The 144179-nt window shown below is 38.8% G+C and overlaps 1 long non-coding RNA gene and 2 pseudogenes across 1 annotated transcript; 1 reads left to right on the top strand and 2 right to left on the bottom strand.

Annotated features, from left to right (window-relative positions):
- The first annotated feature begins 32110 nt into the window (after window positions 1–32110).
- On the top strand, window positions 32111–102750 carry LOC123459259. The gene is made up of 4 exons (XR_006636159.1): window positions 32111–32410; window positions 83791–83890; window positions 91218–91457; window positions 102634–102750. It is a non-coding gene; the product is annotated as an uncharacterized LOC123459259 (long non-coding RNA).
- A 10854-nt stretch (window positions 102751–113604) lies between these two features.
- On the bottom strand, window positions 113605–114400 carry LOC101614941 (annotated as a pseudogene).
- A 4173-nt stretch (window positions 114401–118573) lies between these two features.
- On the bottom strand, window positions 118574–119264 carry LOC101613411 (annotated as a pseudogene).
- Window positions 119265–144179: the final 24915 nt, after the last annotated feature.

Below are 144179 nucleotides of genomic sequence, written 5' to 3'. Positions count from 1 at the left end.
TAGTTTTTCCAAGATATTTAAAATCATTAGTCTGTATTTTTAACATTTGATTTTTTGGTCATTTATTGAAAATTTTATAAACATTTAATTTATTTATTTAAGAGCATGTAAAAAAGTAGATAGAGGGAGAATTCATACTTCAGGGCCTTTAGCTACTATGAACACTCTCCATATGCATACACTACCCTGTGCATCTGGCTTTATATAGGTACTGGAGAACTGAACCCAGGTCCTTAGGCTTTGCAGGCTAGTGCCTTACCTCCTGGGCCATCTCTCTAGCCACAAGATACTGGTTTTTTTCTTTGTTAATTTGTTAACATGAAGAATTTCAACTATATATTTATTTGGGGTTTTTTTTTTTCAAGGTATGATCTCACTCTTGCCCAGGCTGACCTGGAATTCATCATGGAGACTCAGGTTGGCCTTTTACTCACAGTGATCCTCTTACCTCTGCCTCCTGCGTACTGAGATTAAGGGCATGTACCACCACACTCGGCAGAAATTTGTTTTTTAATCTTATAATCGCCCATTGCTGGGATAATTCTTACTTGGCCATCAAGTATTAAATTTCTTTCCAGTTCGCTATGACAGTACTTTATTCTTGGGTGCTGTGAACTGGCATAATGTCTTTGTTCAACTTTTGCCTGTCAGTTCCCATGCTCATTCTCATAGCTGTATATTGTAATTCTGGAACCGAGAATCTGAAATCTGTATGCAGAACGGTCTTGTTGATTCGCTGCCCTGAGTTGTTATCTTTCTGTTTCACTCGTGATTACTAGTGTCTTACCTCATGCATCTTCTTGACCAGCCTCAAAATGATCCCTTCAAAATTATTGGGGGAATTATCCTACCTTTGTTCTTGGGAATTATTTAAACAAAGTTAAAATATTTGTTTGTTAAAGTGTATGTCACTATCGCAAGTTTACATCACCTAAGACCTGAATCATGTTTATTTTCTGCAATACTCATAAAACAGGGATGAGGACGCCACTCAGTGTTGTAGTGTTTACCTAGTATGCTCAAGTCCTGACTTTGATTCCCAGCACTGAAAAACATAACTGTTATAATTCATAGATCACTTGTGAGTCAGTATTAATGAGGTACATAATTTTTTGACAATTTATATATTTTATCTTATTTTTCAAATTTATTGGCACAAAGTTGTTACTAACTTTTCACTGTCATTTTAGCACATAGAATTTAGAATGAAACTTTCTTTTCATTAAGTTTACCAGCTATTTGTATCTTATTTACTTTTATGAGGCTCTCTAGCTATAAAGGCATGCTTAATGACACATAAAATGTTGCACAGCTATATTCATTTTCAAGATACTCAATGCCTTGGTAGAATGTAATTGGACTTGGACCACAGTTGGAATCTACAGATATACTGACTGGTATTATGCTCTGGTCCTTATAGGAAATTTGGTTTAAAGGAGGAATCAGCAGGACAGAGATTATAGGGAAAAAAAATACATGTGAATTTTATTTATTTATTTTTACTTTTTACATGTGAATTTTAGAGTGGACCATCTAAGAGCTCAGGATACTTAAGGGACAGGTGGGTTCAGGGGTCCTTATTAGAAATGACACAGACCCTATAAGAGGAACACCAACAGGGAAAGCTCACTATTTATTATGGAAGACTGTGGGTTAAAATGAAGGTGGCAGCTGTGGAAAGTAGATAGCAGCCTGAGAGACAAGGGGAAAGCAAGCCCTACAGAAAGATAGAGGAAGAGCCAGCAGATGGAGATTTAGTCTTCTCAGCAGAGGGTTTTGTTTCAACCAATAGCTCCTGCCATTCATTCTGGAAATTTGTTGGAAGCTCCTCATTGCAGACCTCCAGAGTCATTGCTGTTCTTTAAAATTCTGTTGGACCTCCCTGTGATAATTTACTCACTGACGCAAGGGAAAAAAAACAGGAGGAATTTTTTTTTTTCTTCATTTTTCTAGCAGCTACTGGCCTTCCAGAGACCCCTGGGACAGATCCCAATATTAAAGTAGTTGGCAAAGGGAAATTTTTTTTGTAAGTTTGGAGGTCCAGCATCACAAATCAAAGCTATTTTGGAGCCAAGAGTCAATAACTTAATAACTGAAGCTGTTCACAACCATTTGAAGCCACATCATTTTTGTCCTACTGTTTCTAATTGTTAGACTGTACAGTCTTGGCATGACAAGTGTTATGTCAGAAAAATCATAGGAACAGGAACTCTCCCATATGTCAGAGCAACATCACCATCTCCCACCATTCTCACTTACTCCTGCTTCCTCTTTTTTTTTTTTTTAATTAGTACTTTCCAGGATAAATTTGTATCTTTATATTCTGGTGCTTGCCTTTGTGAGGTGCTGTGCTGTGGGTTTTGCACTGGTACTTAACTAGTTAGAAATGAAAATTTCTCATTGTCTTTCTGCATCTCTCCCTACAGTGGCTCCTGACAAAAACAAGGACTTTGGAGCTGACATCACAATGCATGGCTACTTTTTGGGGGGAAGAAGTTATACTTACAAAGTGAAAACAGAAACCAAATTGATACACTCACCTAATCGTGTGCCCAAAGGCAAATGTGGTGAGTTCTCAGACTGCTGCTGTGTGTTGAGCAAGGTAAAATATGGTGCCTTACACCTGTTTTCAAAAGGTGGGAGGAAGAAAAGAGGCAAAGAAAATGAGGAGCTCTTCACAAACAATTACTGAGTATGATGTCTTGGAGATTCTTTCTCTGAGAAAATTTAATTTTGTATTGAAGAGATTTAGAACATAAAAATGAAAGTAAATATTTATAGTTACTGTGAATCCTGCACTAACTTCTAAATGACATTATTCGGACAGTAACAGAACGGACAATATTTGAAATAATGAGGATTTTTCTTAGAATAGGGGACAGAAAAAGTAGAAAGTCAGGTAAGACGAGAAAAAAAGGCAAAAGAAGACATAAGAATGAATGTGCCAGTGAAAGTGACTGGTATTGGCTACACAAGGTAGAAGGCAATTGGAAAATAAGAAAAACCAAGCATAGATTTATATGTGTAAGAATATATTTTTCATATGAAAGTAGACAGACTTATCTATCAGATTGTCTTGCCAATTTACTTACATAACAGTGATGCATGGCTACCATCTATAGATCCATTACTTCACTGATGGAGGTATTTTCATGGCACCCCAGGAAAAACAGTGAGGACTTGGAGGGAAGTCATTTTTCAAGGCCTGAGAAAGTAACTATGCCTGGTTTGCTTTTTAGTTTTCAATTGTATTTTCACCATTACTAAACACAACCTCAAGTCTTGATAACTATGATTGAAATAGTGTGGGAAAGTTCCAAAAAAAGAAATTTGAAAGTCCAGGTTTTGAAAGGAAAACAGAGATGTCTAACCTCAAATGTTCTAATTAATGATCAAAAAATCAAAATCCAGGGCAAGAAATCGACAGTCTATCTCAGGCAGAAGAAAGAATAGAACATATCTTTACAAGATCTCAAACCAAAGTGGGTCAGAAGTAGAGGGCTAGGCTCATGTAGGTCAAAGATGGATCTGGTAAAGTTAAGCAAAAATTTGAGTTCAAATTCCTTGCACTCATGTAAAAAGCCAGGTACTTTGTTAGGCGTCTATGACCTCAGTGCTGGGGAAAGCAGAAAGGAGGCTCACTAGCCAGCTACTCTTACTCAAAAAATAGTGAGGTCCAGGTTCAGTGAGAGACCTTGCTTAATGAAAATAAAGGTGGAGAGCATTAAAGGAGGTCATGTAGCATTTTCTTCAAGCCTTCTCATGAGCTCCCCCCGCCGCAATGGGTCAACACACATGGGTACCACACACGCTATGTGCCTTAGAATAGACACAAGAAACATAAGCAAAATTCCATTCTTGTGAGTGACTTTATGGAAGAAGGGAAAATGAAAATCTACACACAAGTGAAGAAAAATGAAATACATAGATCACAATAAAATATGATAGAACACTAAAGTTATAAAATTGATAATTGAGCTATTTTTAAGAAATCAATATTGAATATTTGCAGAAATGTAGTGTCTGTCAAAGCCTTAGGAAATTTTGAAAGTGTCAGGGGTAAAACCTCTCTAACTAATACATTTAATCCAATAATCATTTTTAAGTTTCCTCTGTTTGTCTGAATCAGTCTTGAGTATATAGCAAAAAGCAACACTGTCTCCCTAAGTTGAGATAAAGTATGTAAAGACTTATAAAAAAGCACATTGTGTGATGAGGTGTAACAAGGTACTATCAATGTACTTGGCTTACCATAACAGAAATTGATTATGGTTCAAAAATCCAAAATAGGTCTAACTGCACTAAAATCCTGGTGTTGGCTGGGCTCGAGCAAGAATGTTCTTCCTTGTCTTTGCTAGATGCCACACAGAAGCTGCATCGTGGTTTACAGAGTGCTCACCTCTTCAAAACCAGTGGTGGCTGGTTGGGTCTTTCTTGTGCTGTAAATCTCTGAAATGGACTGTTCTGCTTTTCTCTTCCACTTATAAGCACCCTTGGGAGCCTGGTTGTCTTCATTTTTGCCTTGTTAGTCCAGTGGCCCTTAATATATATTCTTCTATGGTCAGTCAGGTCAGCATTAAAGAACTTTTATTCTACGGCAACCTTCATTCCTTCCCACATAAAATGGTGTATGGCATAAGTGTTGGGTGCTTTTAGTTGTCTGCTTCATGATTCCAGCTCACACACAAGTCTATACATTTGTAGCTAAATCCACATATGAGAGAGAACATGTGATGTTTGGCTTTCTGGGCCTGGGTTACCTCACTTAGTATAATCCTTTCCAGATCCATCCATCTCCCTGTGAATTTTATAATTTCATTTTTCTTTACTGCTGAATAGAACACCATTGTGTAAATGTACCACATCTTTATTATCCATTCATCTGTGGATGGACGTCTAGGCTGGTTCCATTTCCTAGCTATTATTTTTTGAGGCAGGGTTTCACTCTAGCCCAGGCTGACCTGAAATTTACTATGTAGTCTTAGGGTATCCTCAAACTCATAGCAATCCTCCTACCTCTGCCTGCTGAATGCTGGGATTAAACATGTGTGCCACTATGCCTGTCTCCTAACAGTTCTTTCTACAAGCAATAAAAGCTTATGAGAAAGTTTATTTTTCTATGATTTTTTAAATTAATTGTGAACTTTGAGCATATTGCATATTAGTCATATGCCCATCAGGTTATACTCTTATTTTCCCTCTCCTGCCCCCACTCCATGGAGGTCCCTCTTTAATGGGGATATCAGTATTCACAGTGGGATCATGAATGTACAAGTCAGTCTGTGGGAGTGGGGAGTGGTATGCTTCGATATATTCCTGTGGCTCTTACAATTTCTACTCCCCTGTTCCACAAAGTTCCTTGAGCCTTGGCTGGTATGTTTTAAGTTTTATTTTTAACTTTTGTTGCATGAAACTTTCTACCTGGTGTGATGAAAACACAGGGCACAGGTGACAGAGCAAAGAACGAATGCAACTGTTCCAATTTTGGCAAACAAGTGAGTTTTTGGGGTTACTTTCAGAGCATGGCTGTCTCAAAGGCAACTGCATCATTGCAAAGTCCACCCCAGTACAGATGATAATTCACAGAAACTGCATCTCTGGAACTTACTGCATAACTTGGAAGCAGCTGGCTTAGTCAGAGAGTCTCTCACTCAACAGTTGCTTACTGATTATACAACTTGGGGTGGTGTGACCTTTAAAAATTATTTACTTATTTATTTACTTCTTTATTTATTTATGAGGAGATAGGAAGAGAGAGATTGAGAGAGAATGGGCATACCGCAGCCTTGTATTGCTGCAAACGAACTCCAGATGTATGTGCCACCTGCTGCATTGGGCTTTATGTGGGTGTGAGGGTACTGAACCCTGGCTGGCAGGTTTTGCAAGAAAAAAAATGCCTTTAACCACTGAGCCATCTCCCTAGTCGGAAAAGAGTCTTAAGACCTTTTAAGTTTCAGCTCTCTCAGATTTGTTGACCTCCTTACCAGGGGGATGTTTCAATTCAGAGGAAATTGCTACATAGCATCTTTTAATATTTTAAACTCCAATTCTGAAATATGTCAAATATATATGATAAGAAAATATTTTAATAGATACCCTGTCATTATATAATAGATGCATCTGCCATTGTATTAAAACTCAAATTCTGTCTCCATAATAATGTTTACCAGGAAATTAAGGAAGATTGGAGGGTTACAATTCAGTGAAAAGTCTAGACTCTTATGAGAAATCAACATTTGGAACACAGTATGAGCCTGAAAATAGGTTAAATGGATTAAAAAGGTGTTTGTAGAATAAAATGATTATAATAATTGAGTTAAGTTCATCATTTAACATGTAGTTGTTAAAAACATGTCAGAATTTTCTGATTATTTTAAATTTATATTTTCTGAAATAGCAATGTTGCAATGATTTTAAAACAAAGTTACAATCTCTATGTTTACTATGGGACTTAATCATTAGAATTTCTTTAAGGAAAACAAAAGTTCATCTGGTGGAATATTTTCTTTGGCCATCTTTGAGTGTCCGATAATAGAGCTTTCAATCTTTCTGAATTTCAGTTCAGAAGCAGTGGATGATGCCTGCCTCAGAAGGCTCCCCAATGAGGCTTAGAATGTCTAGTTACAAACACACAGGCTGACTGAAGGAAGTCACTCAGTAGAGCAGAAGCTCTTCTACAGGCTTGATTTGTCAGGAAACTAATGACCTGGCCCAGAATGCATCACTACTAACTGCTTGCTCTACAGGAGAATCAACCTATGCTGTCATTCAAATTCACTTCCTTATGCCAAGGACAATATGATTGATTAATCTAGAAACCCAGCCAGGTTGATGAATAAGTCTTTCTCAATGCTTTCATTTATTTGTTTCACATAGTTACTTGCTACACAAGAGTGCTGAAAACAGAGAGACTGCTTAATAGAACCGTTTAAAGCATTTAGTTCCTGTTTGCAAGATAAAGTTCCCAAATCTGCTATAGATTTTCCTATTCTGTCCATGATATAATCAGCAGATGGGGATTGGTAATGCTTTCTGCACTGGGCAGGGTCAGCAGACTAATGTATTCTATTTCTCACAAGCAATGCATACCTTTGCATTGCTCTGAGTCTTCCTGAGACCAGTCTTTATGGTATTTTAATTTTTGCAAAAAGTTCTAGAAATTATGTACCTTTTGGAGGGTTATGGAAAAGAAGGATTAAACTGATATGACTTAATAACAAAAAGAATTAAGTATATATAAAAATTCACCTTGAATTAATTTAGGAAACATTTTTAATGTGTATGTGCATGCATGTAATTATGCAGGGGTTCATATGTGTGTGGGGGTTTACACATGCATGTGGAGGCCAAAGGACTATCTTAGTATCATTTCTTTCAGGCACTGTCCACTTTTCCTTTTCCTTTTTGTTTTGAGACAGACAGGGTGTCTCATTGGCCTGGCACTCTTCAGATAGTCTAATCTGGAAGGTCTTCAAGCTCCAGCCTGTTTTCACCTTCCATAGCTGTGATTCCAATGTATGCCATCACCCCCCCCCCCCCACTTTTTAAATAATGTAGGTTCTAAGGATTGAACTCAAGTCCAGTTGCTTTCAAGGCAAGCCCTTCACTGATTGAGCCATCTTCCTGGTTCAAGGAAAAGTTTTGAGTGGGCAAATGCATGTCAGGAACACTGCTGTACTTTCAGGTACAACAGTGAATATGATTTCAACATTTCTTAAGAATTTTAAAGTTTGGTAGGAAAAATAAGGAAACTGAAGAACAGCATTGCAATAATATTAGAACTGTTTGGAAATATTCATGCACAACACTGTAAGAACACATAGATCTATCAAAAGTACATGAAGTTTAGAAGTCCAAATACGAGTTTAATTTTATATTCCAATTAGATCTAGTCGATGTTTGAATGTTTTTATATGCAAGAAACTTGATTTTCTGTTATTGGAAGTGTGTACATTGAGATTAAACTGGACAGAATGAAAATATAGGAAGGTAACAGTACATGGGTTAGTTGGGAAATTGGTGCATTTAAAAAAAATCTAGAGATTTGTAAATCCCCAATGTGGGGATTTTCTTATTTTTTTTCTTCTGTGTATGCATGTTTGTCTATGTATGTGCACATGTGCATTAGTGCATATGGGTATAATTGCATTGGCAGAACAAATTACAACCTCAGGGGCAATTCTTCAGGCACCATCAATCTGTCTTGGACAGGAATTCTGATTGGCCTGGAACTCATTAAGTAGGTTAGATTGGATAGCTAGTGAGCTCCAAGAATCCTCCTGTCTCTGCCTTCCCAGTGCTGGGATTATATGTCAGAGCCACTATGGCTGTTTTGTTTGTTTGTATTTCACATAGGTTTGGGAAATCAAACTTGGGTCCTCCAAGAATTCCTTTTTTTAGTTTTTCAAAAAATTATTTATCTATTTGCAAGCAGGAGGGAGAGAGAGAGAGAGAGAATGGGTGCACCCAGGCCTCTAGCTGTTGCAAACAAATCCAGATGCTTACACCACTTTGTGGATCTGACTATGTGGGTACTGGGGAATTGAACCTGGATCATTGGGCTTTGCAGACAAGTGGCTAAAAATTCTTCAGTGTAGAGCTAAGGTTTATATGTTACATTTCTATGTAAGCATATGTCTCCTTTTATGATGATGGATTCTTCACTGGATGATAGCCTGGCTTCACTCCGCAGTACAAACCAGGTAGTAGTGTTGTTCACAGCAGAGGTGCCTTATACACACAGCCCCCTCCTCCTCTTATTTCATCTTGCCTTGCACTGCTAAAGAGTATCTAGGACCCAAATTCTATCACATACTACCAGTCTTCTTGAAACAGCTTCCACTTCCATTTTCAAGGTGTTACGGTAACAATATTTAAAAGAAAACCAATTTCCTGTGCTGTGCAGTAAGACTTTTCCCTGTATTCTCTTTGATCGGCATCTGGAAACATTAGAAATTTTCCATGCTAGGTCAAAATTCAGGCCACATCACTATGTACTTTTTCTTTAATTGCTTTGAGATAGCAATGACTAAAAGAGCAGGAACATTTATTGGCCAAAGTGATTGTAAATATGTCTTTTAAGTTACATTTTATATGATTTATAACAAAGTACAAGTTTGTGTTTATCTGATTGTTTCTAAGGCTATTGATAATTATTTAACTGCGGTTGACAAAAGAGAGACATAAATCTGGATTTTGTTCCACAGATTCTTTGATGGACTTGTAATATAACAGAACAAGGAGGGGATTGGCACAGCAGTGTCCACATGGAAGGCTTTGGGAGGGTGTTGGGGGTTTGAACCCATGTCCTACTTAAGCTTTGACCAAGAAAAGTACATATGCTACACTTGGCAATAATCCTATTCTGGTAAAGGGAAATAAAATGTGGTTCTGGGTGTATTCATTTCAGTCAAGGATTCTACAAACTCTTCTCCCTTTCCTATATAATTCCTGAAAACTGAGAAACAGAAAAAGATATACCTGGGACAGTGAATTTCAATGTCAAGTTCAGTTAGATACAAAAATATTACACTAGAGAGGGGAAGGAAAAGCTAGCATGAGCCTGAACATTATTGCATATGAAAAAGTCATGTTAACAGAAAGAATGTCACTTCTCATGCAAATGTATGCATTCATAATATAGAATCATATTGTAGGAGATCATGAGACAGATACATATATCCTTGGATAGAGCATCCAGATGTTTTTGGCATCCTATAGAAGAAGGAGCAGTACTCCAAACTGAGAAAGTCCTAGGACATGAACATCCTTAGTTATGCTACCACTGCAGCATTAGGCACAAAAAGTAAACCAGTTAAGTCTTTCAGCAGGATTTTTCCAGTGCTGACTGCTTCGTCTTCTCCTGAACTAGAGTTACTAGTTTACTAGAGAGTTATGTGTTATTTGGGTTTCGAGAGCTAGAGTTTGGTTAATAATTTCCATTGTTTTTATTTGAATCCCTGCCCCTTTAACTTGTTCTTACTACTTTCTTTTACATCATTTCTCTTCATTCTTTCTTGCTTATAATAAACACCCTGCATGCTGTAAGTAGCATTTTAGAACCATCCCTCAGAGATAACATGGAGTCACTTTATAATTCTGTCCTAAATCTTTTATAGTACATAGTTTTTATTTTATTTTTTAATCTATGAACAGTAGGATATTTTTAGTTTGTATATAAGATTGGAGAAAAGAAGGCATTTTTGAGGCCTATTTCTAATTTAATTGGATTATGATCAGTATAGAGTATTTAAATGAAAGCAATTCTTTGACTTGTTGAGATTGCCTTTGAAATTTAATACATGGTCAAGTTTATAAATGTATATTTATTCTTTAAAATATGTATATTCATTGTTGGATATAGAGTTCTATATATTGGATGACTTTAGTTACTAAGAAATTTACCATACTTTATTTAATTGATTTTTTTTTCAGTTTCAAAGAGGTACTTTAGAGTTTCCAGTTATGATTAAAGCTATGCTGTTTTACTTGGTTTTTTCCTAGTTTAACATTTCTGTATCTTTAATGACAGCTTTCTTGGAGTCATCTTGCTTTGAGTATTACTCTTATTTGTAAATTTTTGGAGAATAATCTATTGAAAGGTTTCATTTAGCACATTCAATACATTAGGTCAAGCTAATGATACACTTGACCCTGTGTCATCTTATTTTGTGTTCTACTGTGACATTTCATTCCCTTTCATTTTGTCTTCTCTGATTTGTTAGGTTAATGAAATTTTAAAATTCAATTGCACTTTCTCCTCTCTAATGGTTTACAAGATACATGTGTTATTTGAATTTCTGTTAATAGCAATTGAAAAAAAAATGTTTCCTAGCAATGCCCTAAGATTATTTTTCTTCAGAACAGAAGAAAAATATTTAGGTTGCTTTTGATTCCTTTGGGGCTAGTTTTCCAAAGTCCTATGCTACTGGATTTGGGGAAAAGAGTCTGCTGTTATGGTTTGAATTTGAGCTGTTTGGGGGAAGTTTGGTAACCCTTGGAACATGAATCCTGGCTAGGAGAATTAAATCCCTGTGGGTGAGCTTTGAAGGAGAACCCCACCTACTTCCAATCTTGTTCTGTTTTCTGAACTGCCAATATACCATTGAGTATAAACATCTTATTTTTTATTCAATAATATTTCAGTTTTTAAATATACATTTATTTTTTAAATTTATTTCCAAGCTGCAGGGGGAGGGGTGAGAATGGGTATACCAGGGCTTCCAGCCACTGCAAGTGAACTCTAGATGCATGCACAATTTTGTGCATCTGGCTTTACGTGGGTACTGTGGAATTAAATCTGGGTCATTAGGCTTTGCAGGGAAGTGCCTTAACTGCTGAGCAATCTCTCCAGCCCCAATTTTTATTTCTTTGTAAGCAAAGCAAGAGAGGAAGAGAGAGAGAGAGAGAGAGGGAGAAGGGGGAGAGAGAGAGACAATGTGCATGAGCACAGCAGGGCTTCTAGTCGCTGCACATAAATCCCAGGTGACTGCAGACACATCCACTACTTTTTGCCTCTGGATTTAAAAGGGTACTGAGAATTGCACTTGGACCTGTTGCTTTGCAAGCAAGTACCTTTAACCATTGAGTGAACTTCTTAGCCCAATATTTTATTTTATTTTATTTTGATAGAGGCATTGTATTTGAATATATGAGGCCATGGTTTTGGGCTACCCTTATGCACTTGGCCCTTGCAGAGTAGACAAAACTAGAAAGAAGTCACTTGTGCTATGTGCTTTGCAATCAAATGGAACCTTGAAAGAGGACAGTTTTCTAAGACTTAAGAGATTTCCAGCCCAGTCTCCCTAGTAAGAGGATCCCTCCTGTTTTAACCCTATCAGAACAGCAACTCAAAAATGCCCACTTTATGCTTTGTTCTGTTTCTGCTTTTGTTAACTCTTTTTTTAATTAAATATTTTTATTTATTTAAGAGCGACAGACAGAGAAAGTGGCAGATAGAGAGAGGGAGAGAGAATGGGTGTGCCAGGGCCTTCAGCCACTGCAAAAGAATTCCAGATGTGTGCGCTCCCTTGTGCATCTGGCTAATGTGTGTCGTGGGGAGTCAAGCCTCAAACTGGGGTCCTTAGGCTTCACAGGCAAGCGCTTAACCACTAAGCAATCTCTCCAGCCCTTGTTAACTCTTTTCTTCCTATTCAGTCTACCTCCTTTCTCATCCTATAAGAATATTCATCCTGTTTTGTGTAATGAGGTACTTCCTGATTCTAGAATGACAAAAAAACAGCTTGATCTTAAACTAAATTTGTCACAAGTGTAAGCAAGCACCTTTAATGGCAGAGCCTTCTCCCCAGCCAGTTTATTGCAATTGTGTGTTTGATAGTAGTAAACGTTAAGCCTCTTCTGAGACTTTCTTCAGTTTTGATCCATGGGTTTTGATAAATTAAAACTTTTAGTGATCTAGATATAACTGCATTGGTAAGTGCTTGTCTAGCATACAGTAAGCCTTGGATTTGATCCCCAGTGCCACATACATAGCAAGTCAGAGCCCAGTCAAGTATGCATTAGCTCCTGTCTCAAAACAATGTTATCAGTATTGTTGCAATGTTTCCTTCAATTTTGATATTTAATTTCCTAATCATCTAAAATTTTAACAAATACATTTAATTTACCAATTCATTCTTGTTATAAATTGTTTTGCTATATTGCCATAGGTCAATTTGTTCTGTTCTCATTCTACTTTTAACAAATTACTGTCTTTCCTGTTTACTACTTAGGGGCATACAAGGAGATGTCTTCTTCCTTTTAAAGACAATATAATTCAGTGTCAATTAATTTTGTAATTTAGCTAAATCAGTGGCTTGCTTTGCCTTCCAAAGGTTCATGTATTGAAAGTTTGGTCTCCAGTGTGGCAGGGTTGAGGCAGCGGTGTTGAATGAGGTCATGGGGGGGGGGGATCCAACCTCATGAATGGATTTATATTGTCTCAAGAGATTGGATTAGTGCCCATGAGAATGGGTTGTGGTGAGTAAGCCTATCATGTCCTGAGTACATGTCCACATAAGGTCCAATCCTTGTGCCATAAAGCCTTGCCACTAAATTTAGCCCTAAGGTATGTTTAGAGCAGTTTGAGCTCTGGTGGGTTGATGTTTGCTGGCTCTTTGGTGGCGTCTCTCAGCTTGGATCTATAGAAAAGAGCCAGCATCTTCCACCATTGATGGCATTCTCCTATAATTCACAAGCCTGAAATAAATTCCTTTCTTGTATAAGCTACTTCTGGTTAGATGTTTGTTCTAGTAACATAAAGCTGACTGCCTCACTCACATTGTTAGTTTATGTAAACCTCTTTCTTTATAAATACTCAACCTCAGATAATTTTTTATAACAGCAAAAAACCAAACCAAGACAGACAATTAAATGATGCATAAGTCGATCTTTTATGAACTTTTACCAATTAGATTTTATAGCTTAAAATAATTAATGTGTATAGTGGCGTGTGTGTGTGTGTGTGTGTGTGTGTGTGTGTGTGACAGGCTGTATGCACGCATGCCATGTGGCACCCTGTGTGATCTCCTGTGGTGGGATGCACTTGCCTTCAGTGGCTGTAGTGGAATGTCAGGTGTTTACTCCACTGTTTTGTCACCCATTCTTACTTGATCTGGAATCTCTTACTGATCCTGGAGCTTTCCCTTTTTTTCAGAAGCTCTGGCAATTATCAAGTTTCTGCTCAGTGTAGGACTGGAGTTACATATATGAATGGCCATGCCCAACTATTTATGTGGGTGTTGAAGGTTGAACTTGACTAATCTCTAAGGCCTCCTCGTCCCTCATTCTTGTACAGGAGTCCTCTTAGTTGCTGAGTCATCTCTCAAACCTCAATTTATATTGTTTGCTACACATATTTTTTATGTGGAATTTATAATTTTCACCTCATATTTTTAATTGCAAAAATTATAAGATAAAAAATTCAAAATTCGCAATCTCAAAATAGCCATTATTAATACCTAGTAAATACAAGTTTTAAAGATCTTAATTTTATGTACCTGTATAGGCATATTAAGGTGTTAGTCATGTGTGAAACATCTATGTGAACTTAAAACTGAAAACAGCTTACACTGGATTTAAAAATACTATTTTTGACATTTCAGAGCATGTATATAATGTATTTTAATATCCCTCATCTCCCTTCCTACTCCCATTAAAACAAGAAAATCTTTCTTCTTCCCCATTAATCCCTATCTTACTTTCATGCCTTTTTCTTTTTACCTAAGGAATTAAGTTAGGGTTGCTGCATGATCATAGGTAGAAGGTTATTTACCATGGAATGGATAACTTACCAATGGATACACCATTGGTGATCCCAATTCCCCTTCTCCTAGCAGCCATTAGTTGCCATTAGCTACTCTTGGAGGTGTGGTGTCTTTGGTATACTTCCCCCATCTAGGAGGATGTACTGAGAGGCTCAGTCTGTGCAGGAAACCACAGATGCTATGAATTCATGAGTGTAATGGCCACATCATGTTCAGAAAACAGTGCTTTGCAGCCCTTCTTCCTATCCCCCTTGCATTCTTTCTTACCCCTCTTCCATGAGGTTCTCTGGGCCTTGGAAGGGTTGATTTAGATGTCTTGCTTGAGGCTGAACATATAATGGTTACTTAGGCATAGCACTTTTGCCAGCCATACATTTCAACCACTGCCCATTGTACTAAGAAACTTCTGTGATAGAGGCTTTAAGCAGTACTAATCTATGAGAACAAACATAGATATTTAGAAGGCAGTTTGGTGTATTGTTCATTTAGTATAAACACAGTAACAGGGCCTACCCTAAGGTATATGACCCGAACTATAGATTTTTGGCCAGTTTTAGAGTACCAGGAATGAAATACCTCCCATGGAGTGAACCTCAAATCCAAAAAGAAAACAGTCTGTTACTCCCATACTATTCATGTCACTGTTGCATCACTGTCCTGCCAACAGCCCAAGTGTCCCTGGTGCAGATTCTTCCTAGCATCTCAGTAACATCCCAGACATGACAGACACACTGGCACTTACCTGCGTGACACAAAGTAGAGAATTTAGTCATACAGTGAAGCAGTTTGGATCCATACAAATTGACATGATGAATGTGTGTTGTTTCAAGAAACTCACCTAAGTTTGAGGACATTTGTAAAACAGTTGTTTTTTTAAAACTAACAATTTTCCTCTTTCTAATTCATTTTTTTTTCTAAATTTTATTCATCATGATTAACTCAAACCTTTCTTCTATGTGATATTTGTAGTTACAGCTATATTTTTCTTTGATATATTTACTTGTGATTTATTTAGTGGATGTTTTATTTCATAAGTTTTTATGTCTTAGCAACCTTTGATTTATCTCATGAGTTTACAGATATGTCACAGGACTCTGAGATAACTCAGTTCATTTTGATAGTAAGCTCTTCAGTGTGAAGAGTAAAGATCCTCCTGCTTTTCCTTTCCCTACTTACTCTAAGTCAATTTCATGCCAAAGAATAAAAGCCTTATATCTAAGAATATTTCTTTTCCTTACTCCACTGGTGAAGGACAGAACCCAAGACTGGTGGTCACTTGCCATTTTTTGGGCAACTGTTGAGAAGCTCTGAGCTGAACCCATTAGTCATCGACAGCATCCCAAATGTTCATAACATTAAGCTGCAAAGTCTATGGTGATATTTTGCAGCCCTGTCATTGAACAGAGAACATTGGAGGAGGTGGTTGGAAAGTTCATCATTTGGGGTTTTCTGAAGTAAGGATTTGTTTGAAGTGGAGGGTCTGTGACATGAAATATTGAATACTTCAAACATATGTGGTGTGATATGTAGAAAAAAGTTACGATAGAAAACAGTTTTAAACTTATAGATTCAAGTACAGGCACTCACAAAACCTGACACTAAGAAAATAAAGGAGGGCTAGAGAGATGGCTCAGTGGCTAAAGTGCTTTCCTGCAAAGCCTAAGGACCCAGGTTTGATTCCCCATTACCCACCATAAACCCATATGCACAAGGTAGCATATACGTCTGGAGTTTGTTTGTAGTGGCTAGAAGCTCTCTTTTCTTTCTCTCTCTCTCTCTCTTTCTCTTTCTCTCCCTCCCTCCTTCTTTCTATCTCTCAAATAAATAAATAAATATTTTTAAGAAATGTAGTGAAAATAACAGTTTGTATAAACACTTCCAGAAATAAGGTAGGAACTCAACCTCATGTTCTATATTTCAAAGTGTATAAAAACAACTAGGAACAAAACAAGATATCTTTACGTATCAACGCTTAACTTTGTGCAGTTCCTTTCTAACAAAAAGTCTCACTAATATTTCTAACTTGGAGAATAAGAGCTGAGTTCCTGTCTACTCTTGGAGAAAAACTATTAGAATATCACTTAAGGAACTCTTCTTTGATAAATAATGGCTTTGAAAAGCTGAAGAAAGTGGTCAGACTCCCCATCCTTTTCTCTCATTGAGAAACAAAATGGAAACATGCCAGGAAGAATGATCCTCGGTTATTACAGGAAACATAATAACTCTATACAAATTGTAGAAAAACAAAACCAAAACAAACCCTTCCTCAATACCTTGAGAGGTAACAGTGGGAACAGAAACAAATTTAAATATTCTATTTGAAGTTCATATCTTCTCAGAGCAGATAGAGCTGTGGACAATGTAAGATTCAGGAGTGACCAAGACCACGGAGACCACTCTAAGGCAAAGATGGAAGCTTTTATTTGGGAAAAACTTGAGCTGCTAGGATTGACTTTTAAGAGACAAGCAGTCAACTTTGAGATTACAGATAGTGGGCTATGTAGAGCTCTTTAGTTGGGGGAACTCCTTTAGCTCTAGGGTGTGAGATCAGAAATGACCAGGTGGGAGATAAGGAGGCAGGAAACCTAGACCTGGGTCATTGTAAAGCAAAGAAGGGATACCAGCTGAGTGGTTTCTAAAGGAATGTGGATGACCCACTTCCTTGTGTCTGTCACCATCCTGCTGTCTTTGGTGACTCTATTTTGTCTTGACCTAACAGACAAATCCATAGAGTTTTTCCACATCAGTTTTCAAAGGCTGCCACACCCGTGAGCAACAGGCTACAAGAATTTACCCGCATTGCCCTGGAGGACAGAAATCAGCCTAAAGCTGTTGTAGGGCCATGCTCAGTCTGCAGGCATCCTCTTGTTGGCTCCAGGCTTTCTGCAGCATGTGGTAGCATAAGCCTAGTATATTACCTCTTCACATAGCCTTTACATGGCACACAATTACCTCTGTGTGCCTTTTCTGGGTCTTAAAAGGGCCGTGTTACCAGTCTAGCATGATCATATTTGAGTCTTAGCTAAATCTTCAAAGGTTCTCCATCCATGTAACTTTATTCTAAATATTAGGTAGGGACATCTTTGGGAAGAGAAGAACATTATTGGCTGTAATGGCTAATCTTGTCAACTTGATGGAATTTAAAATCATTATGGGAACAAATCTCTACGCCTGGTTGTGAGGGAGTTTCTAGATTAGCTTAATTGAACTGGGAAGACTCATCCTAACTGTGTGTGGCACCATTTCATGGACTGGGCAGGGTGGGGTGTGTGTGTGGTCCTAGATCACATGAAGAAGGGAAAGGGAGCTGACCACCAGCACTCATGTTTTCTGCTTCCTGACTGCAGACACAATGTGACTGGTAGCTTCATAGTTGTACATCATACCCTCTCCACCATGATGGTGTACAACTTCCAGCTATACATCAAAGTAAAACCTTGCTACCATAAGTGGCTTTTGTCAGCTTTTTTTTTTCTTCAACAATGAGAAAAATAATCAATTCACTGGCCTACCACAATGCATCGAAATGTGTGTGGTTCTTGTTCCCCATCCCAAAACATACATATTTCCAAGCTTTATATTGATGACAATGTTTGTGCCCCAAGAATCCCCTTGTGTCTGCATACTAAAAGTACTTTAAAGACAATTGGTAATATTTTCATTTATCATTTTATAATTTTTTTGACTTTGCACTAGTATGCACTTTTGAATATTTGTGACTGGAAACCTAAAGAATATTATTAACCTTCATTTCACATCTCCAGGGTGCTTTGAATGTTAATACTCTATAAAAATTCCAAATTAACTTTTAATTAAAAGCACATATGTGAATTAATGAGATTGGGGATTGGATTTCCAATTTAGCTAATTCACTTAGTATTTTTTTAAACTATGAGACCAGTAAGTTTTTTTCTAAAGAAAATCCCATTGTACAAAATTTGATGCAATCTTCTTTTATAATATGCACTGAGCAATTTGAGTGAACATACTAAATAAATATTATTTTTAAATTATTAAAAGGTGCATCTTCATTTTGTTTTAAGATGTAGAATAAGGAGAATATTATGGAGTACATATGATCAAAATTCACTATACGTGTATGAGAATATCAAAAACAAATGATTCAAAAAATTAAAATAGAGCTTTGGAGATGGCTTAGTAGTTAAGGCACTTGCCTGCAAAGCCAAGGGACCCAGGTTTGATTCCCCAGGACCCAGGTAAGCCAGATGCACAAGGTGACAAATGAGTCTGGAGCTTGTTTGTAGTGCCTAAAGGCCCTGGCATGCCCATTCTCTCCCACCCTCTATACTCAAATAAATAAATAAAGTTAAAATATTTTTAAAAAATAAAAAAGAAGATAAATGTAAAAGATGATACACAATAGAGGAAATTAAAACATATACAGTATTAAATTATACTTTGCTTATGGTCAAAGACTCTAACTTCTATTTCCAGAGGAAATACCAATTAAATAGGAACTTTAGATTTTAGTTGTTTGCCTGCAAGTGGTGATGTACAGACCCATTTGTTCAAAGTTCCAGGCTTTTCTTTGATTTTGCATTTATATGTCTACTTTACTTTCACAGTTTGTTTAAATTTCTATTTATTTGCAAGGAGAAAGAGAGAAAAAATTAAAATAGCATGACATAGCTTCTTGCCACAGACCCCTGATGCAAGCACCACTTTGTGCATCTGGCTTTACATGGCTTTTGGGGAATCAAACCTGGGCTGTCAGGCTTTACAAGCAAGTGCCTTTAATCACTGAGCTAACTCCCCAGCCCTAAAGTTGTGCATAACTGAACCTATTATATGACAAACACTTAAAAATAAATATTGGATACACATATAGTAGAAATTGTTATATATTTGAAATTATATTTTCTGTCTAAATTTATTTTATTTGCAGAATATATTTTAAGAAATAGATGTGAAAACATAAGCTGGAACATTGCTGTGATTTAAACACCCACTTTGCAATTTCCATATTCTCAAAATTTTAATAAACTCTACTCAATTCACAGGGATGGCTGAGTTCCATATGTTATGGTCATGAAGTGCTTTTCTTGGGCTGGAGAGATGGCTTAGCGGTTGAGTGCTTGTCTGTGAAGCCTAAGGACCCTGGTTTGATGCTCGATTCCCCAGGACCCACATTAGCCAGATGCACAGGGGGCACATGTGTCTGGAGTTCATTTGCAGGGTCTGGAGGCCCTGGCGCGCCCATTCTCTCTCTCTCTCTTTCTGCTTCTTTCTCTCTCTGTCTGTCACTCTCAAATAAATAAATAAAAATGAAAACAAAAAATGAAGTGCTTTTACTACTCCTGTCTCATCTTCATGATAAAGCTTTCAGTTGAAATAATGCTGTAGCTTCCCCTAGAGAAGAAAAAATTACTTACCTGGTTGGTGATATTGGGAGAATAAATGAATTTAATGTCTGCTGGATGCTACTAAACTACAGAATGAATATGTATTCAAAGTAGAGAAATTAATGTTACTGGATCTGAGTCGTGGGTGACCATGACTCCAGCCTCCTGCAAACATAGTGAATTGATAAATACTGCACTGTGCAGTGATCATCAAAAGACAGCGCTTGGGCTGGAGAGATGGCTTAGCAGTTAAGGCATATGCCTGTGAAGCTAAAGGAGCCATATTCAATTCTCCAATACCACATAAGCCAGACAAGATGACCTAAGCATGCAAGGTAGCACATGCAAACAAGATGGCCCACACATCTGGAATTTGATTGTAGTGGCTAGAGGCTCTGGCACTCCAATTCTCTCTCTCCCATAATAAAGAAAAAAAAAGGTGCTTTATGTATAATGATGACCCAAGTTTTCTTGCCATAGAAGCATACTTTATTCTGGCCACAGAGTTTGGTCATGCTGTTTCTGGTAAGAATGTTGGGAAGCTCAGGGTGGTCCCAGGGATCTGAAAGAATGGGGAAAGGCTATTTTGAAGTATGCTTTTGAGCTCTTATGTCCTGCTGGAAAACTGTTGTTACAGAGAATGTGGACCTGTGTCAAGCTGGAGAAAGATGTCATATGCAACAAATGGGCAGTGTGGTGGGTAGTTAGAACATTTGGATAATTAGAGCAAGATGTAGACCAGATAAAATTATGCTATTCAGGCTGGAGAGTTGGCTTAGCGGTTAAGCGCTCGCCTGTGAAGCCTAAGGACCCCGGTTCGAGGCTCAATTCCCCAGGACCCACATGAGCCAGTTGCAAAAGGGGGCGCACGCATCTGGAGTTCCTTTGCCATGGCTGGAGGCCCTGGCATGCCCATTCTCTTTCTCTCTGTCTGTTGCTCTCAAATAAATAAAAATAAACAACAAAAAATTAAAAAAAAATTATGCTATTCAGAAAAAATGATCTCATCGATAAATTTAAGTAAAACACAGAGTTTTTTTTATAACTTAAAGTTTTGGTCAAAATATGAAAGCATCCTTGAAGAAACAACACAGGCTCCTAAAGAATAAAGCAACTTATCTCTAGGTTCTGTGTCTCTTACTTTACCCAGTAGACCATCTCCCACCATGTTCGGCACTGCTCAATGCTGTGAGGTATATTGGAATAGCAGAATACATGCACACTAATCTTCAGGTGGTTTCTAGAATTAGTGCAAGTCTACATGCTGTGAGGATCACACTGCTAAATTATGTCCTATAGAGAATACAAATATGAAAACCTGCTCGCAATATCTATGGAGAGAAAAGCACCTGGAAATCAAGGCAGGCATTACATTGGCCATAAAAATGGTAATGCTACATTGTCTTTATAATATTCAAGAGAGGAAGAACACTTAATTCTCCAAATATTTTTAATTCCACTTATTATTGTATTACATATTAAAGGGAAATACCAAAATGAAAAACGTTCCCCAAGATTGCTCTATTTGAAAAGGTGGCTCAGCCCTAATCCTATCACTGTGGTTCATGATCATTTTTTTTTTTCGGTTGTTGTTGTTGCATGTCTGTGTGGTGGAGGTTGACGGGTGGGTAAATGTGTGTGGGGGTACATTGTGTATGTGTGTGCAGGCACATTTGCAGATGTGTACACATGCATGTAGACATGAGAGGTTGATGTTGGGTATCTTGGTCATTCTATACCTCATTTAAAAAAATATTTTATTTTACTTTATTTATTTGATGAGAGAAAGAGGCAGATAGAGAAAGAGAGAATGGGCATGCCAGGGCCTCTAACCACTGCAAACAAACTCCAGATGCTTGTGCCCCCTTGTACATCTGACTTATGTGAACACTGGGGAATAAAACCTGGATCCCTAAGCTTCACAAGCAAGTGTCTTAACCACTAATCCATCTCTCAAGCCCAAATGTGTAGCCCAGGCTGGCCTCAAACTCCTGATCCTCCTGTCTCTTCCTCTTCAGCAATTTCCTACTGGTGTGCACCACCACAACTGGCAACCTCATGTTTTGAGACAAGGTCTCTAGAGAAGCTGATGCTCACTGATTGGCTAGATTAGCTACCTAGTAGGCCCCTGGGATCCTCCAGTCTCCACCTCTCCAGTGCTAGAATTAAAGGAACACCCTGATGCACTGTTTTTCTTTTCTTTTCTTTTCTTTTCTTTTCTTTTCTTTTCTTTTCTTTTCTTTTCTTTTCTTTTCTTTTCTTTTCTTTTCTTTTCTCTCCTCTCATCTCCTCTCCTCTCCTCTCCTCTTCCTTCCTTTCTTCCTTTCTTTCTTTTTCTTTTTGAGGTAAGATTTTACTCTATCCTAGGCTGACCTGGAATTCACTATATAGTTTCAGGGTAGCCTTGAGCTCATGGCAATCCTCCTATCTCTGCCTCCCAAGTATTGGGATTAAAAGTGTGCATCACCATGCCTAGCTTGCACCCAGTTTTTACATGGGAATACAGGCTCATTTCCTCATGCTTGCATGAGAAACACTTTGCCAGCTGAGCTACCTGCCTATCCCTGGAGCCTGATCTTAACTTGAGGCTATAATATAAAGGCCTTTTTGACACAAACAAAACATGAGGCCACGAAGACAGTGATAAGTGTGATCAAAAATCTGTACTTGCTCTTATTTTCATGAAGGACTTCATTCAATGTTTTTGAACATAGAAGTAGATGAATGGGAGAAGTGACATTTGCCTCTCATTTGTTATCCCCTTCGGAGGAGTGGCTAGAACCCAGATGGTCAGCAAGCCAGGTAGCACCTTGATCCCTTGTTCTTGCCTCTGCCCAGAGGCAGTGAGTACCCTTGCTTCTTCCTTACAGAACACATGAAGTAGGCTCAACTTCTAAGAAGCAAACTAAGTCTTTTCTCTTCTCAAGTTCTCACACTCATACTGCATAGACTTCTATCACTTCCTTTTCAAGGTCTTTGTTTTTGGGGGGGAGTAAGATTGAAGGTCCCACTCTGCTTTGCAAGTCTGGTTTGCTACTAACACATGCCTATAAAGGTACTTTCATCACATTTGGTTCCTCATGCTTTGGCTTTTTTGATGAGGCTCTAACTAGAAGGGGGAGTAAAGGGTTAATAAGCTTCACAAATCCCCAGTAAAAATTGCAGAGTAACTTTTAATTCTGATCTTTCTCATTATTTTTGTGAGATTTTAGACAATTTACCTTGCTTACGCAGGTCATGTTTTCTACTGAGAAAATGGCTTCATGAAGAAGAAAATGCCCAGCCCCATTGTCTGCTTTACTTAAGTGTTCATCAACGTCATTCTGCCTATAGTCAATATTCTCTCCAGCTTGTTCCTAGAGTATTTACTCACCCAGCCTTCTGCTGATGACATCTGTTTTTCAGATGTCTCTTGCCTTTCAGAGTGAACAGATTGAGAAAACAAGTGATTTTAGGCCTGTACATGAGAGGAAAAATAATTTTAGAAGCTAGTAGAAGCCCAATACTACTTCCTAAAATCAAATTGAACTCAATTTCAACTTCTGACACCTTAAACATTTATTATTTTCATACTAGAGGTGCAATTCTCACAATTGATTAAATGTGATGATATGTTGGTAAAAATCTTTTCTCAGTTGGAACTAGGAAGTCACTGAAAACTGATATAATAACTGATTTGTGGTAAGCATTGAATCTTTTTGCTCTTTATCTAGAAATGAATAATTTAGAAGTAATTTCTCTGCAATATAAACATTATCATTTCCATTTACAACCACATAGCATTGCATTTCTAATTTCAGAATTGAAAACATGCAATTTAAAATCAAATTTCTTTTATGGGTAGATGTAAGGTTTAAGTTATTATTTTAGATAAGTGACCTATAAAACATGATTGTACTTTCACAATCCATGAATTTATTCAGAGATGGTTTTCTTGGTGTAAATCATCCTTGAATGAAAGATTCTGTCTTCAACTTTCAGTGAAGCCAAAACTTATCCACTTTTCTAGTCCCAACCAAAGACTTGTGCCTACATAGAATGTTTTTTGATTACCAAAGGTCAACCAACCCAAGGGTATTCCTTTCTAATCTATAGTTTATTGCACAAGAATGGCACAAAAGATAGCAATTACCTTTGAAAATCACAGCTGTATTCAAGTGTTGGCTTTCAACTAACTCATTATTATCTCTGGGACAGTTCACTGACATTCCTCAGGTTAGATTCTCATGCACAAAATAAATATAATAAAAATACTGCTGTAGTTATAACAATTGCCATATGATTAAATACTATATTTGAAGTAGTCCAAATCAAAAAGTAGCCTGATCAAAAAGAAACCCCATCCATTCTTATATTCATCTTTTCTTTCTATAAATATTTATCAGGAAAATGCTATGTCCTAGTGTTGTAGAGCAAATCCCTCTGAATTTAATTATTCCCTCCTTGAGGAAAGAGGAAAACTCAGGAGACTCAGGGTGACAAGTCCAAAGGAGCTGAAGCTTAAAACATCATGCAACCCCCCCACCCTTGTAGAAGCAGTAAACAACTGTTGAGGGGCAGACTCTGACCATCATCATGTATCAATTTTCTCTGACTTGAAAAATTTCCTTCTGGGGAGAGGAGGAAAGCACAGGAGACTCAGGAGGTCAACAAGTCTGCAAAAGCTGATACTTAAAAGATTTCAAGACTTCCCCTCCCCCAAGATTATATAAAGGGTAAATAACTGTGTGGGGGAGACTGACAAATTTAGTTGCCTGCAACATGTGCAATGAGCTCCAGAGATGCAGGTTCCATGAATCCTCACCTATACTGGGGTAAGCCTTTTGGTGATCAGCTGCCATTCACTCATCTATGCTATTGTAAGCAACCCCTCACCATGCTCTGCAGGTAACTCCAATAAATTGTTTAGTTCACCAAAACTGATTTTGGTGAAATCGTGCTTTGATGTACTATCCATGCTGCATCAAAGGTGAATCAACATGTGTTCATGTCTCCCTAGGGAAAAGCGTTCATGTGCCATTTAGGTACTATAGTGGGAGTAATAATAACTAATAATGAAAATAATTTTTCTCAAGAACTTACTGTTATAGGTTTTAAAAATGACAAAGCCTTTTTGGGTTTTGGATAGGTGCAGCTTAGGGGTTAAAACACCAAACGCTCTAATTCCCCAAGCCAGTGGCTCTTGATCTCTTGTCTTATAACTAACAAAGAATTGATAAGTGTAGACACACAGAAGGTAATGAAAGATTTATTTTAAGAAAGTACAACACAAAGTACAAGTAAATTAAAAAAAAGATCACAATCTGGGAAGCTGAAGAGGATGTTAGCAGTATCATGTGGTAACTGGGATTGGCTTTTCTTATAGCCTTGGAGATGTAAATTTGGCATCTAATTGAGATGAGCTTCTTTGTCAAGTTCCATATATATATATATATATATATATATATATATATATATGTATATATATATATATATATATATATATATATATGGAAGATCTTGATGGTTAGTGGGTCAGGGAGGTGAGTACAGACTCAGAAGAAGCTGCCAATGGGGTAATAAAGCCTGAGAACTTTTTCTAGGAGAAGGAATCAGGAAGCTGTGCCTGGTGGCATTATTGACTCAGAATGGAGTTCCCTTCTAGTCTCAGCAGGGCAGACTGGCATTATGTTGTTTTGGGCCCAAATCTCGATGTAATTTACTGCAGAAGAAGATTACCTTGTTCTTAATCTTTGTCCTTACCATTTAGTGGAAGAGGAATTGATGAATAAGCAAGTTGGAGTGTGGTAGGATACATTCTGTGAAAGATGATAATGTAGGGTAGCTGGCAACATGCTTAGCTGGAAGTAACCAAGCCCCTATGGAAAGGAGTCAGCAAAGAAGCAATTTGTGGAGAGCATCATCGTGCTATAGGTAGGTAGCATTTAGCAGGTTTGGAGTTCACTGAAGGAGGGATCCTACCTCTGTCCCCTAAAAGGAAAAGGGAGGATGGTAGAGATAGTAGAGCAATTGTCCCTTCCCTCAAGATTTAATTCAATGGATCATGCCAATCATTCACCTAGTCAAGAGACTACCCCTCACCTAAAGACATACTGAAACAGAATAATTGTCCCCTTGATGAGATAGTGTACTATACCCCCAGTGAAACCTCTTTCTCAGTCAGTTGAAGAGCCCTGTGGCTGAGCGTGCCTGCTTCTCTGAGCTCTAGTGCAGAAAGCTTACCCTTTAGTATTTATTTCTTTCTATTCTTTGGATGATGGCTGAAAACTTTTGCCTTCCTGCCCTGACACTTTAAGGCTTTTCCACCTTTTACTTAATAAATCTGTTTTGCTTTACTCCTCATTTTCTGTGTACCTTATTATTTTTGAGAGATAAGCAGAAGACGATTCATGAAGGAATTTAAAAATCATGTAGTGAGGCTGGAGAGATGAAACAGTGGTTAATGCATATATATTTTTTGCAAAGCCTAATGACCCTAGTTTGACTCCCTGGTACCCATGTAAAACCAGATACACACAAAGTAGTCCATGCATCTGGAGTTAGCTTGCAGTGGCTAGAGGCTCTGGTGTGCACATTCTTTCTCTGTGTCTCCTTGCAAATAATATATTTGTTTTAAAATATGTTGTTAACATTGATGAAGTCTAAACTGAAAAAAAGTAATGTGATTTCACATGCATTTTTGTGTGTGTGTGTGTAGAAAATAGTGTGAAATTGGCAGAAAGGCATTTAAATTGAGTAAATGTATAAGGATCCTGCTTCAGAAGTTGTTATCACCAATATATGCCATAAAGAGAAGTGCAGTTAAGACATGAGCTTGGGGACAGATGGAAGAAGAGGAGCCCAGGAAGCACAGGGCACTGGGGAGACACAGGAGAACAACTGGTGTGGGTTCACTTTTCAGGGGTGATAGATGGTACAAATCAGGCTATTAGCAGTCAGGGGCACAAAATCCTCATATCCCATAACAAATGTTCTTTGTTTAGTTTCCAGATGCAACTTCTCAGTCCCTTCTGCTTTAAGTAAGTGTTGCTAAAGGGCTGCAGGTTGATGAGGCTGATTCACATAGCCCTTGTACTTTTAGCAACTACAGTTCTCAGTGTAAACTAATACACACTTACTCTGGCTCTAAAACTTAGCTTTGAAAACTAGTCCAGAGCTAGAAAATCTGGCCAAAGACTGAGGTGAAATCACTCAAGGAGTGCCATCATGTAGGTAAAATGCTATCAGCTCTAGGTGATAATCTCACCTTCATTACTCACCTAGAGATGCTTTGTCATGCCACAAAAATGCAACTTATGTGATGCTTGTTGAAGCAGGGTAAGGAAACCTTTATTCTGGACTACTCTAACCAGGACTCTAACCAGACTGACAGGAAGGAAGATACTCTAAAGGGACACTTGTGCTCTCTTTCTCTTGACTATCAGAATGTTGAAACAATAAACCCCAATAAATTGTAACTACCTCAGGAATACTAGGAAAATAAAATACCCATCAACAGTCAGTGAAGAAATTTATCTTTCCCTAATGAGGGATTTCACACAGGTTGCTAACTTGTCAGAGCATCTTGAAGGAGAAACTGGAGCCAGGACAATGATGGACAGGAGGTCACCTTGGCCAAGATACTTAGTATGCATCCCCCTGACCCTTAAACCTAAACTTCATGTTAGGACCCTGAAAATGGACTTTCAGGAACAGGGTACTGGATCTTTATCTCTCTTCCCAGTGTGGCCACATTGAATAAATCTCCTTATATTTTGCTTTTCACTATTCATTTGGTTCTTTTAATTGGCTTACTGAGGTAGATGGGTGAAGCTTGTATATTGGGGCTTCCAGGACACAGATATTAACCTTAACTCTGGTGAGAAGACAGGCTTTGGGATCTGTAGTGGGATTCTTGTAGTTGAAGAGAGAAACTAGCTCAACTTAGAATGCATCACTGGAAAGTAAGAATTCATAGCTAAAGAGGAGGGTGGGTGTAAGTGGATAGAAAATGATGAAATAGCAAGGGAAATGTGGCTTCTGACTAAGATTCATACTACTGAAAAGAAGTGAAGGTGACTTGGAGCATGGTTATGAAAGAGAAACAACTTGGATATGGAGAGCGATCACCTATCAAAAGAAATACAGCCTGATAAACAGTTTGGTAAATAATGGCAACAAGACAGCATGTAAGAAAGAAAATATGAGGTGTTTTTCCTACTTTTATGTGCTATTAAATATAACACTTTTGACACTAGATTGCTTTACTGACATGAGCAACAGCTCTTCAAAATATGCTTGCTTATTGTTGAAGTTCTATGCCAAAAACCAAGGAACTGAGGACTGGGGCCAAAGAACTTCTATACATGCTTATATGGTCAGATCACATAGAACAAGGGCTTAATGTCACATGGTTCTTCCCATCTTCAGATGCCAATTGCAAATGGAAGGTTGGACTCTGAATCCTAAATGACTCCTTAGGATTTAGTTAATGTTCAAGAGTAGCTCCCAGAACAGAGGAAAACACTACTTTTTTTTTTTTTTAACTTACTTTAAACACTACTACAAAGATTAGGGTTAGGTTGTTGCAGAGTGACATCTACATGGAAAAGATACAAGATGGAGAGAGCAAGAAAAATGGAAAGTAGACTGTCATCTCTAGGCACTCTTTGGGGTGCAACATCTTCTAGGCACTTCTTGAATTATCAGCAAGGATGGAGGTTGTGATGGTTTATAGCATTAACTGTGTAGGAACTGTGAAAGATTAAGTAGATTAGGTTACCCTCCGTGAAGGACTGTGACGGATCATCTCAATTAGGCTAATTAATGTGGGAGAACCATTTTAACTGTGGACAGCACCATCCCCGTTCCATGGCCTGGGGCTTCAATGACACGAGAAAGGGATGGAGGAAGGGAGGGAGAGAAAAAGAGAGAAAACTGAGTGGAAGCATTCATCATTCTCTGCTTTCTCACTGTGGACTGAATGTGACCTTCTGCCTCAAGCTTCTGCTATTATGCCTCCCCATGCTATAATGTGTAACCTAAAACTATAAAGTTAAATAAGTCCTTCCTCCCTAAAAGTCATATTTTTGTCAGGCATTTGTCCTAGAGATGAAAAAGTAACTAATGCAGAGGTTCATTACCTGAGAGATTAAATCACTGGTTATTGGTGATCACTTAGGAAACAACCCTCTCTCTTCTCAGGAAATTGGAGGTAGAGGCTAAATCTTTGAGCCCTCTACTAACATGGTTGGTTCTCCAGCCACCAGGATGGAAGCTCTTCTGTGTCCCAGAGTGCACACATTTGTACAAAAGATGTTCCCACCACCCAGGAAAATTCCAAGGACATTGGCTGGAGAGATGGCTTAGTGGTTAATTGCTTGCCTGTGAAGCATAAGGACCCGGTTCAAGGCTCGATTCCCCAGGATGCACAAGGGGGCACACATGTCTGGAGTTCGTTAGCAGTGGCTGGAAGCCCTGGCATGCCCATTTTATCTCTCTCTCTCTCTCTGTCTCTTACTTTCTCTGTCACACTCAAATAAATAAAAATGAACAAAAAATTTTTTTTAAATTCCAAGGATGTTATGAGGTCCATGTCAGATCCTACTATCACGAGAAAATATTAAAGTCTTAAAAGCTCTGGATCTAGTAAATGGGGCAAAGACTGAACATTAAAACAACTGACAGCCTTTATCCAAGCTGGTCTTAGGAACTCTGTGTCAGAAACTGGGAAGGAGTGGGGAGTAGAAACCAGGATATAATTTTTCTTAAATTTTATAGTATCACAGTGACAGCAGGATTCTTTACCAAATGGGATTTTTCAAGAAAATATAAAGATTGACTTAGGAGACTAATAAGCCTGATGAAATTTTAATCAAGCAAAATATATTACTAAAACTTTCAATAATTAAGGCTGGCAGATGGCTTAGTGGTTAAAGATACTTCTTTACATAGCCTGAAATCTTGGATTCCATTCCCTAGTACCCACTTAAAGCCAGAACAAAGTAGTATATGTGTCTGGTGTTTGTTTGCAGCAGCAGCAAGAGACTTGGTGCACCCTGTTACATTTTGTCTGGGGCTATTTCCAAAAAACAACAAAAGCAAACAAACAAACAACAACAACAGAAAACAGATCTGTGTTACACTTCATGACTTGCTTCCCTGCATTTTTCATGCTTCTGAAACCATTACCAAGTAAATTACATAGCCAAATTTGTAAATCCAGGTGAGAATAAACCTTGATCTTGAAGAGCAACATTCTTCACCAGTCTTCCTTCAAGCCACCACCTTTCAGCGGCTCATTTTCAGGGCATCATTTCCATTGTTTCAATGCAAAACAGTTGGCCCATCCTTAAGGGTGGTAAACTGCTTAACAATTGCAGCTTCAATAACCTAAAAGACGTCTCTGTGCCAGTAACTATAAACTTGCTTGAATTTTTCCTGTGATAAACTGTGCATCTTTCATATCTTTCTGTTTTATACCTTCTACCAAGCACACCAATCCTTTACTATTAAATTCAACCTTGATTAAACTCTCTGTGTATGGGCAGAAGAGTACAGTCAGCCTTTATACCAGTATCCCATTTCCAACAAAGTTCTCTCTCCCTTTTAAAAGTTCGTAAGCTAAGCCTTCACAGTCCACAATTCTGTCTGCATTAGAATTTTCAAACTCTGACCAGAATTAGCCATAAATCTCTGCTTATAGCACTGCAAATCTTCTCCATTCCATAGTAACAAATCTTCTCATATTCTTCCCACAAAGAAATTCTAATAGACTAAAACTCACATGGTCATATTCATTGCTGTAACAGGCCCATTTCTTGGTACCAATTTTCCTGTTGCAGTTGCTTTTCCATTGCTGGGACAAATATTCAATCAGAAGAAGCTTATGGAAGAAAAGGGTTAATTTTAGATTTACAGAATCCAAATGTTCCATGCAAAGAAGAATGCTGGTGTTCCTGGTGGGCAAGTGGTCTTCCTCATGGTTATTTCAGAATACTGACTTCTGTCCTTGCCAATCACCATCCTGAAAAACAATCCTGTAAGCCAAAAATAATGAAAATTCCTAATGTCTGTTATCTCAAAACTCACAATTTCAACAGATAAAAAACCTAACCATGAAAATATTGTGAGCAATAATCTGTCAAGCCATATTTCCCATTGATTAAAAGGCTATGTAAGAGTGATATTGGTCCATAAGATAGTTTGGTAAGCATCCTTTGGTTATTCCAGATGTATGTGTGCCAGAACAAAGTAGTGAGCAGTAGCAGAAGCAGAAATAGTTTTTAGGTCCATGGGAAATAGAAAAGAGGAAGGGTAAAGGTCAACAGGAGTAACACAAAGGATTAGGGCTTTCTTATATCCATCCTGTATCTGTTATATCTCCGCCTTGCCTGGACGAGTTTCCAGTCTCTCTGCCAACTGTCTTCTGTCACATGCTAAATTATAGCCTTTGTGTAAGGCTTTTGGACCTCACTGTGTTCTACTCTTCTGCCTTATGAGCAGTCTGAACATGGAATCTTGGCAAAGGGAGTAATGTGGTTTTGATTGTATGTTGCATGGTTGCATTTTAGGAAGAATAGAAACTCAGAAACCTTGGAAAGGATTGTGCTGAGACTATTAGTGAGGCTAATCCTGGAAACTTCAATAGGGAATGATTTTTCAGGGTTCCTTGGGTCGTAGAATTGTACAAGTTAATGTGAACCTATTTTCTGAGGATACCCATGATTTAAAAGGAAAAAAAAATAGCAGTTATTCATTATGACAGAAGACTTCATTCACATGAATGTGTTAGTGTTTCTGGAAGTAAGCCAGCTCTTCAGGACTATCTCTGTGCAGTGATACAAACTCCATCCCTGCACAACTCTTTTTCTGTGCTTGAAACAGGTAGTTAGAAGCTGATTTTGCTAAAAAAGCTTTGACTTGTCACTTGGAGTAGAAAGATGGTGAAGAAGCAAAGGGTATGGTGTTGTATCTCACCCGAATGTGTACAATATTGAGCTCACATAGTATCTATTATTATATTGTATTACATACTACAAATAAAAAGCTGATGCATAGAAGTGAAATTTTTCAGTAGGATAGAACCCTGGCATCTCTGCCTTTGTTTTATGTCTCCTTTTCTTTGGTCACCTGCTTACCTCCTTAAATTCCAGGAAAAATGAAACTTTGCAAGACAGAATCCTTCCCTTCCTGCCCCAGTATACTGGTATGATGAATGCACATATATGTGTCTTTCAACAATGACAGAATTTATTGAATATACTGAACAATAGATTCACAAGTGACATGGGTTGTGTTGGCTACCATTATCGAAGTGGTCCTAATTTCCCTTCATAGCTAGCCATTGGCAAACACAGGTTCATTTATTCCAAATCTTAACTACTAATGTTAATTTCTGATCACATATTATGCATTACATAGTAAGTCTATCATCTGTTTGCCTTTCTGCCTTTCTGTGTTACATGTTTGTTACAAAGTGTGAAAAAAAGTGCAGCAGAGTTTAAGGAGTTATGAAGATACCTCACTGAAAGCAAGCAGAAAGCTGGAAGGGATGAAAGGGAAGCTCTGTAGGAGCCATGCTACAGGACCTTGGAGACTGCCAAGGTGAAGTACACAAATGGGTCCAGATGAATGAACAGACATATGGATGGATGGACAAACATACAACAATTTGAGTAGGCTGCATCAGAAGTGAAGCCTGAACTGAGCAGAAGACCCTGGGACAGTTCTGTACCTGCAGGTTCCAGAACTTCACACTGAATGTTGGGTAATGCTAGATGTCCTCCTCTTTATGCAGTCCAGGTAAGAGTGGTACACTCTTTCTTAATTCTGGTGTGTCCGCTAAGTGCTTGGACCAGTTTTTGTTTTGGGGGTGTTGTTTTTGTTTGTATGTGTATGGTACATATATATATGTGGGTAGATCTGTGTGAAGGTGCACATGAATTTGTGTATTGAGTGTCTTTCTTTTTTATTAATATTTTTATTAATTAGATTTGTATTCAGCAAATACAGTCAGTTTGGTACCATTATTAGGCTCATCCGTGACCTATCCCCTCCCCACTGGCTCCTCCTTGTTGAGATATATGGGTCATGCATAGAGGAGTTAGCCCACAGTTATGAGAAGCAGTTTCTCCAAGGAAGAGTAAGTTAGCACCAGGACAAATGAGATAACCCTTACTTTTTTTTATAGAGAATTTAATAGTTGAAGGCCCTCTTGTAGCCCATGATTGATGGTAGCTTGATAATGGAAAGTAGGCTTATGTTTGGATATGGTTTCTGACTTGTTTCCCAGCTCCAGCTATGGGTCCCATACCACTGAGGGGATCAGTTAGCCAAATCAAGAGCACTTGGTCCCCCACCATGGCTATGTGCCACTATTGCACTTGTGTAGGCATCACAACAGGTTATTTGCTGCACAGTAGGTTAGACCATGAGTTGCTTGGACAGATATTGGCCATTTTTCCCCAGTTGCCCATGTAGCACCTTCTGGCACTAGATGTGCTGGCTATCTGGAGACTGATTCACTTCTAGCTTCCAGCCATGCCATTCCATTTTACATGTCAACTGCATATGGTGTCTTCAGCAGTAAGGTCTTACCATTAACCTTTGGTGGGTCATCAAGTACTCTGACAGAAATCTGTCTGTCTTTTAGGAAGCCTTGTAGGTCTCTCTGATCAAAAGCTCATTGTGGATGATAGCCCAATGCTGGCACTGGGAGTTACAGGTCAGTGCCCCCTAAGAAAATGAGGAAAAAGATAACTAGTATACAAAAGTTAGAGAGAAGACAGAGAAAGAGAGGGAGAGAGAGGGAGGGAAGATATAGAAGATTAAGGTTAGCCTTGATCCTACCCTCTCCAGTGTCTTGTGGTTCAGGTGTCCCCTGTAAGGGCCTGGTGAAGGTTCAGCCATTTGGTCTTCCTTTAAGGAAGTAGAATTTTATGGTACCATTGCTGTTTGGGTCTACATTTGTGTTTCCCACCCTTTGATAACCTCTTCTCCCTACACCTCCATCCTAGTGTCTAGTCCATGAGATGCTTGATGGTTATGTAAGGTATCATGGGTAGATTCAGGTTAGGTGCTATAAATGAGTGAGACTTTGTGGTGACTTTTTTTTTTTTTTCTGTGATTGGGTAAGTTCACTGAGAATGATCTGTGCTAGGTTCAACCATTTTTCATCAAATTTAATTGAGTCATTTTTTTCTTACTGCTGTACAGAATTCAATTGTGTAGCTATACCACATCTTAGTCATCCATTCTTCTAGTGATGAACATATTGGTTGATTCCAGCTCTTAGCTATTATGAATTGAGCTGCTACAAACATGGTTGAACAAATCTCTCTGGCCTGTGGTTTGAAGGTTTTAGTGTAGATGACCAGTAAGGTAATAACTGGGTCTGTTGGTATCTCTATAGTCAGCTTCTTCAGGAGTCTCCATATTGCTTTCCAAAGTGGTTGTACCATCCTACATTCCCACCAACAGAGGATGAGTGTTCCTACTTCTCCACATCGTCATCAGCATTTATTTTCATTTGATTTTTTGATATTTGCTATCCTTATTGGGGTAAGGTAGAATCACATAGCTGTTTTAATTTGCATTTCTCTGATGATTAGGGATGATGAACATTTTCTTAAGTGTGTGTTTGCCATTTGTGTTTCTTCCTCTGTGAACTGCCTCTTCAGCTCTTTGCCCCATTTTGTGAGTGGGGTGTTTGGCTTCTTACTGTTTTGATTGTTGAGTTCTTTGTAGACTCTAGAGATTAGGCCTCTATCAGTTGGATAACCCACAAATATTTTCTCCCATTCTGTGGGTAATCTATTGGCTTTGCTTATTGTATGCTTGTCTATAAAGAAACTCTTCAGCTTCATGTGATCCCATTGGTTGAGTGACTGTTTAAGATCATAAGCTACTGGGGTTTTGTTCAGGAAGTCTTTTACCATTCCTAGATCATGGAAAGTACTTCCTCAATTTTCTTCTAGTACTATTTGAGTTTCTAGTCTTATATTGAGGTCTTTGATCCATTTGTATTTGAGTGTAGTGCATGGTGAAATGTGTGGTTCAGGTTTCAGTTTCCTGCATGTGGTTATTCAGTTTGTCCAGCACCATTTGTTGAAGATGCTATCTTTTTTCCAGCCTATATTTTTCAGGCCTTTGTCGAATATCAAGTAGCTATAGTTGCTTGACCCAAAGTCCGGGTCCTCAAGTCTATTCCATTGGTCTATACTCCTGTTTTTATGCCACTATCATGCTGTTTTTACTACTATGGATTTGTAATATAGCTTTAGATCAGGTCTGGTGATTCCTCCAGAGGTATTTCTTTTGCTGAGGATATGTTTGGATTTGCGAGGCCTTCTGCCTTTCCATATGAAACTTGAGATCATTTTTTTCTATCTCTGTGAAGAACTCAGTAGGGATTTTAATTGGAATTGCATTAAATGTGTATATTGCCTTTGGTAGGATTGTCATTTTCACAATGTTAATTCTGCCTATCTAGGAGCATAGGAGGTCTTTTCATTTTCTCAAGTCCTCCTCAATTTGTTTATTGAGTGTTTTTATGTTTTTGTTGTATAGATTTTTCACTTCCTTGGTTAACATTATTCCAAGGTATTTTTTGTTGTTGTTGTTGCTATTGAAAATGGAACTATGTCCCTTATTTCTTTCTCTGTATCTTTATCATTTGCATATAGAAAGGCTACTGATTTTTGTGCATTGATTTTGTATCCTGCTACTTTGCTATAGGAGGCAATCACCTTCAGGAGTTTTGGGATGGAGTCTCTTGGCTCTCTTACATATACAATCATGTCATCAGTGAATAGAGCTAACTTCCTCCTTTCCAACTTGTATCACTTTTATTTCCTTCTCCTGTCCTTTTGCAAGAGCTAGAACTTCCAGTACTATATTGAAAAGCAGAGGTGAGAGAGGACAACCCTGTCTTGTTTCTGATCTTAATGGGAATTCCTCCAGTCTCTCTCCATTAAGTATTATTTGGGTCTTTGGAGCTTTGTATATTGCCTTTATTATGTTAAGATATGAGGGCTGGAGAGATGGCTTAGCGGTTAAGCGCTTGCCTGTGAAGCCTAAGGACCCCGGTTCGAGGCTCGGTTCCCCAGGTCCCACGTTAGCCAGATGCACAAGGGGGCGCACGCGTCTGGAGTTCGTTTGCAGAGGCTGGAAGCCCTGGCGCGCCCATTCTCTCTCTCCCTCTATCTGTCTTTCTCTCTGTGTCTGTTGCCCTCAAATAAATAAATAAAAAATTAAAAAAAAAAAAGATATGAACCAACCATGCCAATTCTCTCCAATGTTTTGATCATGAAGTGATGTTGTATCTCATCAAAAGCCTTTTCTGCATCTATCGAAATGATCATTGTTTTTTATGTTTAACCTTGTTCATGTGGTGTATTACATTGACAGATTTCCATATGTTAAACCAACCCTGTATTCCTGGGATGAATCCCACTTGGTCAAGGTGGATGATGCTTTTGATGTGTTGTTGGATTCGATTTGCAAGGATTTTGTTCAAGAACTTTGCATCTAAGTTCATCAGGGAAATAGGACAGTAGTTTTCTTTTCTTGTGGCATCTCTGCCTGGTTTTGGAATTAGGGTGATACTAGCTTCATAAAAGGAATTGGGTAACTTTCCCTGTTCTCCAATTGTGTGGAATAGTTTGAGGAAGATTGGTTTGAGTTCTTCCATGAAGATTTGATAGAGTTCAGCTGAGAAACCATCTGGTCCTGGACTCTTCTTTTTGGGGAGGTTTTTTATTACTTTTTCAATCTCCATGAGTGTGATGGGTTCATTGAGATGATTAATCTGCCTTGAGTTTAGCTTTGATAGATTGTATGCATCCAGGAATTTATCTATCTCCTCCACATTATCCAGTTTTGTGGAGTAGAGGTTTTTGAAATAAGTCATGCTGATTCTCCCAATTTCACTTATGTCTATTGTGATCTCTCCTTTTTCATTGTGAATTTTGTTAATTTGAAGCTTCTCTTTTTTTGCTTGATCAAATTGGGCAGGGGTTTGTCAATCTTGTTTATTTTTTCAAAGAACCAACTCTTTGTTTTGTCAATTGTCTTAATTGTTTCCTTGGTTTCTAATTCATAAATTTCTGCTCTTATTTTAATTATTTCTCTTCTTCTGGAGCTCTTTGGGTTGGATTTTTCTTTTTCTTTTCTTTCTTTTTTTTTTTTTTTCAGTGCCTTTAGGTGGATGTTAGGTTATTCATTTGGTATCTTTCTGTGTTTTTTATGAAGGCATTGAGTGCTATGAATTTTCCCCTGAGGGCTGCCTTCATTGTGTCCCATAAGTTTTGGTACGATATGTTATTATTGTCATTAAATTCCAGAATTTTGAAATTTCATTTTTCATTTCATCCACTATCCATTTATTGTTTAAAAGTGTGCTGTTCAGTTTCCAGGTGCTTTTGGGATTCTTGGTGGGTCTTTTGTTGTTGATTTCTAGCAATATAGCATTGTGATCTGATATCATGCAAGGAATTGTCAATCTTCCTAAATATGTGGAGGCAGTATTTGTTACCCAGCATATGGTCTATTTCAGATTATGTTCCATGCACTGCTGAGAAGAATGTGTAGTCTATGGATTTGGCATGGAAAGTTCTGTAGATGTCTGTTAGGTCTAAGTAATCTATGGTTTTGTTGAGCTCTCTTACTTCCCTGTTAAGTTTCTGTTTGGATGATCTATATATTACTGATAATGGTGTGTTGAAGTCCCCAGCTCTGATGGTGTTGGTGGTTATTTAAATTTTATTGTCAAGTAGGTTTTGTTTTATGAACTGTAGTGCCCCTGTGTTTGGTGCAAACAGATTTATGATTGTAATATCCTCTTGTTGGATCATTCCCTTGATAAAAAGGAAGTGGCCTTCTTTGTCTTTTTTGATTATTTCTGGGTTGAAGTCTATTTTATCTGATATTAATATAGCTACGGCTGCTTGTTTCTTATTCCCATTTTCTTGGAATATTGTTTTCCACCCTTTTACCCTGAGGAGGTGTCTGTCTTTAGTGGTGAAGTGGGTTTCTTGAAGGCAACAGATTGAGGGGTGTAATTTTTTGATCCATCCCGTTAGCTTGTGTCTCTTGATGGGTGAATTAAGGCCATTAATATTTAGGGTAATTATTGTGAGATTTGATTTGATCCCTGCCATGTTGTAATGGTAGAAGTATATTTGTGTTTTCATGGACTTTGAAGTTTTGTGCCTACTCTGAGTTTGGTTATTGTGATCTGCTTTTTGTAGGCCTTTGAGTTTGATTATTTGTTTTTTCCCTGTGGAGAATTTCCTGAAATACTCTCTGTAGGTTTGGTTTTGTGTTCATATAATTGTAAAGCTGAGTTTGGCCATGGAAAGTTCTTATTTCACCATGTATTATGAGGGATACTTTTGCTGGGTAAAGTAGTTTGGGTTGGAAGCCATAGGTTCTTAGACTTTGCAGCATTTCTTTCCAGGCCCTTCTAGCCTTCAGGGTTTCCATTGAGCTGTCTGAAGTAATTTCGATGGGGTTACCTTTGAAAGTGGTGTGCTGTTTTTCCCTAGCTGCTTTTAGGATTTTCTCTTGGGTATCAATGTTTAGAGTCTTAATGACAATATGTCTTGGAGAGTTTCTCCTTTGGTCCAGTCTGTTTGCAGTTCTGTTGGCTTCTTGTATCTTGATGGGTCTTTCTTTAAAAGACTGGGGAAGTTTTCTTCAATTATTTTGTTAAATAAGTTCTCCATGCCTTTGGTCTGAATTTCTTCTCTTGGTACTCCAATGATCCTGATATTCAGATGTTTAAGTGTATCCCACAATTCCCTCATGTTCTATTCACAGGAACTTTTGAACTTACTAAATTTTTGAACTCTCAAACTGTTTCTTCAGTCTTGTTTTCCAGATCTGAGTTTCTATCCTCCACTTGGCTGACTCTATTCTTGAGAGCTTCTAGAGAGTTTTGGGCTTGTTCAATTGTTTGCATTTTCTACTACTTTTCTATGTATAATTCCCATCCCTCTGTCAGGCACCCTTTTCACATCATTTTCTGATTTTCTTGAAGGTTCTTGGAATTTGTCCTTGCATTTTTTTATGTCATCATTTAACATGTCCAGCTGATTTTTAAGATCTTTTTTTTTTTTTTTTTTTTTTTTTTTTGCTCTCCTTCAAACTCTTAACTCTCTTTGAACTCCTTTGAATTTCTTATCTATTAATTCTAGTTTAGTGATGGCAGCATCCACATGATTATTGGTCCTTTGTTCTAATAGTAGGTTGGTCAGGGTTGCATTGCTCATAGCTTCAATTTGATGTTCTGATCCTAATGACTCTTCTATGTTTTGGTTAGATGTATTCATTATAGGACTGGGTGATCTAACTGGATTTTCTTGTATTTGATTTTTCATGTTATTTCTTTTGTGCTGTGGTCTGCCCATGACAGTGTATGGGCATGTAGGTGGGTGGATCAGCCTGGGCTCAAGCGCAATGGAAATCTGAGGTAGCCTGGGGCATTTGCCAAACAGCCTGGGCTATGTCTCTCACTTGCCCAAGCCAGCTATCTACTGCCTGGCCAGAGCACCAAAGTTGCCTGAATTCTCAAGTGGTAATGCTGCCAAAGCTGCCTGCCTTCAAGCTAGCAGGGACACTGAGGTACCAAGCACTGAAGCAGCCCAAATTCTGGCTGGGAACACTGGGACCCAGAAGCAGTTTGCGCTCCCCCGCCACAGGACAATGTCAGATGGCCTGAGCGGCAGACAGGTTGGGATGGTACCTGAGCTGATGCAAACGTGAGACACATTCTGAGCTTGTGTAGCAGTTGCTGTGGAACTGGGCTTGCTAAAAGTGCAGTGGCAGGAGCAGTATGTGAGCAAGTGGGTGGAGCAGTCTAAACTTCCACATGCAGGGATCCATCTGCTAGCTGCTGTGCTGTGGATAACGGGAGGGGTGGGCTACCCGCCCCTGACAGAATCAGGGATTCCCTGTTATTGCCAGTAGTCACTGAACTCGTGGTGGCTGGAGCAGTGTAAGCAGCTTCTGCACACAGTGTTCTGTCGGTGCATGGTTGTGGGGAGGGGTGGGTTACCTGATGGCAAGGGGATCTGCGATGCCCTGTTTACCCCCTGCCCTCCCACTGACAATCTATTGGAGATTGCTCTCCCCACAAAACCCAGTGAACCCTTAATGTCTTGCCTTTCTTTCCCCGGGATTTGCAGTGCAGCTAAGTGGTCGCCATCTTGGCTGGAAGTCCCCTTGCATGTCTTTCTTGATCACACTCTATTTCATTTACTGGGGCGCAGTTCCTCACTTGACCTCCAGCTCACTGGTTCAGCTAATCTGTTCAGCTTGCTCTGGGTATCCCATCTCTGCCTCAAACCTGCTGCTGGAGTTTGAGTGACAGGTCCTTTCTCAGACCAGATGAGCTTAACTCGAGTGGCTAAAGTGGCAGAAAACTTAACAGTCACCAGAGTCACTGTGAGTCAGTGCATCCTGACTTCAAGCCATATGCCAAAGAAAAATAAAAGAATGTAGACACGGGGTTAGCAGGGAAAAATAGGTTTTATTAAGGAAATAGATGAAAAGAACCCCCCAAAATGCTGGAGGGTTCATCATAAAAGAGAGACTAGGTTTTCCATTTATGGCTTCAAATAAGGGTTGGGAGGGTATATGATATTATCTCATTAAAGGAAAGTTAGTTGTCCCTGACGAATGATTGACAAGCCCAGTTGGATTTACTTTTAAGGGAGTGGACAATGGTAGTTTTATTTTGAGTAGCTTAGAATGCCATGCTTCTATTTAGGATCAGAGGGAAAGAGGGACTTTGTTACTCTGGCAAAGAGAAAGTGGCCCTTCCCTAGTGGGCCATTTAAACCAAAGCCCGGATGCTTCCATCCTCCATCTTTCATGATATTTTAAATCCTGTGGAGGTGCAATTGTGTTGTTGTCCTGATCAATGTTGGGGGAAAGATGTGGGGGTTTTTCTGGCAATGACCTCCAAGCCTGCTAATGTCTATCTAGCTGCCTATGACTGAGAGAGGATAGGTGGGTTGCCTTCCTTAGCAGGCATTTACATGGGGTTTAGGGGGCCAAACTCCCAGAACTTCTGCTTTTGCACTTTATCTACTGAACTATCTCCCCAGTCCTGATCATCACTTTTAGGACATTTCTTTTAATATGCCCTCGTCCTCACAGAGTCCCAGTTTACTTGACTACATCTAGAGGGTACCATCCACTTTTCTTAGAGAAATAAATTATTTTTCAGTGTCTGCTTCATGGTGGTTGAACAGATGGAGTTTTTATGAACAACAAAGTAGTCATCTTGACTCTACATTTGCACTCAAAATCAAGTCAAATGCTACTTGTCAAATGGAATTTCTCTGGGAGAGGCATGGCCTAAAAAAAAGAAAAAAAAAAAAAGCATTGGTTTACACAATATAAAGTAACTTAAAGCAAGGTACAGTGTGATCTCAACAAATGAATTATCTATAATTTGTAGGGTACATCGTAAAGTAGAAGAAATCGTTCTCTTGAATCTCACCTGTCCCTTCAAAAAAAGGACTTTGGTAGACCACCTTGCAGGATCAGAGCTGATACAATGATGGGAAGGACCACAACTTGACCAGGAAGACCTACTTATGCATACCTCTTCTTCCTTGTCCCCATTCTTCTTCTATTTAAACCTAGCACTCATTTCAGTACCCCAAAGATAGACTTCAGTCACTGAACCCCTATTGCATGTTCTTATTCCCCATGAGGTCACTTTTTTTTTGGTTTGTTTTTTGAGGTAGGGTCTCATTCTGGCCCAGGCTGACCTAGAATTCACTATGTATTCAGGGTGGCCTCAAACTCATTGCGATACTCCTACCTCTGCCTTTCAAGTGCTGGGATTAAAGGTGTGTGCCACAACTGGGATTAAAGGTGTGTGCCACAACACCCAGATCACTTTCTTTCTTTTTTTTTTTTTTTAAGGTAGTTTCTCACTCTAGTCCAGGCTGACATGGAATTCAATATATAGTATCAGGGTGGCCTCAAACTCACACTGCTTCTTCTACCTCTCCCTCCTAAATACCTCCCAAATACTGGGATGTGCTTCCATGCATGGCTTAATATTTTTACTAATTTTTTGAAAGAAGAGAGGAAAAGTGAGAGAGAGAGAGAAAGAGAGAGAGAGAGAGAGAGAGAGAGAGAGAGAGAGAAAGAGAAAGAGAAAGAGAAAGAGAAAGAGAAGGAAAAAATGGGTACGCCAGGGCCTCTAGACATTGCAAATGAACTTCAGATGTCTATTCCCTTTTTATGCACCTGTTGTTATGTGGATATTGGGGAATCAAGCTTCAGTTATTAGGTTTTGTAGGTGAGAGCCATAACCACTGAGTAATTTACCCTGCCTTCATCCATGTACTTTTTACTTGTATCTTCAGTTGATGTGTTGGGAACATGTTCCTGAGCCTAGCTTGTTGGGTCTCCAAGAACCCCCAGTATTTTACTGTAACAACACTGGTTACATGCTATTATTATTATTTTTTGTCATTCTGGAGATGAACCAAGAGTCTTGCACATGCTAGACAAATGCTCAGCTTCTGAGCTATATGCCAGCCCCCCTTTTTAATTAGGTACTGATATAGGACTATGGCGTATCCTTGAGAGTGACAGAGCCTCTCTCAGCTCTTGAGTGGGCTTTGAACTCAGGAGTTACAGTGCTGGACACTCAAGATCACACAAAACTTCCACTGTGTTACTGGCCTCTGGGTTCAAATCTCACTAATTTAATGAATTAAATCCATGGATCATAGATGATGAGGTCTGAAAGATGTCATTATTAAAGAGGATAGTAAGAGGGTTCTTCATAAATGGAATAGTACTGAAGATTGTTGTCTTGGGGTTAACAAGACCTTACTAGGTAGGGAATGAGCTTCTCAGACCAGTTCCCATGTTATATCTAACTTCCAGGAAAGGGGTACTCCTTTAGGGAAAAAGAGATGAGAAAAAACAGGACTATACTTTATGGGTTCAAAGACATTTCCAGTTTTTAGACAAAAGCTGTTTATTTTGGGGGCCAGCTACCCTAAATGGCCTAGACATATTATTTTTAAAAAATCAAATAAGAAACTTATAAAGTTCACATAGGGGCCGGATAGATGGCTTATCAGTTAAAAGCAACTGCTTGCAAAGCCTGATGGCCTGACTTTGATTCCCCAGTACCCATATTAATCCAGATTCACAAAATGGTATTTGTTTGCAGTGCCAGGAGATCCTAGTGCACTCCATGCTCATTCTTTCTCTGTGTCTTTGTATGTCTTTCTGACTCTCTCTCAAATAAATAGAATATATTTAAAAAATGTCTAAAAGTCTCCTTTGTCTCCCCTCCTTTGTCTCCCTTTTCTTACCCTGCAACTGAAACTGCTTTTATTTCCTCTTTTAATGTTTGTCTTTTCTTTCTTTCTTCCTCTCTCTCTCCCTCTTTATTTATTTCTCCATCATCTTTAAAAACCTGTTTATGAGGGCTGGAGAGATGGCTTAGCGGTTAAGCGCTTGCCTGTGAAGCCTAAGGACCCCGGTTCGAGGCTCGGTTCCCCAGGTCCCACGTTAGCCAGATGCACAAGGGGGCGCACACGTCTGGAGTTCATTTGCAGAGGCTGGAAGCCCTGGTGCGCCCATTCTCTCTCTCCCCCTCTATCTGTCTTTCTCTCTGTGTCTGTCTCTCTCAAATAAATAAATAAATAATTTTTAAAAAACCTGTTTATGAGTATAATATCATGCAGTCCCAATGCAGATAATGTCAGCTGCTGAGAGGTCATGAATACAACCACTTTGTGTCTATAAGACAACATCCCAAAGGCCTCCTTCCCATCTTTTGGCTCTTACATTCTTTCTGCCACCTCTTCTGCTGTAGTCCCTGAAGCCCTGGAGAGTATGTTAGAGATGCCTCCTCTAGTGCTAAATACTCAATTGTTACTTCTTCTCAGACTTTGATGCGTTTTGATTCTCCCCAGTAGTCACCACTATCTGAAAAGAGAAACCGCTCTAACCAAAAGTAAGAGCAGCATGAATATATAGGCTGTGGTGGTTTGATGCAAGTATCCCACACAAATATACGTGTTTTGGATGCTAGGTTCCCCAGATGATGAGAATTGGAAATTAAAGCCTCCTGGAGGGAGTATATTGTTGAGGTGGGCTTTTGGGTGTTATAGCCAGTTTCCCTATGCCAGTGTTTGGCACACTCTCCTGTTGCTATGGTCCATCTTATGTGGCCCAGGGGTGATGTCCGCCCTCTTCTCATGCCATTGTTTTCCCTGACGTCATGGAGCTTACCTCTGAAGCCTGTAAGACAAAATAAACCTCTTTTTTTTCCCCACAAACTGCTCTTGGTTGGGTGATTTCTACCAACAATGCGAAAAAAGTGGTACCGAGAGTGAGAATGCTGCTAGACACCTGACTGTGTATAAGGATTTGAAACCCTGGCCTAAGAGACACCTTGAAGTGCTGTAAATTCAGCTTGATGGATTATTCTGGTCAGAATTGAAAGGCCTGAATGCAGTAAGAGCTATGTACTGTGAGGTTTGGCTTATGAGGGTGAGAAAGAGCTTTGCTTGGACTGGGCTAGCAGTTTGTGTGGGAAGTTTGCTGTTATTCCTGTGTCCTGAGGAGTTGTTCAGGGTTGCTTTGCATAGAAATGAACTGGTGTGAGCAGAGGGATATGGCACAGAAAAAAAAAAATCTTTGGGTGAACTGCTGCCTATTCAGCTGCAATTGAGAGATTACAAACTTTGAGATTGGGCCAGCTGACTTGCACTGGGACAATAGGAAGAATGTAGACTCTTTTGAAGGGGCCTAAGTGCTCAAGAGGGGTCTGTTCTTCAAAGTCTTCTTTATTACTCCTTGGATTAACAAATTGGCACCGTACCTGGTATTGTGGAGTATAAGACATGCAGGAAAGAGAGGGTCATTGAGTTGGCAACATGGGCTTGTGTTTTGGAAATGGCTATGGCTATAAGCAGGTTTGTTGGATGCCTGTATGAAGACCCCCATGGGGCCATGAGGATGAACTGTGGGTTGCATTGGAGACCCATAGGAAATGTTGGGATCATGAGATGGCTGCTAATGAAAGCTGCTGGACCCAGATGAAGTTTTCCAAAACTGTGAGTAGCCTAGCTGGAGGGGTGAAACTGGAACTCCACAGACTTGTTGCTGGTTCAAATTATTGGACTTGGAGATTTATCATTTGCTAGAGTTGTTGGACTTGGAGGTAGAGAGTTTGATGTTTGCCCTGTTTAAATCTTATATTGGTTGAATATTTCTTTGCTATGCCCAACACCATCCTTTACAGTGTGAGTGTATTGTGCCATCATAGGTTTTGGGGGATTTTTTGATATTATGTGGCTCAGCTAAAAGATCTTGGAATATGGGGATGTTTGAACATCATTGGGGTTGATAAAAACTATGGGAACTTTTAAATTGGACTGAATGCATTGTATTTTACATCATGTATGAATGATCAGTTTATGGGCATCCCCTGATAAAAACAGAATGTGGTGGTTTGATTCATGTGTCCCTTGTTCTGGATACTATGTTCCCCTGCTGAAGGCAATTGGAAATTAAAGCTTCCTGGAGGTGGTGTATTATTGGGGGTGGGCTTATAGGTAGTTTCCCTATGCCAGTGTTTGGGACACTCTTTAGTTTCTACTGCCCTGTCTTATGTTGGCCTGGGAGTGATGTCCACCCTCTTTTTATGTTGTTGTTTTCCCTGCTATCATGGAGCTTCCCCCTCAAGCCTGTAAGCCAAAATAAACCTCTTTTTTTCCCATAAGCTGCTCTTGGTTACCAGCAATGTGAACCTGAGTGTAACATAGGCCTAAACAGAAATATTTAGAAGACAATTTGCATGTAGCCAAGCAATGGTAGTAAGCAGCTTCCACTTTCAGGTGGATCTTCCCAGCCATAGGTTTTCTGGCATGAATTACTTCCTGTAGAATGGGCTTCAATATCTGAGAGCTGTTGGTTACCCCCAAAATAGACATGCTGCTATTGCCTTAGTGGACACATCTTGCCTAGCCATCCAGTTGTAAAGTTTGTGGTGTCCATTACTGGTTAAAATTACTGATGGACTCCCCCCCCCCACCACCACCAGACTATATAGTACTTTCCAGTACTATGACCATGCTTAGCCAATTTTTATTTCCTGTTCATCAATGTATGGTTTCAGTAAGTTTCCAAGGCTGACTTTTATCTTACTCTGTAGCCTGGGCAAGACTTGAACTTATGATTCTCCACTACCTGTCCTGCTAGGAGAACATACTCTAAAAAGAGTCACTGGTTCCCTTCCCTTTGGCTACACATCTATTGAAACAGTGGACCCAAAGGAATTAAAATTTCCTCAGAAATCTCATGCAGAGAGAAGGAAAAGTCTGAAGTCCTGATGGTATCTTGAGGAGGGGCTCTCAGAAAGAGATTTCACACAGTTCTGAGAATTTATTGGACCACCTTGTAGGACAGACTGGAGCTGAGACAATGATGTTTGGGAACACACCTTGACAAGGACTGTTTAATTATATATGCTGCTTTCCCTCGATTTAAACCTCATCCTTGTGTCCGTATTCCAAAGATGGACTTGGGGGTCACTGGAATCCTTTATTTGTTTTTCTTCCCAAAGTGACCACACTGAATAAATCTTCCTCTGCTTTGTGTTAGGCCATGGTAGGAAAGATTTGCACTATGATTGCAGTATAAGTAAATAAATGTATTCTCTCTCCATAGACAGATAGAGACCAAAGCACTGAGAAAGTCTCAGACCTCCCTTGCCAGGGACTAAGATTGAATGAATGTAGTAGCCACATCCTATTGCATTTTCCTCCTTTTTCCTTTACCTGGTTGGGCAGACAGATGTCACAGAGTGGACACAGCACTTTTTCACTCAGCTAAGGCTCAACAACAGACAGGTTAAAACGAGAGAAACCATGGTTGAATTAACGTCCTTTGACTTTTCACTATTTGTCTCTGTAATTGGCATATTGATGACAGGTGGATGAGTCTATTTCTTTGGGATTGTCAGGGACCAGGTTTGGATGTCACCCCTCCTGTTAAATCTGGTAACATTATCACAATGATAAATTTTATATAAACAGTGTGTGATTGTGTTCACTTTTAAATATTTTTTTTAATTTTTTTATTTATTTGACAGAAAAAGAGGGAGAAGAGGAGGGGGGAGGGAGAGAGGGAGGGAGAGAGAATGAGCATGCCAGAGCTTCCAACCACGGCAAATGAACTCCATATGCTTGTGCTTCCTTGTGCATCTGGCTGACATGGGTCCTGGGGAAGCAAACCTGGGTCCTTGGGCTTTGCAGGCAAGTGTCTTAACTGCCAAGTCATCCCTCCAGCCTGGAAGTCACTTTTAAAGATGTTGGTTCTAGTCCCATGGGGCCACTAAAATCTATATGAATAGTGACTGTGTTAGTGTACTACTTCAGTTTCTGGAACTAATTTTCAAAATAAATAACATGTGATTATCCATAACTAGCATAATCCAAGTCCCAGCCATGAGAAGATATGCAGGAGAATCTGGAAGGTGGAGTATTTGTTTTCCAACCTTTGTAGATAGTACAAAGAGGCCAAGGAAAAGGTTGAGTGAGCATAAGCCAATCAGCTGACTTATGCAGCCAATTACCTGGGAAAGTGGTAGTTCTGGTGTTACAGATGTCAAGGGAGCCTGGGTGTAATTTAACAGAGAAGAGATGAGTTCAGTATCATTGTATGATGAGGTTGTTTCCTTATGGGTCAGGAACAGATTTCCTTTCAAATTACTCAGAAAGCATTTCTTTCATATCTTACCTTTTCAATGCACAATTTAATATTGTTAGTAATTTTACCTGTGTACTCTGGACCCTTCGTGATTGGCCTGTGTCTCAAATGCATCTTGCTCACTGTTAAATGGTCAATGTTTAATTCAGTACTAATAAATATTTTAGGCGACTAGATAAATCAAACAATATTCCAAATAAGATTAAAAATTACATCCTTTGGTCTGGAGAGATGGCTTAATGGTTAAGAAGCTTGCCTGCAAGCCTAAGGATCCAGGTCCAGTTCCCCAGTACCTATGTAAGCCAGATGCACAATATGGCACATACATCTGGAGTTCATTTGTAGTGGTTGGAGGCCCTGGCATGCCCATTCTCTCTATCTCTCACTCTCTCTGCCTCTTTCCAATAAATAAGTGAAAAAACAGAGTAAAATGAATTACAGTCTTTATATACATACATATATGTATGTATGTATATATATATTTATTTATATTTATATATATATGTAATACAGAACAGAATAGTGCCTTAAGCCAGATTTTGCTCTCCATAGTAAATTAGAAGTTTCTAAACAATAAAATGAACATACATGTTAAGGAAATGTATTTCTACCTTATGGCCTACCAGTGCTATACTCTTCCAATGTGCAAGCTGCACATGGATGGCTTGGAAAACTGGTCATACATAACTTTCATTGGTTCATTATGTGAGAAGTTACAAACAGGAAACTGCTATGTCATGTGGATGAAGAATAATACTAGCTGGGATAAAAATAGGATTCATAATCAAGATTGCCAATTTTGAGTTACTTTCTTGAGATAAACAAAGGTAATCCAAAATGTGGTTGGATCCGGGGTGGTACTGTATTTGTTATTTTGAAATACTATTTGCTGCTTCACATATATATTTGAGTAAGGAAAAGAAGGTTTATTGAGGAAAAGGTACAACATTCTCAAAGAGTCAGGGCAAGAACGCTTAATATTTTGGCTAGCCACAAAATGGCCATGGTATTCATACCCCAGAAGACCTGAATGGAAGTAGGAAAAAATGATGGCGTCAAAATAGAAGAGAGACTAACTGAAAAGAAGAAGAAATTTTGTGGACAGAGGATTTGAGCGGGTGGTGGGAGGGGATTATGATCATGGTATATTGTCCATATGTACAGTGGTTGTCAATAAAAAGTTTTTTAAAAAAAAAACAGATTTGGGTCAGCATTCAAAGTAGGGAAAGAAAGGAAAATAGATGAAAAGTTGTGCTTTGAGTTAGAGCTCAGAGAAACAGGTAGGCTTAGTAGTGAGGGTCAGTAAGCAACCACCATTGCTAGTACACTATTAAATAACATTTAGAGTAGATCATATGCATAGGTTATTGAGCTTAGTGTTTGATATTCATGATTTTATTTAATTGTATTTAAAATCACAACAGTTGGAACTGGGAAGATGGCTCACTCTGTAAAGTATTTGCTGCACAAATCTAAGGACCTGAATTCAGATCCCAGTGTGCATGTAAAAACTGAATATGGTGATATGATCCTGCAGCCCCAGCACTGAGGAGGGTCCATGTGGCCTGCTGGCTAGCTTGTCTAGCCAAATAAGTGAGCTCTTGGATCAACGAGAGAGACCCTGTTGTCGAAATAGGTGGAGAGTGTCTGAAGAAGACATTTGACATTATTCTCTGGCCTCCAAATGCATGTGCAGGCATACACAGACTGATGCATGCAAACCACAAGCAAAACAATAAAAATAAAGCCACAACAACTTTAGAACAAAGCATCATTTTAACTTTTTTTTTGTTTAATTTATTTATTTGAGAGCGACAGACACAGAAAGAAAGACAGATAGAGGAAGAGAGAGAGAATGGGCGCGCCAGGGCTTCCAGCCTCTGCAAACGAACTCCAGACGTGTGCGCCCCCTTGTGCATCTGGCTAACGTGGGACCTGGGGAACCGAGCCTCGAACCGGGGTCCTTAGGCTTCACAGGCAAGAGCTTAACCGCTAAGCCATCTCTCCAGCCCCATTTTAACTTATTTTATAACTAATGAAACTGAGACTGTTTATTCATTTGTTCCCTGTCATTGGGCAGTGGTCTAGTTAATGGTCTATCTAAGCTAGGCCTATTTGATCCCCAAATAAGCATTCTTCACTACTATTGTGAGTTTCACAAGTCTTCTGTATTCTATAAGAAAAATCTCCTTACCATAGATAGTACATGGATAGTAATATTCAGTTTTCCTGATGCTTTCTTACATAGTAACTCTTTTGGGTCCCCAAATCCATAAAATATTCCTATTTCTACTTGGAAGACTCTCGGATAGAAATTATAATGCACAGTGCTAAGCCTTCAATGAGGACATCCGACTGTAAATGTGTACTTTTGTGGTTTTGTATGAACCCCCCTTTCACAATGTAATATAAAAAGCTGCAGGGTACAATCTTCCTAAGTGACATTCTGGAATTCTATAGCAACCAGTGCTGATGGGCTGATCCTTGGTCACTTTAAATGTAGCTGTTAGAGCACATGGTACCCCAAAGAGGGGCTTGTGCATGGAATTCCCTAGAAGGATTTTCTACCTATTTCATCAGAGAAGACTCATTATGTCATCTTTCTAGTATAACATGTTCATTACTTTCCAGAAATGTTTGTTCTAAATTTTGGCAATTATCATTGAGGTTTCTTGTCTTACTGACTGTTTCACATTGAAAATACAGAACACACAATCCTTTCCCTTTAATTTTACTTCCTGTCTGCTCTTTAAGATATCTGGCAGTTAAACAGTTTTCTCCAGGAATGGTTTCTGAAGTACAAAATACCATTGTGTCAGTCAGTACTTATGAGAATATCTGATATATGATCTTTCTTTAAAGTCACATGATGGACTGCTCTAGTTGGGATAACATGTTTTTGAGAAGTTGAGAAAAATTCCAATTTTCTAGAACAGGGGCTACGGAGATAGCTTAGTTGTGCATGCCTCATATTTTTTCAAACAGTGAGGATTTGCTGTACCGAGGTATAGTCGTGGGGCTTTAGAGAGAGCTAAATGATCTCGTGAAGAGCAGGAGCTGAAAAGGAGTTCTGTGTTCATGATGGTTTAAGCAGCTTCTGAAGTTTGGGGTGTATGACTTTTCAACTAGGGCTTCAACTTAACATTGCTATGCCTGTGGCTTGGCTTTCTCGAATTCTTAGATTAGATTTGGACCTTTTTCACTTTAGATTATGCTTGGATCTGATATACTTTAGGCTATATCTGGCTATTATTCACTTTACATTATACCTGGGCCTTATAAAGTGTTACAGTTACTGCTGCAGTTATTTCTGTAGTACTTGCTGGGATAAAGCACCTGACCAAAAGTAACTAATGGGAGGAAAGTTTATTTTTAGTTTGTGTTTTTTTTTTTTTAAATTTGGTTTAAGGTGAAAGCTTAATGATAGTAGAGTAAAGCGTGGAATGAGCAAAGGCTGGGTATGGCCTCTGACACAGCAGGTAGAAAATAGCAGCAAGAGAATGAGCCCAATTCCAGTAAAAGGAAGCTAGTTATAACACCTGTAAGTTCACCCTGCGCAACACACTTATTCCAGAAAGCCTCCACCTCCCAGATTGCCATCAGCTGGGGACTAAGCATTCAAAACATTCAACTATAATGGGACATCTGATTCAAACCACCACTTTTGATCCCCATAAAATCATAACCACCCATGATGTAAATGTAATGAATCTAGTCCAATTTTTAAAATCTCTCCTTTTTTTAAAATCAATCCCAACACTATTCAAATATTCCCATAGTCCAAGGTGTCTTATCTGTAAGCCTGTAAAACCCACAACACATAATGGCATGAGTAAGCATTCATGCTGATAAAGATGGCATTGGGCATACCAAGGAAAGATTGAAGCAAAACTAAAGATCTAAAACAAGCAGATCAAACATCAAATCCCACAGTTTCATGTCCATCTAGGACCTACAATAAAGTCAGAGATTGGGGAGAGCTTCCATTTTCACCCTCCAGCTGGGTGGCTCACACTAGCCCATTTCTTCTTAATTCCGTTCTGCTCAAGTTCTCTTGACACAGGCAGTATGATGTAAACTAACTCCAGAAACCTGTGCTACTTTGTGTATCTGGCTTTATGTGGGTACTGGGGAATCAAACCCAGTCCAACAGGCTTTGAATGTAAGTGCCTTTAATGGCTGAGTCATAACAACAGTCCCCTACATTTTATTTTTATTTTAATATTTTAAGTTATTTACTTGTTTACATATATGTGCATGTGCACATGTGCATGTACACGTAATAGGACCTCTTGCAGCTGCAAATGAGTGCCAGATGCATGTGCTACTTTTTGGGTCTGGCATTACATAGGCATTGGGGAGCTGATTTTTGTCTGGTAGACATTGCAAACAAGTGCCTTTAGCCACTTAGCCACTTCCTCAGGCTTTCTAAGTGATTCTCAATCCAGTGAAGATTCCTTTATGCACTTCTTACTTCCTCCATCATAGAATCAAATCTTCATTATTTGTTGTATTCAGATAAAGATGCTAGGTCTCTGAGTATAGGAACCATTCCTTACTATCACTGGTTCCCTAGAACCTGGTATACAATGGCTACAGTACTACTATGTGTAACATAAAGAAGAAAAATAAGTAATTTTAATAGTCTAGTAAGGAAAATGCCTATGGATATAATACTGACACGAGCCTTAAGGTAAGCTATGGACTTTGGGAGATACTGATACATTTGTGTGGGTTCTTTAGTTGTTACACATGTCTAGCTCTTGTGGGAGATGTTGACGATGGGAGAGGTTGTGCATGTATAGGGGCCGAAGGTATATGGATAGCTCTGCAATTTAAAACTGCTCTTGAGAGGTTGTACAGCGCTGGAGAGATGGCTTAGCAGTTAAGGTGTTTGCCTATAAAGCTAAAGAACTCAGGTTCAATTCCTTAGAACCCATATAAGCCCGATGTGCAAAGTGTCGCATGCATCTGGAGTTCATTCACAGTGGCTGGAGGCCCTGGTGTGCCCATTCTCTCTCTTTAAAACAAACAGATAAATAAAATAGTTATAAAAAAGAGAAGTCGGAGATATTTCTCAGTGGTTAAAAGTGCTTTTCCTTCCTTCCTTCCTTCCTTCCTTCCTTCCTTCCTTCCTTCCTTCCTTCCTTCCTTCCTTTCTTTCTTCTTCCTTTACTGCTTCTTATTATTTTTTTTCTTATTTCTTTTACAAATCTTGGTGGTCAGGGTCTGATTACCCAAGACCCATCTAAAGCCAGATACACCAAGAGGCACGTGTGTCTGGGATTGGTTTCCAATGGCAGGAGGCCTTGGCATACACATTCTGTCTCTTTCTTAGTCTTATAAGTAAGTAAGTAAATAAATAAATACTTAAAACTGCTCTTGGAATAATAGTCATGGGCTGAGTTGTAACTCAGTGGAAAAGGGCTTTTCTAGCAAGCTGGGACCCTGGCTTCTATCCTCAGTTACACAAATAACCTCTCCACTTTCAAACAAAACACAACAATCATCTTTAAAAGCATATGCATATTATTGGTTTTAAATACCACACTTTATCCCTTCCTCCTATTTTGATTTCTGCTGTAGTTTTCTCTGTTATTTGTGACATACATTTTTCCTTTTCCTAGCATGGAGCTTTTCTTAGATGGATTATCTGCCACTAACCTATCAGATCTCAAACACTTGCCAGTTTCCCAGGGTCTTTCCTTATTCTTACTCCTACTCATTAAGCATGTAGTTCCATTATGTCTGCACAGAATCATACACTTCTTTATGAACAGTAATTACAGTTCTAATTTGCATTTATTTTTTGCAATTATGTCTGTAGTTATCATCTGAGTCCCAATTCTAAGATCATCAAGGTGAAAAACAGGTATTTCATGAATGAATACTCTTAAGCACAGTCTGCCTAGTATAACATGCCATGAACATGGCCTGTAAGGTGATGACAGCATCAAAGGTCTTCCGAATTAGTTACCAGGGAAAGTACAAAGAGAACTAGCAATGCACTTCTTTTTTAATGGTCTACAGTCTGAAGTATGGTGATTATATGACTGTGAATGTATTGGCACATTTCTCTGATTTTCAATTTATTCTATGGAACAATGGTGGTATTAATGTTTTCCACTTTACAAAAATTAGAGGAAATAAAACAGGTAGACATTTCTGCAAGTTGTTACATTAAACATAGGCATGCTACTTGCAAAGGTCAATCCCCTCAGGGTATGGCATAAGTAGGCAAAACTTCAGAGCACTTTCTCAAATACCCTCCATTTGCTCTACCAAAAGTCAGTGTTTGAAATTCTCACTTTCTTTTTGTACCTTTTTTAAAAACAGAAATCACATTCATCTATATCAGAATTTCCAGGGGTATTAGTTACTTTTCTTTGATGCTATGTCAAATACCCGGCAAAAGCAATTTAGTAAGGAAAGGTCTATTTGGGCTCACTGTTTATGAAGTTCATCCAGCCTGTCATGGAGGGGAAAGTGTGGCAGTGGAGGTGTGAGGCAGCTGGTCACATTTCATCTGGCCAGAAAACTGAGAGTTAAATGCTGGTACTCAGTTTGTTTCTGTGTTTTTTCCTGCTCTTGATTCAGTCTAGGACCCCAGTCAAAGGGCTGGTGTTTCTCAGATTCAGGTTGGCCTCCTCTCCTGAGTTAATTATTTCTAGAAATACCTTAAATACCTTTCAGAGATATTCTCAGATGTGTGTCTCCTAAGTGATTAATAATCCGGTCGACAAAATAAACCATTATACCATGGTTGCCACTAAATGATCACTGTAAGTTTATCAAACTATTGTGTCATTGGAGAGCAGAGGAAATTATAACAGAATGTTTAATAAATTGTCTTTTTTGACTAAAGCTGATAAAAGCAATTTGAATTTCCCACAGGTTCCAGTGTGGATTGGATAATCTGTCTCATTGACATAAATAATACATGATGGGTTCCATGAAACTGGAAATATCTGGCAGAAATTTATATTATACATATCTTTAACTTGAAGAATTTAAAGTACTATGTTAATGACCCAGTGCTGTATACAGTCCTTATAATTGTATTCTCACCAATCTTCTGCAGAGAGTATTATTAACATTCAAATATTAGACAGTGATAATTGAGAGAGGAAATGACATCCTCCACTCCTCTGTGGCCAGGGTTCAGCACACCCACAGCAACTAGCATGAAAGACTACCCCAGCACACCCTTTTAACTGGTGAATGTGAATGCACCTCTGAATTTCTGGGAGCCTTTCAAGTCAAATCCTATCATCCTCATATTGTAAAAGGAGAAGTTGAAATCTGAAAGATCATGTCTCTTGTCTAAAGTTAGAATGTACACCTAAATTGACACATACTACATTGTAGGGACTCAGTAAGTAATTCTTCTTTGATCCAGTTCTTTGTCTTATTAAATAGCTAAGAAGAAACTCTGAGGGTACAAGTAAGGGAAGAATTTTGGGCTGGCTAAATTCTCACTGGGAGTATATGACTTTTTCATCCTATATACCCAAGTTAGTGTCAGCCATCTCCTGTGAACTTGGGCTTTGCTAGTCTTCCTTTGAAGACATTGTACAGTTAAGGTTTGATGACAGATTTAAATTTTTTTTTTTTTTATTTTGCAAGAGGAGGAAGGGAGACAGAGAGAGAAAGAGAGAATATGGGCATTATAGGGCTTCCAGCCATTGCAAATGAACTCTACATTCATGTGCCACTTTGTGCAGCTGGCTTTATGTGGGTACTGATTCATCTAATCCAGGTTGTTAGACTTCACAGGCAAGTGCCTTAACCACTGAAGCATGTCTCATTCCCTCCACGATAGTTTTGACATTATTTAAATATTGGCCTCTCATATTTCTGAGATGATGGTGAGGTTAGGTGATTGTTAGGCATACAATTAACATTTGGACAGTGTCATGAAATGCACATTTACCAGTGTTCACAGACTAATTAATTGCAAATTAAAATTATGTCCCAGTTTCATATAAACAAGTCAATCCATTTCAGTACTTGCCCTTCATTCCCCTCCAAAAAAATCTTGAATTATTTTCCTGCATTGATGAGAAGTAACTTTCAGATTCAGTTCCCTTCCTGCTGCAGCTCTCTGTTCTTCAGTGACTCATGCATAGAATGGTAAGGGTGGTGAGGCAGTCTCTGTCTATGCAAGCAGTCAGAACTCAAGTTCAAGTTTTCTGAGCAATGTATTACTCATGGAGTGCCCCAATGCAATACAGTGAGGGTTAGCATAGTGAATCCTTGTAAGCCCCTGACACTTGGCAGGACTGTTCACTGAGTTCCTGCTAAAGAAAGTACTAATCCTGTGGAAGGAAGGTAGGGATAGAACTGTTGGGGGTGAGGCACTGGGGCATGAAATCAGATCTTAGCTGACTTTCCTGTCAATTGGACAGTAATATACAAGGTCTATTCTCAATCATATTTTTAAAATTATGTTTTCCTCGTTATCTAGAAATCTTTGCTAATTAACAGAGCTTTCTGTAGGTGCAAAAACAAACTCCACACTGACTTTGTAACTCTAAGGAGGATGAGGACTGCCAGGTCTGAGTATCATATATCACCTCGAGGAGTCTCCAGTTACAAAATGATGAAATTCTGCACTTGAGGCAACATGTATGGAACTGGGGGTCATCATGTTATGTGAATAAGCCATGTACAGGAAGAGAAACAGTATATGATCTCATGTATGTGGAGAACCCTTTACACTGTTGATCTCACTAAAGCAGAAATGTTTTTAGAGGTTGAGGAGAACAGGAGGGAGGAAAGGATGGGAAAAGGTTGATCAACAAGTGTTGTTACAATTACAAATAGGAGTAATTGTTCTATTATTGTTCAATTGCACAGTGGGATTACCACAGATCATGGTAACACACTGGATACATCACAAAAACTAGAAGAAAATATTTTTGAATATTTCCATCCCAAAGGCATGATGAATGATGTTTGAGGAGATAAGTATCTTAAATTATAATCTCTTTGCATCAAGTCAAACATCACATAGTATTCAATGAAATTTATGAACAATTTTGATATGTCAATTAAAATATAAAGAAATTGAAGAGGACAGGAAAGCACCTGTTTAAAGCCAACTTGGTAGTTCAGTTTTGTGTTGTGAACTGAAGTTGTTTAATCATCCAAAGACTTGTTTCCTGTCCAGTTCATAAATCATCTTCTAAAGTTAACATTGTCATTCTCATGCAAAAGCATCCTATGAAAATTAAATGTTCTTGGGTCAACTGGTGTGAAGATTTTATTTCATATTTGTCCATGCATTTTCTTTGTGTTTGTAGTTAAAAAATAGCCAGCTCCATACTGATCCTGAGGCCATTAGTTTCACTGAAAAATTCCATTGGAAGCCTAATTAGTCCTAATCCACAAAAGGTCACAGTTCTAGGTCATGTAATATCTTATATCAAATGAGATATTGAAGTGTGTTCTCAATGGAGACTGAGATAACACATGAGGTTTATAACCCTTAAATCTTTACTTCAAATGAACTAAATACAGTACTCTCCCAAGTCTGAGGCTTGACGTTTATCCTATACTCTGCATTCATTAGCTTTAGATACTGGGATTTGAAAGTCTAGAGAAAGAACAAAGCTAAAGGATTTTCACTCCAAATGCAAGCTTTTGGTGTTCATTAAGGCTTTAAGATTTACTTTAGGAAATTAGAATTTTATGGGTCAAAGTTGCCATCAGTTTTTCTTTTTTCCTTTTCTTTTTGTATCTGTACCCCAATGCCATAGCAAGGACTATGTTCCCTTAGTGATATTTATGTGAGTCTCAAAAAACTTGTAAACTTGTGTGTGTGTGTGTGTGTGTTTATATTGTGTCATATCCTAGATTGTAAATTTGTCCAATTTCATGGTTTTCCACATAAAGTACCACAGAATAACATCTTAGAAATATTACTCTGAATTTATTTTTTACAATTGTGTATTACTCATGCATAATGATGAAACCAACACTTCACTTATTAAATATTTTTCCTATATTTTTGTCTATTCTTGGAGCTCCTTCAGGCACATATGTAACTATTACACCACCTATGCTAAACTCTTTTCAAACTCAAAGTTGCAGTGATTACTTCTGGGTTTTGAGTCTGTGACTGGTCTGCATACTCTATCCCTCTTTACAGTGAGAAATGTTTCCTAAAGCACAAGTCTGGAATATTTGGCACACACAACTCAGGGAGAGTATACGTGACCATCATCAATACTATGAGAAGTGATATAAATGTGATATAAATCTGTGCTCTAATTCTCATCAATTTTTCCTTAAAGTTACATTTTACACTTAACCAACAAGTTACCCATTATTTTTGGATAGCATGCAGAATTCCTATATTTAATTCTGACAGAAATTATGTCAAAATGGATTTGCTTTCTCTTGGGCTATTAAGTAACAGAGACTGAAAGAAATTAACTACCCTAAGCCACACATCCAGGAAGACACAGCCACAATTCAATTCCAACCCAAGTTTTACTCCACAGACTTTATTATATTATGTTTAACACTTACCAAATTCTGGGTTATCAACATGGCATTTTCCCAAGAAATATATGCATGCTATTCTCTAAGAGTCCAAAATATACAATTCCAGCAATACTCTGTTGCCAGTTTTAAAAGGTATCCATACACACACACACACACACACACACACACACACACACACACACACTTTTTCAGAATTGTGTTCAATTTGGGAAGACATAATTATGATCTTGTTATCCCAAACTCAAAACTTAGTTTCCAAGAGGTTAACTGCTTTGTTTATTATCCCAAAGCTTTTTTCCACATTATCTCATCTTTTACTCTTGTTTCTTCTGAAAAAAAACATGCTGAGTTTTTATACTTCCAAAAGTCATAATGTTTTGTTTTGTTTTGTTTTTTTTGAGTCCCATGCAAATTCCTCATGATTCCTTCTGGAAATCCTCTTTATTTCATTAGCTGTAACAAAGCCACAAGGAAACAATCCCTGATTCTAGTTGCTCAGACTTACATAAACTAAAAATTATATTTCTGGGCTGGAGAGATGGCTTAGCGGTTAAGCGCTCGCCTATGAAGCCTAAGGAGCCCGGTTCGAGGCTCGGTTCCCCAGGTCCCACGTTAGCCAGATGCACAAGGGGGCGCACGCGTCTGGAGTTCGTTTGCAGAGGCTGGAAGCCCTGGTGCGCCCATTCTCTCTCTCCCCCTCTATCTGTCTTTCTCTCTGTGTCTGTTGCTCTCAAATAAATAAATAAAAAATAAACAAAAAATATTTAAAAAGAAATTATATTTCTGTGTTTCCATGAGGCTGAGCATGTTTCTTGGCAAGAAGACATTCCAGAGAAAAGTCAGTTCTTCCCCCTTTCCCCTCCTCTTTTATCTGTTTATCTTGTTTCCCAATTTTCAGAATCAATATTTTAGCAGGTTCTGCTTTAAGCGGACTCCTGTATCTTCGTATGGTCTACTGTCCACTAAATTCATGTAGTCCATTGCCACTAACTTTCATTATGACCTTGAGCATTGTACTCAGGTATCTCTGTGGTCTATTCACCAAGTGTCCAGATTAAAAAACAAATGACCAAACAGGATGTTGTCACATAGATGGATACCATTCAAATATTTTGATAATGACAATTACATCTCTGGTATGAGAATTGTACTCTCAAGAATGAAAGAGGATAATCAGAACTGATAGGTCACCAGTGGCATGAAGTATGTTGTTGCATGTTCTTTGCAACATCAAAATCCATACTAATGACACTATGCCTAACAGGCAGTGAGAACCTTGTTTTTACTCATTTTCTACCCTCCTTGTGTCTTCTCTGAAGTGCAAGATGTAGGTCTCATACTTTGTGACATCATGACAGAAGATACAGGAAAATGTGCACTGCCTACCATTCACTAGGTAATTTGTTATTTGGAGCCTCATTAGACGCAATTTTAAAATGGAACATGATATACTCAACAAAAGAAAGATGTAGGACCAAGTATCAGGGTTTTTTTTTTTTCATTCAAAGACATCCCAAGGATAAGAGATAATGAGAATTCTGATGCTAGACCATCTAGCCTCTGACTTTTTTTCCCCATTATAAACTTGAAATCATGTAGAATTCATGAGGGTTCATTTATTTAAATTGGTTCTGCCCTGTATGTTTTGTACAATTATAGGAAACAGAGGCTTGGATTTACCTCTTCATCAACCTCTGACCCCCCACCCCCCACTACTTTATTAAGATACTCTTTTATTCTCCTAAACATTGCAGGGCACTACTGTCATGTCAGTCATATGAAACACACAGTAATGAGGTAGTGACAAAATTCGGGTTAGCTGTATCTTTTTTTGTAGACTCTTGAAGGAATATAGGGATTACTTTCTAAATATGACAGGAAAATAATTTCATAGGCTCTATGCATTGTTATGGGCTAAGACAGATGCCTTAGAAAGGAATGATCAAAGATGGAAAGACCAAAGAACTTCTTGAAATACATCATGCCCAAGAGCAAAAGGACCAGAAATACTTCTAAGTCATCTCCTCCCAGGTATTTAGTGGGTGTGTCTATTGGTGCCCCAGAACTCCAAACCTTCTCTTCTATTATTGTGCTGCTGTGTCAATAAAGTAACAGTTGGCAGCTTGTGTTTTTTTTATCAATGGTAACAATGCCCTAAGAGTGCCAGCTGAACAGGAAATAGGTTTTGCAGACTGAACATAAAACTTCTAAGTTTTGAGAAGGGCACATAAAAGTCTTGGTAGTTTCTTTCAAAAGTAACCTCAAAGTCAATTCTTTGATAAAGTTATAACCTACTAAGGATAGAAGGAAAAAGCCAATTTGATGAACTGTGAGTTTATCTTTCTGCCTCCCTTGTCACTATTTTCTTTTCTTCTTCATTGGCACTAAAATGTCTATCCTGTGGCTCTTTTTTCTTTTTGTTTGAGGCAAGCCCAACAGACTAGCTTTTTTCATGTGTGTGTGTGTGTGTGTGTGTGTGTGTGTGTGTGTGTGTGTGAGAGAGAGAGAGAGAGAGAGAGAGAGAGAGAGAGACAATTCACACTTGGTGTGCCAAGGCCTCCAGCCACTGCAATTGAACTCAAGACACATGTACTCCCTTGTACACATGTGCAACCTTGCATGCTTGTGTCACTTTGTTTGGCTCACGTGGGACCCGGAGAGTCAAACATGATTCCTTAGGCTTAACGGGCAAGTGCCTTAACCACTGAGTCATCTCTCCAGCCTCTTGCAGCTCATCTTTTAATCATAACTGGCTGTAAAATAAATTCTAAAGGTATTAGTTATTCAGAGCTTTTACTAGCATCACATTTTTTCCTTATATTTTTAAGGCATTTTACTTTCTTTATCTTAATTACTTTTTTGCAACAGTCCTATGAAACGTTTTTATCTATGTTTTAAGGATATGGAAGCTAATGCTCAGAGGTTATTACCCAAGACCTAACCTTTCAAATAAGGCCTGATCATTTCAACTTTTATCCATATGCTGTATCTTTCTTTAAATCCACTTTCAGGGTAGTTTTCACATCAGAGGAAATATTAAGCCTTAGAATGAAGTGATAGTTACAGAAAGATAAAGAACAAAGAGAAAACCGGTACTGAAGATTTCTTGAAATCTCAGGAGGCATCCACTGACTGTATAACCTTTTCCACTTACAGTGGCTGACTTGGCCCATATAATTTCTGCAGCAATTCAACAGGCTTGGGGAAGGGCTGAACCTATATTTTAGAGTCACTGTCATTTTTTAGAATCTTGGAGATACTTTTGAATACAAATATACATTTTAGTGGTAGCAAATGAATTTGAGCTCTTAGCTAATTGTGATCAGTTACTTGTGGCTATCTCTTTCAAAAGGCTATATCTGAGCTCAGCTCACAAGCATTATGATTGATTACTGATGTCTGCCAGACCTCTGTGGGTAGGAAGTCATCAGATACCTGCAGTTTATTTTCTACTCCCAACAAACAGAAACATAGTATATCAGCTTTCTAATGCATCCCAGAGACCATCCACTCCAAGGTCTCCACTTTGCAGAATAGGGAAACCAGATTCAGAGAAAGAATGATCCTTATCCAAACCAAAGGACACTGCCATTTTGTCACTTAGAAAAAGGGGCTAGTTTTAATCTGGCTCTCTAGTCTGATTCCTTGACTGATTGGCAAGAGTGTGAGGCACTGTGAAAGTACTCAGTATCATGCACTGGTGTTCATTCCCAGGAAAGATATTCCCAGTTTATATGACTCTGTTACTCTAGTTCTCCAGAGCTCTTCCTCTACTTCTAATAAGAGGTCTCACATCATTTTCTCTTGTTTCTACCTTTTCCTGAGTTTATGTACCATGCCTCACTCTCCAGAACTATCTTTCTACCAATTTTACCTCTATCAAAATGAATCTATCTTTTGTTTCTCCCTGTTGTGCCATACATAAAATTTTGTTAAAACTGTATTACAAAATTTGACCCTGGCTGGGTAGATGGCTCAGTTTTTAAAGATTCTTTTTTGTAAAGTCTTATTCCTCCTGTGAACTATTTGAGTCTTAAAAATGTTATTCTTATGGATACATTTCTTTAAATTGAAAAAAAATCCCATAGTTTGGAACTTGGAGTGCAAGGGAGGCTTGTATTCAGGAGATATAAACTGTTGTTGCAGAAAGCGTGTCTGTAGTAGCCATGAACTCAGAGCCAGTCTTGACATAATAGACACATTTGTCACATTTTATTTCATCACTTCCCATCTATTGAGCTTCCCAACTTCTTGACTGTCTAGCTTTTATGGCTCATGGTAACTTTCAGTAGTTGTCCTCATTTTGCAGCTATAGAAACTAAAAACACACGAGGGTATTGAGAAGCTAGGATCATGGTTGGGGAAAAGAGTCAGTGCCTACAGCCACAGCTGCCCCTCCCTGCTACTTAGTTACCACAAGCATCCTAGCTTTTTTTTTTTTTTTTTTTTTTTTTTTTTACACTTGGGTCAAAAAACAGTTTTTTTCATGACTCTGCTTCACAGAGGCTGAGCACATTTCAGCAGGATCTGAAGGTATTGAGTTCTCATTAATGATGTTTGCTTTTCAGATGTACAGTGATGCTTTAGAGAATAAGTATTATATCCAGTTGAAACTCCCACACTTTATTAAGTTTCAAACAAAGCTTCCTTTCAGCATAAAATATGGGAGTTAGGCTAAACCATTTATCTGGTTCTTCTGGAACACCAGTAGGAATAGCAAAAAGTATGGTCTCAAGGCACATAACAACTTACTCCCCACACTGCAAGGATTTCTTTCTACAGAAGAGTTTATAGGAATGGGGTAAGATCTGCTGGTATTGAATACTTACACGATACCCTAGAAATGCTTCTAGAACCAAAAGGCAGCATTTTAAATTATCAAAGTGTATGAACAAATAAGTAACTATGTAATTCTTAAATTAGGTTTAAAAATCCCAAAGAATAATATTTAATATTATCTTTCACATGTCAGTCTCTGTGAATGTGTTCATAAATGTTATATCCAATTCATACAACACTTGGGAAATTAGGTATAGTGCTTCTATGTAACAAATTCCTGTCCTGGGATGTTATCTTAACTAGGATCTCCCCAGGTGGATGATGAATCAGGAGGTGACCTCAGGTCTCTGACACCAAAGTTCATGCTTTTCAATACTAAGCCACCTTGAATCATCATCTGTATGCAGCTGCACGATGCAAGCATAACAAGAAGCTAAATGGAATGCTAGAGATAGCTTCATGCATTACATTTTAAAGAATCAATTAATATTCCTTAGTACTCTAAGTACCATCTTAAGCATTAAACATAACTGATTAGCTAGGATGAACACCAAAGTAAAGAAAAAGTCTATATGATGAGACTGTATGCCAATGAAAAGTCAATCTTGCTTTAGTATATCCTATCCTGCTCCATGCTTGAACTTTCAAAAATCTGCATTTATACGTATATGTGTGTATGTATATGCATGTTCATGTCTGTATATACACATGTGCGCATAGGCATGTGGAGGCTAGAGGACAACCTCAGGGATTATCATCAGGACTACTGTCTACCTATTTTGAGACAGAGTTTCTGTTTGGCCTGGAGCTTACTGATTAAGCAAGACTGGATGTTTAAGTGACCCCAGGAATCTTCCTCTCTCTGTTTGCCCAGGTCTGGAACTAAAAGCACATATCAATTTTACATGGATTCTGAGGATTTGAATTCAGGTTCCTGCCCTGGTAAAACAAATATTTTACTCACTGAGCTATCTCCCCAGTCCCACATGCTTAAAATTTCATAAATTATTGACTATAAAACTCAAAGCAGCCTTGATGGTCATTCATTCCATAAGTGAGTAATTGGGCCTCTCAAAATCTCATAAATTTTTGGTGCAAAACAGTCATGACTGACTTCACATAAAACATGTAAAGTCTTTAGAGACCTGATTAAAAATACAGATATTAGGCTGGAGAGATGGTTTAGTGGTTAAGGCAATTGCCTGCGAAGCCTAAGGACCCCATGTTTGACTCTCCAGATCCCACATAAGCCAGATGTACAAAGGTGAGGCAAGTGCAAGGTTGCACATTCCAACTAGGTGGCACAAGCATCTGGAGTTTGATTGCACTGGCTGACACCCTGGCATGCCAATTCTCTCTCTCTCTCTTTCACTCTTGCTCTTGCTGTCTCTAAAGAAAGAAAGAAAGAAATGCCAATATCTGAGGAGTATGCTGAAAATATTTCTTATCACAGACCAACACAAATTCATAGGCAGCAGCTACCTGATGTATTACATTGACAAGGATTTGGAGGTAGTATATAGAACCAGGAGAAGGCATGACAGGAAGCATGCAGGAAGTGGAATTCAATAGCACACGTGCTGAATGTTGTTTCTTTTTGACTTATGTGATGAAAACTTCCCTAAATCTTTATCATCAGAGTAGTAAAAGTCTAGTTCAACCATCAGAAGACATGCTTCCATGCTCTGATTGTACTATATCCCTAGCCTTAGCTTCTTGCTCTCTAAGAAGAACCAGTGGCAACTGCATAACCTATATTATAAGATATCTGTGAGAAATACCAAGAGGCAACACTTTGCAGATGTGCATTGTCAGTGCCAATACTACTGTATGTGTACATGTGGAGGCCAGAGGAAAACCTCAGGTGTCATTCCACTGGAGGGTCACTCTCCTTATTATTTTTATTTCATTAAGAATATACTTTATATGGATGCATCATGTGTTAGAACCATCTTTTCCTTTCTACCTGATCCCATTCTTCTGGGGGCCCTCCTCAGTGGAATTGCTGGTATTCCCCATGGGGTTGTGGGTTATGCATTGTGGAGCCAGCAGTCTGTTACTGGGGGAAGACAGTGCCTCTGGGCATGACATCTTAACCTGTGGCTCTTACATTCTTTCCTCCATCTCTTCTGCAAAATTTCCTGAGCTTTGTTGGGTGTGTTTCAAGTGTACTTCAGTGATGAGCTCCTAGGAGCCTCTGGATTTCTGCTTTGGTATGTGCTGAGTATCTGCAATGTCTGTCTCCTTCACCCTGGCATGGATTGTCAGCCAGCACTCTTGCTCATCTCTCCAGTTCTTTTGTGGCTTCACCTGGGCCTTGGCTGAAGTGCAAGGGGTGGTTTATCTCCTGAACTCTCGCTATTTTCTGAAAAAGAAAACCAGATTATCCACCAAAGAGTGAAGTCAGCATAGGTTAAATAGGATAAGCAATATTAATTTAGGGAGAGTTTGATGGATGTAGCCCCTCTTTTAGCTAAAAACTAGTGGGAACTTGTCATTGGAGAGCATAATTTTTGTCTTCATAGGATTCAGACCTGCGTCTCAGTTCCAGATATGGGTTCATTTCCACTGAGCAGATCCCTTAGTCAATCAGAAACCCATTTGTTACCCGCCAGGGATTGGTGCCACCATTGCATTGTTGTGTGCTTCTTGTGAAGCTGATTGCTTCTTAGTAGCTAGGACCCCTGCTTGCTCACAACATTGCTGGTCACTTTCCCCAGTAGCTCATGTAGCACTTTACAGCACTAGATAAGCTGTCTGAGAACTGGCTCTCTTTGGTATTCCAGCCAGGTCTCTCTGGGTTCTGTGTGGGTAATATATGGTGCCTTCAGCAATGGTGTCTTACCTTTATCCTCAGGCTGGTAATCAAGCTTATTACCCCCAACATCCCCCTCCTTTTCCTCTCCCCACAAATCCTTCCATCACTATTATCTAGGCCTCAAGATGCCTATCAGGTATGCGAGCAACTCAAGTTGATCCAGGTTAGGAACCACAGATGAATGAGAACATGCAGTGGTTGTCTTTATGTGACTGTGTGTGTTTGCTGGGTATGAACTATTCTAAATCCATCAATTTTCCTACAAATTTGATTGTGTCTTTTTTGTTACTGCTGAGTAGAATTCCATTGTATAAATATACCACAACTTGATTTTCCATTCATTTCATGATGGGCACCTGGGTTGATTCCAGTTCTTAGCTTTCATGAATTGAGCAGCTATAAACATGGTTGCACAAATATCTCTGTAAGCAGAGTGGAGCTTTTAGGGTAAATGCCCAGTAAGGGAATAGCTGGATCTGTTGATAGTTCTATTTTCATCTTTTTTTTCAGGCTTTCCATATTGATTTCCATAGTGGTTGCAAAGCTTGCATTCCTACCACTAGTTAATAAGGACTCTTCTATCCCCACATTCTTCCCAACATTTGTTGTCATTTGATTTTTTTTTTTAGTGTCTTATATCTTAACAAGTTGTACAATTAAAATCAGAGAAAGTATTCAAGATTGCAACATACCACAGCGCAGTTATTGTAGCATACACTGAACTGAACACATTTAATAAATGGAATATCTGTATTAGTATACTTTTTCAAGTTCACAAGAATGCCAGTATAATAGCTGACTGGAGAACTCATAAAATATCTATCTATCTATCTATCTATCTATCTATCTATCTATCTATCTATCTTCTATCTATCTATCATCTATCTATCTATCTATCTATCTATCTATCTATCTATCTATCTATCATCATCATCATCATCATCATCATCATAATCATCATCATCATCACCATCTATATATCTCTATTTCTTCTGGTAACTTTAGCCTTCCAGCCTAGTCTTTTATTTTTGGGAGAAGAGAGGAAATCACGTCTTTCTTCTTTCCTATACCATCCATATCAATTTTAAAAAAGTTCTTTGATTGGCCCTGTTTGCCTAAGATTGTAACTCCAAAAGTCTATGGCATTTCTACTGGCTTATTTTGGTCATATGTCTATTTAGTTTTTTAATGATTGCCATTCTTATGAGAATAAGGTGGGATCTCACAGTATTTTAATTTGCATTTCCCTGATTGCTAGGGGTATTGATCATTTCCTTAAGTGTGTACTAGCTTTTTCTACTTTTTCCTCTGAGAACTCCCTGTCCAGTTCTCTAATCTGATTTTTGAGTGGGTTGTTTGATTTTTTTATTGCTCAGTTTTTTGAGTTCTTTGTATATTCTAGATATTAGGTCTGTGTCAGTGGTAATTTTTTTTCCCTGTTCTGTGGGTAATCTATTGGCTATGATTATGGTATGTTTGTACAAGTATATAGCTTCATGAGATCCCATTGATTGAGTGATTGTTTAAATTCTTGGTTCACTGGGGTATTGTTTAGGAAGTCATTCACCACTCCTATATCATGGAAAGCTTCTCCTATTTAAGTCTTTTTTATATTTTATTTTATTTATTTTAGAGCAAGATAGAAAGAGGGAGAGGGAAAGGGAGAAAGAGAGAGAGTGAGAGAGAGAGAGAGAGAGAGAGAGAGAGAGGGAGAGAGAGAATGAACAGGAGCACCAGGGCCTCAGCCACCGTAAACAAACTCCAGATACATGTGCCACCTTGTGTCTGGCTTATGTGGGTCCATCAAAACTGGGTCCTTTGGCTTTGCAGGTAAACACCTTAACTGCCAAGACATATCCCTGGCCAAAGTTCCTCCTATTTTCACTTCCAGTAGTTGAAAAGTTTCAGGTCTTTAATTCATATGGAGTATCTTTGTGTATAGTGAGATGAGTGGGACAAGTTTCAGTTTTATACATGTGATTATCAAGTTTGTCCAACACAATTTGTTGAAGATGATATCTTTTCTCCAGTCTATGTTACTGGCACTTTTGTCAAAAATCCATAAGCTGTAGTTACTTGACCTAAGGATCGGGTCTTTAATTTTGCTCCAATAGTCTATATTCTTTTTTAATGCCAGTACCATCCTGTTTTTATTATTATGGCTTTTTAGTATAGCTTTAGATTGGGTATAGTGATACCTCTAGAGGTGTTTCTTTTGCTGAAGATATATTTAGATATCTGAGGCCTGCTGTCATTCCATATGAACTTTGAAATAATTTTTTCTTTCTATGTGAAGAATGATGCAGGAATTTTTATTGGCATTGCATTAAATCTGTATATTGCTCTGGTTGGATTACCATTTTCACAATATTACTTCTATCTACCCAGGAGCATAGGAGGTCTTTCTATCTCCTCATGTCTTCCTCAATTACTTTCTTGTGTGCTTTTATATTTTAATTATATAGGTCTTTTACATCCAGGGTTAGTGTTATTCCAATGTATTTGATTTTTTTGTGTAAATACTCATTTTTGTGTGTTGATTTTGCATCCTGCCACTTTGCTAAAAGAATTTATCACCTTTAGAAATTTTGAGGGGTGTACTTTCGGGTCACTTGTATATCATGTTATGTCATCTGTAAGTAGGGCTAATTTGATTTCTTTCTGTCTAAATTTATACCCCTTTTATTTCTTTCTCCTATCTTACTGCTTGGGCTAGGACTTCTTGTACTCTGTGGAAGGACAGTGGTGAGAATTGTGACCCCTTCTTGTTCTGATATTACGGAGAACTCCTTGAGTGTTTCCCCACTAATTATTATTTTGGCTGTAAGTGCTTTCTATATAGTCTTTACTATATTGGGATATAAACCGCCCATGCTTAGTTTGGCCAGCACTTTGATCATGAAGTGATGTTGTATTTTGTTGAAAGCCTTCTCTGCACCTATTGAGAAGATCATCTGGTTGTTGTGATTAAATTTATTTATGTGGTATATTATGTTAACAGATTTCCATATGTTGAATAATCCCTGAATCCCTAGGATGAAGTCAATTTGATTAATATGGATAATGCTTTTGATGTGCTGTTGAACTGGGTTTGTGATGATTTGTTTAGGATCTTTGCATGTAAGTTCATCAGGGATGTAGGGCTGTAGTTTTCTTGTATCTCTGTCTGATTTTGGAATTAGCGTTATATTAGCTTCATAAAAGGAGCTGGGGAGCATTCCCTGTTTGCTGATTATGAACCAGCTTGAGAAAATTGGTTTCAGTTCTTCAATGAAGGTTTGATAGAATTTGACTGAGATGACATTCAGTCCTGGACTTTTCTTTTTGAGAAAGTTTTTGATTAACGTTTCCATCTTGATGGGTGTGATAGGTTTAAGAGATTAATGTGCTCTGAGTTTAGTTTTGGTAGGTGGTATATGTCTAGGACTCCATCCATTTCTTCCAGATTATTAAATTTTGTGGAGTAGAGGTTTTGGAAGTAAGCCCTGATGATTCTTCCAATTTCATTGATGTCTGTTGTGGGCTGTCATTTTTCCTTTCTGATTTTGTTACTTGAAGACTTCTCTTTCATGCATTTGATCAAATTGGCCAGGGGTTTATCAATCTTGTTTATTATTTCAAAGAACCAATTTTTTATTGACACCTATAGTTATAGACAACAAACCATGGTATTTCCCTCCTCTCCCCCACTTTCCCCTTAACTCTGCTCTCTGTCATATCCCCTCCCTCTCTCCATTAGTCTCTATTTTAATTTGATGTTATCATCTTTTTCTTCTATTATGAGGGGCTTGTGTAGATATGGCTAGGCACTATGAGGTCTTGGATATTGAGGCCAATTTCTGCCCAGACAGTTGTGTGCAAGGAGTGGTACCCTTGCTTTGGCTCTTACATTCTTTCCACCACCTTTTCCACCATGGACACTGAGCCTTGAGGGTATGAGATGTTTCTGTGCTGAACACTTCTCCATCCCTTCTTCTCAGCACTATGTTGCCTTTTGGGTCATCCCAGTCATCATCACCATTTGAAAAGAGAAGCTTCTCTAATAAAAAATGGGATTATCATTAATATATGAATATGAACATTAAGTGTAGTGCTTTCAGGGCAATTTGGTGAGAGGAACACATGCATTTATTCAGACAGCAGCAGGCTTTATACTCCTAAGGCTCACAATCTCCCTGCCATAGGCTTTGGTTAGGTTTTCAGTACCAAGCATGTATTCCCTCCCATAGAGCAGGCCTTCAATCCAATTAGAGAGCAGTTGGTTTTCCCAGAGCAGGCATGCCACTATTTCACTCATTCAGTCACTTGGCCTGTCTGGCCAAACTTGAGACTTCCAGTGTCCACTGTTTGCACCACGGATGACTTCTGTCTCCCATAAGGCTGCACACAGTGCAGCTTTTTCAGCTTTCAGTTGGCTGTGCTACAGGGAGAAGGTTTTCTGCTCAGCACCAGCTTGATTTCTCAGTGACTTTGCCACTCAGCCATGTGAAATCTTCAGCAATAGGTTCTTACCATTTTTTTCTCAAGGGAAACCAAGGGCTTTGGCAAAAGCCTATAATGTTTTGGAGGCAACAGAGACCTCCCTGGCCAACAGCTCACTGGAAGGTATCCCATCTCTGGCACTAAAAATTGTCTAGTAACAAACTATGGCTTCTAGATGTGCTGTTATTCAAGAAAGTAGATTTTCATATGTCTTATTCAGAATATTTTGAATTTTGATTGACCCTCTCCCACCCTTCTTTTAATTTTCTTAATTGTATTCTTAGTTTCCAATTCCTTAACTTCTGCTCATATCTTGATTCTTTCCATATGGAGATCATAGGGTTGAATTCTTCTTGTTTTTTTATATGCCTTTAGGTGGATGGTTAAGTTACTAATTGGGATCTCTCTGTCCTTGTTATGCTAAGAATACAAAACATTTGATCATGTCTTTATTAAGCTTAATCAGCTGGTTATTTAGATCCTCTATTTGTTGACTCACCTTCAATTTATGTCTCTTTTGAGAATTTTCCACTTTTCTTCAACTTAGGAAAGCCTAGTGATAATGTTGTGTGATCTGAGAGATGATTCTGCTCAATATCATTTATACAATTGTTAGTTTTTAAAAAAATTGTTTATTCTTATTTATTTATTTGAGAGTGACAGACAGAGAAAGATGGGGGGTAGAGAGAGAGAGAGAATGGGCATTCCAGGGCCTCCAGCCACTGCAAATGAATTTAAGACGTGCGCGCCTCCCTGTGCATCTGGCTAATATGGGTCCAGGGGTACCGTGTCTTGAACTGGGGTCCTTAGGCTTCACAGGAAAGCACTTAACTGCTAAACCATCTCTCCAGCCCCAATTGTTAGTTTTTTGATTTGCTTCCATTTCAGCAATTTTCTTGATCAGGGTCACATAACTTGTTGTGTATTCATTTTAGGATTCAATTTCTATTGTTTTCCCTATGTTTTCATTGACTTCCATTGTGGAACTAGGCATCCTCAGTTTTCTGACTTTCATTGTTTTTTGTTTTTTTGGGTTTTTGTGTGTGTGTGTGTGTGTGTGTGTGTGTGTGTGTGTGTGTGTGTGTGTGTTTTGGTCTACCCATCTGGGGGTAAAAGTCTTATTTTATTATGGAGGAAGTAAGTGTTTTTCCTTGTAGGATCTTCAGGGAATGCTCTGTTTTAAGTTTGAATCAGATTAGAATAAGATTGGGTTATAACTGCAGATGTGCACAGTGTAGAGCTTCCAGTAAAATAAGTGTACCTGATGAATTGGAAACTCAAGCCTATTCACACTGCTTGCACATACTTTTTAGCACAGGGAAACTGGGAGTTGGGGAACTAGGAGCTGGGAAGCTGGGGATCCAGGAGCAAAAGGCAGTTTACACAGTTGATTGTATCCCTTCTTACTCATGGAAACAGGGAGTTGGCGACCCAGGGGTTAGACAATCAGGAAGCTGAAGCAAATGCCTGCTTCTTCAGCATGCATGCAGGGTCCAAACTGCCTGACATTAGCAACAGAGGTACCAGGGTTGGGAAACTGGGAGGTTCAAAATGACCTGGATGCTCTGACCTACTTATCCATACATGAGGGAACTGGGAGCTGGGGACCCAGAGGCCAGTCAATTAGGAAGACAGAGCAAAAGCTCACTTTATTTTTTAGACAAGTTTTCTCACTAACCTGAAACTGTCCAAGGAGGCTAGACTGACTGGCTTGTCATTGAGCCCCAGGGTCTGTCTCTACCTCTCTAGTACTGAGATTATAAGTATATACCAGGTTTGGTGTTTTTTTTGGTTTTTTTTTTTGTTTTTCGAGGTAGGGTCTCACTCTGGTCCAGGCTGACCTGGAATTCACTCTGTCATCTCAGGGTGGCCTTGAACTCACGGTGATCCTCCTACCTCTGCCTCCCGAGTGCTGGGATTAAAGGCGTGCGCCACCACGCCCGGCATTATACCAGGTTTTTAAATAGGTCCTGGGGAATGGTCTCAGATCCTCATTCTTGCAGGGTGTGTACTTTACTGTCTCTTTGATCTTAAAACTGTGTCATTGTGCTGCATCCCTTTAGTATTCCTTCAATGATTCTAGTGCTCTCTAGAAGCAGAGTTTAGAAGCCCATCTGAGGCCATGCTGCTTCCAGCCCCATCTCTTGGTATTCTTCACACTGTTGCACAAAACACAATTTTCATCGGTTCCCGGAAGTGTCATGATTCTTTCACGTCTCTGTCTTTGCAATCACTGTTGCTTCTTCCCTAGAACACTTTATCTGCCTCTCTTCACCTAGCTAATTTTCAGGGTTTCTAACTGCTAGTACATCTTCAGGGTTTCCCTTTGTTCTTTAGGTACTCAAGAACTCTTCTGATGATCTTTTTTCTTCAACATGTTATCAAAGCACCATGTACTTCACTATCATATTTTTCATAATTACACTCTTATGGTCTTTTCCCCCAATCTGTTAACTTTATTAGGGAAAGAATCTCGATCTTGCTCATGGCTTTGTTCATAATTTCCAGGTACAAATTAGTGCTCAGAAAGTACTTATTGATTTAACCTCTATCTCAATGGGCCATCCCCCCCCCCCACAATTCTTCAATATCTACCTGCTGAAATGATTCAATGAATACTCTCTAGAATTTCACATCTTTATTTGAGTTTTGTTCATAATTCATATGCACATTATAAATATCACTTGCACTGTATTCTTTTTTTAAAATTTCTTTGTTTTTGTTTATTTATTTCAGAGCTACAGAGAGAGAAAGAGGCAGATAGATAGAGAGAGAATGGACACACCAGGGCCTCCAGCCACTGCAAACAAACTCCAGATGTGTGCGCCCCCTTGTGCATCTGGCTAATGTGGGTCCTGGAGAATTGAACCTCGAACCAGGGTCCTTAGGCTTCACAGGCAAGCACTTAACTGCTAAGCCATCACTCCAGCCCTGCACTGTATTCTTTATTTCATGGTTTGAGCTATAGTTACTGGCATCTCCTTCAGTCTCTCATGAGCATAATTTTGTATTACTTTCTTCAAATAACCTTTCAGTATCTATCTCAGTGCTTTGTACATAATATGTGAAAGCAACATAGGGCTAAATCAACTTAAACTCATCATGTAAAGTTAATTTATAAACTGTAGTCATTTTACAAAAATTGAACATTTTGTACAATTACTTTTCATACATTCACATGATTAGAACTAAGATAATATGTATATAGCTACTCTACTGGTTAAGGCTTTTTATAACTATCTTTGATAATACATAAAGATAATTACATTTTGAGCACATACTAAAAATGACTTTAATAGTTCTCCAGCTCATAATGTTTTATCTATCCTGTAATATTTAGGTAAAATCTAGTGGTATCATTTATGATCTTATTTTATTGATAATGTCTTTGAATCTCTGTACATATACAAATAATATAGAATATTGTATTATCTATACCAATATGTTTCTGGAAATTTAGATAGGCTTAACAATCTTTGCTATGATATCAGAAAGTTGTTTAACATAGGATTTAGGAATAGGAGTATACCAGTATAGAAATTGAAATATATACCTGTTTTTGGAAATAAGACTGAGCCTTGTTAAGTCTTAAAATTCTGGGTGTTCATTCTTGAGGGTCTTACATCTTAGTAAGATATTTATTTTTTTCCACTTCAAGAAGCACACTCTTCTCAACCATTTTTGGTTCATTGCTTATATTCAGTATTTTATAGGTTATTTTCAAATATCATGTACTGCTTTCTGGGCAAGTCAACAGCTTGGTCTCAGCATTCATGGAACATCAGTGTAGAGGACTTCTTCCCTTGCTTTCTGTTAACCTGACCACAAACATACCAGGAAACCTGGAACTCTCCAAAGAGAATCAGTTGCTTCCACGTTCTTTGACCACTCTTTTACTCAAGGAGTAGAACTTTAAGTATATCTATCTATCTTGATTCATGACTGAAGTAGCCTAAAATATATATAATTTTCCTCAAGGAATCCTTGGCTATGACTTAAATGCCCTGGAATGGCCGTCAAATTGTTGACAACTAACTCTTCAAGAAACAGTGCTGCTTTTAAACTAGTGACCAGCACTTTAGATTTTTTCAAGCATCCACTTTGGAATAAATATATGTGTGTGTGTGTGTGTGTATAGATACATGACGTACATATGTTAGTATCTAGGAGACATGCCTTTGGGCAGTAGCCAGTGTACTAAGACTGCATATGAAAGACCTCTAGGCAACAACAGAAAGTATGGAACCCATGGAGGTGAAAAGACTTTAAGCTTCAGTTCACATCTTAGTGATCTGAAGCATGTGATTCTAAGGATGTGCTGGTGCACACAATGGTACAGAGGTTTGTTTAAAATGACTCCCAGCTACAGAAATAATGAATAGAAGTGTGATGCAAAAACTATAATGGGATTGAAAATATAGTAGACCATTAATTTGAAATCCATTTAATAGTGACACCCAGTTATAAATTGTTCTACCTGTTGAAATAGCCAGATTCAGTGCCTATTCATGCCTTTCCCTCCTCAGGACAGAATTACAATACTGTATAGACAGAAACAATGTGAAACCTATCAGGTGAAGAGTATTTCCTGGTATAAGCTATCATTTTAGCTCATTGCTTTGTCTGTTTTTTTTTTTTAAATTTTTGGTTATTTTTATTTTTTTATTTGATAGCAACAGAGAGAGAAAGAGGCAGACAGAGAGAGAGAGAGAGAGAAAGAGAGAGAGAGAGAGAATGGGCACGCCAGGGCCTCCAGCCACTGCAAACGAACTCCAGATGCGTGAGCCCCCTTGTGCATCTGGCTAACGTGGGTCCTGGGGAATCGAGCCTCGAACTGGGGTCCTTAGGCTTCACAGGCAAGTGCTTAACCGCTAAGCCATCTCTCCAGCCAGCTTTGTCTGTTTATAAGAGTTCACAAGACTTTATTCACTCTGAAGTTTTCAGTGGCTTGACTTCTGAATGCTTTTATTAATGTTCATTGACTCTAGCTAAGGGGACCTGCAGACCTAGTTCTATTTTAATGCAAGGAGGGACTCACATGCTTTATATGTTGAAGCAAATTTATATTTTCTGCACCTATTTTTCCCCTTTACATATTTTACACTCATTATCTTGCTTAATTATTTCAGGACCCTCCCCCGCTTTACAGTATTGCCAACTTCACTTTACAGGACTGAAAGTGAGTCTCTGAGAGGGGTACTGTGCTGTCTGCCCTCAGTCACATGCATGCTAAGGAGAAGAAATGACAGCCACATGCAGTTCCTGTAACCATGAGTCCAGGGCTCTTTCTAAGGCGCAGCTGCCTACTGGTTTACTATTGATGCTCATCACACACAAAGCCAAGCTTTCCACCTGCTCTTTACCTGAGCTGTCAGTCTCCAAGGATAGAGCCTTGGCCATAGAGAAAAAGAAGGGATAATTCGGCTAGTTACTGAACTCAAATTGACCTGAAATTCTAGAGAAAAATTTCAGGGGCAAAGTGTTCAGTGGAGTTGGTTGTCAAAGCCAAGAAAGGAAGGGAGTAGGGTACTTAATAGGTTGATATTGTATATATGTAAGTACAATGATTGTGATGGGGAGGTAATATGAAGGAGAATGGAATTTCAAAGGGGAAAGTGTGGTGGGGGGAGGGAGGGAATTACAATGGGATATTTTTTTATAATCATGGAAAATGCTAATAAAAATTCAAAAAAAAAAGAAAGAAATTGAGTGTACCCAATACTATAGGAAAGAGAAGAAAGGCATGAACTGAAATCAATACTCAGAGCAACATGGAGTTCTTTGGTTAAAAAAGCTAAGAGTGTCAAACAAATGAAGTTTAGTCAGACCTCTGAATGCATGTTTCCACAGACAGATTCAATCTAACTGTAAATGGAAAATATTTTTAAAATGCATATTACTGAACATGCACAGATTTTTCTCCTGTCTTTGCTCCCTGAGTAATAGAGTATAACAACTATATACATAGAATTTACAATGCATTAAATATTATAATCTAGAGATGACTTAAATATATGAAATATGTCTGGTTTATATGCCAATATGATACCATTATATACAGTACTTGAGCATCTGAGGATTCATTAAGGTTCCTGGAGCTAACCCCACACAGATATATAGGGATAACAGTATTAGAATACAGAATTGTTCTAAAAAATAATGGATTTTTTATCTCATCAAAAAGTTACATTAGGGCTGGAGAGATGGCTTAGTGGTTAAGTGCTTGCCTGTGAAGCCTAAGGACCCCCGTTCAAGGCTCGATTTCCCAGGACCCACATTATCCAGATGCACAAGCAGGCACATGTGTCTGGAGTTCATTTGCAGTGGCTGGAAGCTCTGGCGTGCCCATTCTCTCTCTCTCTGTCTCTCTTTCTCTCTGTCTTTCTCTCTATGTCTGTCACTCTCAAATAAATAAATAAATGAACAAAAAGAAATTTTTTAAAAAGTTGCATTGAGTGATATCTAGATGATCAATTCTAATTATATGGGATGCTAAAACTAAATAAAGTCAATCTTTAACATTTAAAAAGCCAGAAGTATAACTTATACCATTTTTGTAATAATCACGTTGATTTATTTCTTCCCCACTGATATTCTTCCCTTCTGCATGATCAGAGGAAACACTGGGAATGCAATGAGCCAATGAAAGATTGCGTATTTGTGATCATACTCTCCATGATCACTAGTTTTACTGGATTCATTAATAATTGACATTTTCCCTAACTGAGCGTCATGATTTTCAGTTCAAAGTTTTCTAATTAATGATTTATCATGAAGGATTTATCTTTCTAAAAATGATTATAATTAAGTCACTCTTTTGTTTCCAATAGTCATTGGTCATAGTTCACAATATCTAGCACATGTAGGCCTCCTAAGTGTTCTCATTATCTTTTTTTTTATTTTCTTACTTCCCATTATTTTTTATTTAGTAGGAAAATAAAAGCCTTTAAGCAGAGGCTTGCTTCTTCCACATGCTTACCAATTGTTGAAATTTGTGTGCATTCTCATTTTTCTTCTTCCTTTCTCCCCCTTTCAAAAGAATACCATTTTATTACATTTATTAACATTTTTATTAACATTTTTATCTGTGTTTTCTATTCTATCAATCAACATTTTCATCATAAAACATTCAATATTTGTCAAGAAATGTTAATTTTGAAATGTCAGCTAGATGTCATAGAAAACTAGAATAACCATAAAAGAGGAAGATCTGAAAATCATTTATACATGTGGTATTTGAGTGGTGAATTGGGTGAATAAGGATGAGAAATGAAAGATGGTCTAGGTCTAGAATCATTCTGTCACTTAGAGCTTCAGCCAAGAAAGATGTGAACTTGAACCAACATGAATCAGTCAATGAACTATAAGTAAAACCAAATTTGTGATATCATAAAATTTAAGAAGAAAAGGTAGTGATGCAGTTCAAAAAACTTGTATGTGTTTAAGAACAAAGGTAACATTTTACCTTAACCAGGTGGAGTTCCTCCATGTCCTTACATGATTGCTTCAGATGAGCAGAATTGAAGTTAAATATGAGTGTGATGGTACACACCTGTAATCTCAACAAGGAGAGGCTGAGACAGGAAGATAGTACATTCATGATCACCTTTACATACACAGTGAGTTGGAAGTCAATTTGGGTTATATAATGATATCATTTATATAAAAAAAAACACGAGATATTAGAGGAGAAGAAAAGCAAATACTTCCTTCAAGAACTTTTCATATTCAGGGGAACAAAATAAGAGACATGGGAGAATCAAGGAGGTTTTTCATTCTTATGAGACCTTTTTATTTTCTGACAACTTTTATTAGTACTCATTCCTTTCTACTCTGTTTTCTGTTTTTTTTTTTTTTTTTTTTTTTTTTTAAGCATACTTCTCAGAACAGCAATGTGCTGGTTAATCTTGGTTGTCAACTTGACAGGATTTGAAATTCTCATGGAAACAAATCTCTGGACATGTTTGTGATAATTAGGTTAATTGAGGTGGGTGGTGACATTCCATGGGCTAGACTGAATGAAAAGGGAAAAGATGCCTGAGTAACAGCGTTCATCATTACTCTCTTCTTCTCATGTCTTGACTGAACGTGACCAGTTGTTTTATGCTTCTGCTGCAATGCCTTTCCCATGGTCATGGACTATATCCCCTTGAAACATGAACCCAAATAAATTCTCCCTTCTTTGAGATTCACCCAGCAGCCGCTGATGGAAGGAATGGTTTATTTTGGCTTCCAGTCTCAAAGGGACATTTCATCATGATGGGAAAGCATGGCAGAGCAGATAGCCAGGGAATCACATCATGTCACAGAACTTGGATGAAGCAGGAGGAAGATTGAGCTCTTGAGCACCCAGTGGGCTAGAGTTATCAACCTCAAAGTCTGCCCTGTTAACAACACTCCTCAAGCAAGGCTCCATCTCCCAAAGGCTACACAACCTCCCAAATTGACACTAGCTGGGGATCACACAGTCAAAACACACGAAGGGGGTACTTTACAATTAGACCATGATAGATAGTTTGCTTGGGCCTTTGTCACAGGAGTGAGAAAAGTATCTAATATGAGTAATTTGCCCTACAATTTCCCTCTTACCACAATCTTCTACACTTGGTCAATCCATTGTCATCTAGTTTTAGCCCCTCAGAGCACTGGAATTAATTTTTGCTAGAGGTAATGGAAACCTTTTATTTATTTTTTTATCTTATGTTAGTATTGTAATATGTAATATGTAATATGTTAGTATTGTAATCTTTCTTCCTCTAAAACACCCTTCACTGATTCCTTGTTGCTTTACATTTGCTATTTTCTTATGCATCCTTTCCTGTCTGACTATTCCTGTCTAAATCTGTTCTTCAGATTCTACTTTCTCATTTCACATATTCTCCCTGGGTAGAAAATGACTCGAAGGAGCATCATTAGCTGATGGCTCTTAAATTTAAACACAGTTCAGGCCAAGCTTTTTCCTCAGATAATCTCTTGGTCAGCTCAAGCTGCTGTGGCAGAATAGCATAGAATTCATGGCTTTGAAAACCACTTTTTTTTCACACTTCTGGAAGCCAGGAAATTCAAGATAAATATCTTCATGTTTGGTCCCTGATGAGAGCTCACTTCCCTGTGCACAGATTTGGTTTTATCATTGCATTTCATATGGTGGAAGAGGAAAATAGATGCTTTCATGGGTATACCTTTTCAACATTTTTTTATTTTATTTATTTTTTAGAGAGGGAAAGAAGGAGAGAGAGAGAGAGAGAGAGAGAGAGAGAGAGAGAGAGAGAGAGAGGAATGAATGGTCATGCCAGGGCATTTAGCCACTGCAAATTACCTACAGGCTCATGTACCACCTTGAGGATTTGGCTTACTGGCATGCTGGGAATTGAGCCTGGGTCTGTAGGCTTTGTAGGAAAAACCTTAACCACTAAGCAATCTCTCCAGCCCTGGGTCTCCTTTTAAATGGCACTGACTCCACTTATCAGGGCTCTTCTCTTATCACATAATTATTTCCCCAAACCCAGCCACTCTATTACATTATGTGGGGAATTAAATTTCAATGCATGAATTTGAGGGGATCACAAACATTGATTCCATAGCAGATACAAGCACATGCATTCATTCCTACTCTTGGCATCTATATTTCAATTTCATGTAAGTACATCAAGTTCATATAGATGAGACAAACAATTCATCTTTCCCTTGTTTGTATACTTTCTTCTATATCCACTATTTTGAATAATGACATCACAACTTACAACATTCTAATCAGAAATCTGGGCACTTTTATTGCATCATCACTCTTCATGCCTAATATGCAATCCATCACAAAGTCTTGTAAAGCCAATTTCTCTATGTTTGCTCAAATTGTCTGTTCTGGTCTACTCAAAAGTACAAGGCAGAAAACAATACTTACAACTTACTTTTCTGGGGCATTCCATTTTTGGGGGGGCTATCAGGTTGGGGTAGCTTAACTATATTGACTGGGCTACTCTCAACTATGTGCCTTCCAGTGGGAAGGAGGTTAACAGTACAGAAACAAAAGCATTTCATCTATATTATGATATAATCCAAATGAATGATAATGTACAGTGTAATTTTTAAAATATTATAATGATAGGTAACCCGAAAGGATAAACCATGGTATAATTTCTTTTAATGTGGGGTTAATGAAGACATTTGTGTATGTAAAAATCAGATTAGAGTAAGGATTTATGAAAATATTTTAGCAGATTGCTAGAGATTTCGAGAGCTTAAATTAGGGCACAGGTAAAGGATCTTTGGATGCATATAAAAGAACACTTCCTCTTACATTTATGTACTTATTAAATGACAGAGCTTTGAAATATACCTTTACTTTATGAAAAATATAACATAAATTTTCTTTTCACTCAGTTTTTAAGAAATGAACAAATCATGTCATCTTATTTGATTAGCTAGATTCATTCTCTATCCTCATGTAATATGTTTGGGTTAATGTGGAGAAAATATATTTTGATTTTCTTAAGAAAATAAAAAAATATATATTTGGAAAACCACCACTACCTTGTAAGAGTGCCTAAAGATATATTGTGTAAATTATCAGAAAGTATAATGGGATTTTCCCTTAGTATAAGTAAGAACTTATTAGTTTCAAAACAGTTATTTTTAATGTTAAATCCTACTATGTAGGACTTAGTGAGATAGGGCCTGATTGGAGGTCTAAAATAAATCTTTTTTTTTTTGTTAAATTTTTTATTTATTTATTTATTTGAGAGCGACAGACACAGAGAGAAAGACAGGTAGAGGGAGAGAGAGAGAATGGGCACACCAGGGTTCCAGCCTCTGCAAACAAACTCCAGACGCGTGCACCCCCTTGTGCATCTGGCTAACGTGGGACCTGGGGAACCGAGCCTCGAAACGGGGTCCTTAGGCTTCACAGGCAAGCGCTTAACCACAAAGCCATCTCTCCAGCCCAAAATAAATCTTTTTTAAAAATATTTTTACTGGGCTAGAGAGATTGCTTAGCTGTTACGGTGCTTGCCTGTGATGCATAAGGATCCAGGTTCGCAACAGACCCAGTTATACCCTTACTGGGCATCTACCCTAAAACCTTCAAACCAAAAGCCAGAGAGATTTGCTCAACCATGTTTGTAGCGGCTCAATTCGTAATAGCTAAAAGCTGGAACCAACCCAGATGTCCATCATTAGAAGAATGGATAACAAAGATGTGGCATATCTACACAATGGAATTCTATACAGCAGTAAGAAAAAACGACATAAAGAAATTTGAGGAAAAATGGTTGAACCTGGAACAGATCATTCTCAGTGAACTTACCCAATCACAGAAAAAAAATCGACACATAGTCTCACTCATCTACAACACCTAACCTGAATCTACACAAGATACCTTACATACCCAGCACGCACCTCATGGACTAGACAATAGGATAGATGGGAGGGCAGGGAGGGCATTGAAGGGTGGAAAACAGTAATCCAGACCCAAATGGCAATGGTACCATAAAATTCTACTTCCTAAAAGACAGACCAAATGGCTGAACCTTCACTAGACCCTTACAGGAAACACCTGAACCACAAGACACTGGAGAGGGTAGGATCAAGACTAACCTAAATCTCCTACATCTTCCCTCCCTCCCTCTCCCCTTCTCCCCTCTATCTCTCTCCTCTCTAACTCTTGTATATTAGTTATGTTCTTCCTCAATTTCTTAATGGACACTGACCTGTAACCCCCACTTCCAGCTTGGGCCTACCATCCATAATGAGCTTTTGATCAGAGAAACCTACAAGGTTTCCCAAAACAATGACAGACTTCTGTCAGAGGACTTGATGACCCACCAAAGGCCAGTGGTAAGAACCTGTTGCTGAAGACTCCATATGCAGCTGACACGTAAAATGAAATGACATGGCTGGAAGCCAGGAGAGAGTCAGTCCCCAGACAGTCAGCGTGTCTAGTGCCAGAAGGTGCTGCATAGGCGACTGGGGGAAATGACCAAGATCTATCCAAGCAACTCATTGTTTAACCTAATTACCAACAAATAACCTGAGGTGATGCCCACACAAATGCAATAGTGGGACACAGCCATGGTGAGGAACCAATTGCTCTTGATTTGGCTAACTGATCCACTCAGTGGTACTAGACCCATAGCTGGAGCTGGGAAACAAGTTAGAACCATACCCAAACATAAGCCCACTCTACAATAGCAAGCTACCATTAATCACGGGGTATAAGAGGGCCTACACCTATCAAACTGTCTATCAAAAAAGTAAGTGTTATCTCAATTTTCCAGGTGCTAACTTACTCTCCATTGGAGAGTCTGCTTCTCTTTTTCAGATAGATGCAGATCCTAAGAAGAGAGCTGCCCCAACATACCTCAAAAGGGGCCCAACTGAAACTAAGGACAATTGGCGAAATAGGCAAGGGTGATGTTTTCCTGTGAACCCGATATCAGCACAAAGGGGAAGGAGACCAACACAGAGAAAAATAAACTCCTACCAAATCAGAGAGCCAGAGCCTCAGAGGCCCCCAACACCTCAGCACTGAAGCAGACCACAAATGGACCCAACATGGCTCAGGGAAATTTTGCAGAAGAGGGGGCGGAAAGAATGTCAGAGTCACATGTTGGGTCATGATTTGCAGAGACATTTATCAAACCAATAACTGGGGGCTAACTCCATTATGCAAGACCCATTTACATCAACAAGGAGGGTCCAATGGGAGGGAGTAGATCACAGATGAGCCTAAACAATGGTACCAAACTGCCTGTATTTACTGAAAAGAAAACTAATAAATTAAATTAAAAAAAAAAGGATCCAGGTTTGATTCTCCAGGTCCCACATAAGCCAGACGCGCAAGGTGGCTCATTGTATCTGGAGTTCCATTTGAAGTGGCTAGAGGTCCTGATGCCCACTATCTCTAATAAATAAATACAATAAGAATAAATCTTAAAAAAATAAAAAAATATTTTTATTTTTATTTATTTATTTAAGAGAGAGACAGAAATAGGCAGTTAGAGAGAGAAAGAGAAAGAATGGGTGCACCAGGGCCTCCAGCCACTGCAAACGAATTCCAGGTGCATGCACACCCTGTGCATCTGGCTTATGTGGGTGTTCAGGAGTTGAACCTGGGTTCTTTGGCTTTGTAGGCAAGTGCCTTAATTGCTAAGCCATCTCTCCAGCCCCCTCTAAAATAAATCTGTTTTTTTCTTTGAGGTAGGGTCTCACTGTAGCCCAGGCTGACCTGGTGTTCACTATGGAGTCTCAGGGTGGCCTCGAACTCACAGCCATCCTCCTACCTCTGCCTCCCAAGTGCTGGGATTAAAGGCGTGTGCCACCACGCCAGGCTAAAATAAATCTTGATATAAGAGACATAGTAAGATGGAAATTACCACAAGAATTGAAGGAAACTGTGAGGCTGGGTAGACTAACATGAAGGAATGGAAAAAAAAAAATTCACAGTTTGTGTGGATATCTCTAAGCCACAGTATGGATAATATGCAGAAAATGATTACCTGTTGTCACTTAATCTTGTATCTGGGCACTCAAAATTGCATTCTCAGCATGAGCTCAAAATTATTAGATATATTCAAACTAGGCATGTCATGGAACTCAAGAAAGGTACCCTGCTGGTCACTACCAGGACCTATTAAAATTTCTGAAGCTCAGGCATGAGAACTTACAGTGGAGTGTGTTAAGTCAACCCAGATTGTTGTCAGTCAGCCTGTATTGACTTAGTACACAGGAACCCAGGAAAATTCTTACTTCTTATAGTTACCTTCACATCACTGGGCTGAAACACCCAACCAAGGAAGGAAGTTGGAAGGAAAATGTTTATTTTGTCTTACAGTCTCCAAAGGAAGCTTCACAATGCCAGGCCAAGATGAAAGAAGAGAGGCTGGATATCGCTTTTTGTCACAGCAACTGGGAGAAAGCAGCAAGAAAGTGAGGTGAGCTCTGGCAAGCAAGAAGCTGGGTTTTAACATCTGAAAGCACATACTGTACTTCCCAAATTGCCATCAGCTGGGAGCAAGAATTGAAAACACTGAGTTTATTTGGGAATAAAATTCAAACCACCATACCCACCCTAGTAGAGTGCATGGGTATAAGGAGGCTATGAGGTTAATATGTATAGAGAAGGGTTCTAGGGTCATCTTTAGAGACTAATTCTAGAAAATAGGCTAAAACTTTGTAAATAGCTCAGAAGTAAATAAATCATATGAAATGATAGCAGTTTATGTTTATATGTGTTATAGTGTTCAATAAATGGTAAGGTTGAACTTAACTTGCATATGTGGATTGTATAAATCATTGAACCATAAACATATTTTTCAGGACAGATGCAGTCAGCAAATGCTTTTGTTTAAGTAAATTATACAATTTAAAAAGCACAACTAATACATTTATATTTCATCTTTTTTCTTTTGAACACATTAGCCAAATTAATAGGTGTCTTCTTTAGTGGACACGTGGTCCATCTAGGGATAAGAATACACTAAGCCTTCTACACAGAGATGTGATACAGGAAATTAGGTACAAAAACTTTGGAAGACTTGAGTAAGAAAGGAGGTCACTGAGGTAGTGTATCACCACCCTGGCAAATGGAGGGCGAAGGGACCTGTTGTGTAGGTTTTCAGTTCTCTGAGGAGGGGTGTGTCTGGCTGTTGCTGGATCTGTGAGGAAGTGATCAGGATGGATCTGGGGTTGGGCAGGGGAGCTGTAGGTAGAGCTAAACTGATAGTAAGAAGAAACATGAAAGTTGTCCTTTCCCTTCTTCATCCATCCTACTACAGTTTCTCCTACTGGTAGAAATGGGTAGGAAACTAGTTAATGTTGCACTGTGGCAAATGTATTTGACAGAGTTACAATGCAGTAGAAAGGGGAGGATCAATTTTGTAGCAGTTACCTTCTTGCTTCTGAGACAAAACATTCAAACAAAAGCAGTTGATAGGAGGAAATAGTTTCCTTTGGCTTATAGTCTTGGGAAGTTTCATCATGTTAGAGCAGAGACTGGGCATTACATCTTGTTATGTCAGCTGAAAAGTAGAAGGAAGAGTGAGAGAGCTGTGAACACCCAGTAGGACTGGATTAATAAACCTTAAGATCTTCCCCTAGTGACATTCCTCCCCCAGCAAGACTCTACCTCCCAAGTTGCTACCAAGTGTGGTCCAAGTATTCAGAATATATGAGCCCATGTGGTAAATTTCATTCAAACTGCCACAGATTTGAAGCTGAAAAATAATATAACAGATATATACTTCTTATGTTTAAAGGGAAAAACTAGTCCAGCCATAAAGCATAGTGAACCAGTTGCTGCCTCTGGGTGACCCTTTAGTTGGCTCATTATTTTGGTTGCTGGTGATGAGTGAGTTCAGTCAACTTAGAATGTGCAGCACAAATTCTTCCAACATGCTTTCCAGGTTCAATGGCTTTCTTAGAAGGGAGAGTAGACTTTTGTCCTTGAACACTGTCATTGTTTTGCTCTCTCTACCACTGAAACTTTCATTTCAATGCCCTTAGGAAAAGATTTTTACCCTTGTTCCATTGACCTATGATAAATGCTATCTCACCAATAGCCCCTCTCCTCTCAAAAGTCAACATTGTCTGCAGCTGCCTGTGTGAGTCTCGTCTGTGACCTAGGTATGGCTGCTCTCCCTCCGTTGGGTATAACTGATTTGAAGCAGGTCACATCTAAGTAGATGGGTTTAATATGAGATAATTTTATTCTCCAGAATATCCAAATCGTTTGTTGGTGTTATTTCTTTGACTTCCAAATACCAATGTGCCTAGCATAAGGAAACCAAAACATTCCTCCCATGAGAATAACTGCATTGTTAAACTGAGAATAATTCACCTCATCTTCCTGCCTCATGTTAGCCTAGAAAGGCAGGCAGGACGGATAACATCTGTAATCTCCAACGCTTATTTCTTGTAATATGAGGTTTAACTCCATGGGGTAACTTGGACTTGTATCAAGTCCTGGGTAAAATGTTCCATTGGTCTAAATCAACATACACATTGATTAGCTACCTGGAAGGAAAGAACTAGTACTTGTGGGATTTGTGTTCATCTTCCCGATTTTACATGTTGCCTCAGTATCCAAACCATACCTGCATCTTATTAAATATATAAATGCACAGTCTTTATTCTTGATTCACTAAAGAGTCTGAGCATTGTGCCTTGCATACACACGTACAAGCTGTATAGATCGATCTGATAGATGGTTAGAAAGAAGACTTTGCAGGCTTTGGTCCCCAAGGAAATTGTAAGCATTATTTAACTAGTGCTGGCTGCTTTGTCTTGTTACCTTCAAAGCACTGGTTCAATAAATGTGAGCAGTTTATTCTTAAAACCATTTAGGCAATTTTAAGTATCAAAGACCCATGGACCTTGTTGGATTTTATTTCCCCTCTGACTCTGCTACATGTTTTCAGCCTATCTAATGATAGGATAGCATGGATTTCATTGGTGCTTTTATATGCATTAAGATTCCCTCTGGTAGACTGGACTGATTCTAAAGGATATTTAGTATGTGGGAACATCTGTAGCACTGCTAATGAGGAAATAAGATCTGTTCCAGAACTCTTCCAGAAGAAGGGCATTGTGAGCGTGCTGTGCTCACCCATCATTGACTAGATGCTACAGGACTAGCTTTGCCAGCAGGGTTCAAAATCATACACTCAGGTTTGTGAAGAAGATATTTATTTTCATTTATTTAATTTTTATTTGCACTTGTATATATACTGTGGGCTTACCAGGGTCTCTTGATGCTTCGCACAAATGCCAGATGTATGGATCACTTTGGGTATGACTTTACATGAATGCTAGAGAATTGAACCCAGCTGGCAGGTTTTGAAAGCAAGCAAAAGTACCTTTTTTTTAAAAAAAAAAAAACATTTTTTGTTCATTTTTATTTATTTGAGAGTGACAGACAGAGAGAGAAAGAGGCAAATAGAGAGAGAGAGAGAGAATGGGCGCACCAGGGCCTCCAGCCACTGAAAACGAACTCCAGATGCATGTGCCCCCTTGTGCATCTGGCTAACGTGGGTCCTGGGGAATCAAGCCTCGAACTGGGGTGCTTAGGCTTCACAGGAAAGCGCCTAACCGCTAAGCCATCTCTCCAGCCCAGAAGTACCTTTAACCATTATGCCAGATCCTTAGTCCTGGTTAAAGATGGTTAAAAATAGGGAGGTAACATTTATAATCAGTTATATTCATAGGAAAAATGTACTTCCAAGAATTTAATAGTTGCTAAAAGGTACTTGCTAAAAATAAGCTACTAACTTGAAAAATATAAAATGACAAAAGAAGTCTTCCATAGTATAATATAAAACATTGAAAATTATATAATCAGGTTTGCCAAAAGTATGGTGAAATACATGTAGTATTCTTCATTACCATGTGATCTGGTTCAGCAACTTTGCTGTCATATTATGACTCCATCAAAGGATTGATTAGGCCAACTTCCTCCAGAAATGCCAGCACAGATAGAACCAGAGGTATGGGTTCACTAATCTACTTGTTACCAATATATTTCTTAATCAAATCAGTTTGAAAATCAAGGTTATTCATACAAGTCTACCCCTTGTAAAGTTGACATCCAAACATAACTCCTTAAACCAAAACATGTTACCCCTACATCTCTAATAAAGCTCATATCCATCTCACAATACAAAATTCATTCCTCCATCTCTAACAATCCTTATAGTGTCAATAATATTAAAAAAATGTTCAAAGTCTTTTCTGCGATTCCTGCCAATCTTACATGTAAGCCTCTGTAAAATAACAAAAAAATCAACTTACATTCTTCTAACATACAGTGGCACACAGTAAACATTCCCATTCCAAATGAGGATGGAAGAGTAGGAAGGGAGAACTTGTCCAAAGCAAGACCAAACACACCAAGGCACTTATTAACTCCCATAGCTTCATGTCTGTACTGGGGCACATGGTATCATGATCTGAATTTCAAATGGCTGGGCAGCCTCATATCCAACTGCCTTGCTGTGTATAGCCTATATAGCCTTTTTCCTGGACTGGTCCCACTTGTTTCCTACAGCTTTTCTTCACAGATATTCCATGTTTCTGACATTTCCATCATCCTGGAGTCTTGAAGGTGCTTGGCACAAGCTGCGTTGCTGAATGGTCAATGCCCAGATCTGCTGGATGCTCACACAGTATCCTGGCCATCACAGACCATAGCTAGTGGCCTTTCAGTATCTGTATATCTGGATCTGGGCAACATGTAGGTGGTCCTTTCCTGGAGGCCCTCTATTCTTAAATGAAAGTCTTTCAAATGAGTTGGTAATTTTCTACCCTCAAGCCTATAATAGGTGGGATCTGGCTATCTCCTGAAATGACCTGCAGCCATTTTCCCTATTGTTCCAGTATAAAGTGCTTGGTTTCTCAATAATGGCACTAATCTCTTAATTACTAAATAACTAAATGACATACTCATTTACTCTCACCTTTCAAATCACTCCTTTTCCATCCAATAAAGACATATTTTCAGACCTTCATACTTTTCTTCTTTATCCTCACTGACTGCAACACAGGGTTTCTGATGAACCTAGAGCTACACTAGGTAGCTCTTTTCCCTACTGTTAAGATTACAGGTATATGCCACCACAGTAGGCATTTTCCACTGGTTCTGGTGACCCATACTCAGGTCCTAAGGCTTGCACAACATGCACTTACTTTACCCATTGGACTATCTTCCCAGTCCCTCATTTTAATCATATTTACCTCTTTCTTTCCTTATGGAAATTTGTTATTTTTTTTTTATTTGATACAGAGCAAGAGAGGCAGACACAGAGAGAGTATGGAAGAGCCAGGGCCTCATGCATTTAGATTTCTGTGAGTACCAGAGAATTAAAACTGAGCCATCAGGCTTTTCATGCAAGCACCTTTAACCACTGAATCATCTTGCCAGCCCTGAACATGTTAATTTTTTTGAAAGTTAATTTAGTTTCTGTATTCAAGTGATAACCTCCTTCGTAATTTGACAGAAAGAAAATTATTATATTGTAATGTTTTTATTTTGTGTTTCTTTCAAGTGACATGAAATGCTTATAAATTGGCTGCTTGATTTCATCTTTTGTTAATTACTGGGAGTAAGAGGTCTTCTTTGCCCTGTGAAACATAATTGCTTCTCACTTCCTACCAATTTCTGGCTTAGAGTTCATTTCCATTTTTCTTATTGAATTTGTATTTTATGTCTGCACTTTAATATATGTTTTTTTTCTGCTGCCAAATTTATAAAGGCTTAAATATAGCATTAATAGATAATTGCTAAATAAATGAATGGGTAAGTTAATATTGAGTACCCATTTCTCTGATAGAATGATAATAATAATCCATTTATCCATCAGAAAAAGATCTTTCTTTTTAATTTTAAGTTCTTATTAACAACCTCTATACACATACACAATGCAGTCTGATTATAATCCCTCCCCACCATCCTTTCCCAGGTCCTCCCTCCACTGAGCTCCTTCTTTATTCCAGCTAGTCCCTCTTCTATTTTGATGTTATCATTTTATTTTGTCCTCCTATTGTACAGGTCTTGTGAAGGTAGCATTTACCACTATTAGTGGCCATGAAAACCATGGCCACTTTGTGACAGGAAGGTCAAATCCAAAGCATTCCTCTCCATCCTTTGGCTCTTACATTCTTCTTCTTTTTTTTTAATCTTGCAATTTTATTTGCATATAAAGGCTGCTAGATACAGCACATCACAATAAATGTAAACAGCTGCTTTCCTAAATTTAAAGATAACATAAAATAGAATCAAGCCCAACAGCATTTAAAATGGGAAACAGAAATGAATATCAGTGAGAAGAGCTTGTGCTAAGGAGAGTGCATCAGCACACAATGCAAAATGGGAGGGGAAAGGGAGCAGAAGATAGTTCAGGACATTTAAATAGAAAGGACAACTAAGCCTTACTTCAGTCAGCTTCCACTGCATCCTGGTAAGTCTATGTGCACATGTAACAATCTCTTTCAGACCTTGAGTTCTGAGAAAAATGTGTCTGTTCCTCTGGACTTCATATGCTGCTCACAGCATAGCTTTTCAGACATACTGTTCTTTGCACTATATATGACACACAAACAAAAAGTTATATATATAAACCCATACTGAAAAGGAGTCTACACACTCATTTATTTTTCTGTATGAAACACTTGCCCTTGACAGATTCTATTTCCATATTTTTAAAGCTAAAATAATTTAAAAGAAACAAACAAACATTGAGAGCTTATATAACCACAGTATGTATATCACTAGCTGAGCCATCCTTTGAGTGAGGGCTGGTTTCTTCCCTGGACACAGTCTTCTTTATCTCAAGCATGAAGAGACAGTCTCTTCAAGACCTATATCTCTGTGGAGATTGCTCTAAATCAGGCCACATCTGTGGAGATAAAGCAATACTAATAAAACACTAAAAACAAAAAAACAAAAAATAAAAAAAACACCACTTCGAACAATAATCTTAAACAGTCTTACATTATTTCTTCTGCCTCTTTTACTGTAGTCCCTGAGCCCTGGAGGGTGTGACAAAGATGCCTCATTTAATGCTAAACATCCCCCTGTTACTTCTCAGCACTTTGATTATTTTTGAGTCTCTCCAGTGGTAACTTCCATCTGAAAAGACAAGCTTCTCTATCCAAACATGAAGGTAGCATTAATATATGGACAAAAGCATAAACAATTAGAGGGCAGTTTTTTGGGAATAATATATCTTTTCAGCCAAACCACAGGAGTTGAACCTCCCTATGGCTTAACCTTCCCCAGCCATCAGCTGTTGCCTGGGTTTTCAATACCAGGCAGGAATACCTTCCCATGTAGTGAACTTTAAATGTAAGAGATAGTTATGTCTGTTACTATAATTCTGTTTTGTTGTTTTTGAGACATAGATTTTCCATGGTGTAAAGGCTGGCCTGTAAATCACCTTCTAGCCTGTTGGGATCTATGAGCCTAACCTTGGCCATGTTGACAGAAACCGCCATATTGCGAGTTAAGTTTCTATTTCCTCATCTAATGATCTATTACCAGAAATGAAGAAACTGTTATGCCTGGGTGATAGCCTCCCCAGGTTCTGCCAGTAATTGATGAAGAAACAAAGAAATTGCATTTAGCCAGTAACTCTGTGATCTCTGGCCTAAATAGGACTCCTTCCCCCTACAACCTTATATAAACCTATGTATAAAAATAAAATTTTGAGACCTTGACAAACACCTAGCTTGGTCTCCTGCTTGTGTCTGTTTGCCTCTCCCATTCAGGTTTAGTTCCCCTTGGGTCTCTGTTGTTCCCCTACTGGCCCGGGCAAGTGGCACCCAATGTGTGGGGCTTGAGGTACAAAGAAAAAACCAGAACGTTGCTTGAGTGAATGGCCATTCCTCTACCTGAATCACCACCTCATTGGCAAGTGAAGATTTTCACTGAATCACCGCCTCATTGGAAAGTGAAGATTCACACAGTGATCACCACAGAAGCCCGCCTGTGATACAGATCTGACTAAGGTAAGACAAGTGATGCAGACTTCTAGGCAAACCATTTCAATAAAGACTATTCAGTCAGATTTTCAAGACACAGGAACTGCGGGATTTCTTTATTGCTCTTTCTAAACTTCTTTTCTTTCTTTTAATTTCAGTTGGCGCCGTCGTATAGAATTACAACATAGCAACAGGGCAACTGAAGCCTCTTGGCCAGGGCTACCCTCTGGCATTGGCTGAAGGCCCCTAGCTCCCTGTGAAAATCCTGACAGCCTGTTCGGGCATTGGCAAAGACCTCCTATCTAGCCTCTCTTCCAACCACTGAAACCAGTCACGCAACCGCCAGTAAATGCCCTTAGGGTGGCTACCGGATTCTTAAACTTGCAGACAGGCTTGCTTCAGGCCCATTGGGGAATCCCCCATGCTGGTTCCCTGGCCAGGCACATTGCCCTCTGGTCTTGCCATTTCTACTCTTACCTTTCTATCATGGGACAGACCCTAAGTAAACATGAATTGTTGAAGGACTTCTCTCAAGACACAAGGAACATGGGTTAAGAAAAAAGATTTAGCAAAGAGTAAAAAGGAGCTAATTGCCATAGTAACAGTTATTTTAAAAGCACAAGGAATTGAGACTGCTTCAAGTTCTTTAAGCTAAGTTTTTGATTTTATCAGGAGGATTCGTTCTTTTTATGTTTGTGTATGTCTTTATGTGTATTCATTGTGTTTGCTAGTAGTGTCATGTTTATGACTGTTTGTGACTAAAGAGATGAGACAGATGCAGGTGACACCCCTTTCTCTTCTAGAGAACCATTTCAAGGAAATCAAAGGCCTGAGCATAGAAATTAAAAAGGAAAAGTTAAATGTCTTTTGCGGGAGTGAATTTGCCAGATATTTGTTCTATGTCAAGTTCACCTTACATAGAGGATTATTAAAAACAACAAAACTTCCTCTAAAGAGGTAACTTATAATTTGTCAGATATTTTAAAAAAGATTGTAATGTCCTGTTACTTAAAAGGAGGAGGCAACTGACCTGATCTCTAAGCCAGCCTGCCTCTCACAGCATTGAGCTAGCCATAGGAGCTGCCCTAAAGGGCTTCACACAGGGAAATAACAATAAAGCTTGCTTTAATTGTAAAATGCCAGGTCATTTTTCCAGAGAATGTACAGGCCCCAAGGCTGCACCACCTCCTTCCTCCCTCTCTCCATGTTGTAAGCATGGCAAACATTGGGCCTCTGAGTGCCATTCTAAAACAGATATCCAGGGAAACCCCTTACCACCAAAACAGGGAAACATGACACAGAGCCTACCTCAGGGTCCCAGAATGATTCCCAGACAGAACCCTGGGACTATCAGGTTCATCCCCCAGTATACCTAAAATTTAACATCTCTGCCCTCTCCCAGGAAACCACTGGCAGTTCAGGACTGGACCTCTGTTCCGCCTCCAGAACAATACTAACATCAGAGGTGGGGACTCAGGTCCTTGCCATGGGAGTTTTTGGTCCCTTGCCAAAAAACACTTTTGGTCTTATCTTGGGTTGTGCCTGTTCAACCATTCAGGGCCTCACCATTTCTCCAGGAGTCATTGATAATGACTATACTGGGGAAATTAAACTCATGGCCACTGCCCTTCAGGGGCATATTACCATACTTCCTGGCCAATGGATGGCTCAGTTAATACTATTGCCCCTCAATGATAAGGCACCCTGTCAGAAACAAAAGAGAGATCCCCATGGGTTTGGGTCATCAGATATTTATTGGGCACAAGAGTCACTCAAGCAAGACCCCTTCTTAAATTAAAGCTAAAAGGAAAGACCTTTGAAGGTCTTATAGACATTGGTGCAGATGCCACAATTATTTCCAGTAAAAATTGGCCTGCATCTTGGCCTCTCACTGCTTCCATAACTCATCTCAAAGGAATTGGACAGGCCTCTAACCCTTTACAAAGTTTTGAAGTTATTCAGTGGGAGGACAAAGAGGGCAATCAAGGCACCATCCAACCTTATGTGGTCCCAGGCCTGCCCATTAATCTCTGGGGCCAAGACATCCTCTCTCAAATTAAACTTATTATGTGCAGCCCTAATGAGTTGGTAGCCCACCAAATGCTTAATCAAGGCTTCTGCCCAGGACAAGGATTGGGAAAACATTCTCAGGGAACAAAAGAGCCAATCCCAGTTACTATAAAGACTGATCGAGCTGGAATAGGCTACAAAAATTTATCCTAATGGCTGTTGACATGCTTGTACCCCATGCAGATAAAATATCTTGGAAAACAACAGAACCTGTGTGGGTTGATCAATGGCCCTTAACTTCTGAAAAATTAGCTGCAGCCATGATGTTAGTGTAGGAACAACTTGCTTCAGGCCATATTGAACCTACCACCTCTCCTTGGAATACTCCTATCTTTGTTATAAAGAGAAAGTCTGGAAAATGGAGGTTACTCCAAGACCTTAGAGAAATTAATAAGGCCATGGTACCTATGAGAGCCCTACAACCAGGCCTCCCCACTCCAGTGGCAATTCCTGCAGGATGTTGTAAAATCATTATTGACCTAAAGGATTGCTTTTTTACAATTCCCTTGCATCCTGAGGATCATCTGCATTTTGCATTTAGTATTCCTATGGTAAATTTTAGAGGCCCTATGCTGAGATTCCAATGGAAAGTCTTGCCCCAAGATATGGCCAATAGCCCCATGCTGTGTTAAAAATTTGTGGCCTAAGTTATAGATACATTTAGATATAGATGGCCTTCTTTGTATGTCATTCATTATATGGATGACATTCTCCTGGCCAGACCCGATCCCACTGAACTCCTTACTTGCTCTTAAGAGCTTTCTAGGGCACTTACTGGAGCTGGTCTTCAGATAGCTCCTGATAAAATTCAACTAAAACCTCCTTACTTATTCTTAGGCTTTGAACTTTTTCATAATGAAATTCTTTCACAAAAGATTCAACTTAGAACTGATCACCTAAAAACTTTAAATGATTTTCAGAAACTCATAGGAGATATTAACTGGCTCAGGCCCTATCTCAAGCTAACTACTAGAGAATTTAAACCCTTGTTTGACATCCTCAAAGGAGATTCAGACCCTGCCTCAGGCTGCTCATTAACAGGCCCCACCCTGGAGGTTCTGAAGATAGTAGAAGCCGCAATTCTGAGCCAAAGGGACACATTTTTTCTCTTATGAGAAGCTGCTTCTCCTGGTTATATGCACCACTGACTTTATACCCACTGGGGTGTTCTGGCAGGAGGGGCCCCTCTTCTGGGTCCATTTACCCACTTCACCACCCAAAGTCCTTACCCTTTACACCTTGTGGGTGGCAGAGTTAATAAAAATTGGGCGTGACCAAAGCAGAAAAATATTTGGTAAGGATCCTGATAAAATCATTCTACCCAACTCTTGTACCTCTTTTCAGGGATCCCTTGATAACCACTACCCTGCTGACAAGCTTCTCCAATTTCTGAGAAATCAGCCATTTCTTTTTCCTACATTGACCTCTCCTCAACCCCTTCCCCACATCCCCCTAGTTTTTACTGGTGGCTCCTCTAATGGAGTGGCAACCTTCACTATAGACAATCAAACCACTCCCCTATTATCCCCATTCCACTCTGCTCAACTGGTGGAGCTTTTTGTTTTACAGGTTTTTCAACAAGTTCCACATACTTCCTTTAATCTGCATACTGATAGTGCTTATATTGCTCAATCCATCCCCCTTTTAGAAACTGTGCCATACATAAAACCCACTACAAATGCCACTCCTCTCAAATTTGGGCCAATTTCCCCTTCCTCTCCTGGTTGCCATTGGTACTAGGACCTCTACTTATCTTAATCCTCCTACTCACAATCAGACCTATTATTATAAATAAAATCATGTCTTTTATATGTCAACAGATTGATGCCATTAAGATACAGCCTTTGCAGGTCCATTATCACAGACTGGAGCTGGTGGATCAAGGTGTTGCCACTGAAGACCTACCACCTGCAACTATCACTCTCCCTTGATCTTACATTATGTACTCATTTACTATGCTACTGTCCTCTACTCCTCTGCTATAACTGCGGTCTATCTGTCTTATGGCAAAAGGTTTCTCCTCTTTTAAGACCTGCATAGGATTCAGACCTATGCATATCAGCTCACAATAAAATGAGTATGATATGAGCACCAACATGGGTGCGAGGCAAAGCACCACAAGGGAAGGTCCCTTTCTGACCGCTTCTGAATTCCCTGAGAGAGAAACCTGACTTGCATGGAGGTTGGTATCACAACTGTTATTTACATAGGCCCTGCCTTCCCTCCCCAAAAGGTACCAAGGGCCAATATTGTGGGACTAAAAAATATTTGTTAAGGATCCTGATAAAATCGTTCTACCCTACTCCACTACCCAAATACAAATAGCCCACAGGAAGAGTCAGGTACCTATTCCCCCTGTTGGTTAATGCCCACCACTGCTTAGCGGGACCTCCCCCTCTTTTTGTATAAAAGAAAGGAGGAGATGTTGGGAGCTATGAGCCTAACCTTGACCATGTTGACAGAAACCATCATGTTGCGGGTTAAGTTTCTATTTCCTCATCTAATGATCTATTACCAGAAATGAAGAAACCATTACACCTGGGTGATAGCCTCCCCTGGTGCTGCTGGTAATTGATGAAGAAACAAAGAAATTGCATTTAGCCAGTAACCCTGTGATCTCTGGCCTGAATGTGACTCCTTCCCCTACAACTCTATATAAACCTATGTGTAAAAATAAAATTTTGAGACCTTGACAAACACCTAGCTTGGTCTCCTTCTTGTGTCTGTTTGCCTTTGTATTCAGGTTTATTTCCCCTCAGGTCTCTGTTGTTTCCCTGCTGGCCAGGTAACTAGCCCAGTAAAGCCTTGACCCTACGATGCTCTCACCTCACACTTCTAAGAACTGAATTTATATACATGTGTGTGCTGCCACTGCTGGCTCCACATCAGAGTCATAAACCCTCAGCTGGAAGTTGTAGCTTTTTTGCTTCCCAATTTTTCATTTGACTTTTAATCATCATATTTCTAAAATTAATTTTTATTAATTATTTTGGAAATAATGTTCAAGACAGGCATCTATTCATGATCATTGTATTTGTAGTTTCTATGTTTGGTGTTTGACCAGAAATTCTTCCTTTCTTCTTAGTCTTTTTGTTTTGTTTTATTTTATTCAACCCTCCTTCCCTTTCCTTTCTCTCTCTGTGTGTGATTTAATGTAGTATATGTGAGTATATGAGTTTTTCTTTAACATGTTAACTCAGAAGACGATTGTCACAGTATTTGAAATGCTGCCTTCCCATTACATTAAATATTTACACAGCTTGAATCTGTTTCTGGCTTTTCTCATCCATGACACTATCTCCTTGGAGCAGCAGTTGCACTCTTGTTTAGTGATGCTTTGCTGTTATTTATGAATGCTCAATAACTAAATATCCCTTCTGTTTAGTTTTTCAAACTAATATTTTGTTTGTTCTTTTTCACTTTGATATTTTTTCTGGCAAGCTTTAGAAATTGAAGAACTTAATTCATCTTTCCAACTTCAGTCAGTTTTACAATTTACACCAAAGAATAGGAAATGAATCCTTCTCATTATTTATTGTAATGCCTCAAGCACTTCACGAAAATAGGTGAAATGTAAAATGGACTATACATCTTATTAGTACATTTAAAGTATAAGTCAAATCAAGTCCTTCCTATGTTCACACACTTCACAGACTTCCCATCTCACTCAACAGCTTTCAAGTAACAGATGAGCCCTGTTTCCATCTGACCTGTCCCCTCACTGATCCTCACTCACCTACTCTTCATCCAATATTCAGCTCTGATCACATAGGCATCCCTCATCCTGAATACAATGCACCCCAGCATGTTTTTGCCTAAACCTCTGCACTAATGGCCCTGTGTCTTGAAAATTCTGTAAATTTTTCATCTTATTTGCTCCTTCAAAACATATTTAATTTATATGTTTATGACACATACAGGAGAGAGAGAGAGAGACGGGGAGGAGAGAGATAGAGAGAGAAAGAGATAGGTAGAGAAAGAGACAGAATAGGCATGCCAGGGGTTCCTTTCCTGCCACTGCAAACAAACTCCAGATGCATGCACCACTTTGTGAGTTTGGCTGTAATGGGAACTGGGAATTTGAATCCTGGCCATCAGGCTTTATAAGCAAGTCCTTTAACCATTGAATCATCTCTTCATCCCCTTCTCATTCCTTTGATCTTGGCTGTACTATCATTTCCTCAGAGACGAATCTCATGATCGCCCAATTAAAAATTATAACCCAGCTGGGCATGATGGCACATACCTTTAATCCCAGCAATTGGGAAGCAGAGGTAGGAGGATTGCCAAGAGTTCAAGGCCACCATAAGACTGCATAGTGAATTCCAGGTCAGCCTGGGATAGAGTGAAACCCTACCTCGATAAACAACAACAAAAATAAATTGCAACGCTGTGGCTGGAAAGATGGCTTAGCATTTAAGGCCCTTGCCTGCAAAGGCAAAGGAATGAGGTTTGGTTCCCCAGGATCCACACAGCCACATGGGCCAAATGCACAAGGTGGCATATGCATCTGGAGTTTGTTTGCAATGGCTGAAGGCCCTGGAGCAGACATTCTCTCTCTTTCTTCCTCTCTCTGCCTTTGTTTTTCTCTTGCTCAAATAAATAAATAAAACTAAGAAAATATTTAACGCTAGTCCCAGGTCTGCCTTAGACACATAGTACTAGCTACCCACATTACTGTTTTCATGATGGCACTGACAGCCATTTGGAATGACTTAACATTTCTTTTTTTAAATTGTTTTTTTAATTTTTTTATATTTATTTGAGAGTGACAGAGAGAGAAAGAGGCAGACAGAGAGAGAGAGACAGAGAATGGGCGTGCCAGGGCCTCCAGCCACTGCAAATGAACTCCAGATGCGTGTGCCCCTTTGTGCTTATGTGGGTCCTGGGGAATCAAGTCTCAAACCAGGGTCCTTAGGCTTTACAGGCAAGCGCTTAACCGCTAAGCCATCTCTCCAGCCCAACTTAACATTTCTTTAACATTATTTGCTTATTCATTGCTCTGCCTGGATCATACATGTAATGGAAGAAAGATTTTTTTGTTTTCTTCTTTGTTGTCCATCCAATACATAGAACAGTGTCTGGTCATAGTTAGAACTATATAAATACATATATAAAATCTTATTTGGAAAGCAGAGAATGACAAAGACAGTATCATCACACTTATATGAGTACTGTAGAAATGTCGACACAGAAATATGATAAAATTCCTACCAAGGATTGGGATGAGAGCAGTGGAGAAAAGGTTTAAAATTTCAATTATAAAATGACTAAGTTCTGTACAGTGCTGTGATTATAATTATCAATACTGTATTGTGTATATTAATGATTAAGTGTCTTGTGTTTTCATAAAAAGAAACTGAGATTATGGATGTGTTAACTACATAAAATATGCCAAATAAGGAAATGGAGAGATGGCTAACTGGTTAAGACATTTGCTGATGAAGCCTGAAGACCCAGGCTTCTCCAGGTCCCACATAAGCTAGATGCACAAGGTGGTACATGTGTCTGGAGTTTGTTTTCAGTGGTTAGAGGCCCTGGCGCACTCATTCTCTCTCTCTCTCTCTCCCTCCCCCTCTTTCTTAAATAAAAATAAATTTAAAATTAAAAAATATATTTGTGGGCTAGAGAAATGGCTTAGCGGTTAAGCGCTTGCCTGGGAAGCCTAAGGACCCTGGTTCGAGGCTCGGTTCCCCAGGTCCCACGTTAGCCAGATGCACAAGGGGGCGCATGCGTCTGGAGTTCGTTTGCAGAGGCTGGAAGCCCTGGCGCGCCCATTCTCTCTCTCTCTCTCTCTCTCTCTCTCTGTCTTTCTCTCTGTGTCTGTCACTCTCAAATAAATAAATAAATAAAATTTAAAAAAAATGTTTAAAAAATATATTTGCCTTTGGAGTTCTGTTGGCTTCTTGTATCTTGATGGGCCTTTCTTTTTAGAGACTGGGGAAGTTTTCTTCAATAATTTTGTTAAATAAGTTCTCTAGCAATGGAAAAAGACTTCCTGCACAAAACCCCAGTAGCTCATGATCTTAAACAGGCACTCTACTAACAGGATCACATGAAGCAGAAGAGTTGCTTTATAGACGAGCATACAATAAGCAAAGCCAATAGATTACCGAGAGAACAGGAGAAGGTATTTTCGCGTTATCCCACTGATAGAGGCTTAATCTCTAGAATCTACAAAGAACTCAAAAATCTAAACAGTAAGAAGTCAAACACCCTGCTCACAAAATGGGGCAAAGAGCTGAACAGACACTTCACAGAGGAAGAAATACAAATGGCAAATACACACTTAGCAGTATATATTTTATATTTTTTAATATATTTTATATATATATATATATATACATATATAATTTTGTCAATAATAAGTTAATAAATCATGGATGGAAAGAATTGCTCTCTTGTAATTCATGACCAATTGTAGACCCATATTCCCTTTCATAATATTGATTGGATGAATTAATAAAAGAATGAAAATTATTCTCACAAAACTTTGATAATTTTAAGGATTAATCCAGATGTCATTATTATTTCACTGTACTTTTATTTAGCTATATATGTTTGGAAAAGGGGTATGATTTTAATAATAAACAATTTTGTTCAAATAAATCTATGTGTTTCTGGGCTAGACCCTGTGATAGTGGATAGCTAACTGAATTCTTTCTACTTGTTTACAATTCCTCCAAAGCATAAAAAATATTGTTAGCAGCAACAGTGTCCACAGAAAGGTATGAATTGTGTAACAAAATCTAAGGTGATGGCAAGCCATCCTGGGTGTTTTTCACATTGATCCGGTGTTTGTGATAGAAAGGAGAAACTGATAGAATAAACATCAAGATAGCAAGTGTAGTGCTCTGTTAATTAGTTATTAATACATCCTTTAAATAAATCCTAAAACTGTTATAAACAGGTGGAAAATGATAGGAAGTAATATTAGAAATGGGTAATCAAGACCATTTTGAATATTCTTTTTTAAACTATTTTTGCACACTGACACCTTTAATGTGGAGGCTATGCATCCTCTGCACAGAATAATGCCTATAAACATGCATCCCAGAAAATCCATATCATGTTAAATGTTTTCATAGACTCTACAAAGATCCATTCACAGATCCCAGTAAGAAGCTCTTCGAATGCAGAAATATGGGAAGAAAGAGTTCTTTCTACTTTTGGAATATAAGTCCATTGCCAGGTATATCTTAGTCCATGAGTTGCCCTTTAATTTTCTTTTAAAAATCCCTATTGCCTTTTTAGCCTTATGATGAAAATGTATTTGCCAATGAGGTAAGGTACTGCACCCTAAGAACAAAGAGACAGCTTTCTGCAGGGTAGCAAAACAATGAAATTTTAGATTTGTTTTCATTTCACTAGGCAGATGTCAGCTATAAATCTTGGGACCCTTGTAAATGTTCAATAAATAGCCTCATTTTCACATGTTCTTGTGTGTGCCTGTGTGTATATATGTGTTCTTGTATGTTTGTCTGTTTGTGTGTGTGCATACACATGTATATGGAGACCAGAGGTTGAAGACAGGTGTCCTCTTCCATTACTCTCCACCTTTAAAAAGAGATAAATACTGAAACATGCTATCTAGCATGAACTCAGCCCACTGATTCAGCTACTATAACTAGCTATCTTGTTTAGATATCCCTTGTCTCCACTTCTTAAGAACTGGCATTACAGGCAAGTAACACAAACTCTTAGTAAATATTCTCATGTGATAAAACCTAGTCTAAGACTGGGAAGTCTCATGTGTCATTTTTATGACTCATGGATACTGTGTTTTTAATTCTGATATATTTTCTCCATGTCAAACTGTCTTGCTTTGTATAAGAAGACCATTAAGGGAACAGTATTTAATGAATTAACTATATTCAGGTCACTTTAAATGACACAATCTAATCTCCTTTAAATAACCTATAAATTTCAGTTCTGTTTGGAAATAGTCTTGAAAGATCCAGATGCTTATCTGTGAATGCAAAGCAAACTACCCAGACTACCTGCATATTAATTGAATTAATACTAACATTAATTACCTTTCATTAAGCCCACCTCCTAAATGTTCCACTACCTCCCATTAGTACCATAGATTGGGGGGCAAGCCTTCATACATGGAGTTTGGAGAGAATCCAGAGCCACACTGTAGCATTAATATCCTCTGGAGAGTCCATAGTCCTAAGGAAGATGGCCCTTGTCATGTTTCAGGGCTGGTTTCAAAGTATCTTAACATTTTATTAGGTTACTGAGAGAAAATCATTAGCAAGAGTCACCTTTTGATGTTAACACATTCTATAAAACTAATACATTTATGCAGTACTTTAAAGACATTTCACTCTTTTTCAGAAAGGAGAGACAGAAGTCTTCAATCATAACTACATTTGGCTTCATGTGAGAAGAGCCTACACTCTCTTCACCACCCACCAGCACTGCATTTACTTACTCAAAATGCAATTTAGCATGTGTGTGATGTCTTCTCAGTTTTATTGACTCCTGAAGAGAAATGTTGGGTAGACACATGTCTGAAATTACAGTGTGCATTAGCTTTAATAATTTCTGGAAAATGTGTCGTTTCTGACTATATCTGATTTACTTTGCAAGCCATACACTATAGGGATAGGTTGTATAGCAAATAGGAGCAGCAGATCCTGTCTAGCCTCATAGGAGGGAGCATATGTGGAATTTAAGGGCACCCTGGGGCTGGGTTATGGGGAGGGATTAACACTTGGGAGAAATGGGAAGGGGTGAGATGGGGGACTAGAGCTAAGAACAGATGGATCTGCTGGTGACAGAAAGTGCAAGATTCAGTGAAAAACAAGGTGACAGAAAAGTCACAGGGGTAGAGAGGCACTGGTATAGCTGCTGAGAAGGTTTATGGATAAATGTCTAGCTTTGAGGTAAGGCCAATATAAAGGTGCATTCTCAAGCTGTGGAACTATTCTGGTTGCAGCACTGTAGGAGAAGTTTTGTAATAGTTGATGCTCATTTCTCTATAGCCAGTTCAAAGACAGAAGAAAGGGATTTCACTTTGTGAACAATATATGTTTATGAAATTATGATGATAAAGTGTTATAGTTTAATATTTGAGCATAGAAAAGTGATTCCTATATAACTAAGAATTTTGTTTTTGTTTCAGGTACAGAAGGAACATACCCAGGAGATGACTATCTTTGAAGAGATTGTTTCTTTGTCATTTTCACCATGCTGAACCACAGAGGAGAGCACAGAGCTCAGTGGTGGAGGAAGAGAGGAGCAGTTCAATAATCCAGTATGTGCCATCAAGGAAGGGCATGGGACAAGCCAGATAAGCCAAATAAGTAGGTTTAGGATTGGATATTTTAAATAATTTCTCTCTGTTCCCCAGCCATGGTGGAAACAGGGGAATACTATGTCTCAAATAAGATGATGTGGGTGAGGGGAAAGGGTTTTAGGGGGTAATATAATCCATTAAGTCTAACTTATATTAATCTTTCCAGATGTAGCTGTTAAGTTTCCCTTCATCCAAGGTGTACACTCATTCAACTAATTCTAATTGAGAACTAAATCTGTGCCACCATTATTTTACAATACAGCCAGGTACAAAACAAACAAATGTAAACCTACATTGGGCTGAAATTTGGAAGAAGTCAGATAATCATATATAAATATAAATGATTAAGTTATATGTGTTTTATATGTTATTATGTGTATTATATATCACATATAACACATAAAATATGATGATTGACTATGTACATAGGTGGGAAACATTCATAAGGACCAAAAGATGAAAATAAACCAAAAGTTGAAAAAAAGAAGGACCAAGGATCACTAGTAGTAATAGACACAAAGTAGATGAGAAGAAACTAGGAAAAGAGGTTAAAAAAGAAAGTCATTTAGTCAGAATACAAGTTAAAAAAAAACAACAACAACTTTTTTTTCACTGGGCATGGTGGTACACGCCTTTATCTTAGCACTTGGGTGGGAGGCAGGGGTAGGAGGATTGTCTCAGGCCAGCCTGCGACTCACAGTGAATTCCAGGGCAGCCTGGGCTAGAGTGAAACCCTACTTCAAAACATATGACACACACACACACACACACACACACACACACACAAATATAATATATGTCATACATAGTTTTCAACAAAGGAACAATTTACAATGTTGCATTTAAATCAACTTGGATGAGGCAAAAGAAAACTGACCATAGAATTTAACAACATGGAGGATTTATTTTGTTGTCGTTTTTGTTTTCTTTTGCTTTTTGGCTTCTTTTTTTGTTTGTTTGTTTGTTTTTGAGGGGAAGACATTTGAAATAGCTTTTTTTTCAGGTAGGAAAGAGCTTAAAGTCTGAAAAAAATTTCAAGAGAACATTAGAGAAGAAATATAGAGTTTAGGCTTAGATGTTTAAAAATTTATTTTTATTATTAAATATTGATTTATTTTTATGTAAATATCACATGTTGGTATTCTTTTTTTTAATATTTTTGTTCATTTTTTATTTAGTTATTTGAGAGTGACAGACATAGAGAGAAAGACAGATAGAGGGAGAGAGAGAATGGGCACGCTAGGGCTTCCAGCCACTGCAAACAACTCAATGCGTGCTCCCCCTTGTGCATCTGGCTAACGTGGGACCTGGGGAACCGAGCCTCGAACCGGGGTCCTTAGGCTTCACAGGCAAGCGCTTAACCACTAAGCAATCTCTCCAGCCCACATGTTGGTATTGATACCATCCTTTCCCTCCTCCCCGTACCTTTTCTGAAGAGGCCTTCCTCATTGGGGATGCCAGTCAACTTCACGGGAATTGCAGGTCATACATTGTGGGGGAGGGAAGAGGCAGGGTCTCTTTACAAAATGTCTCAACTTGTGGCTCTAACAGTCTTTCTGACCCCTCTTCCACAAAATTCCCTGAGCCATGCTGGGAGTATTTAAGTCTACTTCAGTGATGGGCACTTAGGAGCATCTGGATCTCTTGTTTGGTAGGTGTTGAATGTCCTCAGTATCTTGCTCCATCGCCCTTGTGCTGATGTCAGCTTGACTAAGAGAATAGCACTCTTGCTCATTTCCCCCAATTCATCTGTGGTTTCAGCTGGGGCCAGGGTGGAGTGCGCTGGGTCATTTATCTCCTCATATCCAGCTCCCATCTGAAAAAGAGAAGCAGATTATTCAACAGAGAGTGAAGTCAGTGCCAGTTAAATGGGAGAACCATTATTAATTTAGAGATAATTAAGAGTTTAGAGGTTTAGTTAATTAAGGTAGTGGGAGTTTGACAATGGAAAGCAGAATCATTATTTGCATATGATTCTGACTTTTTTTCTAGTTCCAGATATGGTTTCCTTTCCACTGAGTGGATCTGTTAGCCAATCCAAGAGCAGTTGGTTACCCATCATGGCTGTGTTTCACTATTGCAGTTGTGTGAGCATCACATCAGGTTGTTTGCTTCTGAGTTGCTTAGACTTTGAGTTGCTTGGGCAGATGTTGGCCTCATTCTCCTGGCAGCTCATGTAGCACCTTCCTCATGTAGCACCTTCCAACACTATAGGCTAATTGTCTGGGGACTGGCTCTCCTCCAGATTCCATATACATGTCTCCATGGTCCATGTCAAAAGTGTCTTCAGGGCTGGAGAGATGGCTTAGTGGTTAAGCGCTTGCCTGTGAAGCCTAAGGACCTCAGTTCAAGGCTTGATTCCCCAGGACCCACGTTAGCCAGATGCACAAGGGGGCGCACGCGTCTGGAGTTCGTCTGCAGTGGCTGGAGGCCCTGGCATGCCCATTCTCTTTCTCTCTCTGCTTCTTTCTCTCTCTGTCACTCTCAAATAAATAAATAAAAATAAACAAAATGACATTTTAAAAAAAGTGTCTTCAGCAGTAGGAGCTTACCACTAACCACTGGTGGGTAATCAAGTGCTCTGACAGAAGTCTGTCTTGTTTGTTTTGGAGTCTAGTAAGTCTCTCTTATCAACATCTCATTATGGAAGTAGACTTCATCCTGGTACATGGAATTACAGGACAGTGCTGAGGGAAAAGAAAAAGAAAAGGCTAGAGAAGAAAGAGAAACAGGATGAATTTGAAGTTAGGTTTCATCTCCCTCTCTGCAGGGACCTTCAATTCAGGTACTCCCTCTAAGATCCTCTTGACGGTTCCACCTTTCAGTCTGACTTCCAAGATATAGGCTTCTATGGTACCAGTTCAATTTACGTTCAATTTTGTGACCTCCCCCACTCCCACCACCCTGACCCTTCCCCCAGTGCCTAACCTTCCTATTATCCAAACCTCAAGATGCTACTCAGTTATGTCAACAACTTGGGCTGATCCAGGTTAGGAACTGCAGATGAATGAGATCATGTGATAGTTGTCTTTTTATGATTGTGTGAGTTCACTTAGAATGATCTACTCCAAGTTCGACCATTTTTCTACAAATTCCAATGTGCCATTTTTTCTTACTGCTGAGTAGAATTTCATCATGTGACTATATCACATCTTGGTCATCCATTCATCCAATGGTGGGCACCTGGGTTAATTCCAATTTTTAGCTATTATGAATTGAGTAGCTATAAACATGGTTGAGCAAATATTTCTGAACTGAGATGTGGAGCTTTTAGGGTAAATGCCTAGTAAGATAATAACAGGGACTGCTGCTAACTCTATATTCATCTTTTTTAGGATTCTCCAAATTGATTTCCACAGTGGTTTTACCAGCTTACATTCCCACCAACAGTGAATGAGTGTTCCTATTTCACCACAGTCTTCCAAACATTTGTTTTCATTTGATGTTTTTTTCATTTGCTATCATTATTGGGGTAAAATGGAAGCTCATAGATGTTTTAATTTTCATTTCCCTAGTGATTAGGGATGAGGAACATTTTCTTAATTATGTGATAGCCATTTGTAATTCTTCCTCTGAGAACTCCATACTTAGTTCTCTACCTTATTTTTGGAGTGGGTTGTTTGATATTTTTATTGTTTAGTTTTTTGAGTTCTTTGTAGATTCTAGGCATTAGGTTTTTGCCAGTGGTATAGCTGGCAAAGATTTTCTCCCATTCACTGGGTAATCTATTGATTCTGGTTATGGTATGTTTGTCTGTGCAAAAGCTTTTTAGCTTCATGAGATCCACTGGTTGAGTGCTTGTTTAATTTTCTTTACTACTAGGGTTTTGTTCAGAAAGTATGTTCCCAGTCCTATATCTTGGAGAGTAATTTATATGTTTTCTTCTGGAAGTTGAGGAGTGTCAGGTCTTATATTGAGGCCTTTAATTCATTTGGACTTGATTTTTGTGTATAGCAAAATGAGTGGATGTAATCTAATTTTTCTACATATGGTCATCCAATTTGGCCAACGCCTTTTGTTGAAGATGCTGACTTTTCTCCACTGTATATTATTGGCACCTTTGTCAAAGATCAAGCAACTGTAGTTGCTTGAACTAAAGCCTGGGTCTTCAATTCTGTCCCATTGGTCTATGTTTCTTTTTTTATTCCAGTACCATGCTGTTTTTGTCACTATGGTTTTGTAATATAGCTTTAGATCTGGTATGGTGATACCATCAGAGGTGTTTCTTTTGATGAGGATATGTTTGGATATCCAAGGCCTTCTGCCATTCGATATGGATTTTGTCAGTCTTTTTGAAGAATGATGCTGGTATTTTTATTGGTATTATATTAAATCTGTATATTGCTTTTGGTAGAATTGCCATTTTCACAATATTAATTCTACTTATCCAGGAGCATGGGCAGTCTTTCTTTCTTGCAATGTCCTCCTCTATTTCTCACTTAAGTGTTTTTATGTTTTCATTATATAGTTCTTTCACATACTTTGTTAGTGTTATTCCAAAGTATTTGTTATTTTCTTGTTGCTATTGAAAATGGTACAGCCTCACTTATTTCTTTCTCTGTATATATGTCCTTTGCACATAGAAAGGATACTGATTTTTGTGCATTGATTTTGTATCTTTGGTGAAGGAATTTATTACTTTTAGAAGTTTTGGGATAGAGACTTTCAGGTAACTTATATATAGGGTCATGTATTCTGTCAATAGGGCTACCTTGACTTCTTCTTTTCCAATATGAATCCCTTTTATTTCTTTCTCCTGTCTTTTTGCTTGGGCTAGTACTTCTAGTACTATGTTGAAGAGCAGTGGTGAGAGTGGGCATCCCTATCTTGTTCCTAATATCAGTGGGAACTCCTTGAGTTTTTCCCCATTAAGTATTATTTGGGCTTTAGGAGCTTTATATATAGCCTTTATTGTGTTGAGATATAAACCTTCCATGCCTATTCTTTCCATATTTTCATCATGAAGTAGTGTAGTATTTTGTCAAAGGCCTTCTGTGCATCAATTGAGATGGTCATATGGTTCTTATGGCTCAGTTTATTGACATTTGTGCATTACATTGACTGATTTGCATATGTTAAACCATCCCTGCATCCCTGGGATGAAGCCTACTTGATCAAGGTGGATAATGCTTTTGATGTGTTGTTGAATTCGGTTTGCAAGGATTTTGTTCAGGATCATGGCATCTAAGTTCACTAGGGATATAGGCTTATAATTTTCATTCCTTCTTGCATCTGTGTCTGGCTTTGGTATTAGGGTGATGCTAACTTCATAAAAGGGGTCAAGGAGGATTCCCAGATATCCAATTATGCAGAATCGCTTGAGAAAACTGGTTTCAGTTCTTTTACAAAGTTTTGATAGAATTCAGCTGAGAAGCCATCTGGTACTGGACTTTTCTGTCTGGGAGGTTTTTTATTACCTTTTCAATCTCTATGGATATAATGGGTTTGTTTAGGAGATCAATCTGCTCTGAGTTTAGTTTGGGTAGGTGGTATGTGTCGAGGGATTCATCCATTTCTTCCAGATTATTTAATTTTGTGGAGTAGAGGTTTTAGAAGTATGACATGGTGATTATTCCAATTTCATTGATGCCTGTACTGATCTCTACTTTTTCATTTCTGACTTTGTTAATTTGAGCTTCTCTCTTTTGTGCTTGATCTTTTTGGCCAGGGGTTTGTCAATCTTGTTTGATTTTTTTTTTTCCTTTTCAAAGAACCAGCTTTTCATTTCATTGATTTAAAAAAATGTTTTCTTAGTTTCCACTTCATTAATTTTTGCTCTAATCTTGATTATTTCTTTCCATCTGGAGCTTTTTGGGTTGATTCTTCTTGTTTTTCCAGCACCTTTAGATGAACAGTCAGGTTATTGATTTGTGATCTGTCTGTCTTTGTAATGAAGATATTTAGGGTTATGAATTTCCCCCTTATGATTGCCTTCCTTGAGTCACATAAGTTTTGGTAGGTTGTGTTTTCATTAATATTCAAATCTAAGAATTTTACACTTTCTTTTTTTTTCTTGGTTTTTCGAGGTGGATTTCACTTCTAGCTCAGGCTGCCCTGGAATTCACTATTTAGTCTCAGGGAGATCCTCCTACCTCTATCTCCTCTAAGTATTGGGATTAAAGGTGTGCGCTGCCATGCCTGGCTTACGTTTTCTTTTTTGATTTATTCTACTACCCATTAATTTCTAAAAAATGTGCTGTTTAGTCTCCAGGAGTTGGTAGAGTTCTTGATGTGTCTTTTGTTCATTTCTAGCTTTAAAGCATTGTGTTCTGACATGAGGCAGAAAGTTACTTCAATTGCTCTAACTTTATGAAGGCATGCTTTATGACCTAATATATGGTCAATTTTGGAAAAGGTTCCATGGGCTGCTGAGAAGAATGTGTATTCTGTAGAGTTGGGATGGTTCTGTAGATATCTGTTAGGTCCAGTTAATCTATGGTACTGTTGAGCTCTATTACTTCCCTATTGATTTTCTGCTTGGATGATCTGTCTATTTATGATAGTGGAATATTGAAGTCGCCTACTATGATTGTGTTGATGTTTACATCTTCTTTATTGTCAAGTAAATTTTGTTTTATAAACTGTGGTACCCCTGTATTTGTCGCATATTTATTTATGATTGTGATGTGCTCATGTTGGATCATGCCCTTGATGAGTAAGAAGTGGTCTTACTTGTCATTTTTCATTACTTTTGAACTCTATTTTATCAGATATTAATATAGTAACACTCGCTTGTTATTTATTTTAATTTGCTTGGAATATATTTTTCCATCCTTTCATCCTGAGGAGGTTTCTATTTTTAGTGGTGAGGTGGATTTCTTGATGACAGAAAATACAAGGGCCCAGGTTTTGATAACTTGTGTCTTTTGATGGGTGAGTTGAGACCACTAATATTTAAGGTTATTATTGTGAGGTTTGAATTAATCCCTGCCATTATGAGGTACTTTTTTTTTTTTTCTTGAGGTACGGTCTCTCTGTAGGCCAGGCTGACCTGGAATTCACTACATAGTCTCAGGGTGGCCTTGAACTCATGGCAATCCACCTCTGAGGTGCTTTTTAAAAACAATTATTTATTTATTTGAGAGTGACAAAGAGAGAGAGAGAGGCAGATATGTAGAGAGAATGGGCATGCCAGGGCCTCCAGCCACTGCAAATGAAATCCAGACGCAAGTGCCCCCTTGTGCAACTGGCTAATGTGGGTCCTGGGGAATCGAGCTTCAAACCGGGGTCCTTAGGCTTCACAGGCAAACGCTTAACTGCTAAGCCATCTCTCCAGCCCCATGATGTGTGTTTTATAGGATTGGGTGCTTAGTTGTTCTGTTTACTTTTTTGAGATTGGTTTATTTTGGTTATTATAATCTTCTTACCAGCTCTTGAGATTGGTTATTTGAGTGCTCTGTGTGAGTATTTCCTCAAGTATTCTCTGTAGGCTTGCTTTGTATTCATATAATCATAGAGTTGACTTTTTCATGGAAGGATTTTCTTTTTTTTTTTTTAATTTTTATTTTATTTTTTATTTGAGAGCGACAGACACAGAGAGAAAGACAGATAGAGGGAGAGAGAGAGAATGGGCGCGCCAGGGCTTCCAGCCTCTGCAAACGAACTCCAGATGCGTGCGCCCCCTTGTGCATCTGGCTAACATGGGACCTGGAGAACCGAGCCTCGAACCAGGGTCCTTAAGCTTCACAGGCAAGTGCTTAACCGCTAAGCCATCTCTCCAGCCCTCTTTTTTTTTTTTTTAATAAACTAGAATCAATACATTTAATGGATCTACAAGTTGCATAAACATTTACACACAGTAACAAGTTTCTGTTAGTGTCTAAGTATTTTCATTCTCCTCACAGTCACAAAAATTGTTTCTGAATTCAATAAGCACACTAAAGACCTCCTCCCCCCATTTTGTGTAGATCAAGTGAGTTTTGTTCAGATAACACTATCATTATAATAGAGTCTGCTCAAGTATAGAAGTGTATGTGATAGATTATTATCTGATATGAATGGTAATGCTGCTTTCAACAGACTGGGCTTCCTTATTAATGTAACATTTTTCATTTTCATTGTTATCCAACTTTCAGTATGCACTGCAATGTCTATTAAACTAAACTTCTATAGTGGAAAACATAAGTAAACAAATAAATAAATAAAGCAGGATCCTTCTATTAGTTGCCTTCAAGAAACTCACATTTCCATAAAAGATGGACATGATCTTAGGGTAAAAGTTAAGACAATGATATTTCAAGCAAATGCACCTCAAAAACAAGCAGGTGTTACTATCCTAATATCTGACAGGGTGGACATCAAACCAACAATAGTTAGGAAAGATAAAGAGGGGCACTTTATATTGATTAAAGGAACACTCCATTAGGAGGACATTACAATCCTAAACATATATACACCTAACATGGGGGCTCCCAGGTTCAGAAAACAAACACCATTAGAATTAAAGTCACTGATAACACCAAATACAGTTGTGGTGGATGACTTTAACACCCCACTCTCATCAATTTGACAGGTCATCTGTGGTGGTTTGATTCAGGTGTCCCCCATAAACTTAGGTGTTCTGAATGCTAAGTTCCCAGCTGATGGATATTTGGGAATTAATGCCTCCTGGTGGGAGTGTATTGTTGGGGGCGGGCTTATGGGCTTTATAGCCAGTTTCCCCATGCCAGTGTTTGGCACACCCTCCTGTTGCTGTGGTCCATTTTATGTTGGCCAGGGGGTGATGTCCACCCTCTGCTCATGCCATCGTTTTCCCCTGCCATCGTGGATCTTCCCCTCGAGCCTGTAAGCTAAAATAAACCTCTTTTTCCCAGAAGCTACTCTTGGTTGGGTGATTTCTACCAGCAATGCGAACCGGACTGCAACAGTAAAGTGGTACCGAGGAGTGGGATTGCTGCTAGACACCTGACTATGTGGCTTCAGCCGTTTGGAGCTGATTTTCAACAGGAATGTGGAAGGAGTTGAAACCTTGGCCCAAGAGATGCTTTGCAGTGCTGTAAGTACAGCTTGATGGTCTATTCTGGTCTGAGCTGCAAGACCTGAAGGCAGTAAGAACTATGGACTGTGAGGTTTGGCTTATGAGGGTGAGAAAGAACTTTTCCTGGACTGGGCTAGCAGTTTGTGTGAGAAGCTTGCTCTTATGCCCATGCCCTGAGAAGTTGTGCAGGGTTGCTTTGCGTAGAAATGAACTGGTGTGAGTAGAGGGATATGGCACAGAAAGAAAAATCTTTGGGTGAACTGTTGCCCATTCAGCTGCAACTGAGAGATTAAAACCTTTAAGACTGGGCTAGCTGACCTGCGCTGGGGCAACAAGAAGAATGTCGACTCTTTTGAAGGGGCCTGAGTGCTCAAGGACTGTCCTGTTCTTCAAAGTCTGCTTTATTCCCCCCTGGATTAACAAATTGGCACCTACCTGGTATCGTGGAGTATAAAAAATTCTGGAAAGAGGGTCATTGAGTTTGCAACACGGTCTTGTGTTTTGGAAATGGCCATGGGCAATGTGAAGCGGGTTTGCTGGTTGCCTGCATAGAGACCCCATGGGGCCATGAGGATGAACCGTGGCTTGCAGTGGAGACCCAGTGGAGATGCCGGGACCATGAGATGACTGCCGAGGAGCTGCCGGCCCCGATGAAGTTTCCCAGGACTGTGAGTAGCCTAACTGGAGGGGCGGAATTGGAATGCCAGAGACTTGTTGCTGGTTAGAATTATCGGACTTGAAGATTTGTCACTGGCTAGAGTTGCTGGACTTGAAGCTACAGATGTTTGCCCCGGTTGTTTTAAATCTTGTATTGGTTGAATGTTTCTTTGCTATGCCCAATGCCATCTATTGCAGTGTGAATATTTATTCTGTGCCATTCTGGGTTTTTTGAGGTTATATTTTGGTATTATGGCTCAGTTAAAAGATCTTGAACTATGGGGATGTATGAACATCATTGGGATTGATAAAAACTATGGGGACTTTTAAAGTCAGACTGAAAGCATTGTATTTTACATCATGTATGGATATCAGTTTATGGGGGCCAGGGGCGGAATGTGGTGGTTTGATTCAGGTGTCCCCCATAAACTTAGGTGTTCTGAATGCTAAGTTCCCAGCTGATGGATATTTGGGAATTAATGCCTCCTGGTGGGAGTGTATTGTTGGGGGCGGGCTTATGGGCTTTATAGCCAGTTTCCCCATGCCAGTGTTTGGCACACCCTCCTGTTGCTGTGGTCCATCTTATGTTGGCCAGGGGGTGATGTCCACCCTCTGCTCATGCCATCGTTTTCCCCTGCCATCGTGGATCTTCCCCTCGAGCCTGTAAGCTAAAATAAACCTCTTTTTCCCAGAAGCTACTCTTGGTTGGGTGATTTCTACCAGCAATTTCTACCGAACCGGACTGCAACATCATCCTAGCAAAAAATAAACTGAGAAGCATCTGGATTAAATGAGATCACAGAACAAATGGACCTAATAGATATGTACAGAATATTTAACACATATGCAACAGAATACACCTTCTTTTCAGCAGCACATAGAGCATTTTCTAAAATAGACCACATATTAGGATACAAAGCAAATCTTTTTTTTTAAAGAAAATTGGAACTTTTATTGAAATTATTTTAATTACTTGCCATTATCAGTGGTCCTCTCTTGGGGAACAAGTTTTATCTTACTATGATTCAGCGGGATCACACACACTCTTTTCACCTAGTAAATAATGAATGGTGGCTGTGATTCACAGCAAACTGAGCTGAATAAAGGTTACATGGAGATCTGCTGTATATGATAAAAGAGATGACTTTTGTTGGCTTTGTTATTCAACAACCAATGGAGCAATATGTGGGTATTTTGGATTTGATAATAATAAGGCTTCCACTCCCACCATGCTGCTCAAGCTTCTGTAATGCACTGGTGATCTGCTCTTTGAATTTCTTGTCCATTAGCCTCTTGGAAAGACTTGTAAGTAGATGCTTCAAGTGATCATTCAGAGCAGGACCAACAACCACACTTAACTGTACCAGTGCACCAAGTCCTCTTTCAAACACATCATCATCTGGATGGACCAGAGCAGCCTTTAGCACAGGGATCAGTCTTGGGAGCAATGGTACAGCTTTTTCACAAGCACCTCTGACTAAAAGTAATTCTCTAAAGCCTTCCTTGGACACAAAGATATAAGGATGCTTTGTCTCTCTCAGACCCTCAGCTAAAGTGACAAGAAGAGGATCAAATGGGAGACTTTTAGGAGGGCGTTCTCACTGCAATCTGTTTCACTGATCCACGTACCAATCTGCAAGGAGTGCCTCCTTTAGAGTAAATAGCTGCAAATGCAGAAAGGGCTCTCAACTGCTCTCCAAAAGGGTTAATTGTCCTTGGGTTGAGTTTATCACTGGGTCGAGGATGGAGTCTCCTTGCAGCCTCAGGAGAACTGGTGGAAGATGAGGACTTGCTCTGCGGAATGGCGCTTCTTGGCTGCACTTGGGCTCGGGAAGATGTCCTGTCAGCACAAGTTCCTGTTGCTTTGTTTCTCAACTGTACACGTCCGGGACACTCAGATTTCTGCATGGCTTCCCTTTCACCCCTTAAATTCCACCTTTCCAACCCCTAACAGCACTAGCACTTTCAGATAACCCAGGGCAGTAGCGTCCACGCCCAGGTGCTGTCAAGGCTGGGAAATGAGGAAGTCCTGTAGAAACCAGTAGCGGAAAATGAGGTTTTCAATTGGAAGAGATGGGGTGGGCGGCTGCATTTAAGGCCTACGAAGGCTACTCTCGGCCAAGGTCGTATGTCTGGGAAGGCGGGGACCAAGACGAAAGCACAGGCGCTAGAGTCCTTAGCAACGTGTTCCTGCGGCTCTAGCAACGGGGCCGCTGGTCATCGGCTGGAGAAGAGCCCAGGAAGCCCGCGGGCTCGGGTGGGAACCGCTCCTACCCGCCGCCGCTGCCCCACGTGGGGCCTCTGCCCGGCTGTCCAACAATGCAAATCTTAATAAATACAGGAAAATGAAAATAATTCTTTGTACTCTTTCTGATCACAATGGCATTAAATTATAAGTCAGCAATAAGAAAAACTACAAATTAATGGAGACTAAATAGTACACTACTAAATGATGAATGGGTTATTAATCAAAAAGGAAATCAAAAAGCTCACAGAATCAAATGATAATGAGAACACAGCATACCTAAACCTCTGGGACACAATGAAGGCAGTCCTAAGAGGGAAATTTATAGCTTTAAGTGCCTACATTAAGAAATCAAAGAGCAGGTCATGGTGGCTCATGCCCTTAATCCTAGCACTTGGGAGGCAAAGGTAGGAGGATCACCGAGTGTATGAGGCTACAATGAGACTACATAGTTAATTCCAGGTCAGCTTGGACCAGAGTGAGACCCTAACTTGAAAAACAAACAAACAAACAAACAAACAAACAAAATTTAGAAAGTTCACAAGTAAATGACTTAATGCTTCACCTTAATGTCTTTGAAAAAGTAGATGAGAAGAAATAATAAGTATAGGGCAGAAATTAATAAAATAGAAACAAAGAGGCAGGTGTGGTGGTGCATGTCTTTAATCCCAGCCCTCAGGAAGGATTTTCTTTCACTATCTATTATGAGGGATACTTCTGCTGAGTCAAGTAGCTTGGGTTGGAAGCCATAGTTTTTTAGACTTTGAAGTGTTCCATTCCAGGCTCTTCCTGCTTTGAGAGTTTCCTTTAAGAAATTTGATGTTATTCTAATGGGATTGCCTTTGTATTTGTGGATTGCTTCTTTCTTGCTGTTTTTAACACTGTCTCTTTGTTTTCATTGTTAAGAGTTTTAACTGTGATGTGTCTTGGAGAGCTTCTTCTTTGGTCCTGCCTGTTTGCTATTCTGTGGGCTTCTTGAATTTGAAAAACCTCTCTTTAGCAAGATTTAGAAATTTTTCTTCAGTAGTTCTGTTTTGTATGTTTCCTATGCCTCTGGTCTGGATTTACTCTCCTTCTTGTATACCCATGATCTGGATGTTTGGTCATTTTAGGGTGTCCCACAGTTCCCTCATATTCTGTTCACTTCACTTTTTTGAACTTAGCAGGTTTTGGCTTGCCGATCAATTTCTTCTGTCTTATCTTCCAGGTCAGAGGTTCTGTCTTCCACATGAGTAGTTCTTTTGGTGAGTGGTTCTAGAGAGGCTTTTATAAATTCCATTTTATTATTTTTTTCTGTTGTATTATTTTGTATCATGTTCATCTCTTTTATGAGATTTTTAATTCTTATTTTCTTGATGCTTCCTGTAGTTCATTCTTGCATTTGATCAAGTCTTCATTAGTCTTAATACGCTGGTTGTTGAGGTCTTCCATTTCTTGACTTACCTTCAATTTATTCATATCTCTTTGGAGAGTTGCAATGCTTTCTTCAATCAAGTTAAGCCTACTGTCAAAGGCTAAATGCTCTAGGAAATGTTCTGTTCTTTCATTGATGCAATTGTTCTTCTTTGATAGTTTGCTTCAAGTTCAGTTTTTTTTTTTTTTTAAATCAGGGTCTCTTTGGTTGTTGTGTTTTCATTTTGGGAATGAAATTATGTTGATTTTTATATGATTTCATTGCAGGCTTCCATAGTTGGACTAGACATCCTTGGTGGAGATCTCTCAGCTTTCTGACTTATATTGGCTTTTTTACATTGTTGTCTACCAATCTTAGGAAGATTATTTTTATGAGGAGGAAGAAAGTTTTTGTCCTTTGGCCTGTTCAACCTCTGACTCAGGAAAGCAGGGATGCTGGTACCTAGTGGCCAGTCAGAATACCAGAGCAAAAGACCTGACTCCACAGCTCACACAGAGACCAGGCCTCCCTGAGGAAGGCACAATGGGACCTACCAGGACCAGGGCACTAGGAGGAGCAAGGAAACAGGGACATAGCCTACTTTGTGTTGTGCCTTCCAGGACACAGACCTCTGTAGGCAGCCAGACTGGGGAGGTGGGAGGAGTCCAGAAATGGGTCCAGCCTACTCACTCCAGCCTCTACACACTCTGTCAACTCAAGGAAATCAGACCTCGGAGGAGGTGGGCAGGCTTAGAGTTTTTTTAGGGGAAATTTTTCTGTAAACTGTAGTAGAAAAATAGAATGATAGTTGTATGAGAAGGTAAGGTGAAGAGAGGAAACCTGGCAAAGCTAGGCATATTTGTGTATACCTGTAATTTCAATATTTAGGAGGTTGAGACAGGAACTTCCATGAGTTCAAGGGCAATCAGGACTACACAGTGAGTTCCATGCTGTTAAAATAATAGTGGGCCTGGAGAGATGGCTTAGTGCTTAAAGGCACTTGCTTGCAAGGTCCAACAACCTGGGTTTGATTCCTCAGTGCCCATGTAAAGACACATACATAAAGTGACACATGCATCTGGAGTTTCCAGTGGCACCAGGCCCTGGTATATCCATTTTCATTCACTCATTCTCTCTCCCTGTGTATATGTAAAATATATTAGGTTTTATATATAACATAAGACACATTATATATAATATACATATGTATGTATATATCTATATGAACATACACATATATAATCATAAATATATAAAATCTCCTTTCAAATAGATAAATAAATAAAAATATTTTAAAAAAATAGTAAAAGAGGGGAGGAGGGAGAACTCTCACAAGTTCTGAAACACTCTGGACCATGATTCACTCTCTTTATAACCAGCACAGCATACAGGTTCCACATCTACTGTGAGAACATATGGCATCATGACATGCATACTTATGGAAATGCTACATCAAATTGCTTGATATTAATCATGGACTTTTCCTTCATTAATAATGCTGTGCTGAGGCCCACTGTTCTAACTTCTTATCTGAAGTCATAACACAGCACATGCTAAAACTGCTTGTGTACACGTACTCTGCTTATAATCCCCTAAGCCAGTCCTCAAAGCAAATGCAGATGGTTTTGTTTACCTGCCCATCTTCATCCTTACCTGATTCCATATTATTCAGGATCACAACTTGATGGTCTGTGTTTCTTCAGTGCACAAACATGACCTGGAAATTTGAGGCTTTTGATATTGATTGGAAAACATGAATTATGAACCTCGGAGTCATGAGTATGTCAGACTGTATCCACATATGTTCACAATAGATAATAAGCATCTATGTAGGGCCAATTATTAGGAGAATCATGGTACAGATTACTCATGAATGATTTTGGACCATTTTCCTCTCTTTATCCCACACTCACCTCATGACAGAAATACAAAGGTATGTGAGAATGTTATCACAACCTGACCACACACAAACTGCATAAATAAAATCCTCAAACTATCAGAATCTTGGTGCAAATGGAATACAAGTGGAACAAAAACCTTTGAAGAAAAGCCATTCATGAAACTTAAATACATCTTACTTAAATACATCTGAACTGGTTATGAGCATCAAATACTAAGGAAAAGGCTTTTTTTTTTTTTTTTTTTTTTTTTTAACAAACAAACACACAAAAACCTTCTAAGAGTCTTCAAGATTATTTTCTTTCTTTTTTTTTTTTTCAGGTCACTTTTTTTTGTTTATTTTGTTTTAGGTTAAAAATATTTATTGCAAGCAGACTCCTTTCCCCCATATTAAAAAGAAAATGTATGACTGGGAACATTCAGCAACTGGAAAGCAGTGAGACCAGTTCCCAAGTTTATTATGAAATGAGGTGCTATAATAGAAAGAAGACATATTTTGGAACTTAATTTATACACTGGGAAAGAAAAAAGAACAACAAAAAAATCAAACCGATCCTAAACATTTTGCATCTTTAATTAAGCACACAAAACTGCACTACTTAATGTATTTCTCCATGAACTTTTTGTGAAATTCAGATCGCAGTGTATCATTCACAAATCTTTTATCTTTCTTCTGATTATCTACACCTTTTGCACAGTTCTTGAAGACAACATCATCATCCCATCTTCTTTTAACTTTGAAGTTGGCCTGAGGCTGGGATGGGCCAGTGAGATTAAGGAGAGGGTTTCCGCTTAGAATGTTTTCCATCCAAATTCTCTCTTCCTCTGCTTTTTGTTCTTGTTCCTTCCTGGCCTGTTCTTCAGCTCTTTCCTTTTTAATTTTTTCCAGTTCTGCAAGAAGAGCTGCAGTATCATCATCATCACTCTCCTCTTCATAATCTTCATCTTCCTCATCTGTCAGAGGATCATCTGCATCCAGGTTGGCAGCAGGGATCTGATCTAAGCGGGGCTTCTTTGACACTGATGAAGTTGTGTGTTCTGGGGTTTGAGGATCTCTGTTTTTTTCCCTAACAGCTGCTCTCTCTCTCTCTCTCTTCCAACTCTCTCCTGAAATCACGGTTACGAACCTCTTCAGGGGCATCCTGAGTAGTTTGTCTGTATTTTATCTTTGTATGAGAGGGAAGGTCTCTGCTTGAATACTGTTTTGACAGTTGGCTCAAATCGCCTTCTCCTTTTCCTCTTCCCCCTCTTGCAGGTTCAAAAGTGGGCCTGGCTGCGGTTGTCATCTTTAATTTTCCCCCCCGGGATCCCACGTAGCAGCCGCCCACGATCATCCGCAGACCATAGCGACTTTTATTTCCCAGAACGCTCTGTGCCCGACGCGCGACCCCCGAAGATCCGTAACTCAAGATTATTTTCTTTAATGTTACCAAACTTTGAAAACTTGGCCCACTTAAGTACTTTATTATTATAATTAATTTTTTCCTCACAATTCACTGGTAATAAGGAATTAGTTTATTAATAAGAGCATTTCTGTGTTTAAAATTCCATTACAGTCAAGCACTAATACATTATGTGCCATTAAAGATAAATATTGTCAAAACTTCTAATTAAACAATGCTGGCATTGCTATCCAGTCCTGACCCTGTGGAGGCAGTACTGCTGTGCAAGGCTGACTCCATGGCTTTGAGATAGTTGAGTTCACAAGGGCTCAAGATTCTCACACATGTTTGAGAGTATGGTTAGGGGTTCTGATCCCCAAATATGCTCTAAGTTAGTAACTGTTTATAAAAAGAAGAGTTATTTTCTAGTGAGGGCATAGCTTTGCTGTATAATCAGAAAACTGTACTGAGATCTTGCTTCTTCCCTAAAGCATGCAGTTTGCTCCAGATACTTCATGCCTAGTCAACGTGGCCAGTGTCTATGTCCCCAGTGTGAGGTTGTTTTTCTAAGACTGACCACAACTGGCACTCCTATTGACTTCTATTTATTGCTAACTAGAGAATTTACTTTCAGAAACTTGCAATTGCAAATTCTCTGTCTCTTGGAGGTCAAACATTTCTAGCCTTTTGCCAGCTTTGCAATCCAGAAGTCTTTCTCAGAGACCTGGGATCCATCCATTAGCAATGTAATCATTCATACTGAAGGGTAGAAGTCAGAGGGTGATGTTAAAGTGACATTTCACAAATATAGTGTGGTCACATTACCTAGTCTCCCTTAAATGATTCCAGTCTACAACACATTAACCGTAGCTCACCTAAATTCTTAGAAATCTCCCCAACTTTTGAACTACTCTTGAGTAAAGTTTTCTTTTTTAGTTAGTGCCTTTAAAAAAACATTACAGGGAGTTTGTGTATTATTTGGACAGTTGGTCAAACAATTATGTTATTTAACTCTGAGGTCTGTACTGCTCTGCACTTTACAAAAATTCCCAGAGATATAAGTTGGTGGAATAAAACAGGTTTATTCAAAGCTGATACTGAATAAGATGGAGAAGACTATATTAGTTAGGGTTCACTAGAAAAACAGAACTAAAAGAATGAATATATTTTATAAAGGAGAAATGGGGTGACCAGTGAAAACTCTGTATTGGGGTTTTTATGTCCTTGGCCTATATGGAAATTAGGTTTCAAGTTGAATTGATTAAACTTAAATGTATATAGAAGACTTTGATTAGTAGACCAGAGAGAAGAAGCTGCTAGTGTTCCAAAAAATAAATAAATAATTCCTAGAAGGAAGAAAAACCCAGAAGTAAAGAAAACAGAAGGCAGTTCCTGATCTCCAACTGGAGTCAATTTTAGGTTTGGACTGGAGTTGCCTTTTAGTCTTACTGAGGTATGTTCTTTTGAGCCTGTATCCCTGCAACTAGCAGTGTACAAAATAAAGATACCTGGGCTGGGGAGATGGCTTAGCTGTTAAAGCACTTGCCTGTGAAGCATTAAAAGAAAAACCTGTCTAGGCCTGGAGGGATGGTTTAGCAGTGAAGGAATTTATCTGCAAAGCCAAAGAATCAGGTTTGATTCCCTATGACCAACATAGGTCAGATACACAGGGGATGCACACATCTGGAGTTTATTTGCAGTGGCTGGAACCCTGGCACACCCATGCTCTCTCTCCCTGTTTCTCTCTGTCAAATAAATAAATAAAGAAAGAAATTTTTTTAAAGCCTATCTATTGGGCTTGCCTCAAAAAAGAAGAAGAAGTAGGAGGAGGAGGAAAAGGAGAAGGAGAAGGAGAAGAAGACAGCCAGGTGTGGTAGCACAAGCCTTTAATCCCAGGATTTGGGAGGCAGAGGTAGGAGGATCTCCATGAGTTTGAAGCCACTCTGAGATTACATTGAGATTACATAGTGAATTCCAGATCAGTCTGAACTAGAGTGAAACCCTACCTTGAAAAACCAACAAAATAAATAAATAAATAAATGAAGAAGAGGAAGAAGAAGGAAAGTTACCTTGCTCATAATCTCTTGCTTGGGTGTGACCATCATGTCAACTAAGGACAAACAGAGTTTTCATGCAAGATAAGACCATATTGGTCACATAGGGGATCAGGAGTTATTTCTTTTGACAAGAGAGGCCCATTGGTTTGTGAAATTCAGGGTGTTCACATCAGGATAATTCAAAATTATAGGTTAACATCCTTCATGTCTCACAGAAATGTCCTTCCAAGGCTGTGAATTTCACTTTATTGTAGTTACGCAACTCCAGATCTATGTATCAATATAATTTAAAAATTATGTCAGCCCTTTGGCTGATTTTTAAGAGCAATTTTTAGAGTACTCATAAATGTCCCTATACTACTGACCATGTTTTAAAGCAAGAATTATTAATTCCTACATTTCCTATTTCCTTAGCTTTCAGTGGAATGTGAAACAGCTAGCCCACCCACATGATGTTTATATGTCTTATTTATATGATAATTGACCAGTGTTTTGTTTAAAGATAACTCATAAAGTGTCACATCACTTTAGATGTTACAGAACTGATGTTCTGTTAACTAGTCATAACTGGATTGTCACTTACTTTGTAACTAAGTGAGATACTAAAAATATTTGAGCATATTTATTAGTAGGAAACAACTAAGATAATTCTGAAAATAAATGCATTTTGTAATTAAGGGAAATCATCTTGGAATGAGGTAAAAAATGACTAGAGGGCAACAATGCTAATCTTCTTCATGAATGTAAACAAATATTTGAATAATAATACTGATAATTCATTAGTCAAGGCTGAAGGTGGTACTCTAGTTACTGCCTAAACTGCTATGCTGTTACAGTATAGGCAATAAATAAACTACACGAACTGCCAGGGGAAAACAGCCAGCAACATTGTGAGTAAGCAAGGGACTCTGCTATATGAAAGCAACCAGCCTGACAAGATGTACACGTCAGTGCAATGGTGGCACACAGCCTAAATGGGTAACCAATGACTCTCTGATGGACAAAGAGATCCACTCAATGGAAATAAACTCATAGCTGGAAGTGGGAACCAAGTCAGAATCTTCTGGAGAACAAGATTACAGACTCCAATGAGAATCTCTCACTAGTCTGTGGACAAAAGTGAGGCTATACCCATCAGAATCTCTGTAAATTAACAATGCTTACCCACTTTAACCTATCCCAATCTCATTCTCCACTGCAGAATCTATTTTCTTTTTCAGAAAGCAGCAAGAACCAAGGGCAACCAAAATCAACAAGACAAGAATAGCCGATGCCCCATCAGCAAATGAACTACTCCTCACACAGCAGCTAGGGCCCAGATGAGACCACAGAGAAATTGGTGAGATAAGCAAGACTGCTGCTTCTACAGTGAGTCTGACAATCTGCACCAGGGTGATGGAGGCAGACACTAAGAACACTCAAAATGCACCAAAGCCAAAATCCAGAAGCTACTGAGAGCTCAATACTAAAGTAGACTAAAAGCACACTCACCAAGCTTCAGAAAATTTTGTGGAAGAGGGGTCAGAAAGAATTACCATATGGGAGGGAATATCTAGAGGCATTGCATACCCTCCACAATGACTGGCTGCTTCTCTCACAACTAATAAAGCACATCTCCATGATTAATACCAGCCATGCCACGAAGGAGAACCCTTAGTAGAATGCAGGCATGGAGGATGGAAATGATGGTACCAACACATGATGTACCCATGAAAAGTTTCTACTTAATAAAAATAAGTAAAGTCAAGAATAGGGCTGAAGCGATAGCTCAGCTTACAAGCTGACAAGCACTTTCTTTAAGCATGAAGACCTAATTCTCAGAAACCATGTTAAAAATGCTGGACATGGTGGCATGTGCTTGTAGTCACAAGGATAAGAAACAAAGACAAGTGGATCATTGGAATGAAATGGGTAGCTAGAGTGTCCTACTTGGTAAGTTCCAGGTCAGTGACAGACTGGCTCAAAAAAAGTGGATGGTGTCTGAGGCATGACACATGAAATTGTTCTCTGGCCTATTAATGCACACGCACATACATGCATGTGTACTTGCAATGTACATGCACACCTACACACATGAATATGCACACAGAAATAAAGAACAAAATAGTGGGCAAGGACATTACATAAGTCATCACATAAGACATCACATGAGTGCCCAACAGTTCAACTCAGTTCAAACTCAGACATGTGACATGACTTGAAGTTTTTGTCAGATCCCATGGATTTAAGGCTTCAGTCTTAACTAGCCAGCTATAAATCAGGAGTTTACAAGACCCATTATTTATTTATTTATTTTAATTTGATTTATTGGTTTTCTTTTCATCAAATACAGGCAGTTTGGTACCATTGTTTAGGCTCATCTATGATCTACCCCCTCCCATTAAACCCTCCTTGTTGATGTAAATGGGTCTTGCATTGTGGAGTTAGTCCCCAGTTATTGGTATGCTAAATGTCTCTGCAAATCATGACCCAACATGTGACTCTGACATTCTTTGCGCCCCCTCTTCCGCAAAATTTCCCTGAGCTATGTTGGGTTCATTTTTGGTCTGCTTCAGTGCTGAGGTGTTGGGGGCCTCTGAGGTTCTGGCTCTCTGATTTGGTAGGAGTTGATTTTTCTCTGCGTTGGTCTCCTTCCCCTTTGTGCTGGTATCCGGTTCACAGGAAAACATCACCCTTGCTTGTTTCACCAATTGTCCTTAGTTTCAGTTGGGCCCCTTTTGAGGTATGTTGGGGCAGCTCTCTCCATAGGATCTGTATCTATCTGAAAAAGAGAAGCAGATTCTCCAACGGAGAGTAAGTTAGCACCAAGAAAATTGAAATAACACTTACTTTTTTGATAGACAGATTGAAGAAAAAACGACACAAAGAAATTTGAGGAAAAATGGTTGAACCTGGAACAGATCATTCTCAGTGAACTTACCCAATCACAGAAAAAAAATCGACACATAGTCTCACTCATCTACAACACCTAACCTGAATCTACCCAAAATACCTTACGTACTCAACAAGCACCTCATGGACTAGACAATATTTATTTATTTTTATTAGTTATGCACATAGTATGTTTACAGCCATGATGGTACCATTGTTAGCCTTCTCCCTATTGCCCGCCCCCCCCCCCCACGGACTGTGGGTGTTGCATTGTGGGGGTGGCCTTCAGTTATGAGGGAGAAGCCATGTCTCTGTGAATAATGACCCAACTTATGGCTCTAACAATCTTTCAGACCCATCTTCTGCAAATTTCCCTGAGTCATGTTGGGTTCATTTTAGGTCTATTTCAGTGCCGAGGAGGTCTTGGGAGTCTCTGTATCTCTGGATATCTGATTTGGTACATTAGAGCAGTTGGTAACCCACCATGGCTGTGTGCCACTATTGCACTTGTGTGCGCATCACATCAGGTTGATTGCTGTGGAGTAACTTAGACTATGAGTTGCTTAGACAAATGTTGGTCATTTTTCCCCAGTCACTCATGTAACACCTTCTGGCACCAGACAAGCTAACTGTATATGGATTGACTCTCTTCCAGTTTCCAGCCAGGTGGCTTCCATGTTCCATCACAACATCATATGGTGTTTTCAGGCAGTAGGGTCTTACCATTAACCTTTGGTGGTTTATCAAGTACTCTGACAGAATTCTCTCTTCTTTTGGGAAACCTTGTAGGTCTTTCAGATTAACAGTGTAGATGTTACCTATATGCTGGTACTGGAAGTTACAGGTCAGTGCCAAGGAAGAAGGAGGAAGAAAAACATAGGCAATATAAAAGAGAAAAAAGAGAGAGAACTAAAAACAGGAGAAGATTGAGGATCATCTTTATTATACCCTCTCCAGGTCCCTGTGAATCAAGTATTCTCTCTAAGCACATGATTAAGGCTCAACTTTTTAGTATGTCTTTTGGGTATAGAATTTTATGGTACTATTTCCATTTGGGTCCAGTTTTTTGTCCCCCCTCCCCAATCCTTACCCTCCCATCCCACCCACCCTACCCTCCCTATTTCCACTTCTCAAGATGCTTCTTAGGTATGTCAGCATCATGGCTAGATTCAGGTTAGGAGTCACAGCTGAGTGAGGCCATTAGACAATTATACTTCTACGATTGGATGAGTTTGCTGAGAATGATCTGCTCCACGTTTGACAAATTTTCTTCAAATTTCATTGTGTCATTTTTCCTTACTGCTGCATCCATCATGTATATATAGCATATCTTAGTTAACCATTCATCTAATCTTAGACGTCTGGGTTGATAAAACATGGTTGAGCAAATATCTCTGAGCTGAGGTTTGGAACTTTTAGGGTAAATGCCCAGTAAGGGAATAACTGGGTCTGTTGGTAACTCTATAGTCAACCTTTTCAGGAGTCTCAATCTTTCATTCCATAGTGGTATACCAGCTGGCATTCCTACCAACAGTGAATGAGGGTTCCTATTTTCTCCACAACCTTGCCATCAATTGTTGTTATTAGATTTTTTTTAATGTTTGCTGTCCTTACTGGGGTAAGGTAGAATCTCATAGTTGTTTTAGTTTGCATTTCCCTGATTAGAGATGTTGAAATTTTTCTTAAGTGTGTGTTTGCCATTTGTATTTCCTCCTCTGAGAACTCTCTGTGCAGTTCTCTGCCCCATTTTGTGAGTGGGCTGTTTATCTTTTTATTGTTTAGGTTTTTCAGTTCTTTGTAGATTATAGAAATTAGGCCTCTGTCTGATGTGTATCCGGCAAAGATTTTCTCCTATTATGTGGGAAATCTATTGACTCTGCTTATTGTTTGTCTCTGAAAAAGCTTTTCAGCTTCCTGAGATCCCAATGGTTGAGTGATTGTTTAATTTCCTGAGCTACTGGGGTTTTGTTCAGGAAATTTTTTTCCCCATTCCTATATCATGGAAAATTCCTCCTATTTTTTTTTTCTTCCGGTAGTAGCAGAGTTTCTGGTTTTGTATTGAGGTCTTTGATCCATTTGGACTTGATTTTTGTGCATGGTGAAATGTGTGGATCGAGTTTCATTTTTCTGCATATCATTATCAAGTTTGTCCAGCACCATTTGTTGAAGATGCTAAGACCCCTTTTTAAATTTGATATCTTACTAGAATAGCTAAGAGAGTTCAGGAAAACACTGTACTTATATATACACTTGGTTATAAAGGACCCAATTCAGAAGTACCCAAATGGAGGCTGTAATGTATGGCCTTATGGAGTACCATGTCCACCAGATTCCATCCAGAAGCTTGCTAAATGTCATTGTTCCAGTTTTGCTTGCTTGTTTTACTATAGCTTGATCTCAATGTTCTTAATAGAAGTTTAAAAATGAACTTTTATTCACTTGGTACTCATAAGTTCATAGTCAGGCAGGATCTCAGTAACAAAAGAAGGATTAGCAAGAGAAAAATAAGCAAATTTATTAATGCAGGAAGCTCAAAATATGGGGAGAGAGCTCTGTTCAAATGTGGCACTGCAGACAGTGGCTGCTGTCATGACTTACATATCTTAGGATAAGAGCAAAACATGTTTTTTTTTTTATTTTTGGAAAAGGGTAACATTTAGACTTTAATTAAATAAATGTATGTAGTTAATAACTACTATATTCAATACTACAGATCTAGTATATTACTGTAGCTGTGAGGCAACTCATTTTGTTTTTTAAACTTGTTTTTATGAAATAAGGACATACTTAGTATGGAAACAATACATAGTGATATCATCCTTTCCCTCATCCCTACCTCTTTTCTGAAGAGGCCTACCTCACTGGGGATGCAGGGTCAGCTCCATGGGAATTGTGGGTCATGCATTGTGGAGGAAGCAGTCAAATATGGGGGAAAGGCAATGTCTGTGCATAATGTTCCAACTGTGGCCCTGCTAATCTTTCTGTCTTCTCTTCTGCAAAATTCCCTGAGCCAAGTTGGGTGCATTTTAAGTCTACTACAGTTATGGGCTCTTAGGAGCCTCTGGATCTCTGGTTTGGTAGGTGTTGAGTGTCCTCAGTGTCTATGTCCTTACTCTTGTGCTGATATCAGGTTCATTGAGAAGCAGATTCTCCAACAGAGAGTGAAGTCAGCATTGGTTAAATGGGGCAACCATTATTAATTTTGAAAGAAGTAAAAGGGTGTAGACTCTCTTATAGCCCAAGATTAGTGGGAACTTGACATTGGAAAGCAAAATCATTATCTGGATATGATTTTGACATGTTTCCCAGTTCCAGATATGGTTTCCTTTCCACAGAGTGGATCTGTTAACCAATACAAAAGCAAATGGTTATACCCCAAGGCTGTGTGCCACTATTGTACTTGTGTGAGTATCACGTCAGGTTTGATTCTGAGTCGCTTAGACTTTGAGTTGCTTGGACAGATGTTGGCCCTTTTTCCCCAGTAGTTCATGTAGCACCTTCCAGCACTAGATGGGCTAATTGTCTGGGGAGTGGCTCTCTTTAAGATTCCAGCCAGGTCTCTCCATAGTCTGTGCCTCTGGTGTGTAATCAAGTGCTCTGACAGAAGTCTGTCTTGTTTGTTTTGGGAGATCTTGTAGGCCTCTCCAATCAATAGCTCATTGTGGATGCCAATCATTTCCTGGTACAGGGAATTACTGACCAATGCCAAGGGAAAAGAAAAAATACAGCAAAAAAGAGAAACAGGGGAAATTTACTGTTAGGCTTCATCTTATTCTCTCCAGGACCCTTAGATTCAGATGTTCCCCATAAGGTCTTGTTGAGGGTTCAACCTTCTAGCCTAACTTCCAGGATATAGGTTTCTATGGTACCAGTTCAATTTGTGTCCACCTTTGTGTTCCCCCCAAACACCCTTCCCTGTCCCCTAATCCCTACCACCCTTATTGTCCAAGCCTCAAAATGTTATTCAGGTATGTCAGCAGCTTGGGCTGATCCAGGTTAGGAACTGCAGAGACCATTTAATGATTATTTTTCTGTGATTCTCTGAGTTTACTTAGTATGTTATATTCTAAGTTTGACTATTTTTTCTACATATTTCATTGAGTTATTTTTTTCTTACTGCTGAGTAGAATTCCATCAGGTAGACATACCACATTTTGCTTACCAATTTGTCCACTTATGGGCACCTGGGTTGATTATAGTTCTTAGTTATTATCAATTAAGCAACTGTAAACATGGTTAAGCAAATTGGGTAAATGCCCAATAAGGTAATAGCAGGGTGTGTTGGTAACTCTATATTCATCCTTTTCAGGAGTCTCCAAGTTGATTTCCATAGTAGTTGTACCAGCTTACTTTCCCATCTACAGTGAAGGTATGTTCCTATTTCTCCACATTCTCAACAACATTTTTTTTTCACTTGATTTTTTTTAATGTTTGCTATCCCTACTGGAGTAAGGTGGAACATCATAATTATTTGAATTTGCTTTTCCCTAATGGCTAGGGATGTTGAACACTTTCTTAAGTGTGGGTTAGCCATTTGTAAGTCTTCCTCTGAGAACTCCCTACTCAGTTCTCTGCCCCACTTTCAGAGTGGGTTGTTTGATTGTTTTGTAGTTATTGTTCAGTTTTTGAATTCTTTGTAGATTCTAGATATTAGGGTTCTGTCATTGGTATAGCTGATAAAAATTTTCTCACATTCATTGGGTAATCTATTGGTTCTGCTTATGTTATATTTGTCTGTGCAAAAGCTTTTTAGCTTCATGAGATCCCATTGTTTGAGTGCTTGTTTAACTTTCTTGGCTACTAGGGTTTTGTTCAGGAAGTCTTTTCCCAATCCTGTATCATGGAGAGTGCCTCATATTTTTAATTCCCATAGTTGAAGAGTTTCAGGTCTTATATTGAGGTTTTTAATGAATTTGTACTTGACTTTTGTGTATGGAGAAATGAGTGGGTCTAATTCATTTTTCTACATATGGTAATCCAATTTGTCCAAAACCATTTGCTAAAGATGTTTTCTTTCCTCCGCTCTACATTATTGGCAACTTTGTCAAAGATTAAGCAGTTGTAGTTACTCAGACTAAGGGAAGGGTCTTTGATTCTGTTCCATTGGTCTATGTTTATGTTTTTATTCCAGTACCATGCTGTTTTTGTTACTATGGCTTTGTAATATAGCTTTAGATCAAGTATGGTGATACCTCCAGAGGGCTTTTTTTCTGAAGATATGTTTGGATATCTGAGGCCTTCTTCCATTCCATATGATTTTTTTTGATCACTTTTTCAATATCTGTGAAGAATGATGCTGGCATTTGATATTTTTAAATATATAATTTTATTATTAACAAATTGTATCCTTACACACAGTAAACCATGATAATTACCTCCCTTTCCCCACTTTCCCCTTCACAACACTACTCTCTATCATTCTTCTCCCTCTCTCCATTAGTCTCCCTTTTATTTTCATATCATTGTCTTTTTCTCCTATTATGAGGGTCTTGTGAAGGTATTGCTAGGCACTGCGAGGTCATAGATATCGAAAACAATTTCATTCTGGACAGTTGCATTGCAAAGGGTGGTACCCTTCCTTTGGCTCTTATATTCTTTCTACCACCTCTTCTGCAATGGACCCTGAGCCTTGTAGGGTATGATAGGGCTGTTTCAGTGCTGGACACTCCTCTGTCACTTCTCAGCACTATGTTGCCACTTGGGTCATCTCAGCAGTCACCGCCATCTGAAATGAGAAGCTTCTCTAACCAAAAGTGGGAGTAACATTAATAAATGAATATGCACATTAAGTATAGTGCTTACTGGGCAGTTTGGTGAGCATAATATATGCATTTAATGAGTCAAGAGCAGACTTTGTATCCCTAGGGCTCATGACCTCCACTGCCATAGTCTGATTAGGTTTTCAGTACCAGGCATGTCTTCCCACCCATAGACCAGCAGTTGGTTTTCCATAGAGCAGACATGTCACTATTGCACCTGTTAGGTCCTTTAGCCTGGCTGGCCAAACTTGAGGCTTCCAGTGTCCACTGTTTTCACTGTTAATGACTTCTGTCTTCCATAGGGCTGCATTCCATGCAGCTTTTTCCAGCTTTCAGTTAGCTGGCTTACAGGGGAAGGGTTTTCAGCTCAGCCCGAGCTTGATTTCTCAGTAACCTTGCTGCCCAGGCAAGTGAAGTCTTCAGAAATAAGATCTTACCATCTGTTTCTCATGGGAAAGAAAGGGCTTTGGCAACAGCCTTTAATATTTTTGAGGCAACAGTGTCCTCTGTGGCCAAAAACTCATGGAGGGTATACCATCCCTGGCACTGAAAATTTTCTAGTAGGAAACCATGGCTTCTGGATATGCCATTATCCAATAAAAGTAGGTTGTCATATGTCTTATTCAGAATACCTTGAATTTTTATTGACCCTCCCTCCTACCCTTCTTGTACTGAATCTCTTCCCCTGGCCTCACTTAGGCCATTCCACTCCCTGTAAACTGTTCTACTTGCATATATACAATACCATCTTCTTAACTCCTTCCCTCTTCTCCCTCTCTTATAGCCTTTTTTCTAGCTTACTGGCCTCTGCTACTGAGATTTGGTTCCATGTTGTTGGTATTTTCATTGGCATTGCATTAAATATGTATATTGCATTTGGTAGAATTGCCATTTTTACAATATTAATTCTACTCATCCAGGAGCATGGGAGGTCTTTCCATCTTCTCAAGTTCTCAATTTCTTTCTCAAGTTTTTTAATGCTTTTTTTTTTTTCTCATTATTGCCCAGGCTGACCTGGAATTAACTATATAGTCTCAGGGTGGCCTCGAACTTCTGGTGATCCTCCTACCTCTGCCTCCTGAGTGCTGGGATTAAAGGCATGCACCACCACTCCTGGCCTTTTTTAAAAAAAATTGACAACTTCTACAATTGTAAACAATATCCCATGGTAATTCCCTACCTCCCTCCACTTTCCCCTATTATATAGGTCTTTCATCTCCTTGGTTAGTGTTATTCCAAGGTATTTAACTTTTTATTATTGCTGTTGCTATTGAAAATGGGGCAGCCTCACTGATTTCTTTCTCTGTATATTTATTCATTTTATAGAAGCAACAGATTGAAGAAGAAAGTGGTCCCAGCCTTCTATATGTGAGAAACCATAGGAAGGAAAAAATATGCTCCCAGATTTCTCCCAAGCCATGGCTGAGCAGATAAGCAAATATTATAAAAGAAATTTTTCTTCCCATCCTTTGGCAAGAAACCTTGGAAGAGGGCAGAAAGACCTGTGTCTTTGTGAACATCTGTCTTGCTTTAGGCAAAGGGAGGAGAGAGGAGAGCCATTGTGCCTTTTCACTGTCTTCAGCTCAATACTTTATATTTAAGTAAGAAATATTTTGGTTTCCTTTAAAATCAAACAAAAAAAACATTTTAATTAATAAAGCAAGAAAACATGGAAAGTAGAATGTGCTTTGTAAGATTATAGAAACATGTCCAACTATGTCACTGATTACAGTAAGTATAAGAAGACTAAGCTCACTAATTAAAATAGAAAGATTTTCATATGGATTTGGAAAATAAGTAGCTTAGCTCTGCCTGAGAAACACTTAAATGTAAAGCCTCAGGAAAGCTGGAAGCAAAAGGAATAAAACAAAATGTGACAGATCAACACAACACAAGAAAAGATTCAGCTGCTCTGTTCCTACCAGATGAAACAGACTTTAAGGAAATCATAAGCATTGAAGCAGGATACTACATATAATATTTAAATAAGAATTAAACTGAAAAAGAAGATACAACACTGAACATGTTCATTTCTAAAATGATAGCCTCGGTGGGAGAGAGGGTATTACCATGTGATATTTTTTATAATCACGGAAAATGTTCATAAAAATTGAGAAAAATTAAAAATTAAAAAAATAAAACGACTGCTTCAATGTACACATTTGTTGATAAAATCTAGGACTAAGTGGGTACATCCTCCATACCAAGGTAATTCTATGCACACTGCCCCCACTTATTGCAGGCTATAGGTTCAGTTCTGTGAACTGGTGCTGGGCCTAGGTTTAGTTGCTGGACTCCAAAGCTGGAGTTACTCTTTGCTTCTGAGAGAAAGCTCCCTGCTCCTGACTATTTGGTTTGCTAGGTTTTTCTTTCCCTTTTCTCACTTTGTGTATTTTTTTAACCATTTTCCCTGTTCTCTTGTGGTCCTAGTAATGTATTAAAACACAGACCTGGTCATTTATCCAGTGTCCAGTGTTAGGGCAGGAAGCGATTTCAGAGACCTGTCAGCCAGGCTGTTTGAAACAAATGTCTTTCGTTGTATCTTCACTGTCTTTCGTGATTTTCGTCATCTCCCCTCACCAGTTAAATCCTAATTCTAAAGCCACAATGGCCTTTCTAAAGTAAGACTCTTGTCTCACACTTGCAGAGAAATCTTTTGTGCCAACTTTACCCTGAAAACCTTTTAATCAGCTAAAACAAGGCTCTTCAGGAAGGACTGGCCTCTGCCTGATTTATCAGCATCTTAAACTTGGGATTCAGAGATGCAAGGTGCCGCCATGAGCAACTAAGACTCTTCATAATCTCTTAGCCCCCTGTGTTCTCAGGCAGATGGTTTTCACTTCCCACAAGCTTCTACCCAACTTAGCATTAGCGTGGATATTTAACAGATAAAGACAATCATGACTACACTGGCTTTTAGGACGTCAAAATACTCTCACACAAGGAGGGAAATTATCCTTATTGTATCTATTCCCACATAATTTTGTACTTTATCCCCCAAAGTCTAATAATTCATATGCTAGGAACAGTTGAGCGAGGCTTGGATTTCCAAGTCATAATCCAGAGCTGATTTTATTCAGTTCACACCTGGACTTTGCTGGCTGTTGATTATGTTGGACATTATTGTTACTCCTGTTTCTCCTTTTCTAGGCAAATCCTACTTATACTTTGAGATTCCATTGAAAACATGGCTCTTCCTATGACATATTCCATGAGCTTCTTTCCTTACCTTCTCTTTTGTGTATCAGCACTCTGCCTTCCTCTACACTCTTTTGTCCCTAAATGTCATGAACACATGTCTCTCCTGCAATGTAGACTCTACACATTTGGAAGGCATGCTTTAATTACTATAGCATGCGCCAAAGTCAGTACAATATTTGGCACATTTTTAAGCCTTATTAAAGCCTCCTATTTTTCACTGTGTTTATATGTGTTCTGCCTTTCCTCTAACACAGGAAGAGAAGAAAGGGAACATTTTCTTGCTTTGAGCATGAGTTCAGCAGCTGTCTGTGGTGCCTGGAACAGAGTATAAAGAGAAAGTATTAGTTACTTTTCTTGTTGCTTTGACAAAATACCTGACAAATGCAAATTAAGTAAGGAATGATTTATTTATTTTGAGGGTACAGTCCATCGGGGTGGGTAAGTTGTGGAGGCACGAGTTTTAGGCACTTAGCCACATCGCCTCCACAATCAGGAAACAGGTGAATGCTCGTGCTCACCTTACTTTCTCCTGCTTATTCAGTCAGTCTGGGACCCCAGCCAATGGAATGCTTCCTGCATTTATAGCAGGTATTCTTACCTCAATTCACTCAATCTAGAAACTCACACAGACATGCACACAGGTTTGTTTTATGAGTAATTCTATATTTGGAAAAATTTACAATCAATATTAGCAATTACATAAAGCAGAAATGGAAAGGATCTTTTCTAAGGGAGAGACTCCATCTCCATTTGAGCAGAAAGAGTCCTCACAGAGCACACATTGTTATACATCATACACAAAAATAAATTTGAATGATTGCTGATTATTACCAGGATTCTGAATTGTTACTAGTGAAAATGAAAAAGGCAAAATTATTGTACTAGAATTTTAATTCCATTCTGGGAAAGTTATAATATGGAAAATAATTCTTTCTACATCTGCTTCCTTACTGTAGATGAAAGACATTGCCACAGTTTTTTCATATTGCTTTTTTTTTTTGCTATTGCCATGGGAACACAGACTTTTTCTGACATATACATATTTTGAATTAATTTTATACTAAAACAGAAAATTCTAAGAAGAATTGAAAGTAAGAAAAAAACCAAATGGCTTCTATCATGTAGATTTTATGATGTTCAATCATTAGCTTGGTATTTAATAAAAGAAAGCAATTTCTCCTTTCAGTAATTAAAATAAGGGCAAAACATATCTATTTTAAAAGAATTTGTAATATTTACATGAGTGAAAAACATGCAGTTCCTAAGATAATAGAAGAGAGACTGAGTAAAGAGGAATTAATTGGTATCAAGAAGGGACTAGCTTTAGAGTTGATGAGTTGATGGTAGTGCTCAGCTGAGCCTTTGCCTTCAGCAAGAGACCTTGTGGATAGCAAGGAACCAACATTCAGGAAGCATGCCTAAATTTTTGTTACAAAGACTCATGAAAATGTAGTTACTGGTTCATTCATATGTTCACTGTAATTCATATTTTATGTTAGGTTTCAGGATTGAGTGGAGAACCAAACAACCATGATTAGTCTGCCTTCTTGGAATGTACAGGAAAATGAAAGAGACAGATATTAACTTCTAAATACATATATATTATGATCTACCATGAAAAGGATATAAGGGCCAAGTATCTAGTGCTACAAAAGCAGGTAACATGCAATTAGTGTAGCCCAAGGCATTAGAAAGTCTCTTTGGAAAAGTTATACTTCCTTTAATCCAGAAAAATAATTTTCTATGGCAAGAGGCAGAGAAACATCTGTGCAGAGGACACTAATACAAAGTCCTTACAGAAAGAAGATCCAGGGGGTATATGTATATTAGATAGAATTCTGGGCTCCTTGCAAGATTGTGCCACACAGAGTGATGGAGATTACATTGGTTGACATGCATCTGATGCATAGAAAGGACTGAGCCATGTAGCATCTTTCTGGTTACATTAAGGATTCTGATTTTGCTGTTGAGCTCATTGTGAAGCCAATGGAGAGATTTAACTAGTAAATGTCTGGTATTTATGGTTCTAATTTGCTCATCCTTGCTGCAGATGGGGATAGGAATAAAGGTGAAAACTAGTGAGGATGTATTTTAAATAATTTGTGTGATTGTTGATGACAATTTTCCTTAGGGAGTAGCAGGGGAGATCAAGGTAAGTACAAGGATTAAAAATGCCTTTTGGAAGTGGACTCAACAAAGCTGTTGGAGAGTAGGGAAAGAAATGTACCAAGGATGACATCAGAAGAATAGTTTCACAACCAAGTCACCTGGGCAATATGACCAAATTTGTTCATAGTTACCTGAGGTTCTTGACTAAAATGTGAGTGTAGCTAATCAAGAGCAGTTCTCATAAGAACTTCATGGAATTTTACCACATAGAATACGAGTTGATGGTGATGTATAAGTGGAAACATTTGGCAATGAATTTTATGCTGGTGCTTATAAATACAGTTTAGATAATAGAATTATTTGCAAACATTTGTTACTGATTCCCATGCAAGCACTTCAATAAACTGCAGCACAGTCCCTTTCAGAAGCCCCTGTAGCAAATACTAAACCAAACACATTTAGTTCTTAGTCATCTTCCTACTCATGGAGATCAAAGTTGATTAAAGTCAGCAATCCTTCTGTCTCTCTGAGGAAGGCTACTCAGTGGCATCTGGAGTTTATTTACAATGTCAGGATGCCCTGGTGTGCCCATTCCCTTCCCCCTCTCTTTTCTTGTCAATAATAAAGCAAAACGTTTTTTTTTTTTTAATCCAGAGATTTCATTGGAATATGGTCCTGTTTCTTTCTCCTTGCGCTGAGTACCTGCCTCCTCAGATATGCATCCATGGTGTTGCAAGATGGTGGCCAAAACGAAGATGATGATGCTATCTTTGTTTATATATGTAGGATTGAGAAGGCACTGTCTCTGGAAACCATGAAACAAAGGCCTTTAATTTTGTTGTATTGGGACTAGCCTGAGCAAATCACATTGGGCAGAACTATCAAGTTCTTTTTATTGGCATAGGACAAACATGGCTCCCATGTGGTGCCTGTGGCTGTTGGTTTCTCCAAAACTCATGGATGCCAGGAAATGAGGAAGAATGATGCTCCTTTATTTTATTTTTGTTTTTTTTCAAGGTAGGGTCTCACTCTAGCTCACGCTGACCTGAAATTCACTCTGTAGTCTTAGAGTGGCCCTGAACACTCAAAAATCCTCCTACCTCTGCCTCCCAAATGCTGTGATTAAAGGCATGAGCCCTTTGGTTCTCCTAAAATAAAAAAAAAACATATTATATTTATTTGAGACATGAGAGAGAGAACAGCACAGCCTCTTGCCCCTGCAAACAAATTCCAGGCACATGTGCCACTTTTTTAAAAAAATCTTTTTTTGCTTGTTTATTTTATTTATTTATTTATTTATTTATTTATTTATTTATTTATTTATTTGAGAGCAACAGACAGAGAGAGAAAGAGGCAGATATATATAGAGAGAGAATGGGTGCACCAGAGCCTCCAGCCACTACAAACGAACTGCAGATTCCTGCATCCCCTTGTGCATCTGGCTAATGTGGGTCCTGGGGAAACGAGCATCGAACCAGGGTCCTTAGGCTTCATAGGCAAGTGCTTCACTACTAAGCCATCTCTCCAGCCCACATGTGCCACTTTGTGTATCTAGCTTTATGTGGTACTAGGTGTTTGACCCTGGAGGGGAGGCTTTGGAAGTAAACACTTTTAACCACTGAGCTATCTCCTCAGCCCCAAGATGTTTTTTTGTTTGTTTGTTTGTTTTTTCATTTAAATTATTTTTAACAATTTTATGCATATATACAATGTATTTTGGTCCCACTTCCCTAAATTACCATAGTTCTTCCCCATTCCTTACATTTTAAGATGTCTGGCTGTCATCATTGCCTGGGGCTGAACTAAGATTTTCCAGAGAGGGGTTGTGTTTCTGTCAGTGATTTGGGAGCACCACCACCTGGGACCCCTTGGCGACCACCTAGATAGGGTAACTTCAGAGTGAACAACTAAGGATCTAATGATCAGCGGAATCTCTCCTTCCATGGTTCCTTATCTTTTCTCTTTGTGCGGTGGGTTTATTTCTCTTGTTCTTCAATGCTGATGATGTGGCCTTTCACTGTTCTGGCTTTATGGAGGGCGTTACTGTGACATGTTCCACCCTGGAATTTTCCTTTCTAATAATAAATTAAAGAATGATGCATGTTTCAATTGAGAACATCTTAGATTTAATAGCATATAGTATTAATGTTTTCAAGACATATATTAGTAAAGGGACCTGTCTGATTATTTCAAGACTATTTACTATGTTTTTTTTCTTTTTTATGCTTTTACTTTTAAAACTATTTATATGAAATGTTTTTACTATTTCATTTATTTAGTTATTTGAGAGAGAGAGAGAGAGAGGGAAAGAGGCTGATAGAGAGAATGACAATGGGCATGACAAGGCCTCCAGCCACCAAAAACAAACTCCAGACCCATGTGCTGGGTCTGTACCTATGTTTTTATATTTTTCAGGCAAGCACCTTTACCACTAAGCTATCTCTCCAGCCATATATATATTTATGGGCTATACTCTTATATTCCTTCACCCCCACCCCCCATTTCCCTGAAGGCTCTCCTCAGTAGGGTCCTGTGCCTCAAGATATTTCTGCATACCCTGTGGTGCTTACAATATTGCTGCCTCCTCTTCCAGAGAAACCCATGAGCCTTGGGTGTGTTAAAAGTTTGTGTTTAATGTTGAGTCCTTTGTAGCCTCTGTATTTGTCTCAATATCGATGTTTCAGTTCACTTCCATGTTTTGAGTTTCTTTTCTTAATTTTTTTTCAAAGTAGGGTCTCACTTTAGCCCAGGCTGACCTGGAATTTACTATGAAGTCTCAGGGTGGTCTCAAACTTACCATGATGCTCCTACCTCTCCCTCCTGAGTGCTGGAATTAAAGGCATGTGCCACCACTCCTGGCTCCTCTCTGTGTTTGTTGCTATTTCCTTGGCTAGCATTGGGAGTATTGCTCCTGGTGCTGCTTCCTCTGTTTCTCCTGGACCCTGGTAAATGTGGTAGAGGTAGAACATCTCATGGTGAGCAGTCATCTATCTTTTCTTACTGAATTGGTGGATCTTGGATCTCCCAAGTATCATCTGCCATCTGTAAAATAAAACAGATTCTCCAACCAAGGGTGAGAGCAGTTTTAATTAATGGGTGTACAGATAAAATTTTGAGAGACATTTTGGTGAAGACACCTACTCAAGTTATCCAGAGAACAATGGGAGTTTCTCTCTGGAGGTTGTGAGTTTTGTGTAATTTCCCCTCATTTTTCCTTTTTTCAGACCACCCACCCCCTCCCCCAATATTCTTTCCCTTTATTAGTTTATCTGTTATCCTCACACCTCCTACCTCCATATTTTCACTTTTTCTTGGCCTCATTTAGTTATGTATATGCCCATATTTCTAATGTGTACTTCTTTTTACCCTCCTCTTCAGCTAGCACATTTTAGGAGCTACATATGAGATAGAACATGCAGAGTTTGATTTTATTAGACTGCATGACCTTGTTTAGGATGATATTTTCCAACTCCATCCATTTTCCTGAAAATTTAATTATTTCATTTTCCCTTACTGCTGAGTAGAATTCTATTGTGTAAATGCACTATCCAGTTTCTCCAGCACCTTTTTAAAATTTTTTTATTGTTTTGGTTTTTTGAGGTAGGGTCTCTAGCCCAGGCTGACATGGAATTCACTATAGAGTCTTAGGGTGGCCTCAAACTAACTGCAATCCTCCTACCTCTGCCTCTCAAGTGCTGGGATTAAAGGTGTGCACCACCATGCCCAGCTCCAGCATCTTTTTGTTGAACATTTTGTCTTTTCTCCACTGTGCATTATTGGATCCTTTGTCAAAGATAAGGTAGCTATAGTTGCATGAACTAAAGCCTGGGTCTCCTCTCCTCTCCTCTCTTCCCCTCCCTTTCCCTCCCCTCCCCTCCTCTCTTCTCCTTTCCTTTATCCTTTCCTTTCCTTTCCTTTCCTTTCCTTTCCTTTCCTTTCCTTTCCTTTCCTTTCCTTTCCTTTCCTTTCCTTTCCTTTCCTTTCCTTTCCTTTCCTTTCCTTTCCTGTCCTGTCCTGTCCTGTCCTGTCCTGTCCTGTCCTGTCCTGTCCTCTCCTCTCCTCTCCTCTCCTCTCCTCTCCTCTCCTCTCCTCTCCTCTCCTCTCCTCTCCTCTCCTCTCCTCTCTTCTCCTCTCCCCTCCCCTTGATCTATATGTGTGTTTTATGCCAGTACCATGCCATTTTTAATACTATGGCTTTGTAATACAACTTGGAATCAGGTATGGTGATACTGAGGATAATATTGGATATCCCAGGCCTTCTGTAGTTTTATATAAAATTTAAGACTTTTTTTTATCTCTGTGAAGAAAGATACTAGAATTTTTACTGATATTGTTTTGAATCTGTATATTGCTTTTGGTGGAACAGCCATTTTCACAATATTAATTCTACCACTCCATGAGCATGGGAGGTCTTTCTAACTTCTTGTGTCTGCCTCAATTTCTTTGTTCAGTGTTTTTATGTTTCATTGAGTAGGTCTTTCATTTCCTTAGTTAGTGATATTCTATGATATTTAATTTTTGTGTGTATTTCTATTGAAAACTTGATAGCCTTCCTTTCTCTGTGTGTTTATCTTTGGCACATAGGAGAGCTACTTCTTGTGTGTTGATTTTGTATCCTGCCACTAAGGTAGTTCTTTACAGGCCAGAAAGAAAATAAAACCAGAGTCATAAACTTGTGAGTACTGAAAAAGGACTTGTTGGTTGGGACAATGAAAACAAGAGCTTTTAGGTATGAGTCTGATGTGCCTGAAGACTTCCTTGGTGGAGAGAAAGTGACAGAAAAATCTAAAATCTGTAAAGTACGAAAATACAAAATTTATTTGGATTACCTGCATGATGCTATAAGAAAATATCAAAGCTGAGCTCATGTATTGGGTTGCATAAGCAGACTAAGAATAAAATAAACTACAGGCTATGTGCACAAGGTATGTATGAAACATGAATGAGTTTCATGTTGAGACTTGGTTTGCATCCAAAAACTATGTCATTATATATTATGTAAATATTTCACAGTCTAAAAAAAACTCCAAAGTATGAAATACTTCTGAGTTTAAGCATTCAACTGAAAACTAATGAAATTCCCAACTCCAAAAGTACTCTAAATTTTATCTTTAGAATATGTGACTATTTGATTTGAGTTTGAAATTTAAACATAAAATGTCTTTCTTAATTAAAAAAAAAAGAAAATCTTGCATGGTGAAGAGTTGGAGAGTTGAGGAAATGGGTGTGAGCTACACACTATGTTTCAATGCCCTCCACTTCATTTAAAGGAAATTTAACACAGGTTTACCTTTTTACTTCTCTTCTTTCTGATATAGGCAGGTTGATTAATTTCTTCCATAAAAGCAACTTAAATGCTATTTCTTTAACAACTCCCACTTGTTTTCTCATTGTTACACAATGTGAAGAGGTAGGCTGTACCTTTGTTGATGTCAGTCTTCAGAGATTAAAGTGTGTTGAAAATCCCTCTGAGCTCTGCTAGTTTCTGCCCTCAAAACTCACAATTTTTTAAGTCAAATTTCCTTTTCTCAGTTTTCCACAGGAATGACTCATCACTAACAAATATATACCCTTTCCCTCTCTGATTTTCCCAAAGACAGCATTTGGGGTTGTGTCCAGGGGTGTTAAATAACCTCTATTATGTTGTTCAGCCTTAATTATCCATCTGGTTCCCAGACAATTTATTATACTGTGAAAAATCTGAACAGATGGGATATCTTCATTGATATGGGGACAGGCGATGGAGAAGTTAAGCAATGGCAAAGACAGAACCCAAACATATGATTTCACTTAATTCTCACAACATCGTTGAAAAGTGTGTCTTATTGTTATTGTGGGAGCAGAGCAGCAGCTGCTACTGGGATCCAGCTGATGTAGGTACAGTGTGACAACTGGGTGAGGTAGAGCGGCATTTTGCATGACAGTCCACAGGCAAGGAACAAGGCATAGTAGAGAAAGGGTTATATTCATATCAGAGCAGAGCATGGTAGCATACATTACAGGACTCAATAGGCTCAGAAACATTAGTCGCTTTTAGTTATTTGGCATACAAAATAAAATACTTTGGACTCATCAAAAAATGAAAAAGCAATTTACTATCTCCTCATCTGATGATGGGAGAACAAAAGTCTATACTCCAGATTTCTAAGGATTCCCTCCTAAGGGAACGTTGCCTTAGTCTGTGTGGGCTGCTGTAAGAGAATCATAAACTGCTTATCTTATGAAGAGCAGAAAATTATTTTTTTATAGTTAGGAAACTGAGAAGTCCCAAACCAAGGCACTTAAAGAGTCGGTGAATTAGTGAGGTTCCATGTTCTTCATAAATGACGCCTTCTTGTTGTCTTCACCTGACCAAAGAAAGTTAGTTTTCTGGGATCTCTTTCCTAGAAGCACTGATCCCATTAATGAGAGAAGAACATCCAAAGACTTCCTCCTAATACTGTCTCATTGGGGATTGGTTTCATTGTATAAATTTGGGGGATGCACAAACAGATACAGGCAGCTTAGTGATCAGGGTACCCTGGCAGTGTAAAAGGTGGCATTTGGGACCAGTTAAGAGTGAGTATCTTTAAAATGGACCTAGGAGTTTCCTCATAGATGGTGAAGGAGGGAGGTTTCATGGAGCAAGAAGGGTAAAACAGGATACCTTAGAATATAGTGTAGCTGATGGGATATCTTTGTTTTATTTGAGTTATAATTAATCCTATAGTTATATATGTCATGCTCTGCCCCAAACACATATCAAATGCTTGCTCTTCAGCCTGACAAGTTTTGAAGATGGTGGAAATGTCAAGAGAGTGGGGCTTAGTGAGAAGTTTTAGGTCACTGGGGCCCTGCCCCAGAAGGGAATTATAGGATGCTAACCTCTTCCCTTTCTACACTTTAGGTGCCATGAGGTGAGAAACTTGCTCTCCCACATGCTCACTTCCATGCTGTACTGCCTCAGTCTAAACACCGAGGCCATGAGTGCAATTGAATATGGATAGAAAGCTTCAAAACTATTAATTAAAACATACTATTCTCTTTGTGAGTTTTTTATCTTGGGTGTTATGTTGTAGTAATGGAAATATGCCTAATATAATCAAGGACTTGCAAAAGTAACTGCGAAAGATTTACAGATAAAATGGAGGCAAATATAATTCCAATGAAACATCAGCAGGAAGGCACACCATTTTATTGTTTGTTTATTTTGAGGGCTGCCTCACATAGGACAGGTTGACCTGGCATTCACTCTGTAGTCCTAGACTTGCCTTGAACTCATGGCATCCTTCTACCTTTGCCTCCCAAGTGCTGAGATTAAAGGCAGGCACCACCAAGCCTGGCAAGAAGGCACATGATTTATACTTACACCAGTGCACCTGAGAACCCTTAACTTTTATTTCTACTATATTGGTCAGGTACCATTCATTACGTGAAGGAACTTGGCTAAAATCGCCCAATGTTTTGTAATGAAATTAAAATTTACATTGTGGAATCTAGATTCACTATTTTATTCACTATGCCTTTATTACCATTTACCAAAACATCATTTTTTAAAGTTCCTAACTACAGTGCTTCTTAAGAAAAGCATCATAAGGAGAGACATCAAAAATACTTGAGATCACTTAACAACTTATTGGGAATATGAATATTCTACCACATATTGGTATAGTTTGACCATTGTGAACAAAATGATTTATTTATAGTTTAACAAAAAAACACAGAAATTAAATGGAGCATTAGGACATAAAGACTCTACTTACACAGAATAGCTATAATAATCATAGCATGTCAGGTTAGCATGAATAAGGTAGAAAGTATATTTTTTTCAAGATATCCAGATGGGGCTTCAATGTTGTTCCTTCTCTTCAAAATAAGTATGTCTAATTTTCTGTTAATTTACTCAGTCTCTTATTCTTCCTTGGCACTTCTAGTCTCCATGGGCATGCCTATTAGTGGCCTTCAGTGAATATTTTTGTTGAATTAATTTGTGCATTGTAGGATTGTTGTTTGGCCTTTTTGAAACAAGATCTACTGTGTGGTCCAGACAGGGCTCTATTTCATGATCATCCTGCTGCAAGCTTTTAAGTGCTGGGATTGAAGACGAGTCACAACACATGACTTGTTACTACTGATGATGTCCTGTTAGTCATTGAATCCTTTCTTCCCCTCATTCTTCCTGGAACAGTGACCTTGGCCATCCACAATCAGGTTGTGGGAGGAATGAAAGATCATGGCACCCAGAACTGGCTAAAGTTTGAAGATGTGCTTTTAATTATTCTTTGTTTGTTTAGCTGATGTTCATTTCTTGAGACAGGTCTTGTTACACAGTCGAGGCTGGGCATGGACTCCTAATCTTGCTTCTGCTCGCAAGGGCTTAGATTACAGGGATATGTCACCACATCCAGTTAACTGCTTTCATATCCCTTTGATCACATTCATCAGCTTCTTAAAAGGAGAAATTTTCAAAGTAAATATGGTAACAACTTCTCCAAAGGGAAGTTGTATGAGGGAAAGCTACATTTTAAATTTCAGGTGGTTGTCGCCAAGTGACCTTTCATCCACAGAGTCACAAGCAGGCTTTAATCCTACATTATATACAATAAGAGTGGAGGTACTGCTTACATGTAAAGTTTGTGTGCAATTTAATATTATACAAGGTAAGCATGCAGGCATCATTTTCATGCAGATTCATTCTGCTGCTCCTAATTACTGAGGCCTCCTGATATTGTTCAGACTGTTAACTTGCAATGTACTGTGTTGTCCATGATGACAGTCTATGACAGAGATGCCTATAAACTGAGCTTCTGCACTCTGGATTGAATATAAGAAACCCAAATAGA

The sequence above is a fragment of the Jaculus jaculus genome, chromosome 3 (assembly GCF_020740685.1).
Source record: "Jaculus jaculus isolate mJacJac1 chromosome 3, mJacJac1.mat.Y.cur, whole genome shotgun sequence".
NCBI classification, from domain to species: domain Eukaryota; kingdom Metazoa; phylum Chordata; class Mammalia; order Rodentia; family Dipodidae; genus Jaculus; species Jaculus jaculus.
The sequence above is the reverse complement of the archived record's forward strand: the minus strand, read 5'-3'. Positions and strand labels throughout refer to the sequence as shown.